The sequence below is a fragment of the Perognathus longimembris genome, chromosome 2 (genome assembly GCF_023159225.1).
Source record: "Perognathus longimembris pacificus isolate PPM17 chromosome 2, ASM2315922v1, whole genome shotgun sequence".
NCBI classification, from domain to species: domain Eukaryota; kingdom Metazoa; phylum Chordata; class Mammalia; order Rodentia; family Heteromyidae; genus Perognathus; species Perognathus longimembris.
The window spans coordinates 29,584,275-29,728,453 of record NC_063162.1 but is presented as its reverse complement, the minus strand read 5'-3'; the positions used below and the strand labels follow the sequence as shown (position 1 = coordinate 29,728,453).

Sequence of the window (144,179 nt, the reverse complement as noted above, 5' to 3'; positions counted from 1 at the left end):
GTCTGCTGGTTACTCAGGTAACTGGGTGGAGACTTAATGGGTGGGGGCATCTGCATGCAGCCCTCAGGGAGAAGACCTTACAAAAGGTAGGTGGACTTTTTGTCAAGTATCTGATTATAAATATATTAGATTTTGTGGGCCATTCAGTCTCTACCACAACTACTCAACTGCCCAATTACTTTATCTGTAAATACTGAAATTGGAATGTTCTAAAACTTTCACCTACTCTAAAATATTCTCCTTTTATCTTTTCCAACTATTTTAAAATACAAAACCCATCCTTAGCTCACAGTCTGTGGGCTCTAGTTGGTTGAAGCTGGGGTCAACATTCAGAAAATCTTTACCTCCACTCTGTATTAGTGAAGCCATTTGTGTCACTGACCTTGTCCCCAGAAAAACGCTGTTCCCTCTCTAATATCTCATAATTTTTCTTTATTCTGGCTACCAAATGAAAAAAAATGTTTTCTAAATATCCCCACTGTGCTATTTCTTTCAAGAGAAGTAGACTATTTGATACCCCAATTCTTTGTGGACGGAAGGAGGAAAAGAGAGAGAGACAGACACGCACAGAGAGAGATAGAGACAGACAGAGAGAGACAGAGACAGAAGAAGAGATTGAATTTGTAGATACCTGATGGCCATAGTCTGTGTTATAAGTTTTCTCTCTCACCATTCCATCATCTTTATCAAAACCTGTCTACCTCTCAACTAAGACATACGTATATATCCACTTGTGGGACATAAGTAGAAGCTACACATAATTTGCTCAATTGTTTTTAATATAATCTATAGAAATATAATAGAAATATATAGAAATATAACATACTGATACACTTGCACATATCTATATATACATTTACATAGAAAAAGCACTAGAAAATGCTATACCAAAATACAAATGGTTATTATCTCCATTTCTTTCCTCTTAGTGCCACAATATTTTCCCATGGTAACCAATTGAAGCTGACCCTGCAAGCAACTTGGGCCCCAATAACGTTTTGGGGGCAGGGGGGAGAGTTGAATGTAAACTTATCAATACAAGGAAGCAAGCCACCTGAGTATGCTCCCTTAAGGAATTTCTACACCCATCAATTTGTTGAATTCATCCTAGCATACCACTAGAGCTACCACCTCCATCCCACTTTATTCTTACATGTAGGAGATAGATCCTGTCAGAGGAAAATGTAAACCCACATCAATTGGCCTTGGAAGGTGCTCTGTGCTGGTACCAGCCACTTGCCTCTGCAGATCCTCTCTCTTCTCTTTTCTGCTCTGCTCCATGCCTGTGTGGGTTGGTTTGTAGAGGCCTGCTTTACCATGTTCCTTTGTCCTTGGCATCAGTCAGACTTGGCCAAGGTAGGGTGAATATCAGCAGGGTCTACAAAAGCTACAGCATCATTGCTTCTTCTAGTCAGTGTTCTCACTTACTCCCTAAGACATGGTAACTGGTTTCTACCCTTGCACCATCAGGCCTGGTGATGAATTCAGGCAGGGCTCCTTGTAGCTATACCTCTTCATATCACTGTCAGATATACACAGATTCTGACAGAGATCCTAAAGGATAAGTAGGCAGTATTGGAAAAGGAGGAAAGGAACAAGATGGTGCCAGCTACAATGCTGGCATATAAAATGAGAATTGCTTGTATCTCTCATATATAAAAATTGTCACATTCCCTTTCAGTTTCTAAAATAAGTCTGACTTACGTTTATACATCCTGAGGCTGAAGCTGTTTAAATAATTAGTTAACATTTCAATTTAGTGGATTCATATAGAAACTCTTGGCTTTGGGTAACACATGGAAAATGGAGGCAAATCGTCAGATCTAACTTCATGTGGTTGCTTTTGTGATCACTGGCTCTTCTACCATGGAATGCCTCTGTCCAGTGCTGATTCTCTCCATGGTCTGTCTGGCATTGGCCATTTGGCTGTGTTTGCTGTCTTTCTGTGAACTTACAGGGAACAATTCGATCAATCACTAGGGGACCATGTCCATGACACATTACTGTTTAACAAATCTCTTCAAATTTTATAATTTCAAACAACAATGATTTGTTAGAACTCACGATTTGGGAAGTTGGCTAGATAGTTTTTCTGATCTTTGGATTAACTCCTATGGCTGCATACAGCAGGTGCATAGGCTAGGGGCTGGCTCAACAACAGCTAGGCCTCTTTTCTGTCAGATCTTCCTTCTGGATGATCTTCCAGGATTTCCTGATTTGCATTTTTCTCTTAAGACCCAGCCTCATATTTTGCACAGAGCCCTTTCCAACACATTGTTGGCCAAAATTAGTCATGGATTCAACCCAGAATCCAGGTAAGAGGAAATGCATTCTTGTTCTTGACAGGAAGCACGTCAAGGTCACATTGTGAAAGTGCCATCTTTGAATACAACGTACTAGAAAGGAAAGAGAATAAAATGTCTCTCCAATTGTCATGATAAATACTTAGCCAAGAGAAAAGAGATATGATTAATTTACCTATCAGATTATTTTTCTAAGTTATAATTTTGTTATATGCTGTACTATATAAGAATATAGTTATTGTATAATAAAATAATTAGAAATTAAACATTTTTAAATGCTACATTCAACTGTCTTAGAAATTCCCTAAATGTGACTTTACAGTCAGCTCCCTCCTCCTTTCCACCTATCTCAGTGGAACTACTATCCTGTGTTTCTTATTAATTATTCCCTTTTCATAATTGGATTGATCATCCTAAACTATATATTACTTCCTTTTTCCCATCTGTCCAATTTCACATGAAATAAGTCATTCTGTGACTTGACCCTAACACTCAATATTGCAATGAGATTTATCCATGTTGTGTACAGCTATAGTTTTTCACATCACTTCTGTGGAATTTCCTATTGTGTGAATATATATTGCTTTATTTATAAAATTTGCTATGATTGTACTGTAGGTTTCTCCAATTAAAAATATTTTGGATAATGTTGTTCTGAGCGTTATTTTACATCTTCTCTAGCCTGCATATACAATAATACTAGTGCTAGCATTATCTACCTCTAGTATTATTACTGCATCAAAAAACAAATCCATTTCTCATTTACCATTTGTTTTTTTAACCAAATGGTTATACCTTAACTCTCTTCATTGGGAGGAAAAAGTATCTTTCTTATCAGCCTCACTCACTGCCTAATATGCCCAAGAAATCAATGAATCCTAGTTTGTTAGAAAAAGCCTTTTATATTCTACTAGAGGCATGGGGGAGCCAAACAAACTACTAGCAGAGTTAGTGAATGGAGTCAGCCAATGGAAGGAGAAAGCCTCCTAGCTCCACAACTAGAGTGGTCAGCGGGTCTACAAACCCCAAGAGAGCTGGGAGGGGGCCCTAAAATACTAAAGTCTGTTAGAACTTTATACATACATTGGGAAACAGCATCTCTTTCCTTTGTCCATCTCAATCAATTTTTTTCTGCCCTCCCCTTCACTCCTTATCCCTGTCTTCTCTCTCCACTAGCAAAAATCTTCTTTGTAATTCACGGCAAATCCAGGCAAGCCTGACATAAACCATTTTTCTATAACACTGACAAACAAGCCAAGTGTCCAATTTAAACTTTGATGAGAACTTTTTAGTTTTGATTCATTTGGATTTTGGCCTTTAATACAGAATCTCTTCATGTAGCTCAAGCTTGCCTTCAACGTGCTATGTAGTTCCTCAGGTTGGCCTTGAACTCTCAATCCTCTTGCCTCTACCTTCCCAGTGCTGTGTTACAGATGTATGCCACCATACCTAGCCTCATCAAAGCAGCAATTAAGCTCATCACTAGGGTTCTCTTCACACAGTGCCTGCTGCATAGAGATCACTCTGTACATATTGGTTTACTAATTTTTAAAAAGTACAAAGAAGGGCTGGGGATATGGCCTAGTGGCAAGAGTGCCTGCCTCATATACGTGAGGCCCTGGGTTCGATTCCCCAGCACCACATATACAGAAAATGGCCAGAAGTGGCACTGTGGCTCAAGTGGCAGAATGCTAGCCTTGAGCGGGAAGAAGCCAGGGACAGTGCTCAGGCCCTGAGTCCAAGCCGCAGGACTGGCCAAAAAAAAAAAAAAAAAAAAAAGTACAAAGAAGCCTTCTTCCATGACTCATAGCCAGTCCTGCCAAACTCCTAGCACTTCCCTAAAGATTCGCCTCACCAGTTCAAGCCCTATTCACCCCTCCCCTTTACTTCCTCTCAGCTTCTTCCCCATACATGCTACCTAGCATAATCCTCTGGAATGAAATGTCTAGGCTTGCAAATAAACCAAGACAAAGAATATTCCCTCAGGCAGATTCTGGAGCAGAGACCTGCCTGCAAGTTCTCTTCAGGTCAGTGTCACCAAGAAAAGTTGAGCATCAAATATAAGAACTTCATAAATTAGTCATCATATCAGCCAAGAGCAAGCTTCTGTGGTGCTGGCTTGAGATCTCACTGATTGTTAGATGGGGTAGGAGGTAGAAGGAGGCTCTTAGTACTATGTGGTTTTACATCACTGCTAGGACTGGTGAGGTTCACCCAAAAGTTCACAGTCCTGATGACCCTCTGCACCACTTTGGATTATATGTTACCTTGGGATACATTCTAGTATTACCTTATGTCTCCATTTCATGCTTGAATTATGATTTCCCTTATTATGGTCATATAGTATACCTTGCCAATTACACACAGTTCTTACATGAGCAGGGATTTGGATATATACTTCATTATATAACACATAAAACTCTTCAAGTGCTCGAGAAAAACCAATCCAATGACATTACGATTTTTAAATGTTAGACAAATGCATTATATTCCCCAACCAAGAGCCAAAGTATTCTAAGTCTTCTTTCTCTCATAGGTATTTCCTATTCCCTGAATATTTGTTATTCTTTCCCAAATAATCTTCCTTAGATGCAAAGAAAGCTATTTCAGTCACAGAGGACTCATTTAAAAAAAGAAGATATTTAAGTTTTATGAAAGATTTTTGTTTAATTTCCTATGCCAGGCTGATGAGGCTCTGTGTTTTTCTATCTTTTTTAGGTGAAGCAATGTATTCAGGGGTCTGTCTAGGCAATGTTTTTCAGGTATCAAAGCATAGCCTGCAATCCTTGAAGTCCTCAAGACCCTCTCAAAGGGTCAGCAAGGTAAAAATTATTTTCATAACAATACTAAGGGGTCACTTGCATTGCTGGCTCAACAAAGGCAAAGGCAATATAAACACTGAAGTGGCTGAGAATTCTAGTTCCTTACTACTGGTAGTCATTGTGTCCTTTGCATTATATAGTCAGGGTTTTTTGTTTCTTGGGTTTTTTTTGTATTATACGCTACTTTAACTTAGAGTGTCCTTGATGAATCATAAAAGATTATTAATTGCATTAAGAATTGAGCCTTGAGAACATGCTTTCTTTATGTCCTCAGGGACAAAACATAAACTACACATAAATCACTTCTGCCACACTATCAATATGAAGGTTGTCTTGAGGAAATGCATGCAGCAGAATTGTGAGCTACACTCCTTGCTTTTTTCACACACCACCAGTTTTACTTAAATGATTGACAGACAAAATATGGGTATAGGACTTGGCAGACATTTTCTTCCAAATTAATGGAGTAAGCCTATTATTTTAAAGAAATAAAACTGACATAATTTGTTGCCGATGACAAAATTCTAGCTTTCAAGAACTTGTATTCCTCATGGAGAACTGAACATTTTCTAAATGCAGAAAGACTTTTCTTTTTATTCTCTTATATTAATTGAACAAAAGTAATTGGTTTCATTATGGCATTTTCATAATACATTCAAAGTACTTTGATCCTATTCCCCCCTTTACTCCCTCCCCATTCCTCCAGATATCCTTCTGCTTCCCTAATAATACCTTTCCTATTTTCATGTTTTGATTCTTCCTCCTCATTTTATTAGCATCAATTAGTTTCACTAGAGGGATTCATTTTGGTATGCCCATATATGCAAACAAAGCACCTTGATCAGACTCACCATTTCCATCATTCTTCCTCATCCCTCTTCAACCCTTCCCAAACTCATGTTGACTTTCCCCCTCCTTATTCTACGGGAGAAAATGTTATGTTTTCCTTCCTGAGTATAGCTTACTTTACTTAACATGATCATCTCCAGTTTTATTTCTTTTTCTGTACATGACATTATTTTGTTCTTCTTTATGGCTTAAGACTACTCTCTTGTGTATGTATATATACCACAGGGTGATGGTCATCAATAATGATTAAATAGCTTGGCTATTTTAAAAATAATTACTTATTGTCAAATTGATGTACAGAAGGGTAACAGTTTCATACATAAGGCAGTGAGTACATTTCTTGTTCAACTTGTTACCTCCTCCCTCATTTTTCCCCCGCCTCCCCCCTCTCCCTTCCCATCTCCCCTCGATGAGTTGTACATTTGGTTTACACCAAATGGTTTTGTAAGTATTGCTTTTGGAATCATTTGTCTTTTTTATCATTTGTCTCTTGATTTTGATATTCCATTTCCTTTCCCTAGTTCTAATACATGTATATACAGTATACATGACTGACCTCACAAATGGGAAGTGATTATAGATGATAGAAGGCAGTTCTGTTCTTCAACCAACACCTCCTAAACCAATACCCTTGGGAATGCAGACAATAAAATTTCATATGTTTTCCTCAAGGGGCTGACAGTGATATGCCACAAGATGAGAAAAAAAAAACATAGCTTGGTTATTGTGAGTAGCACTAGTCACAATACATTCCCAAACATGAGAATGCTGGTATCTATAACATGCTGACTCTGATGCCTTTGGGTATATATCCAGGAGTATTTGATCAGAATGATATAGTATGTCTATCTTTAGGTTTTTTAATAACTTCTATACTGATTTCCATAACAGCTGGACTAATTTACATTTGAAATAACTCTTGTGAGGGTTCTTTTTTGTCCATATCCTCATCAGCATTTGTTGTGTGTTTTCTTAATGACCACCATTCTGACTGGGGATGAAATGGCTTCTCAATTAGTTTTGACTTTTCCCTGATGGCTGAGGGTGTTGACCATTTCTTCATATATTTTTGACCATTTGTATTTCTACTTTTGAGAAGTTTCTGCCCAATTAATTTGCTTATTTAATTGGACTACATGTTCTGTGGGTGTTAATTTTTTGAACTCATATATTCTGGATATCAGTCCTTTGTCTGATAAATGGTAAAGACTTTTTCCTGTTCTGTAGATTATATTTTTCTTGACATAGAGGAAATGATTTTAATTCCCCTCTCCCCACCCAGTAAGTTGGCTATAGGTTTAATGTGCATAGCCTTTATTATGTTGAAACAAATTCACTGTTTTTAGTTTCTTTGGGGCTTTTATCATGAAGGAATGTTAGATTTTCTCAAAAGCTTTTTCTGTATTTATTAAGATAATTGGGTGTTTTTCGTCCTCATTCTGTTTCAGTGCTATATTATATTTACTGATTTGCATATTAAGTCTTGCAGCTTTGAAAAACTTGGCCCCAGTGTATGCTCTGTTTAATATGTTGTTAAATGCAGTTTGCAAATGTTTGGGTATATTTGTTATCTGTATTCATCAAGGAAATTGATCTGTAGTTATCTTTATTGTATTCGATAGATACAGGGTAAGCTACATAGAATGAGTCTGGAAGCATTCCTTCTCTTTTTTCTTTATGGAAGTTTGAGGAGCATTGGTGTTTATTCTGTTTTAAAAGTGTGTTACAGCTGTAAGGAGAGGCAAGATGACAGATCAGAAACTTCTACCATTTTCATTCTGTGAATGAAAAGACTCTAGTAACACAGAAGAGGCTGGATTAGGAAAAGAGAAAGAGAGAAAGAAAACCAGGAACCACAAAGGAGATAGAGAGGAAGCAGACAACCAGAGACTCAAACCCCTCAGAAGAAAAGCATGGATGAGTTCCAAGCCCCTGGTTCTCCAGGAGAGGGAGAGGAAGCTGAAGATTCCATTACAAGATAAATTAGATGGCTCAGGTAACAGACTGCCAATTCTAGGTATAGGAAAAGCCTACATGTCCCATGAGCCTTAATCTCAATATAAGACTTTGTGAGGCACTTACTACTCTCATGTAGAAGCCTAAATCTTGATGAAGAAAGGCATTCTATTGCTCCTTTTACCTTGAAAGGTGATAACAAGATTCTCTTGAGAAAGTGACTGGAGACTGAATTACCCTGGAGGCCTGGGAGTAAAAAACAATCGTGGATCAAGCAGCCACAGGACAACTTGCCATAAAATTTCGGTATAAATTGGTCACAAGAGGTGGTTGAGAAGGAGTGTGTCTGACAGGGCCGGCCCCACAGCATTCAAACTTTGGAAGCAACGCTGACAGCTTAGATGCCTGGCAATGACTGAAACGTGTGGTCCAGGTGGAGACATGCATCAGAGGCATGGGTGTGGCAGCTTCTCTAGTGGTCCATGGAGGAGTCCGGCAGCAGCTCAAAATGTCTGGCAGAGGTATCATTAGAGGCAGCTGGGATGCTGTTCTCAGAAGTTCCGATTTCCCTGGCCAGCAGTGAATACCGATGTCTGCAGCAAACAACTTAAGTCTGAGGCTTACTAACTACTCGGTTTCTAAATGCTGACTAGTGGGTGGGTCAGACACTCCGAGTCACTAGTCATGTGATACAGCTCTTGCCCCCACCCCCAGCCCCAAGGTGATGATTCATAGATAATAGATGAAGACATGTACATGATAGATAATTGAAATTTTGTATTTTGTTCTATATATTCATACTTCGTTTTTGGTGTTGTTACAGTTGGGATCCAAACAGGCTGTGACCACATGTAACTCCTTGGGAATGAATTCCCAAGGCCGTTTTCAACCATGATTTCTCCTTACAGGACAACTTTCTCATATAGTTTGTGCTTCATTCAGCATGTTTTATTCTTGAAGCTCAGGTGATTTATTGAGATTTGTTACTCTAAGATGGCTCACACTGAAATAGCATTCTTTTGTCCTATGCATTTTGAAAACTTGCTGCCTAATTTCTGATCTAAGCTTGAGATAAGAGGTAATAAGCCTTCCTTGTTTCTGTCATTTCTGTAATCTCCTTTTCCTCTTAAAGCCCTTTTGCCGTCAATGACTTCGTTTTCTACTCAAGTGAATAAATAATTTTTTTCTCCATTATCTAATTTGTGAAAGTGGTGACAGTCAATTCTCACAAAAGTATTTTTAAAGTTTTCAGATCCCCCCCCTTTTTTTAACTGTAACTACTGGCATTAGCTTGACCCAATTATTTTAGCCTTATTTTTTAAATTAAGCACCTTTTTCTTTCTTATTTTCTCCTTCTATTTTTTTTCTTTTCTTTTTTTTTTTTGGCCAGTCCTGGGCCTTGAACTCAGGGCCTGAGCACTGTCCCTGGCTTCTTTTTGCTCAAGGCTAGCACTCTGCCACTTGAGCCACAGCGCCACTTCTGGCTGTTTTCTGTTTATGTGGTGCTGGGGAATCGAACCCAGGGCCTCATGTGTACAAGGCAAGCACTCTTGCCACTAGGCCATATCCCCAGCCCCTCTCCTTCTTCTAGATTCTGGGTTCAATTGTATGCTCATTTGTGTAATGGTTCACCCATATTTACTTTTTGTGTCTATTACTGATCAACACAGGACAACATGAAATTCCTTCTTTGAAGATTTAAGAATTTAAAAAAATGTTTTTAGTTAACCCAAAATCCATATTTCTGTACATTCAAGAATAATTGCTACAATGCTACATACCCTTCTCTTTGGGCATGTCTCTAGGTTTTTTTTTCTCACTTGGTCTGGTTTTGTAGCTTTCCTCCTTATTGTAACACAGCAGCTCAGACTCATCATTGAATTCAGTAGCTATAAATGCTGTGGGGAGATAAGAGTTATGGAAGACAATACAATGGGAAGAACATATGATGGTGTTCTCTGACCTCCAGGAGTTCAGTCAACCAAAGCAGGCAGAGGCTGACACGAACAACTCCAATTGATACAAATGCAGAGTCTGGGGAGGGCAGAGAAGGGTAAAAGCCACCGCAGCTGTATTCTTGGTGGCAGCTGTTTGTGCTTGAGGTTCTCCTATCATGCACCATACAAAAGTGTAGTTCCTGTTCCCCTGAGCTATGCCACTCTTGGAAGGGATGGGGCCTAGGTAACAAGTAGAAATTTGTGTCTTTCTACCCCTATACCTCCTAGGATGGTCCCTTCTGGCAGGATTTTCAGTGGTATTCTAAACTATTTCTTCTAGTAGATCCCTGAAGTCCCACAGTAGACCACACTGTGGCCATGCCTGCCAGACCCTTTAGGGCTGGCAGGACTTGGCCACCCTTATTGGCATCAAGAAAGAAGTTCCACAAGCTGGGACAATATTTTATGCCGTTTTTAAGGTTTGAGAAAGCACTAGATTACTGTTACTTTTAAGTTGTGAAGACAACTTATCTCTCTTGCTTTGTCCTTTTTGGAGAAGAACTTTATACCACATCAGCAGAGCATGGGAAAAGGTGGGAAAGTAAACTAGAGGCATTATCATCCATGGTTTTGACAGAAAGCTATTTTTTCTCTTCACAGTAAATTATCTGTCTTCCTGGAGGTATACTGATCACAGAAGTTGTGGAAAATCTTTGTTGTGTATGACATCTTAAGATCTGACCAGACAGCTACAAAGTCTCTCCAATACTTGTCCCAGGCACAGGGCTACCATTCACACAGGAGGCTTGATGGATCAAGACTGACTATTACACCATTGATGAGGGGAATGTGTAGACAAGGCCTGGCATGGATCCACTCGGTGCTTTACTGGTAACTTCTCAATTGTCAAAGTAACACATACTCTTAAAAATTCAAGTTGGAGGGGCTGGGAATATGGCCTAGTGGCAAGAGTGCTTGACTCATATACATGAAGCTCTGGGTTTGATTCCCCAGCACCACATATGTAGAAAATGGCCAGAGGTGGCGCTGTGGCTCAAGTGGTAGAGTGCTAACCTTGAGCAAAAAGAAGCCAGGGACAGTGCTCAGGTCCTGAGTTCAAGGCCCAGGACTGGCAAAAAAAAAATCAAGTTGGAGATTATTAATAGAGTAATAATGCCCAATGCACTACTATTCTTCCTCCTCAGAGATAGTCACAATTTTAAATTTGATGCATCTTTTTCTACTTTGTGTATTTGCTTCTCTTTTCCTCTGCTCTTCTTCCAACACCTCCTCCTCCTCCCTTCTTCTAGTTCTTCCACCTCTGCCTCCTTTTATTCTTCTTTTTTTCCTCCTTCTGCTCCACTTCCTCTTCCTTCTCCTCTCCAAATGGCTAGCCACAACAACAAATAAGCTTAAGTGGAGTTGTGGCCCAAGTGGTAGAGTGCCAGCATTGAGTAAAACAGCCAAGGGACAGTGCTCAGCCCTTGAGTTCAAGCCCCAGTACCAGTAGGTGTGCGCATTCTCCTCCTTGCCCCCGTATCACCAAAGGCCAGTTTATTCCTGGATTGCTCATTCATCTTGGTTGCATTCCCACGTAAAGTGAAAAGCTAGGTTTTAAGTCCCATCAAAGTAAGGACAATGTGTGTTTTGCTAACTTCTAGAATTCGAATCCTGGCAAATAATGGGTACCATTTTTCCCAACAATACAGGTGGAGTGACCAACTGTCCTATGTATCCTTTTTTTTTTTTGGCCAGTCCTGGGGCTTGGACTCAGGGCCTGAGCACTGTCCCTGGCTTATTGAGCCACAGCGCCACTTCTGGCCGTTTTCTGTATATGTGGTGCTGGGGAATTGAACCCAGGGCCTCATGTATACAAGGCAAGCACTCTTGCCACTAGGCCATATCCTCAGCATAGGAGTATGTACATAGTACATAGGAGTACATAGGAGTATGTATCCTTGACATAGGACATTCAGTGACAGGACAGTCTTGAACAAACTAGGGCAACTGGTTAGCCTGCCAGTCAATAAAATTCAAACAAGTGGAAAATCTTAGTGTTCATAGCTCACTAAATTTTGTTAGTGCTTTCAAGATTCAAGGAAATCCCAGCATGATGGTACATGCCTATAATTCCAGCACTTGGGAAGTTGAGGCAGAAAGGTCTTGAGTTTGAGGCCAAAACAAAAAGAAAGTAAATAAAATTGTACTGCTCATGTTTTGATGCATTATTAAGTAATCAGACTCAAGCGATGGGATGGAGAAAGAATACCTCTCTATAATAAATCTTGTACCTGGGAGTCTATGCTAGCTTGGAATCTAAGATAACATTAAAACCACCAAGATTACATAAACCTTAAATATAAGATTCTTCCTACAGTCTTCCTAGCACAGTCTGACATCATTCCAAACTGAGAAGCCATAAAAGAAATTTCCTTTATTAAACTGCAAGTAGCTGTAATATCTTCTCTCCCAAAAGCAACCTAAAAAAAAAGGCCCTCATACTCCAGAAATAGTAGTAAAAGAATACTGCTTTGATGAAACAACTTCTTCAGATGAGAAATACAATTAATTTGCATTAAATTCAGTGCTTGGCATTAATTTTTCTAAAATGCCCTGAATAGAAGCACAGATTTCTGTTTCAAAATAATATTCAGTACATTCAAAGTGCAGGGAAGGAGAACAAGAGACACAGATTATCTGATAAATACATAAATATCTGTGATAGTGTGGATGTATATGTTCTTCAAAACCCCACTGTTGGAACTTAAACCCCAAGAGATGGCATCAGGTTTGCAAAGGGAATGACTATTCATGAGACTTAGGCTTCTTTATGGGGTGATGAAAACATTCTAAAAATGACTGTGCTATTTGTTATACAACTCTTTAAAAATCATTGAATTCTGTACTTTACATAAGCAACTTGTGTGACATAGGAACTATATCTTAATAAAGTTGATAGGGAAGAAAGGGCACAGTTGATGACTGTGTATACAAATGGCCCAATTCTTTACCTACCTGCACCCACAATCTTTGCCAGGTAGCTTCCCACTGTCTCTCATTAAGGAGGCGGAGTCATTTTCCACCCACTGCATCTGGATTGAACTTTTGACTTTTTTTTTTCAGTAGGAAGTGAGGAAGTGATCTAGTGCCTGGGACCCAAGCCTAGTAGACTCAAGAACTTTTGCATGTTGCTACTTGACCTTTGTTCCTCTGCCATTGCCATAAGAAGCCTGAATTGGCATGGCAGAGAATGAGAAATATGTGGCACAGGGAAGGCTCTCTTCATCCAGGCACAGTTATACAGGTCATCCTAGTTCTGCCAGTAACCAATTCTCAGAAGTGATTGAACCCAAGTTATGACCAGAAAAACTACCATTTAAAACCATCCCTGTCAATCTTTAAACTTAGGAAATAATTAGATATTTGTTGTCTAAGTCACTATGTTTTGGGGTGATTTGCAATACTGATCCACATTGCCAGAATTTTTTCCTTTCATTATTTGGGGGATACTGTTTCCTGTTTTTGCTCAGTTCAGCCTGGACTGTATTTTCATTTATGTGTACGTGTGTGTGTGCACATGCATACATGTGGGCACACATGCATTCATGCTTGTGCATATAATAAGCAGCTGATACAGTAAGATAACACAGCATTCAGTTGCACATAGGAATTGGGAGGAAAAGAATAGAATAAACATTGGATGTTAGAGTTTCTTGGCCATCAAAATTAAGCTATATATACATATATTCACTTGTATGCACATACACATAAAATCCTGGTTAAAAATAATACAAAGTAGTGGTTGGGAATAGTGGCTTATGTCTATAATCCCAGCTAATCAGGATGACGACTTTGGAAGACCTGTGGTTCTAAGACAGCCTGGGGAAAAAAGTTACCAAGAATCCATTTCAACCAATAGCTGGGTATGATGGCATGTACCTATTATTCAAGCTATATGATAAGCATAAATAGGAAGATCATGGTTCAGGCTAACCCTGGAAAAAACATGAGACACTATCCCCAAAATAAGTAAAGCAAAAATGTCCAGGGTTATGGCTCAAGTGACAAGAGTATCTGACTATCAAACATGAGGCCCTGGCTTCAATCCCCAAAACCATCAAAAAGAAAAAAAAATTACAAGTTGGTTGATTTCGAAAATATAGCATATACTATTTACTATCTAGAAGAAACTGCACTGAAAATTTTACCTTTTTGCAATTTGAAAGTTCAATCAAGTAATGTCTACAGTAGTCTTGGCAAAAATATGTAATCTCAACCTATTTCTGAGAAAATGTCAGAAAAGTCATCCTCATAAGATGAATTTTAGGAATAAATGAACATCTGCAAAGTCCTGAAAGGATTCCTGCATGCCAATGCAAGTGTTAGCTATTATTACAAAGGTAATTTTGTATGACTACCAACTCCTGTAAATTGTGATAGATTTTAACAAAAAAAAATTGATTAGGAGCCCCCCAAATGTCCATATTTTGAAAGGAAGATGGGAGCAAATAAGACATGGTGATTAAATGAGATATAGAATCTTTGTGTTTTATAAAAGACATTAGAAGTACTAGAACTTTCTGAATCAGTCCTGTTTACTACTTGATGGTTAAAAAGTATTCGTTACATTAATGTTTACTTTTGGGTTCCAAGAATTGTCTTTTGTCCATCTTAGGTGAAGCTAGGTAAAAGGTTGTACAAGTACTTTGTGTACTATTTTTAAATTCTGAAATTATTTTGAAACAAAGTTGAAAAAACAAGCTAAGTGTGATGTGATCATATTTACCATTTTAAAGCAGAAAACATTTAAAACTTTGAAGAGCAGTTATTTTCCAAAAATAATTTGTTGGCAAGCCAAACACTATTTTGATTTAGGGGCAATAGTCTGCAAGGCAGAAAATCCTTTCTCTTATAGGCTCTTTTATAGACAGAAAATATGCATAATATCATCTGGTGCTAAGTAGTATGTGGCAAATAAAACTGGATAAGGAAGTTAGAGCAGAGTGGGCGGGCTACTCTATATTAGCCGATCAAAAAAAAACTACCATTCAGGAAGTATTATTTGAATGAAACTCGAACAATACAGAGAGTCAACATTGTAAAGAGAATAGACAATTTAGGCAAGGAAAATCAAAGCAAAGGCTCTGCAGCAGAAGCAAGTATGAAGTGTGCCAAAAAGAAAAAAAGCCAGCCTAGTCCAGTGTGGACTATTAACTGGTCAGCCTGGAGTATCCTGCAGAATAGGTCAGCACAAGGAGTTTGTGTTTCATGCACAAAGGAAAGCAGTTGGATGGCTTTAAGTGATGAATCATAATATTAGGCTTAAAAATGTCACTTCATTTTTGGTGAGAAATGACATGAAGGATTACAGTGGTGACAGGTGGTCTGTGAGGTGTATGCATTAGTCTACACAGGCAACCTGACATCATCTCCAAATTTGGTTATTATATATATAATTTTGGTTATTATTATTTAAAAGTAGGAATAAATATTTTATTAGTCTCAAATTAACATACTTCTAGACTTCATGACAGTAATCTGCCTTTTGGGCACCTTTGTTTGAGATGAGAGGAAACCAATGTCCTGATTTAGGATGGCCAATCAAAACAGAACTCAGGGAGTGATTCTGGATATTGTTTGCTGGAGAAGCAATTGAATTCTATAGACGGAGTTGAGGGGAAGAAAAGAATCCAGAGAATCTATGTTTTGTTGTCCAACATGGGTAGAATTGGGTGCTCTTTTCCAGGGAAGAGTGGAAAGGGAATTGTTATTTTGGGGGGGTGGGGGTGGGGAGAAAGAATTCTATTCTATTTTAAATCTGAGACTGTTAGAATTTTGTTATTTCTTATTTTTCCAGTGATTTTATAATATTCAGGTTATTTTTCAGATGTGTACATTTTAAAAGTATAAGCCAAAAAGGTACCTCAATTATTCAAATAAAAGCAAATAGCATATGTTACCTCCAAAAGTTACTGAGATGAGGGCTGGGGATATAGCCTAGTGGCAAGAGTGCCTGCCTCGGATACACGAGGCCCTAGGTTCGATTCCCCAGCACCACATATACAGAAAACGGCCAGAAGCGGCGCTGTGGCTCAAGTGGCAGAGTGCTATCCTTGAGCGGGAAGAAGCCAGGGACAGTGCTCAGGCCCTGAGTCCAAGGCCCAGGACTGGCCAAAAAAAAAAAAAAAAAAGTTACTGAGATGAAACTAATATATACAAAAAATGGTTATATCCTAAATACAAGCAGTGGTAGAATGCACACATAAAAGTAGTATTGTTCCTGACCATGGACAACTATGAGCAATGTTTGTGCCCTTCTTATGGAGCCTTACCAATAAATGACCATACATAAAATACTGAAAGATGGCTTACACATTACTGAGGTGATCTTCATATTCTGAAAAAAAGTCTTTTTTATGTGTGTGATGGTCCTGGGGCTCAACTCAGGGCCTGGGTGCTGTCTCTGAGCTTTTTTGCTCAGACTAGTGCTCTACTACTTAAGTCACACTTCTGGCATTTTTGGTGGTTAACTGGAGTCATGGGCTCTCCTGTCTGGGCTGGCTTCAAAATGAAATCCTCAGATCTCAGCCTCCTGAGTAGCTAGGATTACAGGAGTGAGGCACTAGCACCCCAACTGCAATAGTCTTTTCCTTTCCCCCAAGCCACAAAAGGGTCATTTGTAGTAGTTTCAGCTCTTTTTTCCATGTGTTATAAATAAAATTAACTGGCTTGTTGTAAGTGATGAGAAAAAATGTTTGGAGCCTGTTGCTATTGGAATCCCATCATTCTTGGCATCAAAGGGCAACCTGATATCTCCACATTTGCAATTTTTCTCTATTTGGACTTTTGGTTATTATTATTATTATTATAAAGTATGAATAAATATTAGGCTCAAATTACATACTTCTAGACTTCTGCTTTTGGGGCACCTTTTTCTGGGATGAGAAGAAACCAGTGTCCTGATTTAGTCCATTCTCTTCAGACAGAAACAGTTCTGATAAACAGAGGGCCAGCTTATTTTATTGCTGTATATTTTTTGGTCTGGCTAATACTTGATCTTTATGGACTAAAAATAGAGATGGAAGGTTTCTCATAAAGCTGAAGGACTAAAAGTGAGAATAACCAGGCAGCTTCTGGGCTCACAGGTTAACATATAGAAAAAAACAAACCTAAGGCTAACTTTGAAAAACTAATGTTACCCCCAAACTCAGATTTTTACATTTGTTGAGGTCACGTTGCAATGCATCAGAACTGACAAATATAAACTGGATGAGAAGTGGAGATGTAAGGATGACATCTTTGTTTCCCCTACCACTCACTGCATAAATTGTTTTAAACAATGTATACAACATATACAGTCTGTGATATTATTCTTTAATTGGAAAGCCAAAATGTTTGTGACCCCATTCTTCCATATTTGTCTAATATTCTTCACTGATACGAAGGTTTCATACTGTGCACAGTTTGAGAGCTGTTTTAGCAGAGGATCTAAACTATTTGCTTTTTATCCACCTGGTTCATTTGGCTTCCATGACACTCCAAGCTCTTACCCCTGATACCCAAGGTAAAGGTCCTCTTTCCAGTGGGCACCTCGCCTCTCGGCCACATATTGAATAAATTGCCAATGGCTGGCATAAAGCTTGAGTGTGTCAAAAATGTCTACCCATCTCACTTCCTTAGTGTCATCGCCAGCTTTGAGGGGAAGCTGGCACGTGATTTCACCTGTTTCATCGTGGTAGTTCACCGCCTCCGTCTCCATCCATGCGTTATCTGTGTTCCGAGGATCATCCACGTAGCCTTTATAGATTGCAAAGTGTTCCTGGCCGAATAGTCTGTGTAATTGTTTCTCCAGCATCTGCCTTTCTGCCTTAGATTTCCGTAAAGAGTTCATGGCTTCAGCACCAAATTCTCTCTTCAGGTTGGTACTAAGCAGCTCTCCTGGATCCATCATCCTCCCTGGAATTGCCCATTTCCCACAGTCCTTCCTCCTAATGGCTACAAATTGCAGGATGTTTTTCCTCGACACAGGATGGATAACTGTGTTTCCCATGCTATCCCTTTTCCACCTGGTGACGATGGGATCAACAGTATGATTGGGGCCCCAGCGCCCCAAAAGCCCTCGGCCAGTCAACCCTGTCCTACCTACAGGATTTCTCGGTCTACCATTTCTAACCTCATAGAAGCCTTCGTGGCTCGTCCTCTCCACATTGCCATCCTTTTCGTTAAATCTAGGACAGAAGTTTCTTTCTCCCACCTGTGGATCTGCCCACGGAGGCCTGGCTAAGACCAAGCTGGAAGTGTACTCCACGGGGTTGTAATCTCTCCACTCAATCAGCCAGCTCACTTTCTCGTTGGGGACACAGCATCGCTCCACATTAGAGCAAGGATACGGAGACATCCGGGCATTCCTGTGGGACTTCTCAGCAGCAACACACGATGATCCCCACATGATGATGTTTAGAGGAAACCCAGGGCGAGGAAAACAAGATCCCACTGGCCTGCGTGTTGGGGCAGCTGCTGGGCTTGACTGCCGCAGAGACCAAGGTCATAGAGAGAGACACAGCTGCCAAAGTCTTTGCCAGGCAGCATCCAGCCATCCACAACCCAGCAACTCACAGAGATTTTGGTCATTCTTGGCTGGGGGACTGGGGCATAGCCTCCACTATAGATCCAAAAGCTCCCAGCTGAAAGGCGGTCACATTTATCTCATAAATGTCCTTTGATAGCCTAAAAGACTGTCTGGTGCTCATAATGGCCTTGGTTCGCTGGGCGCTGGAAAGGCCCGTGAGGTCAAAGACGTCGCATGGCAACCAGGGTAACATGGAAATCCCTAGTTCACTGTACCCACCCCCCCACCGCCCTGCACTTCACCCACCCCGTGGCCTTGTGACTTTTGTTTGTTTGCTTTAGTTTAGTTGCTGCCATTTTTGTTGTTGTTTTCAAGTGAGAGATCTTAAAAGTATGCCCAACCAACCAAACGCACGTCTAAATAATGCCAATAAAATTAAGAAAGACAACAATAGTGCTTTCTAAAGCATTTTCTGTTTACAGGTAAATTCAGTTATCAGGGCCAGGACCCTTGTCTGTTTGGTTGGAGATAGGATGAATGAGGAATGGACAAGATTACTTATTTAGAATGCTCAAAAGCCAAGTGAGAGGTGATTTGCAAGGAGACGAGCTTAAACTCACCTGGCACATTGATGAAAATTCTCAACATTTGAGGGAGGTGGGTTCAAAACTTGCCTGGTTTGGACACGTTGCTTAATCTCACTTTTTAAAATGAACCTTGGTGACAGTGTGCCATGTGCTGTGCCAAACTATTGAAGGTTGGACCAAGAAGATGCTGGTTAAGGAAGGAGAAAAATGGAACTAACACTGAAACAGCAGTGCTAGGTAATGTTAAGGGTTAAACATGGGTTCTGGTGCCAACTTCAATCCTGCCACTACCACCACTAACCCTTCGTGTGGGACCTCCTTTGGCACAAGTACTTAAATTCTCAAGTTTCCTTGTATGGAACATGGAAATATTAATAATGCCTGCTACATAGAGTTGTAGTGAGAGCAACATAGGGTATCACATGTAAAGTTGTTAACACAATATAGAGTCCCCAGTACACACTCAACAAAAGTTAGTTTGCATTACTATAATTAACTTTTTTTTTACTTTATACATTGAAAACTTTGTGATTAGGGCACCTGAAATTATTATGGGATATGAGAATTCAGCAGCTCACATATGAGGTCAGACTTAACCAATGATTTTTCTGTCTGAAAAAAATTTAGGCTAAGAAAGAATAGCACCTAAGTCTTGAAAGGATATGAAAAAGAAACACAGTTTTAGCAATTACATTAGTGTGTGTATTGGGGGTGGGTTCTGCTCTAGGAAAAGGTATCTCCTCATTTGGAAAGATCATTTTAGAACAAATCGAGTATGTACTTTATGTAATTGAAACCCAAATGATATTTAGCACTTCTCAAAGTTTGTTCCATGTTACACCAATCCTAATCCTATTAGAAAGGTGTCCAACTAATAACTGATTTTATAGTCAAACATGTTTAGAAAAATCTTTACATTTTATCACCATTCTCCCTTAGAAATTTAGGATTCACATTATTGTTTGAAAAATCCCAAGAGTTCTTATTTAAAAACAACAACAAGAAAATCTACCCTAAACCATTTAATTTTGTTTCATCCAGTATTTTCCAAACTATCTGGCTAAAATAAACTTCATTTATACAATAACTGCTTAACTTTTAGGACTACACTTCCTCACATTTAGAAAGGTGTGCTCAGAAGGGGATCTGCAACCATTTGACATTATTGCCACTGTCATTACCAGAGAAGACCCATCCATGGCCTCAAAAAGACCCTAACCCTGCTGTGTGGGGCTTCCAGAAGACTTGAGACTCAGAAATAGAGGTGGAATTATAGAGAACAAAATAATAGGAAAAGATTGACAGCAGAATAGTATGAGACCCCCGATCATCATTAGCCATCATTGTTCAACATTGTTGAGAATTTATTGTACACCAGGCACTGTTCATGGTACCACTGGAACAAAATAATGGTCATTAAGGGATATAGTCACAACTCTATAATGCACATCTCATTGTGTTTGCATTTTTTTCAATCATGGAATTCTTATTCCTCTTTGCCTCCTGAAAATGTATTAGGAATAGCACTAGTATGACAACTTAAACATCTTGGTAGAAGACACTTGGTGACTTCCTCAGGTGAATATTTTCAGGTATTCTAATCTAACTCAAGAAACAAAACCGAAGTCTTGGGTATGGTTCTAGCTTCCTCTTGCCAAAGCTTAGCTGTCAGAAATTTTGCTTCTGATATTTGGCTTCTCTGGATCATGGTTCCTCACTATAAAAGGAATCTGTTGGCCTCTGTTATCTACAAACATCCTTCCAGCGTTAACATTTTATGATTCTGGGATCTATAAAAATCTCATTATTAGAAGGCCAAGGTCAATTTCTGTTATGAATCAAAAAGACCAGATGTTAAAACATAAATAACCAGATGCTTGGGGAGAAATACACACACATACTTGAGGAAAGCATACGAGCAGACAAGGCATACCATGTCACATACAATGCAGGAATATAGTAGGCCAAGGAAGAACTCATGAAGTACCTGAAAAGAGACTTCAAAACCAGGAAAAGGTGTATTTTGTTATATTTTTCACACCATCAAAGGACATAAAACAGTTAAAGCAGAGGATTTTTGATGATTGTGTTGCAAAGCATGCCTAAGGGAAGGAAATGGAACACTACAGTAGAGACCAAAAGAACTATTTGCTGGGAAGTCACTGGGGAGATTTCCTTTCCTAAACTGTCTTTTGAGTCTGAACTGTCTGTGGTAGGAAAACAAACAGAGCCAAAACAAAGCCTGCTTGCAGAGACAGAAAAGTCCATAACACTCTTATCTCCGATTAACCAGCAAAAAAGTCACAAGTGGAGGTATGGCTTGAAGACTAGAGCATCAGTTTTTACTGTAAAAGCCAAGCAAGAGTGAGAAGCCCTGAGTTCAAGCACCAGTACTGGTGTGTGTGTGTGTGTGTGTGTGTGTGTGTGTGTGTGTGTGTGTAATTTTAAAATATATAAAAATGTTAAGGCTTCACATTTATTATCCCATTTAATTCATAAACTATCCTGAGGTAGACACATGTACATTAATATCACTAGTTCATCTGAGGACATTCCAGTTTGTGAAAGTGAAATATGCCTAAGGTCACACAACTAACTACCACTATATATGTCAGAACTGAAAAGGCTTGACAATAATAAACTCATATTTTATTGATAGTCTAAAAGTATGTTATACTTGATTTTATATAGCAAAATGGCACTGTTTTATTATAACTATAAAAAGTTGAATTGCATTAAGATGGTTCTACTAGGTCCATTTTGTATGGTGGGGTTGGAGACAGTGAAACCATTAACAACCTATGTAGCAACACAGTTGTAAAGAGAAACTGCTCTGAATTATGGTCTAGTTCAGATTTAAAAGACAAGTAAGGGAGGAAAAAACAAATTGTAAGTGAAAGCCTAAAGAGAAGGAAGGATCAAAGATGATCCATTTTAACCTAAAATGATCTCAACAGAATAGAGGTGACATGGGGCTGGGAATATGGCCTAGTGGTAAAGTGCTTGCTTCATATACATGAAGCTGGAAGTGGCGCTGTGGCTCAAGTGGTAGAGTGCTAGCTTTGAGAAAAAAGAAGCCAGGGACAGTGCTCAGGCCCTGAGTTCAAGCCCCAGGACTGGCAAAAAAAACAAAATAAAATAAGAATAGAGGTGACAGATAGAAACTGCAAAGTCAGGGAGTTGGCAATGGGGATCTACCAATGAGTATGTTTTAGAGACACATGATAAGTAGATGGAACATTGAATAAGTTATTTCAGAACTCAAGATTCTACCCCTAACGTCTCTTAGCTAGTGCTACTGTTTCCTCATTCACAAATCAAAAAGAATCTAGAATTAATCCTATGGATTAATTTGGAAGGTAGCGTTTTAGAGATTAACGGATTGGATTATAAATTAGGCTTTGAGGTAGAAGAGAAAAAATGGAACAATCATTGCGTTCTTTATTGAAACTGAGTAAAACAGTGCCTTTTAAGTAATGACCTGGGTGGGATAATTAATATAGCTATATGTAGAACCAAGGCTGACTACAAATTAGCCTAAGAAATGTAAGGCAAAATGTGTAATGATGACAGTCAAATAGGCCTTATGTGTTGGTGCAGAAAGCTTTGGTTTATGTGGTGTAATGTGAAGTATTAGGAAAGCCTAGCTGTGTAAAAATAAATAAATAAATAAATAGGTCTTCCTGACCCTCTTAAATACTGCTTTGATTTGCACCACTTAAAGTAAATCTCTTTGAACTTTTTTTTTATTGCAAATTGCATTTATTTTACATTGAGCTGTTGCCATGATCTCTGGTGAATTAACATAGCAGGGGCAAGAGAAGCAATGCATTCCAATTCATGAATTGCTCAAGTCAGTCATTTCAACAACACTTAGGAACCTGTTTTACTTTAGATACTCAGACTGGTTTTTGAGATAAAAGGTCCAGTTAGCTTCATTGTCTTAAGATGCTTACAGTACAGAGAATACAGGCTGTATGAAGATCATACATAATTCCCCTGGAATTAGGGGAGTTTGAACTGGGAGGGTCAACTGGTAGAGCACTGGACTTGAGATTGAGAAAACAAGGGAAAAGGGGAAAAGGTTTTGCCTTCTATCACTATTTTGTTGATGGACTAGGCACCCTAAATTTAAGAAAGCCTTTTCTTGATCCCCTTTTGAGTTCACTAAGGGCCTACTAAAAGTTGATATGTTTGACCCTGGGCTAAGTAGTAACAGATTATTCAGATCCTCTTATATACATGATATTTGGTCCTCGGAAATTCAAATTAGTAAAATTTTACTATAGTAGAATTTTTAAGCTATTTGGTTGACAATGAAATACATGTCTATGGCTACTTGTTCATGTTCCCTGCCTCCCTCTGGAACTTCACAATATGCTATGACTGCTGAGGCTGGTGAGGAAAAGCAGAGCTAGACATCAGGAAATGGAAAGGCACTGGAGCGGGGAAGATCATGGAGAAGTTTATAGAGCAAAGGAGTACCATATTTTCACCAATGGTAAATAATGGGGGGGAGAAGATGCACTAGGGTAGACAGAGGCATCATATTAATATTCATTTCTGCTTATTGAGTACTGACTATATACTAGGCACTGTGCTTTATATTGATAATGAACTGAATGTCTGTGAAATTTTCATTTTCACCTTGTGAAATCCTCATCCCCAATGTGATGGTATGGAGAGGTGGGACCTTAAGTCAGTGATTAGGTCTTGAGAATGGTGCCCTTGTGAAAGGGATTAGTGCACTTAGGAAAGTAATTCCAAAATGCTCTTCCACTTGCCCTCTTTCTGCCTTGTGGATTCAAGAAGTTAGTAGGCTATATACCAGAAAGGAAGAATGACCTCACCAAAACTCTCACCAGAACTCTGGTGAGACAGAAGACAAAAAGAAAATGTAAACAAGTCATGACAAAGAAGAAAAGGATAAAAGGAGAAAGGGGGAGGGGGAGGAAGAAAGACAAAGGAAGTTCTGGGGTTCAGGAAGAAAACCTTTGTGTATACTGCAGAACCTGACCTTGAGGAGGAGTCCCAGAAGCAACCAAGGGCTACGCCCAAGATCAGGATATCAGTCACTTGATAATACACATTCAAATGATTTCTCCTTTCTCTAGTCTAACTCTAATTGCAAGAGGATAGACACCTTCCCTGGATCTCTTGTCCACTAGCTTCTCTTGCTTTCTGTGACCAGATAACCCTTGAGCATGGAAGGAAGGAGATAGCCAAGAATCAATCTCTCAACCAGCCACGGATTTAAAAGGAGTCTCCAGGAGAAGCTATGCTTCCTTCGTGTTTTCAGCTCCCACTGGACAAGCCTTCTGAGATTCTGACAGCTTCCTCTCTGTCCCTCCAGCCTCTGGGGGAGGAGATGCTTCCAGCAGCTGCTAATCTCAAGATTGCCTCACCGTGACCTGCACTTCCAGTTCTTTCTACACATTTGTAACTAATTGGTGGTATTAAATAATCACTGTTGAATTGTCTGCTAAAGAAAACTTTACTTTCACTTGGATTTACCTCCCTAGTTCAAAGACATTTTCCCAGTGAATACAGGCAGCCCATCTACACAGAGAAACGAATCCAGCCTTCTCATGAGCTAAGGGTACATCCCTTAACACAGGTTGGATTAGAAAGTGTTTGGTAGATGATAAATCTACACTAGCTACCAGGACTTGGGAGATCTGATCCTAGATAATTACCTGTAAAATGGCTGAACTTGTGTCTATTCCTTCATGATTTACTGTAAGCACTTTGATCATTTTGAGCCTTAAGGAACATGTGGAATTCAGTTTTATTCCTCTAAGCCGGGGCTAAGTGCCCATTATGAGTCTAGAGGCACATAGTTGGGTGTGGCAGGGAGTAGGGAAACAAGGAAAATGGAGGGCATGCCTAGTTTTTGGAAATGTTTCCTTTGGGCAAGATGAGGTTTATGGTCTATATCAGGACAGACTCTTAACAGAGACTTGAATTTCTCCAGTCCCAGCAGAGCTTCAGACACTGAGAGACAAAGCAGTATTTCTCTGAAACAGCTTTCCTTTTCCCCATCTGTGGCTTAAGCCAGGTTAAAAAACCAAGCCCCTCTTCTTAACAAATCTACAGATGAGTGAAGCACATCATAGTCACACCACTGACACCCAAGTCACAAAGGCAGCCACAAAGGGGAGCTGGAGAGGAATTCCACTGGAGTCCTGACGAAATGGTGGGAGATGGATGGTACAGGAGCTGAGCCTAGTGAAGATTTTACAGGTGCAGGGAGGGCTATGTTCTGAGTTTCCTAGCAAAGAACAGAGCTGGGCTCCAACTGCAAGAGTGTGAAAAGACACAGACATGTGAGGGAAGTGTTGTTTGTAGACAGGAGCTTTGAGGTGACTGTTAGGCAGTTGGCAGAAGGCTGAAAAGCGAAGGCCCAGCTGGTTGGGAGGGGAGGGTGTCTCTGAAACTTAAGGCATTGGAGTTTGAGGCCCTGGAGAGAGGCTCAAGGGAGGACTTTCAGCATCACAGTGGCAAAAGTTGGAAGTGGAGTTGCGACACTAGTTGTAAAGTACTAGCCTTGGGCGAAAAAGCTAAGAGACAGCTCCCAGACCTGGAGTTCAAGCCTGAATACCAGCACACAAAAAAAGTGTCCATGTCACTTCTGGGAAGGCAACTTTAAGTGCTGTGTGGAAGACAACTAGAAGCAGAGGGGCACAAGGTAGGGAAGGAATGGTGAGCTCTCACGGGCAGAAAGCCTTGATTTCACCAAAGGGCAATATTCATATTTAAGCTGCTTTTCTTTTTGAACCTATTGACGATCAAGCTGGGTGTGTTTGTTTGTTTGTATGTGTGTGTGTGTGTGCGCTGGGTGGGGAGATGGCTTTTGCAGTTCGATGGTAGGACTTCTCCAGCCTGAGAAGTTTCGAGTTTCTCCTTGCCAAGGTCGGACCACTACAGGTGGGCGATTGGGAACCCAGAGCGAATGCCTGGCTCCACGCGGGGCCTCGCACGGGGCGGCGTCGCGCTCGTCCCCTCCAGGCCTAGCTATCGCCAAGGGCCCGTGCCGGCAGGCGCTCCGGGGAGCGGCGCGGCGGCAGCTCGAGGAGGCCTGGCCGACGGCGGCGAGAGGCTGTGCCCCAGTTTGTGTCCAATCAGGGAGTGCGGGCTGTGCCCCGAGCCGGGCAGCAATGCGTAAACAAACCCACGGCAACTCCTCCGCCCACTTGGCGCGCTCGCCCCGCGCCCGTCGCCGCCGCTGCCGCCGCCGCCGCCACTACCGCCACCGCCGCCGCCGCCACCGCCGCCGCCGGCTCCGCTCTCCTCGCGCCCGCCCGCCTGCCCGCGGGGGCCGGCCCTGCCCTGCCCTCCACCCAGCGCCGCTCGCACCCCGCCGCCCCGCCCCGCCCCCGCCGGCACGGCCTCCCTCACCTACCGCCCCACGCGCGCGCGCTCACGCACCACGCGCCCCGCGCGGCCCGCCTGGATCGTGGCCTCTCGAGAGCAAGGTAAGGGCGATGCGCGCGGGGAGCAAGGCGGCGGCTCGGCCCCGCGAGGCCGGAGGAAGTTTCTGGCATGACTGTTCTCCGCTGGCCTGTGGGTGGAAGGGAGCCGGGGAGGCCCCGGACGCCCGGCGAGCCTGGCGGGCTGAAGGGGGCCCGCGCCTCGCTGGGGGCTTGGAGGGGGGTCACAAGTTGCTGAACCTGACATTGGTGCGGGCCGGCGGCGCGCGGAGGACAGGGGCTGGAGGCGCGGCCGGGCCGGGCGCTGTGGCGGGCTAGGGGAGGGCCCCGGAGGAACTTTCTCCTCCCTGGAGGGGCGCCTCCCAGCTCGGGCTGCGGCCCCGACACGGGAGCGGTGGCTCCCGGGGCCGGAGGGAGACGGTGCACGGTGTTTGAAGGAGCTGACGCAGTTTGTGACGCTCGCGGCTTCCTGGTGGGGACCGGCCACAGCAAGCGCCTCGGCGGGTGGAAGGGACGAGTCGAGTCGGCGGCGCTCGGGCCCTTCCCCCTCCCGGGAGCCGCGCGTCCCGGCTCCTAGTTGTTGTGTTGTTGTTTTTTAATGGGGGGGGGTGTGGGCGGGGGCCCTCGCCGGCGTGGGGCGTGAGCATCGGCTCTTGGCCGGCTGATCGGCTCTGGCAGCGCGCGTCGCTTCCGTTTTGATTAGCTCGGGTTATTATATAAGATGTCAACGGAGAGGAAAGGGGAGAGCGGGAGGCGCATCGGCGAGGGCGCGTTGGCCTTCCGCGAGCGGCCGGGAGCTCGCAGGAGGCTGGCCCGGGCGTGTGGGGGGAACCCACCTGTGCGCCCTGCGGGCCCCCGCCTGCGTGCGGGCCCCGGGTGGGATGGGGCGGAGTGAGGTACGGCCCCCCCCCTCCCGCTCTAAGAACACCCCAGCAGTGGCCCAATCCTGCTGTGTCCCCTCTGCCATCTCGCTTGGGTCTACACGTTTCTGACTCCAGGGGTTTGTACTTTGAAACATTTGTTTAATATTAAGGAAGCCGCGGCCGTTCGTAGTACGCCTGGAACGTGTGGCGGGCGAGCTCCAGGGCGGTGAATGAATCATCGTCGCCCCGCGGACGGGGCTCGGGTGATTCATGCGGGGGTACACACACCCGCGCATACTCGCCGGGTGCTTCTGACCCAGGCTGAGCGGCCCTTCTGCAGTGATGACGCCTGGAGGGGTGGGGAAGGGAGTTCCGGGGAAAAGGGCCGAGGAGTTTGTCTCTTCTTCTTCTACTGTAACTTTGAATGTGTCCGGTTCCCCACCTTAATTCTGGGCTGGGTTTTTGTTTTTTTGTGGGTTTTTTTTTTTTTTTTTTTTTTTTTTTTTAAGAAGGGTTACAGAATCCCACCTGGCTGTGTTCATGAGTTGGTGGAAGGAGTGCTGATTGGCTGGAAGGCTGTTGGGTCCAGTCTCATTCAGAATTTGTATGGAGTCCAGCCAGGGAGGTGTCAGACTTTTGAAGAAATCTTTCTGGTGCACGCGTCTACTTAAGTGGTTAGGAAGTAATTAGCAAAGTGTAAAAATCAAGTGTATATTAAAGAAATAAGTGATGCCTTAATTTGACAAAAAGTCTTAAAAGAATAGGTTTGGCGGTTTGCCTTTTTGTTGTTTTTAAAGCACAGATTTTAAAGGAAATCCAGATTTCCATTCATGAATTCGCAGGGTTTTTTTTTTTCCTCCCAGTAATCTTTTTCATTGCTTTTATAAAGGTGATGTATGCAGAAGTTAGGTAAGGAGTACATTTCTTTTGGGACATCACCCCTTCTCTTGCCTCTCTCCCAGTTTTTCCCTACCGTAACCCACCCGCAAGTTGGCTGTGATGGTTCTTAAGCATGAACTTATTTCCAAGTTTTCTCATCATTTAGGGCTCACCTCGAATGGCATTGACCCACAGAGGCCCTTGTGATCACTTCATTTACCTCCTGATCTTTCTTGCCCAAAGTCACTCCACAGCCCTACTTTATTTTCTTCATTTATTTTATTTTGTTTAGGTCTGATCTCTTCCTTTAAGAAAGTAGGTTCCACTGTAAGATCGGAGTTGCCTATCTGCTTAATGTTAAAAGCCCTAGCTTCTGGAATAGTGTCTGGCATATTGAAGGCACTCTACTTGTTGACTAGTGAATGAAAAACTTATATTTTTTCCTTGCTGGATAGGACTGTCTTTGACAGTTGAAATGTCATGCCTTTTGTGGGCAAGTTACCAAGGTAGTGCAGTTCTAATTTTCTTTTAGTTGATTTCTTTTCTCTTCTGTGCTATTATGTTTTAGCACAAAGTGGGTTCAAGTATCTATGCTAATATGTAAAGAAGCACTAGGCATGTGGAGTCTGGTTAAAATAAAGTGCACAGCTATGTAAGTTAGCAATTTTTTTTAATCTGCTATCTTAACAGTAAAATATTGATGCGGAATCAGCAAAGCGAAATTCCTCAAGTTAATTTGAGATACTGACATTTCTATGATTCTCCCACCAACTACCTTTAGACCAACTTCGAATTTAACTGTAGAATGGAAAACTCCATAGTAGGTAACTTAATATGAAATATTAATTTAAATGAATGTGAGATTTTTTTTCTGAAGAGGCTGTTACTCCTAATGGTTAATTTTGGTAAGCACAGAATAGGTAAAATTGTTTAATACTAAATTTTAAATTTCTGTTGTTACTTTGAAATATTGTCACAACTTCCTAACTTAACTTATAAAATGAATACAATGTCAAAGAAACTTCCAGAGAGCTATTTTATAGAAACTTACTGATTTTAAAATTTATACAGTAATGTCACAGACTTAGAGTAGCTAACACTTATTTGTTGTTGTTGTCATTGAGATGGGATCTAGCCCAGACTTACTTGGAATTTACAATGTAGCTCAAGCTGGCCTTCATGACCCCCCCCACCCCCAAGCGGTGAATTGCCAGTGTGAGCCATTATATCTGGCAAACACAATATTGAAGAGCAAAGTTAGAAGACTGATACTAGCTACTTTACAACTTACTATAAAGATAAAGTAATCAAGGCACTGTTGTATTGGCAAAGGATTAAGCAGATAGATCAATGGAATACAATAGAAATCCTGAAACTCTAGTGATTCCATCTCAAGATAGTCAACTGACCTTTGACAAAGGAACTAACATATACAAAGGTATATGTTGGAGAAAAGAGTCTTTTCAGCAAAAGGTATGAGAACAACTACCTATTGTGTGAAAAAAAGGAATTCTAGATACAAACATTACACTACTCCCCCAAAACGAACTTAAAATATACCAGACATCTGAATGTAAACCTGTAAAACTTCTAGGTGACAGCCCAAGAGAACATGTAGACAACTTTGAGTTTCATGATGATTTTTAAAATAGAACAACAGTGACATTATTCATTCAATCTTACTTGGCTTATTAATTTTCTTTTGAATCTGCCCTGCAAAAGATATGAGCCACAGCCTGGGAGACAGTGTTCACAAATGATACAAAATATTTGTAAAATATAGGGACATTTTACAATTTTACAACAAATATTTTAGAATTTTGCAGCCTAGTTAAAAACAACTTGGTTAAAAATTGGATCAAGGGCTGGGGATATGGCCTAGTGGCAAGAGCACTTGCCTCGTATACATGAAGCCCTGGGTTCAATTCCCCAGCACCACATATATAGAAAACGGCCACAAGTGGCGCTGTGGCTCAAGTGGTAGAGTGCTAGCCTTGAGCAAAAAGAAGCCAGGGACAGTGCTCAGGCCCTGAGTCCAAGCCCCAGGACTGGCAAAAAAAAAAAAAAAAAAAAAAGGGTCAAATGGGCTGGGAATATGGCCTAGTGGCAAGAGTGCTTGCCTTGTATACATTAAGTCCAGGGTTCGATTCCCCAGCACCACATATACAGAAAACTGCCAGAAGTGGCGCTGTGGCTCAAGTGGCAGAGTGCTAGCCTTGAGCAAAAAGAAGCCAGGGACAGTGCTCAGGCCCGGAGTCCAAGGCCCAGGACTGGCAAAAAAACAAACAAACAAAAATTGGGTCAGACACTTCACCAAAGAAGACAGGTGGCAAAGAAACATTAGAAAACAGTAAAATCAAAGCAGTGGTGATATATTGCTACAGGAAAACCCAAAAATCTAGAACACAGACAGTACCAAGTGCTGGGGAGGATATAGAGCTACCGGAACGCTCATTAATTTTTGGTAGGAATGTCAAATATTTTGGAAGACAGCTGAGTGGTTTCTTGCAAAATGGAACAAACTTCCTTACAAAAATGCACATATTTCTATCATGCAACTCAGCAAATACATTCCTTGATATTTTCCCAAAGGGGTTGGAAACATGTTCACAACAAAACTTGAGCCGAGGTATTTATGACAGCTTTATTCCTCACTGCCAAAAATTGGAAGCAAGCAACTAAGATATCCTTCAGAATCAGTGAACTGTGGTACATCCAGAGAATGGAATGTTATTCAGTGTAACAAAGGAGAATGGGCTTGGAGAACAGGCTGGGATGTTGTATTAGGATATGTAATAGCTGATACCACTGCAAGAATGAAGGGAAAGGAGAAATAAAAATGTTGGGATGGAGGCATTCTGAAGAGTAATGATAAAGGACATGAGGAATTTTTAAAGTGTTTACAATTCTGGAGGGCTCAGTTTTGAGTGCTGACGAAAATACAAAGTATAGTTGAATTTTGAGAATGGTGAACTGACCCAAGCTATTGGAAGCTGAAAGTCATTGGTCTTCAGGAATTGTGATGCCACCATATTAAAATGATTATGTACCAATGTCAGCATCTGGTTTCTTTTTAAAATTGTAGCCTTTCTGAGCATTTAGCCCATGGACCTGGAATGGTAAAAGATAGTGAAAAAATAAGGAAATTAAGTTCGTCATTTAAAAGATGAGGAAGCTGTACAGTCTTTTAATCACTTTCTAGAAATGTTTGGTGTGCACAAGATCACAGACATGTGTGGTAGAGCTGGCACTGTCAAGAACTGGGATCCTGGACCTCAGTTGGTTTGGCTGATGAGGGCAGGAGAAGTAAAGTATGTATTCAATGAGCAAAATCTTGAAAAGTTTCCTCCATGTGCAATTTTCCCACATCAGCATGTGTGACACAAAAGTCAGCTGAGGAGAGTCAGTGTGCTCTGACTTCAAACTAAAAGGCAGGTGATGACATCATAGAGGAAGACCCATAAAAAACACTACCAACTAAAATCCAGGTAAGAGTCATTGGATAAACAGAGTAGAGATCTTGTACTAATGGAAGTTAGATTGGAAAGCATAGGTTGATAAAAAGCCCAAATGATCTTATGCATTTCCCCTCTTCACCCTACTCTAAAAGTTTAGAAGTTTGAGGCATAGTACACAGGTTTCTGCCATTTACTGTACAAGTAGAGAGAAAGAGAAAGAAGCCAAATATCAAACGTGCATCCATCCATTTGAGAACTGCAACCCTGAAAAAGATTCAGACATTCCCAACTGAGTAAATTGTTCCACGTCCATGGGAAGAATCTAGTGCAGGAGGAGATGACAAGAACAGAGAGAATAGCTTTCTTTTGGACACCACTTGTGTGAAAAAGAGGTTCTGGTTCTTTGAATATGAGGTTATTGACTACAACTTTCTGGTTTCCATTTGAGCTTAACCTCTGTGGCCGGCAGCACTCTGTCCACTAGTTATGAAATGACTTACAGCATTGGATCTAGGTAGCAGCCTCATAGCTGTACTTAGTAGGTCTTTCCTTCCTTGCTGAGAATCAGATATCATGATAAAGACCATTTGATTTGAGATCCTACTTATAAACGTAGACGTTTGGGGAAATGTCCTACTTTGACATTTAAGTAGAAAAAAAATTAAGAAGCCCTGAGCTAGACATGTAGCACTTCCAATTAGACCTGATTTGGTTACTTTTTGCAACATTTGCTTTTTTTTTTTTTTTTAGTGCATGGTAGGCAAGCACTCTAGCACTGAGCTACCTTTCCAGCCCACAGTTTGTAATCTTATTAATTGCCCCAGTTTTCTCATCTGTAGAATGGGAGCAAATAATATTTTAAACCTGTCTCCCTTGGGAATTGATGTCAAAACTCCTTGCCAATAAACAATGTTATGCAAATGTAAGCGATCAGTGTGGTAACATTAGAGGATGGGATGCAGTGTCAGCTGTGAAGTTTAAGAATTTTTGTTTTAAATAAAATTGTTTGAATGAAATAACAAAGAAAAGGTATGTGGGCTTTTTTTTTTTTTTGTCAAACACTGATTTGGGCTTTCACATTGAAATCCATTGATACTGCCTCTTCTGTCTCATGTCCAACCACTTGAATTATGCCCCCCCATCTTTGGTTCAGGCTTTTTAAATGAACTGTGGCAACTGTTCTCCTTTGTCCATATCTGACCACATTATAGCAAGATTTAGGTAGTACCAGGGCTGGTAATGTGGCTTAGCGGTAGAGTGCTTGGTTAGCATGCATGAAGTTCGATTCCTCAGCACCACATAAACAGAAAAACCCAAAAGTGGCACTGTGGCTCAAGTGGTAGAGTGCTAGCCTTAAGCAAAAAGAAGCCAGGGACAGTGCTCAGGACCTGAGTTCAAGCCACAGGACTAGCAGAAAATAAAAAAAGATGATCATCATTTAGGTAGGCAATTGAAATTTCTCTCTCATTTCTCTTTGTAACTTTTTCTTTTGAAGTGCTTTTATTGTAAAGTATTAAACATACACACATACACAGAATACTTTTGAATACAAATACCTGCTTTGGTGGATTATGCAAAAGTGATCATCTATGTAACCACTATCCAGCTCAAGAACCAGACAGGTTTGGTTTTTTTCCCCAAGGGGAGTCATTTCTTCTGTTAGATACTTGGTTTTATTTATTTATTTTTTTCAAGGTCATCATGAGTAAGCAGGAGGCAGTTCTTAAGTTTTAGCAGGTCTAGAATGTGGGCTCCTTTCAATTGGAATTATCCAAGGTACAATATTAGTCTTTGTAGTCATTCTTAGAATTTATTCTCATCGTTGGGAACCCATTGTTTAGGACTGGGTTTTCATCCTTAAAAATTGAAATCCTCAGGTTAAGCATCTTCAGTTTCTGTCCTTTGGATAACAGTGAAAAAGTTCTGATCCTTTGGATGTGAGAAAAGACCTCATGCTTAATCATTTCATTTTAACTTCTCATCTTCTCTCCTCTACCTGTCTTCAGAAGCAGAATAGTCAATAATCCAGGACTTTGTGCAGTAGATACAGGTCTTTTGGGAAATAGCTGGCAGTTATGCAAGCAAAAGCTTTCAGGGCATCAAAGGATTCAGTGAGGAAGCATACATGTTAAACCGTGTTTCCTGTAGTTAAAATCTAGTGTGATAAATCCTACCATGTATTATGACTAAATTAATAGAGCAAAGTGTTTTTACTCTATTTTAGTAGAGGATTCTCTTCAATAATATTCCTGTGACTGAAAAAGAAAAGGCTGCTTGGGGTGAGGGGGCTGCCCTGGAGTAGGATCTGTGACAGTACACTGGGGAGACTGCTGCAGTAGTAGCCATGGTAGCTGCAAGGCTGACAAGAAACTACTAAAGTTCCCATGGAAGCAATGTAGAATTTGATATGACCATAATGAATGGAGAGGAGCAAAACATATGCATCTGTGAAGGCCCTGATGCCCTCCATGTATGTCACATTGATGTCTTCTGATGGTCACGAATGTATTGTAAAAGGAGAGCATGCACTGCCATCAGGAATAATGTTGAGTGGCCCAGGTCAGTTTGCTGAGAATGAAGCCACTGAGGTCAATTTTAGAGCAATTCCATCAAATGTGCTATCAAATGTATGCATGGGAGCCAGGCACCAGTGGCTCATGCCTGTAATCCAAGCTACTCAGGAGACTGAAGTCTGAAGATCATGCAGTTCAAAGCCAGCATAGCATGGGCAGGAAAGTCTGGGAGACTTATTCCAATTAATGTAGATACATTTAAACTTCCTACATTGTTAAGTAAAATAAATTATGATTAAAGAAACTACTTTCCTTACATTTTTATAAGTAATGTTAGTGAACACACAGATATGTCTATAAATCAGAAAATAAATGTTAAAAGGCTGAGAAAGATTCATTTTTGTGGCAGTTTCTGTGGTTACCAGATTTGGTTAATGGGGCTTCAAGTTGAACTTGGTAGGTTGAGGGTTAGAGATGTGGCTCAGTAGTAAAGAATCTACTACCTAGTATATGTACAGCCCTGGGTTTGATTTGACACTATAAAAAAATATTTTGGTAGCTCAAACATGTTCACTACCAGTATCCCCTGAAACACTATGGGTCAGTTTTGCATCAGGAGAACAACTTAAATAAAGACTTTGGAAAGATTTATTTTAGCTTTCCACTTAAGAGGTTTTAGTCCAGGGTCACTTAGGCCTGTTGTGTTTGGGCCTGTGACAAGACAGAACATTGTGACAAGATGTGTGTGACAGAGAAAAGTCTTGCCTTACAGTGTCCAAGAAGCAGACAGAAAGAAGGAAGGGTCCTATATCCCATTATACCGTTGAAGGACACTCATTCATTGACTTAATTTCCTTCTGTCTGTCCCCACCTCCTAAAGTTTCTGCCACCTCCCAATAATGCCACAGATGCCAACCAAGCCCTTAGCACATGAGACTTTGGGGGACACTCTAGACCCAAAGTATAACATACCCCATACAATAATGGTGAGTATGAGAAGAAGAAACAGTAAATTGAGCCATGTAAACAATGTTTTAGAGGATGAAAACCAAATAGGCTATATCAGACATAACTGACTTATAGTGGAGTCTTTAATTTAGTCTAGAGTGAAAACTGGGAAGAAATAGAGAGTTATCCTCCAGAGTCCCAGAAAGGCTCTAAATTAGAGGCTTAAAGCGGAGTGTAAACTTCAAAATAAAGATTGAAAGTCTGAAAAAGAAACTAGAACTTCACTCCTATTCAATGTATCCAGATTAAATCCTTTCCAGAGACTAGAGTTTTTTTCCCTCTGGAGAAATTGAAATAAATGATAGGTTCTGGCTTTGGAAATGCTAAAGAAAATATAGAACGGTGGAATGACCAAATGAAAGTACAGGAATTGAGTGAAATTCTGCATACAAAAGCGCGAGACCCTGTATTCACCACTGTTTCAAGTATAGCCAGGTAAGCAGCAGGCAGGACATCAAAGGCCTATTCTATGGGTAAATGAGAAGCCTTAAAGGGAAGACCTATAGATACTGACATTGGATTTGCTATCATGGGGGAAAAAAGGCTAACTACTTTTTCTTCCTAAATTGAACCCATTAGTCAACAAACTAACCACCATATTCCTCTCTTCCCTCATGAAGTTGAAAGTTGAAGCAGAATTTTAGTATTTCGTTTGTAAAACACAAATATTGAATGGATAGGAAGCATATGAAGGAAGCCTTTAACAGGAAGACAGAATAAAACAAAAGAAAGAAGAAAGAAAAGAAATTGTGGAGAAAGCAAAAGTGCAGGAAGGAGAAAATGATAAAGCAGCTAACATGCCTAAAAGTAATATGAAAGTTGATGAGAAAATGTTCCTTCTATGAAAGAGTAACAGACCATAAAAAAACATAACCAGGACATATAAAAATGGTAAACTGAGAGTGGTAGCTTGTACCTATAATCCTAGCTAGTTGGGAGGCAGAAGCAGGAAGATCTTGAGTTCAATGCCAGCCCAGGCAAAGTTAGTGAGATCCTATCTCAAATAAGTAAATTTATTTTAATGTCTGGGGCCTTAGCTCAAATGATAGAGCTCTTGCCTAGCAAATTTGAGGCCCCAGGTTCTAACCCCAGTATTGCTAAAATGAAAATAAAAAGAGGAAGGAAAGGAGGGAGGAAGGGAGGGAGGGAAGATAATTCATTACACAGACTAGGAAATAAAGAAAAAGTAAGAAAAGAGATGGAAATAGGACAAAAGAAATAGAATTAAGGGATTATTAACATTATCATACTAGTAAAAATTTCAAAGACTACAGAAGAAAGGATGAGAAATTACCAAAGAAACAATGCATGAAAATTTCCCAGAGCTTGGACATTCATTTAAGGATTAACCACAAAAGACAACCAATGTAGAAATCCTGTCTCTATAAAATTTCAATATACTAAGGAAAACGTAAATAGACTAAATCTTACAGAAAAGATAGGTCCTAGGCAACAATATTGGAAAGTGGAATGTTACTAAATTTCTAAGCAACACTGGAATTCTAAGTTTAATGGATTTGTTCCTTTAGAATTCAGAGGGAAATTGTTTTCAATTTTTAATATTGAACTATCGTGTGGGAGAAAGAACAAAGACATTACGAAGGCATAAAAGATCTAAAACTTTATTCCCTATGCATCATTTCACACAAAGCTATTGGATGCCATTAAAAAAAATGTGGGCACAAACCAACAAAGAACAGTACATGGAATTCCAGAAACAGGTAGACTGACCCAGGGGAAAAAAAAAACCAAAATTCTAGAATGACAGTAAATAGAAGCTTGTGTAGTAGCTAAGAATAGGAGGCAGAATAACTCCAGAAAAGGTAGCCTACGAGATGTTTCCAATTGAAAACAAAATTAAGTAGATAATTCTATACCTTTAACAGAGTGTAAAATAGTCCCTTCCTGGTAAGCTCAAGGCCCCCTACTACCCCCCAAAAGAAAAAAAAATTCTTCAAAGGGATTTTCTAGTCCATTTGAAGCATTTGGGATGGATTATGAATTCATAAAAACCTGGCAAATGGGACAAAGAAATTGCACAAGAAAAGAAATGTAATGCAAGGTTCTCAATGGATGATATTAACATAGGTCTTAATCTAACATTAGTGTGCTAGTTAGATTGTAAAACTATGCTGTTGTAATTGACAGTTCCCTTCCCCTAACCCCCAGGTAGTGATTTAAGAAAGGAATTTCATTTCATGTGTCAGTTCATAGTAAGGGACCCAAGCATGTTTGGGTGTCTGTTCTAGGGTTAATAGGGAGCTGTGATTTTTTTTCATTTTATTCCCCTGCTATCCTTAGGTCATTGACTTAATCCCTATAGTTAAAACCTGGTCAGTCAACATCTATGTTATTGCTCATAAGAACAGAAAAGAGGAAAAATGGGGTAAAGGTTTCAGACATAAGCCTGGAAGTAACATATATCACTTTCAAACATTCACATGGCAAAAATGTAATCACGTGATCATACCTAAGGGAAGTATTCAGAGCATTTAACAACTGGTAGCCCAGCTATTGACAAGTCAGAACATAGGTCTCTGCCATGGGAAGCAGATCCTGAAGGCTCCTTGCATTATCAGATGTTAACTATTTGTTTTCTGGATTGTGTGGAGTGGTGAATTGGAGGATCTGGAAGAGAGATTGGGAGAAGCTTATTCTAAGTTCCTTACCAGCTAGCTGCTTTGGAAGTATCTAAATAACACTTGGTATATTAAAAGTTCACAGTAAATATTGACCCTGGGCTATACTTGATTGCAGTGGAGAATGGGGGAAAAAACATTAATATGACTTTTAGATTAGTAAGCTGGCTTATGATGACACATTCATAAATATATTAATAAATGTCTAAGATTAATAAATTCATTCAACATACATATTGTTTATGGGTATAGAATTAAGTATCAGAAGAAACAGCTAAAATGTTTCTGTGTCATTTGCCTTTGAGCATGAGTGGAGAGTGAGGCACAAGGTATTATTGTTTTAAAATTTTAAGCCTAATAGTGCACTTTGGGTTTTTAAATAATTTTGATCTGTTACTTAGATGAAAAATAAAATTAGGAAGAGAATGCTCTTGTATCACCTTCCTATGGTTGTACCTACACTATCTCTGTAATCTTATCTGAGTATATTGGAAACCGTGTTTACTGGTATTGGAAGTAGGAAATTGAAAGGGAATACCAAATTTGAGAGACACAGGGTAAAAAAAGAGAAATAACGACAAAAGCAATACTTGCAAAACTGTCTGGTGTAAGTGAACTGAACACTGGGGGGGGGGGGGAAAGGGGGGAGGGAGGGGGGCATGAGGGACAAGGTAACAAACAGTACAAGAAATGTATCCAATGCCCAACGTATGATACTGTAACCTCTCTGTACATCAGTTTGACAATAAAAATTTGAGAAAAAAAAAAAAAAAAAAAAAAAGATATGGGAGTAGTACTCACTGTGTATCGGTAAAATTCAATGTCAGTCTCTACTTTTTCCCATGCTTGCATCCAAAGAATTGGAATATACCAAGCCACAGCCTAAATAAATATGCTTCATCAATAAAAAAAAAAAATTAGGAAGAGAAAAGTAATTCAGTGTAATAAGGAAATTGGAGAAGATTTACATGTATCAGATCCTTAGACCTGTGTAGATTAAAAGTTAGGAAACCTTATAGCTTTGAAGTTAGAATTTTCCCTCACTACTGTGATTCTAGCACTCTTTCTGTCTCAGAATCTTTGGAGGAGCATTTTGCAACTTCAAATGACTTCCTTGCCCAAAGCTCTGATTTACTTGGCTTTGGTGGGTCCCTGGGAATCAGTCATTTTAAAAAGCTCCCAGATGCTCCTGATGCAGTACAGGCTAGCTCCTCTGGCTAAGTAGTATTTAAACATCTTCGTTTCTGCTTCCTAAATACCTTTTTCATTCTTCCCATCCTATTCTTACTGTTTCTATTTCAAGTCAGATATGTATCTGTATTCTCAGATGTGAACTAATGTGGAGTCTTTCCGGTCAGGAGAATAGGAAGAAAAAAAAGGGAGAGGTCATTCAAATGACCATTAAATAATGTCAATGCCTGTCAAAGAGCTAGTATTTCTTTCTTTTTGTTTTGCAGAAACTACTTATCTTGAATTTCCTATGGGGTAATTTTAGAGCTCAAGTTCAAGTGAATTTGAACGTAATTACATTTGGTTTTATTGATGCCTCTTCAGGTACATCTGTACCCTCAGATTACCCTCCAGTTTTCTGTCTTCCTTGGTTTTACTCTTGGCTTTCTCAGCTGTGGTACTCACCACTAGCAAAATTTGCAGTTTATAACTAAGATCACTAGCAGTTTTCATAACTCATTAGTTTCTGTGTTAATGAATTCTTAGACAAGTGCATAGCAAGCAAAAGATGGAAAAAGAGATGGGACTATAGTGGATTGTTGGTATCTGCAGGTGTATAGTTCTAAGGAGACTGCAGTGGATGAAAACTTACAAATACTCAGGAGTTTGGTTCTGTACTGAAATGTTTGATTTATTTTTCCCATAATGCTGCCAACTTCTGCTAAAGATATACCTCCTTTCAACAAACCTAAAATTTTCATTATTAAGTTTACCATTCTTTTGGGGAGGCATATTTTCATAAAATTAAGGGCAAGAACACCCAACTAATCACACAGCAACTGTCAAACGCCCATGGGAATTTAATGTTTTGTTTTGGAAATCTCTTGATTTTTAAAGAGATTATTACAATATTGCTTTTTTTTTTTTAACCATGCTTGGTCAAAATCATGTGAGTTAAATCCATGAGTAAGGGGGCCTACTGCATATCAGTTCCCCAGGTTAGAAGACTTATTAGGCTTCAGACCTCAAAGATTTTGTGTACTTGAAAGAAGGAAAGTTAGTTGCATAGATGAGACAAAATGCTTTAGATATCAGAGGAAAGCTTTTGGAAATTAAAAAAAATGAACTAGATTTAAGAAAAAAAATAGTATCTCCAAAGTTCCATTTTTTGCTTCTGTAGATTTATCTGCCCTCATGAATCAGATATTTAAGTGATCTGCTTAAAGACTGTTCACCTTGAGCCAGGGTCCTGCTTCATACAGTGCTAAGACTGGACTGTAGCATTCTGGCTGGTTTTTGGAGGATTGTTATATATTCATACATATTTATGTGACTGGACCAGTGTGTGATTTGTTTTTGAGACAGTCTGGAATCAAACTTGGATATTCCCTCCCTCAGCCCCCTAAGTATTGGGATTATAGGTCTTTACAATGAGGGATTAGTCTGTCTCATTAAATTTTAGAGTTTGTTCACTTGATTCAAGACCTTAGTGCTTCTCACCCATGATGGTACACATCCATCACTGGGAATAGCAGTACCTTGCAGGTTCTGACTCAATTGTTCTCAGAGAGGACTGTCATGTTCCCAGGGGATACTGCTGGTCTGCAGACCACACTTAGCAAAGCAAAGTCTGACTAATGGTTGGTTCTCAACTCTGGTTGCATGTTAGAATCATTTGAGAGCTTAAAAAAATACTAGTATCTGAGTAATAATGTGTATATAGACAAATATGATTGACACACTGATATATCAGATTTGATATCAGCTTGCAAATAGGTTTAAGAATTGTGGCTACAAGCTAGGCACACTTTCACTGTGACTCATAGGTAAACATCTTCATTTTGTAGCAATCTGAGAAGCACCTTAGATAATTTTTCTGATGTTAGTATACCTGTTTAGTAGATACAGCCCATGAAGAAGGGGTTCCGTTGGATTTCTATGTTCCCAGAGATGAGGTACAGGGGAGCAAAGATAGGGAAAAAAATGATCTTTTTTATAAAGAATTCAGATGGCATCTGATGGAGGAAGTGATGAATGAATGAGAATTTGGTGTCTTTTTATTCAAGAGGCTTCTGTTTTCTTCTGTTTTTTTTTTTTTCTTTGTTTTTTTTTTGGCCAGTCCTGGGCCTTGGACTCAGGGCCGGAGCACCGTCCCTGGCTTCTTCCCGCTCAAGGCTAGCACTCTGCCACTTGAGCCACAGCGCCGCTTCTGGCCGTTTTCTGTATATGTGGTGCTGGGGAATCGAACCTAGGGCCTCGTGTATCCGAGGCAGGCACTCTTGCCACTAGGCTATATCCCCAGCCCCTCTGGTTTTTTTTTTGAATGAGAGATCAATGTGGATGCTTTCTGGATTCTTCAGGTCTATTCCTTTATTTGTTATTATTGTTCTGTATATGCTTATGCAGAAAGATAGTACTTACTTACAAAGTTTCTGTGTAGCCAGATTTCTTTTCCTTTGCCAGTATTCTAGAAAAATTTAGAGTGCCTGTCCTTAAAAAACTTGAATGATTTAGCATTAATCTTATGATAGATTAATGATTTGATCTACTCAAAAATCATAGGCTTGAGTTCAAATGTTAGTTGTGTTAATATTATTACAAAGTTGATTTTAGAAGCCTAAAAATGTTTTATATATATTAAAAGTATGCTAACAACTTCTTCTAAGAGACAATAAACTGTAAAGTCAGAAGATTAAGAGTAAATTCTCCCCTTTATCTTCCCACTATTCAGTCTTAAAATAGGCATCTGCCTTTATTTCCTTAAGATCATTTTGTCTACTTCATAGCCACTTATTTAAATCAGAGGCTCATTATTTGTTTTTTATGTTAATTTCCACAGGGACTCTTCCTACCATCATCTTGCCCCTTAGAATTCTTGTGTCACAGTCCTATCTTATGAAAATAAGACTATGGCTTCTCCATGCCCTCCTTGTCAGAAAGAAAAGTCCAAATTACAGAGTGTCATTTAGAGCCTTCAGCCCTGGCCTTACCCCCATTCTCTTTCATAAAAGGAACCGGCTTCATCTTCTGATATCATCACACTGGAAGTTAAGATTCCAATGTATGAGGCAGGGTAGAGTGGTTCATACTTGTAATTCTAGCTATTTGAGAGGAATAGATCAGGGTGATTGCAGTTGAGGCCAGCCTGGGCAAAAAGAAAGATCCCATCTCAGCAAATAATCCTAGTGTGGTGGTTCCATATTCATAATCCCAGCTACCCAGGAGGCTGTAGATAAGAGAATTGCAGTCCAAGGCTAGCCCTGAACAAAAATGTGAGACCCTATCAAAAAAAAATAACTAAAGCCAAACAAAACAAAACCAACCCACCAAAACAAACATATGAAAAGGTGTTCATATAGTAGATTGCCTGCCTACCAAACATAAAGCCCCAAGTTCAAACCCCAGTTCTAATAATAATCATGATCATAATAATTTTGCATTATTCCTTAGGAACAAGTAGACTTGGGACTTGATTCCTGGTTGTGATGTCAGTCTTCCCTACATCTCTTAGCTTTGCTTTCTCTGTGTATAAAATAGGAGATTTGTTCTAAATGACTACCAAGGTCATTTTCAATGATCTGTGATTCTAGAAAGTTATGAGACATAGCCTGTAACCATGGTGAGGGAAGTTGATTGGTAGTTCTAAAAATAGACTTATTTTCTCCTTCTGTGTAACAGTGATGCTTTCCCATTGAGTAAGTCACTCTGTGTATATTGCCTTAATAAACCAGTTTTGTGATTTTTTTTTTTGAGTTGCCAGCTGCTCACAAGTGAATGGAAGGCTGTCTTAAGAAATGCCCAATATATGACTGCTTGCCTCGTGTTTTAAATATGGATCTGAATTATTGTGCTGTTTTTCATTCCTGTTGTAGGTATTTCAAAAAAACAAACCTAGAAGGTGATGATGTGTTAAATTTAGAAAGTATTTTACTTCAGGTCCTGCTGTCTTTTGTACTTGTATGAGAACCTCATTCAAAATAACTTATTTATCTTCTCTTAAAATATGCTGTCCTTTACTTTTGCCATTCTGCTGGCAACAAATGCATATCTGCAATACAGGTTTTTTTTTGGTCAAGATTGTTGTGTTGGTAGTTATTTTTCTCTATTAAATCTAGTTAGACACCTTCTCGTTTTACCCAGTAAGCCCTTTGATTTCATGTGTTGTGTCGCAAGCTTGTCCTTTGTGCAGTTATGACCTAAACAATCCTCTGAAGTCACTCTTGAGGATACAAGATGTATGGCAAAGCTTTTTGTGGATTGTTGCCTATCCAGAACGTTCCATCTGAAGTGAAACATCTTGTTCTAGTTGGGACAAGCCTTGTGGCTGGTAGGCAATATCTGTGTGTGTATGTGAGCATCCATGCTAGATCTCGCCCTTTGAAATAGAGAATCAACTCATTAAACAAACATTTTAATGCCTATAGAAGTAGCAGAAATATAGTTTTCACTTTTTTATTGTGCGATAATTGATAGCCAGAATATCACATCACTAGGAGGTTAGATAGTTGCTTACTGTCTCTGAGCTTCAGTTTTCTCCTCCATAATGTTTGGATTTTCTTTCTAAAATAGTTTTATTTATGAGTTTTATTTCTAAAATAAAATTTTGGCTCCAAAATTCACTCATTCATATTCCTTCTTTCCTCCATCTCTCTATTCCTCACTTTCCTCTTTCTTCTTTCTCTCCCTCTCTCCCCTTTAATTCCCTTAATTCTTTCGCTAGCCTTAAACCTGTTGATAGCAACCAGTGTGTGTTAAGCTTAAGTTTTATTAGTTTCAGTTCTTATGGTACTCCCTTAAATTAGTATGTATAGAAATATGTGTGTTGTATTTGTGAGAGAGAAAGAAAGGAAGAGAGAGAAAGATGGGGGAAGTAAGGGGGAGGGGTCAAAGATGATTTACAGTCAGACCTGATAACTAAATAAGAATGATAACTAAATAAGGATGGAGCTGCAAATCAGCTAAGATGCAGAAGGCTGAAGATAGAGATACCTGTGGTGGAAGAATTAGAGGTCAGTTTGCAAATACTGAGTTTAAGATGTCTTTTCGTTAGACATCACCTGTAGATGCAGAATGTGGTAGACAGAAGAGTGGCCACCAAAGATGTCCATATCCTAGTCCCCATAACCTATTGTATCACCTTAGCTGGCCTGAGGGCCTTGACAAATATGGTAAAGTTAATCTTGAGATGGCAAAATTTTCCCAAATTACCTGAGTCGCCTCAACCTATTTGCCCAACTCCCTGTCTTTCCCATGGTGGTCTGAGCCAAATGTGACTATGGAAAGAATGATCAGAGATGCAACATTATGATTTTGAAGATGGACCAAGGGATGTGGATAGGCATGGCAAGGATGTGATTTTTCTCCTGAAGCATCACGAATAGAACATAGTCCTCCCAACAGTGACTTTTATTTTAGCTCAGAGAAATTCATATCTAACCTATAAGATAATAACTTCATGTTGTTTTAAGCCACCGAGTCTGGTAATTTTTTACAGCAGACATAGGGGGACTATAGAGAACAAAGAATTATATAAAATAATGTGGAGGTAAGGAGAGAGGGTTCTGGAATTTGAAAGCATTGAGGCAGCATTTAAGTGCTAAATTAGATAATCAGTAGCATGAGTAGAAAGATGGAGAGAAGATGGTCCAAAATATGTCCCTTGGCACCCAATATCAAGAGGTCAAGTTGAAAGAAGGAAACATGAAAGCATTTGGAGCATTATAAACCAAAGGGTGGAGGTAAATGAGGAGAAAGAGGTGAGAGATTCTGGGTGGCACATGAAGCAGGTTCATCAAGGGAGAGAGGGTAGTTGCAGGTGAAGATGTTGTCATTAGTCTAGGCAAGATGAAGAGTTCGGTGATGCTAAGGAAAACATTTGCTGCAAATAGTAACAAAGAAAAATGGGTTGTGTCTGTCAGAAAAGCAAAGTCCATTATTCTTAAGACAGAATTAGGGTATATGTGTAAGCTAATGGGGATTATCCACTAGAGTGCAAAAGTTGATATAAACAAAGCAGAGAATTTCTTGGGAAATATCTTTGGAGATGCGGAGCATGGGTAGGGTCATCTAATAGAGTGGATAGTTCGTAATGACAGCCATTAAGAGAGCAGAGAGGATAAGATGGGTAGGTGGAGTGGAGGGAGATAGGGATGAATCACTGAAGACAAGCTATAGCCCCCCTCCTCAAGAGGCACAGTTTGTGGGGAAGTGGAAATTTCCAGGTTCTCTGTGTTCTATCCAGGAAATAGAAACATTCACATCTTTTTTAAAAATTGTACTATAAAAATTATACTTATATCTGAAAAACTCTTACCACTTGAGCTTTAGCTCAAGGAACCTGAGTCCTTTTGCTTTTAGTTTGTTTCAGACAGTATCTCATATTTAATTTGCCTGGGATATTTTTTTGCCTCCTCCCAAGTAGGATTACAGGTATACACTACCACTCCTGGCTTCCCTTCTTCTTTTAAGTGTGAAAAGTTTGGTATGTTTCATTTAGAAGTAGACAGGAGTATATCAATGACAGTGGTCTGATTGTCTGATGCTGAGTGATAAGGCATCCTAGTTCCTACAGTATCTTAAGTAGAGAATTTGGCATCGTCTAGATGTGCGGCCTCATAGTGTAGACTCAGAGCTGGGGGCTAGAATCATCTGAAGACTATGTTTGGTGATGATCTGAGACTCTCTGTGTGACCTCTCCATGAGTATTACTTTAGAAGGATGGCTGCAGCCATCTCTCTCTCTCTCTCTCTCTCTCTCTCTCTCTGTAGAAAATGAGAGCTCCACAGGCAGTGAGTGCTGAGGTTCACTGGGGGCCCACTGTGATCCAGGCATTGCGCAAAGACAGAGTGGCCAGTCTAGTCTTTAACCTCTGGAAGGTGTGATTTGGAAGGTAATTCATTACAATGAAGCAATGGAGAATCAGGGAAACTAAAGATTGGTATAATATAGCCCACAAGGGCTTCTGAATTTGAAAGGTGGGAGAGAGCATTACAAGCAAAGAAGGAGAACCACAGTCCTCTACTTCTCCCCTGCCATGCATACTGGGCTGCTTCCAATCCCCCACTTCCACATGTGCATACACACACACACACACAGTCACACAAACAGCCTTCTTTACTCTCCCTCCAGTATCAACATATCTTCATTTTTCTTAATTATATTTCAAAGATGTTTTTCCTACTTCTTTTTTGTGTTGAAAGCATAGATCAGTTTAGTTCTGCTTTGAGAATGTGGATAGATCTGGAAACATAAGTGTTAGGAAAAGCCACCTAAGCTGACTTTTAAGACTTTTGAGGTAATAAACTATTGGTTTGTTACAAACTTTTATATAAAAGGACACATTTAGCTGGATACTGGTGGCACATGCTTATATAATCATAGCTACTCAGGAGGCTGAGATCTTAGTATCATGGTTCAAAGCGAGGCAGGAAAGTCTGTGAGACTTTTATCTCCAGTAAACTACTCAGAAAAAGCTAGAAGCTGGTGCTGTGGTTCAAGTGGTAGAACACTTGCCTTGAGTACAAAGAAACTGAGAGTCAGTGCCCAGGTCTTGAGTTCAAGCCCCAGGACTGGCAAAAGAAAAAAAAAAGGACACATTTGTTTCTTACTGGTGAATCCAAATTATTTTTGTAGCTAGATGGAGAAACATTATTCTCTAAATTCCATTTAGGAAAGAGTTCCAGGTACTTCTGAAGATAAACAATTGATTCATTCAATAAATATTGACTATCCACTAAGTTCTAGACACTGAGGGAATGACTACATCAGTGAACATTATATATATATATATATATACACATATATATATACACACACATATATACATATACATACATACATACATACATACAGACAGACAGACAGACAGACAGACAGAAAATACCTGCCCTCACAGAGCTTACACCCTAAGGGGTCAATAGTAAATAAACAGTATATGTAACTTACCATATAAATACTGTGGAAAGATATCCATCTTTTTTTTTTTTTTTGGCCAGTCCTGGGCCTTGGACTCAGGGCCTGAGCACTGTCCCTGGCTTCTTTTTGCTCAAAGCTAGCACTCTGCCACTTAAGCCACAGCACCACTTCTGGCCATTTTCTGTATTTGTGGTGCTGGGGAATCGAACCCAGGGCTTCATGTATACGAGGCAGGCACTCTTGCCACTAGGCCATATCCCCAGCCCAATATATCCATCTTGAGGATGGGGATTAGGAATGTGAGATGATGTCATTCTACTCAATCACGTCCCCTTGGCTTCTCCTATACTACAAGTGAAAGCCCCTCTCTCATCCTCAGCCATACCTGCCTCCTGGCTGGAAGAACCTTGGGCATCAGCCTTGTTCCTGCTCATGGTACTTCCCTTTCTCCCTATATTTTCTTCAGATCCCTGTAAGACTGACTTCTGATTCCTCTTTACAGAGCCTTATAACCCTTTTGGTCTTTCTCAGATTCATCTTCTCTGTAGCTCCTCTTCTGATGAGTTTATCTTAAATTTCAATCACCCTCTTTTCCTTACTCTAAGCACTTCTCCTGGAAATGATAGCTCAGCAGAAGAAATGATGCAATGAAATGATGTTGGGAGTAACCTTGGGCAGAGCAGAGCAGAACATCCCTAGCTTTTCTCCGGGTGGGGGGGGGGGGGGCGGGCAGGGTTGTGTGCTCTCTGGCTTTCATTTGCTGGGAAAGTTCTCAGTAAAGGCCCTGCCCAGCAGAAACACCATGGGAATCTTCCTGGCTTCCGCAGTAGCGTTGATTCAACCTTGAGCTTACTTGGTGGGAATTCCCAGCATGTTATTTGTTTGCCCTTGTCATACTGTGGGCCTGCTGGTGTGGACTGGATGTAATTTCTTGGGATAGTAGACCCTTTCTCAGATGACTGCTCCATGATTTTGGGCTGGGTAGTATTTAGTCTGTTCAATCTGCTTCTCCCCTTTCCACAAGACTGCTGTTGTTTTCTTCCTAAGATGTTTCTCTTTCCGTGTCTTCTGTGGCTACCTCATCTGTCTTCTCAGCTTTCAGTTTCACTGGCTGTGCCGACCTTTTATGTATTGCTTGTTTTGTTCAGAAACTGAAACTGCATCTCATACATAATTGGCTGGTATCTGCCTCATTCCCATTTTATTAGATCGTTGGCTTCTTTTTTTGGCTCTATCACTTCTTGGTCTTGTAACATCAAAAGAATGTCCCTGCTTCCACAGGTAACGTTCCTTAGTATGAGAGCATTTGGGCATTAATAAAATGTAAAATATACTTTCACAGGTTGGGTTTCATGGGAAGAAGATTCTGAGATGCTATTCTATGTGCAAGAAGAATTGCAAGGAAACATAGGGGGCAGAGGAGAAGTTGAGCTGTGGGGTCAGCCCCATGAAGAGCTCTGGAGCTTGAACGATCCTTTAGAATTTAACATTAGCTGAGCTAGCCTGGTCTTTATACCCCAGCCTCTCAGACATTGCATGCTGACCATCTTGAAAAAGTTGACTTCAGGCAAAGAGGATTTCTGTAGCTGACATTATTACTGCAGAGGCCAGAGAGGCACCCTAGCAAGTAAAAGGTCTTGCTGTTCCAAGACCTAATGCAGAAGTAACCATTGTGGATAGTTTTATTTTGAGAGTTTTAGATTTTATTAGAAGGAGGGTTGGAGAGAGGAAAGGAAAAGAAAAGGAAGACTACTACATTTCTGTGAGCTACTACTGGAGGTTTTGTGAATAGAGCTCAGTCTTCTAGAAACTCCAGGAATTTTGCTACACACTTTAGGAGTGTCCTACCTAAAGGGCAAGAAAAATAGGACCTTATCTCATCAACTGCCCATTTTCATGTTCACTTTACTGTGTGAGTGAGCTCAACCTGCTCCCAGAGCCCCGGTAGAAGATACAAATGTCTTAGAAAGCTGCCTTTTAGCACAGAGAGGTGAGGGAACAGAGAGGGGAATGCCAGCATCTTCTTCAAGGGACTGCCCCAAACGAAACCTGGGTATCGTGAGTTTACTGGCTCCGGGTGTACTGGCCAGGGTTCTTTATATTGATGATTGAACCTCACCTTTCTCTTACCCCCAAATATTTCTACTTTGAGAGAGTAGGGGTATAGACAAAGCAACAGAGGTGATGCTTTTGTGAGAAACATTCTAATTGGGGGGCCATGCATACATGTATGCCTGGAAGAACAAGAGATTTAGTGGGCATTCATCTGCATGAGCAGATGACACCAGTAAGAGCTGCTATAAAGGATTGTTACAGAAGAAAAAGTGGTTCTTACATGTATTTTCTTCTTCTCAGTTCAGTCTTGCCAGGCACCTATGGCTGATGCCTGTAATACTAGCTACTGGGGAGGCTGAGATCAGAAGGATCATAGCTTGAGGTCATACAACCAAGTCTTCAACTAGTAGCTAGACATGGTAGCATGCACCTGTCATCCCAATTCCATAAGAGGCAAAGACTGAGAGGACCACAATTCCAGTCCATCCTATGCAGAAAATGTTACAAGATTTTATCTCAACAGCACCAAATGCAAAAAAAAAGGACCATGGGTATAGCTTAGTGGTAGAGCACCTGGCTAGCAATTGAGAAAACGTAAGTTCAAATCCCAGCACTGTCAGTTAAGCATTATTAGCTTATAATAGTTTTACAGGGGTAAAGATTTCATTGTTACATTTCCACATATGTTCACACTGTATTCCCATCCATCTTTTCCCCTCTATCACATAAAAAAATAAGAGATTGAATCTTGAAGCTGAGTATAATGGTAGATACCTATAATCCCAGCTACTAGAGACATAGAAAGAGGAGACATATGGATTGCAAATTTCTGCCAGCCTGGGCAAAAAATGACAGACCTTATCTGAAAAAAATTTAAAGCAAAATGGGCTAGGGCTATAGCTCAAGTGATAAAGGGCCAGACTAGCAAGGACAAAACCCTAAGTTCAAACCCCAGTACTGCAAAAAAAAAAAATAATAAGAGATTGTGTCTTGAATAGATTTTTGGTGGAAATTGAAACATGATTGGCATTGGCTAACTCATTTTTCACCCTATCTCCAACACCTGTTGAACAGTGGGAAATTAAACCTTGGGTTTCTCCTCGGTGGAATGGGTAGGTAGTAAAATTTAATTCAGGAGAGTTGAAACATGTCCTGAAGTCATTGATGTAAAAACATTTAATCCAGAGCTCCCATGTAAGTTTGATGCACAGTTAATGGTGGTGATTATTGTTGACAGAGGAGAATGAAGGCAGTTAGGCAAGGGAATGACTGGGGCTTGGGTAAACAGGAATTAATGAAGGAAAAGGAGAAATGCTTGAAGATGAGCTCCTCAGAGGCGGGGAAGTAATGGGGAAGGCATGCATAGTTGTAAAGGGCTGCCCACCTAGATCAAATTCTCAACGGAGCCAGACTCGCATCGAGCAGACACAATATAAAATATATAAACAGAGCTACTGATTTGAAAGTGAGCTGGGGAGCCAGGATCCTCTCCTCTCCTTTAACCACCCTCAGTCTCAGAGAACTCTGAGAAACTCCAAGATTACAAAAAACAAGAATAATTTCTATGGAAGGATGTTTTTGCAAGGCTGCTGTAACACCTCATTTATTATGAATTGAGTTAACTTTCCAGAAGACAGTTGTTTTTGTTTTTGTTTTTTTAAGAAATTCATCTTGGATGAAATTTTGCTTAAGTACACTGTTTTGCTTTAAGTTTACCCTCTTAACAAGGCTAAGTGAAAACTTTTCATCTTGATTATATTAATGAGCATTTAGTTATGGTCATATGCTTTCATGTGGTGCTTTCCAACCTTAGAGATGTGGAGAAAGAGGGTGGTTGACACTCACTGTACTTAAGACTTGTTAGGAGTAACATGGGGAGCTTTGTAGACACGGGAGCCAGTCTGTCCATTCTATATCCCAGCCTTGCATTTTACTAGCTTTGTGATGTTGGGCAAGAGTACTTGCCCTCTCTGTTTTGACTGATGCTTCTATAAATTGAGAATAATAGTAATACTTAACCTAGTAGGATTTTGGTGAGAAACAAATGAGCTTTTCATATATTCATTACTTAGAATAATACCTGCATATAGTAGTGGTAAATGTGGAGATGATTATGATGATGATGATATAATTAATGGTGGTGGCAGTTAATGGTAATATATCTGTTTGATGTAGTTTAGTTTTTCTGTCTTCTTTAACATAATGATTAAACCTATGAGCTATGAAACAAAATAATCTCGATTTAAGACCCACTATCATGTATCTGACTCCTTAAAAGTCTTGGAAAAGTTTCTATTTTGTTTCATAATTGGCTTCATAGAGACTATTAAGCTATTGATTCTAAATATGGAGTGTGTTTGGTGGGCTTCTTAATGTTGGGATAAAGGATGGGTGGTTGGAGAGATTAGCCATTCATGCTACATGATGTAATACTTAATACCAAACTATGATTCCAAACTTCTAGATGCATGTATGTTGGAGGAATTATTTCATTCTTTGCTGGAAAGGTTGGCGTTATTAGTGTTCACACAAGTGGATTATTTTGAAAGAAGAAAAACAGTAAAGGAATTTGTTGGTGGAAATGACTAAACACAGATTAGGCAGCAGATTTTCTGGTGCAGCAGAATAGACACCAACCATGTTTTACTAATTTTTTTTTTTTTAAGACAAGAAAGAAAACCCAAAGCCCAGTGATTTCACAGCATTGTTGGGGGAAAGAGAGGATGGCCACTCAGCCCTGGTCCACAAGCTAGCACTAAAGCAAGCATTTTAAGGGTAATTTAGGCCATGCCCCTATCAAAAGTAGCCTACTGTGAGAGTTTTGTGTAGCCAAGGTTTGGTTTCATAGTAAAATGTTTAGGAAATGTATGTGAGGGATGAGGCACAAGGATGATTGTTATCCTGGAACATTTTCAAACAGGCCTAACTAAGGATCACTGTGGTTTGTCCATTGAGACCTATTTCTGTAGTTAGATGTTAATTTGTAGATGTGAAAGTTGGAAATGATTTCTGTGTGATAGAGAAGATATTCCCCCAAAAGCTATAGACTTAACTGGTTTTATAACTAAATTAGCAATCTAATTTCACTCTTCTGTCTTACATTGATTGCATACTTGTCATTGCTGTGCTTCATAGAACCAAATGGCCATCTTTCTGTATTCTACATTAATGAGCCAAATAAAATTTTAACACCTATTCAATATATATCTGTGTAAAAGTCATATTTTCATTTCCTAAAACTATTGTTTGCTTATTGTTTCTTAATTTCTCTAACATGTTTTGTTTGCATTCTGTTTGATTTTGAAATTGAGATGGATCTTATAATAACTTAATGTAGGCATTCTGTAAACAAGTATAGGTACTTAAAAGTTTTAACCTGATTATTTTAGGCTGCTTATTTTTTGAGACCATAATGATTTCAGTAAGGTATACATATCTGGAAGACTGTTCTGTCCGTGTTAGCTAATGTAACTTGTTTTTTTTATAATGTGTTTGTACAAGTCTGTGTTTTGTTTGTTTGTTTGTTTTTGGTTTGGTGTTTTTTTTTTTGCCAGTCCTGGTCCTTGGACTCAGGGCCTGAGCACTGTCCCTGGCTTCCTTTTGCTCAAGGCTAGCACTCTGCCACTTGAGCCACAGCGCCACTTCTGGCCGTTTTCTGTATATGTGGTGCTGGGGAATCGAACCCAGGGCCTCATGTATACGAGGCAAGCTCTCTTGCCACTAGGCCATATCCCCAGCCCTGGTTTGGTGTTTTTTTTTGCTGGTCCTGGGGCTTGGTCTCAGGGCCTAGGTGCTGTCCCTGAGCCTGTTTGTGCTCAAGGCTAGAGCTCTACCACTTGAGCTACAGCACCACTTCTGGCTTGTTCTGAGTAGTTTATTGGAGATAAGAGTCTCACGGACTTTCCTGCCCAGTCTGGCTTCAAACCAAGATCCTCATGTCTCAGCCTCCTGAGTAGCTGGGATTATTGGCGAGACATACTGGCACTCAGTGTGGTGATTACTTTTGTGTTAGTGAGCTAGATTGAATTTGAAGATACTAAAGAGATTAATAAAGCACACCTGTTATTGTGTCTATGTGAGCATTTCCAGACATTATTAATGAAGGGGAAAGACCCACCCAGAATGTGCATGTACCATCCAATGGACTGTGGGCCAAGATAGGAAAAAAAAAAAAAAAAGAGAGAAAGCCAGCAGGAATCTCCTTTTCTTTGTTTCCTGGCCACCATGTTAACAGCTTTCTAAAAGGAGTCCTTTCTCCTTATTTAAGTTGCAACTGCCAAAAGTCCTACTAGAAAGAATTAGTACAGAGCAGTGGGGCACTGTTGTGAGTAGACCTCACCATGTGATTGTTAAGCCATAGGAATTGATTTTCAGGTGGAGTGTGGAAGCAGGCTGGAAAGCCCTAGACGCTGGAAGCAGAGCTTATTGGGTAGTTCTGGTAGCAAAGATGACAATGTCTGCAGGAGTGCAGATACTAAGTACTAAGCTCATGAGGTTTAAACCTGGAACAAGGACTCTCCTAGGAACTGGACTAGAGGACCTTCATGTCACATTCTGACAAAGAAATCACCCATGTTTTGTCCATGTTTTCAAACTTTGATAGTGGCTGAATTCAAAACCAATGGACAAATTAACTTGGCAGAGAAAACTTCAAGACCACATAGTATTCAAGCTGTGGTATTTGATACTGCTGGCTACTTTAAGCCAAGTTTATAATAAGATTCAGGAGCAAAAACAAAAACAAATAATGAACTATTTGCAAAACATGCAGTTTAGCCAGAACAGCGGTGAGGTGGAAGTTGTGGATGTGGAGGTGTTAAAGAGATTAACACCCTTAGAAAGAAGCTGAGAACTATGCACTAGGACCCAGGAAAGAAACCTTGAGAGCATCTCAGGAATTGGCCAGACTCTTCCTATCCCAGGCTTCAAATATAAAATTGTAAACTAATTTGAAAGTCATTCCTTTGAGAAGTAGTTGCAGAGATATTCTGCTCCCTTAGAGCCATCTAGGGAATGGTTTCCCAGGTTCAACTGCTCAGGTGCTCATGGGCCACTGCAGCCATGATCCAAGTGGTCCTGGATGCCACATGAGCTGGTGGCAGAAGTTGGTGTTATTTATTTGGTGCTGGTTTTGCTGTTTGTCAGAATTTGGGAGTTAAGAGACCGTGGAGGGTTCCACCAAGATTTCAGAGGAAGGCCTGGGAGGTCACACACACAATGTATAGCGAGGTCAAATTCTTTGCAAAGAGCCTCCAAGAAGGCAGTGTATGCAAAACTGTGAGAGTGAAGCCTAAAATGCAGTGGAAACCCCAGGATATTGGGAGATGGCAGGAATGTGAAGTGTCTGCTGAGAAGAAAAAATCCAGTCAAATGAGTAAAGTCATTGAGCCTCTATAAGACTAACTCTCAATGAGATAGAGGCCATGGGAGCTGCAAACAGCAAGACCATAGGGGCAGTGCTTCCCCAGACAATTGGAGTTCACATCATGTCATCACAATGTGTCCTTGGATACTGGATATAGAATTCCAGGATTTAACGTTTGGGTTTCAGTTGTGCTTTGATTTGATCCTTTCGTACTTCTCTCCCATCTCTTCTGGAATATAATGTTTACTGCCTGCCTTGTATCTTAGAAGTATGTTACTTTCTAGTTTTATTTTATAGATCATAGCTAAGTGTTTGCTGTGAGTACCCAAAGGAACTGTGGACTAAGATTAAACAGTGTTGGAACTATTAAGACTACAGTGAATCTTGGCAGGGGGTCCAACACATTTTGCATTAGGAAATGGACATAACTTTGTGAGGGGTGTTGGTGGAATGTTATGGTTTAAGAACCCATGTTATGTTATTATTTGAGAAAGGGTGGACTTTTTATTAATTTTGATTTCCAGCTTATTTAGACAAGCTGAATATATTGGCTCAAACCCATAATCCTAGCTACCTCAAAAGCATGTTTCCAGGCTAGCCCAGGCAGGAGCATTCACAAGATTCCTTCTTAAACAAAAGCTGAGCACTGTGCTCCTCACACTGGTAGCCTAGATACAAGGGAGGTACAGTGGCTGGGTACAGTGACATGGGGAAGCACAAGTAGGGGGAGCCATAGCCCAAGCCAGCCTGAACACAACAGCAAGACTCTACCTGGAAAATAACTAGTATAAAAAGGTAGTAGAGGCATATCACAAGTGGTAGAGTGCCTCCTTAGCAAACCTGAAGCCCTCTCTCTCTGACATTTCCAGAGACGATTAGGTTATAAAGTCTCTGGTCTGTGGATTACTCCTTTGATAGATTATTATTGGGAGGTAGTGAGAGGTAAAGGTGAGGCATAGCTGTAGACGTAGCGTTATGGGGTGTGTCCTTGGGACTATATTTTCCCCTGGCCCCTTGCTATATGTACCTTTCTCTGCTTCCTGTCTGCCATTATATGAATAGCTCTACTGCTCTATCCCTGCCATGATGGACAGAAAAAAGAGTGTGTATGAGGAAGGCTTCACCTATCATCTGAGATGACTAAGGGACATTGGAATGGAATGTCTCTATAGAGCAAACTTGGCCGCATTTTCCCCAGGGTCCTCTAGTTCTGGAACTGCTTGTCTGTCTGGAAAAACGATGTTGAATAGTTAGAAAAGGTAGACACAGTGATCCGCTTGTATGAGTAAACGGTGATGTCTCACTAGTGGCCCAGGAGTGGCTGCCTAATCTCACATTTCATTCCTTATGTCTATCCCTTTGTTCTGTCCACTGCACCCTATAACATTCTGCTTCAGTGCCTTTACACTTTGTATTTGTTGGTACACTCTTGAATTAGTTACCTACCTGTACAGTTTAGTCCCTTGCTTCCTTCAGGTCTTGTTAAATGTCACCAGACTAGTCTTTTTCTAACCTCCTTGTTTTAAATACCATTGCCCTGAAGTTTCTCCTTGATAACTGTTATTATGTCTGACTTACTTATTTTGATTACTGCCCATTTCTTTCTATTAGAATGTAAGTTTGAAGAGAGTAATGACTCTGTCTTGTTCCCTGCCTTATTTCAGTGCTAAGAACATGGCCTATATCATGCTGTAAAAGAACTTAGGAGACATATTTTCAAAAAACAAAGAAAGGAAAAGATCTTTTAGAGGGGAAAAAAAGAGATCTCAATACCATTTTAGTGAAGGGGATACCATTTCTGATAAAATACTTCTGCAAAACAGTTGTAGGATGAGGAACATTTGCTATTGTATTGCTTTCCCATCTTTTACTTTCTTGTATCTAATTTTATATTTGATAAATTCAAAGCTTATGGAAAAGTGGTGGTAGTATTTTAATGAGCAACCATAAATCCCTCACTTACAGTTGCCACATAGGCTTTACTTCTTTGTATGTGTACATATTATTCTAATTTTCACTGAATCATTTAAAAATAAGTTATAGATAGGACACTTCTAAATATTTGAATATGTATCACCCAAGGAGATACAATGGACACATTCAGGAACTGTAGCCGTGATAGAATAGTATTGTCTCATGTGCAGATCTGTCTCAATGATGTCCATCTTTTATACCAATAATAATAATGAAGTCCCTGTCAAACAAACAGTCCAGGATCCCACATTACATTTAGTTGTCATGTTTCTTTAATCTTTTTCCATCTTTCATTGACATTAATACTATTTAAAAGTATATATCATTTGTTTTGTAAAATGACTCTCAATATTAGCTTATTTTATACTTCTCCATGATTAGAGAGTTAGAATAGATGGTCTGGGTAGAAATGTCACACAGGTGATATTGTATCTTCATTAGTATATCACCCCAGGATGTACATGATTTCAGATTGTGCCATTACTGGTGTGGTTAACTTTGAGCACTTGATTTGGGTGGTATTCATTAGATTTCCCCTGTAAAATTGTCTTTTCCCTTTATAATTCATAAATTTATAACATAAAATAATATATACATAAAATTATAGTTTCTCTGTAGAAAATACTATACAATGATGTAAATATCTATTCCCAACAACTTTTTAATCCCATGGCTTTAGGATTCCAGACATTATTGCCTGTATCAATTAAATAATATCCTTGCAAAATGATGGATTGCATAATTCGTTCCTTATACAAGTTGGCATTTTGTTGAAAAGAAGAGGCTTCTCTTTCCCATTTGTTTGTTTGCTTGATTACTTGCTTATAAATATTGACTGAGGATTAGTTTCTGTAAGTGAATTATACAATCAGTTGCTATAATTCATTGTAATGTTCATATTATCCTTCTATTGGCCTATGTTACTTCACTGATCCCTAAGATGTCTCTCCTAACTAGGGAGACAAATTCTTGATGCAGAGAGGAATAGCATTTTTATTCTATCCAGAGTATTTCTCAGTTTTTAATTGCACATCAAGATTCTTGGGGGCTGGGAATATGGCCTAGTGGCAAGAGTGTTTGCCTCGTATACGTGAAGCCCTGGGTTCGACTCCCCAGCACCACATATATAGAAAACAGCTAGAAGTGGCACTGTGACTCGAGGTAGAGTGCTATCCTTGAGCAAAAAAAAGTCAGGGGCAGTGCTCAGGCCCTGAGTTCAAGGCCCCAGGACTGGCTAAAAGAAAAAAAAGACTCTTGGTACCCAGATTCTTCATTCCTGTCAAGTTCCCTCATAATGATGATGGTTCATGGACTATAGTTTAAAGTATCAAAGCCATTTGCTTCTGTAGGCTGGCCTTAGATAGATAATTTTTTTTCCTTTTTGTATCCTTATAAGAATTACCTCATAAGCAGAGTAGAGAATAAACTTTTGTAAATTTACTACCTCTTGTAGCACAGGAGGGAAGAGACACCTCAGCTGTCCCCAGAAAATAGGGTTACTAGGGTCACCGTGTTCCCCACAATCATGCTTGTCTTATTGTCTTATTGTCCATAATAATGCATTTGTCTTGAAATTTTGACTTTCAGGGAGGTGGCTTCAGCTTCTGGCACCTGGGATCATGGAAATAGTGACATTCTCAGTAATGCATATGTATCTACCACTGTTTGTTATTAGTCAGACCAAACTTTGTTGATATTAAGGAAAGTTAGGAGATTTAAACTCTCCTCAAGTTTGGGAGTGAGAACTTGGTCCATGTGATATAAGAAACTGCCTAGTCAGTGTGAGGCCCTACGTTCAAACCCCAGTACTGCCAAAGGATTGGGGAGAAGAAGAAAAAGAAGGAGGAGGGTGGGGAGGAAGAGGAGGAGGAAAGTTTGTTCTTTTTGTTCTGGGAATATAGGGTAACTGCTACTGGCAGATTTCAGTATCTTTTAGTTGAATAATCTCTTTAAAACACATTTGTAATTGTAATTGTAATTTAAACATTACATTCATAAAAATTCCAAATATACATGGTATTTTTATTGCTCAATAACCTTGTTTAACTTATTTTCCTGACATAATTTCATCTGCCCATCTGTCACTGGAAATATATTTTCTTCTTGGTTCATTCTGTTAAGAATTGATGATTTTTTTTCTTATAGAAGAAGAAAAGTTTATAACTGAGGGACTTCCCTAGCTAAGGTTTCAGAGGATACCTTAGAAATCAGAGGACATCTGCTGATATAAAATGATGACCAGGTAGTTTATTAGCTACAAGTAGGAATTGGGGATTGAATTAATGTGGAAGGAATTTATACATGTCAATTCAATTAACAGAATCTGAGAGATTTCCCAAATGGGTGCTTTCACTTTTTATTTCCTTCCTTTAATCTCTACCATTTGTGTTCTTTGCTGTTTCTGGCATTTAAATAAGATAGCTGATAATAACGTCAGATTTCTGTAAAGCTTGGTCAATTTCTGACATAAATGACTCATAATTTCTTAGGTCTCCGTGCTCCCTCTTAGTTTCCCATTATTTGCATCCCTATAGAGAAAAGGTAGATTTCTTTCCCTCATTGAAAGAACCTACTGGCTGCTACAGGCCCTTTCTGTGTGAGGGAAGTCTACAGCTTTGGTGATTTGTCCCCTGATCACAGCACATACCTAGAAAACTCATTTGATAATACAACATTAGTTAGAATTTTATTCTCTCTTCCTCAATAATGTATGTGTAGTTGAAGAGTATTTAATATAGCCACACTAAGAAAAATACCTTCTCTAAAACGTAACCTGAAGGTCTAGTAAGCTGCTTAAGCAAATAGATACCTTTAAGTCCTCTTTGTTGGAGGATGTTACCTGATGTTCTAGTCTCCAACTGTATAAGGGCTTAAAGTTCTAAGAGATCATTGTCCCACAGAGGCCCAGTTGTTGCTATAGAAGCAAGAACCACAGAACTTCTGGTCTGTGCAGTCCACCATTACAGTATTCTAGGGATTGGCCATGGCTGATTGCCCAGCCCTGTGGAGAGCAGAAAGGCTGTTCAGTGCCTCTAGTGCTAGACACCTGGTACCAATTAGATCACACCTGCTTTCTGGTGTGTGGTTTCTCCTGCTCTCTTCCATGAGTTACCCTTAAAAAAATTATTGAAACCTAAAAAAAGTCATATTCTAGCTCACATTTCCATCTCTTTATAATCTATGAACAGGACATGAATTCTTTGGTGAATGGGAAACAAGACAGCAAGTTTTACCTGTTCACTCATTGAAATGTAGAATAGCTCATCCCTTCTGACACTGAAAAATTCTCAGATCTTTTTCTCAAAACCTAGGAGGACTGTCAGTATCCTTCACAATGCCCAAAACAGTGTTTAACATGCATTAGGGAATGGGAGCATGAGCCAAAGCAAGAAAGGATGGCAACTGAGTACATTGTGTTTTCACATCTCATTTTATCAGCTATTTAATTAAATGCCCAAACACTCCAGTATGACCTCATCTTAACTTTATTACACCTTTAAAGACTCTATTTCAAAATAAAATTACATTCACCAGTACCAAATTTTAGGACTCCAGTTTCTTTTAGGGGGCACGCAGTTCAACTCATAACAGGCATTTAGAATGAATTTATGCAGTACTTAATAGGTGACACTTAACATTTAATGTGCCACATTAAAACGATGACATTCGTAAACAAAATATTAAAAACATGAACTGTTTACATGGTTGTCAAGCATGGATATTATAAATGGCAACTTTTAAAAACAATTCTACTAGTTGGTTTTGTTAATGACTAATTTATTGTTGGATGTTTTTAATATGAGTTGTCTTAGTTGACATAAAGACTTCATTTAGGTTGGATGCACTTGTAGTGAGGGTGAGGCTGAATTCCAACCTCAGTACCACCATCTAAAAAACAAAAAAGACTTCATGCAAGAACTCATGCTTGTGGCTTATAAGTTTAGTTTATGACTACAGAAAGTCTTTCAATTCTAGTAGAAGTTAGTTTTCTACTTAAAACTCTGACTTCATGGGTTAAAAAGGATTAAAGAATATTTGAGAAAATACTGTGACCTACCAAATTATAACTATCAACTTCCAGTAAACTTCCTGGTAGTACTTGTGATAAGCACCATCCTTCTAACATTTTTAGAAAGTGAAGTATCATTGTAAGTCCAAATCAACACAACAGTTCTTAAAACTTATGAGAGTACATGTGTTTACTTCTTTTAATTCCTTTGACAGTTCTTTTAATATTTAAATGATCTGATGTCAAAGTCTCCTCTTTTACAATTCAACAAAAATACAGGTGAATAAGTGGGCTCCAGTCTTGGTGACTGGTGTGCTCTAAGTGCCTTGAAATCTTTTTCTCCTATTTATGGATTCTTCTTGATTTGCATATTATAGTCATCTTAAAAAAAGAAAAAAAGAAGAAACCCTGAAAGGAGCTAGGTTCCAATGTCTCACGCCTATAATCCTAGCTATCAGGAGGCTGAGATCTGAGAATCCTAGTTCCACGCCAGCTAGTACAGGAAAGTCAGTGCTGGAAGTAGAGCTGTGGCTCAAGTGGTAGAGCACTAGCCTTGAGCAAAAAACAAAGCAAACAAAAAAAACCCAAGGACAGTGCTCAGGCCCTGAGTTCAAGCCCCAGGACTGGTGTATGTGCATGTGCATGCTTATGCACACTTTGCACGCACACACAGGCACACACACATACACACACACACACTCATCTGAAAGGGAGAATATTGCAAGTATCCATCTACATCTTAAATTTTCTTGTTTAGCCTCATCGAAATAAAAGCATACCTCCTTTGCCTTAAGCTAATCAAACCAGAGCTGGTTGCCACAGCTGCAGTGTTCTTATTTTCAAATGTGCCCTCTCTTGTTGCAGCTGCTGTGTTTCAAAGGTGATGGGATGGTGGGCTCTCACCACCCTGTTCTTCAGGGCCTCCTCTGGGCCCGGGATCCAGGCTGCTGAAGCTGGCCATGGTGAGGCTGGAGTTCACAGATAACACACTCCAGCATGACTTCCTGAGGTCAGGCCAGCTTACAGCACTCTCCGTAAGTATGCAAGCAGATAGCTGACTGCTTGAAGCCCTGCTTTCTCTTAGGTCAGCGCCTGGAAATTCTAGATAGAATGGGAAAATGTTCTCTTTAAATATCACTAGGACTGTTCGGTGTTTGGAAGTCACAAGTGTGCAGCCATGCCTGCTCTTTGACAAAAGTTTTTAACATTCCTTTTCTCTTTCTTAAAAGACTTCCAACATTGTGATGTAGGAGAAAGGTCGAATACTGCAAACTTTTTAAAAACAGAATTAAAGAATATTTTCTAGCAAGGTATTGTAGCACATGCCTTTAGCTAGCACTTTGGGTTATATTGAGGCAAGGAAGATCATGAGTTTGAGACCAACCTGAGCTATATAGTAAAACCCTGTTTCAAAACCACAAAGTTTTTCTAAGTCCCTGGAGTTTTTAATGATAATGATACCATTTGATAATTAAGCTATGTAACTTCTTAGAAGCTCTTCCAATGAAGTTTTATTGGAATATGGCTGTCCATATTCTTTGAGGTAGTTTTATTCCTCCTTGGTCAGAGTTAAATAGTTGCCATAGTAACCATATGACAAAGCATAAAATATTTACCATATATTTTTCATATATAATTTGCCAGCACATGCTCTGGGTAGTACTTCTTGATTACACAATGATATCATTGAGAATGTGAAAGAATCCTTAGGGATTTTGTATTCCAAATCTAAAGCAATTTTATATTTCAAGTCATTTCGTGAAGTGATTTATCAAGGGGTCTTGCTCTTGGCTGGAGATTTTCTTTTATCTATTTTTAAAAGCAAAAAATTAAATTCATAGTGAAATATAGTGACAGTGTAATAACTTCTCAGTTCAGAGAATTTGTTCCCAATATTTATGTATAGAGAAGACAAATTGTAACCCAGAAAGTAACTTTGTAGAATCAGAGCTAAAAATGGTGGCTAACAATTTTGCCTAATAAACTGCTCTTAAGTTGCATCAAAACACAGTTCTATGGTTACTGGCCCAAATCAATGTCTCCCAGTGCTAGTCAGGGTTGCTAACACATATTGCTCTTTACATTGCTCTTTTAGTACTCCATGCTAATCATTCTTTTTCTGTTTACATAAACTCTTAACAGAGTAGATATAATTGATTACGGTTAGGTTTACTAAATATGCCATGTTTCTGCCAGTCCTGACTACCTACACTAAACCCAAATCGTTCCATTGGAATTTTGAATGTTTGTAAAACTTTTTGATTCTGTGAATACCAACTTCCTAATTTCACCTTGACATCACCAACTTAATCCATTGCTTTCATATTTCACTTATTTACCTCATAGAAAGCAACCTTATTTTCAAATTCCTATAGGGTAAAAATAAAAAACAAATACCTTGAAGCAGAGTTAGACAATTATCTTTTGTTCAAGGCATCATAAAAGCAGACCCGTAATTGTGTGAAAGTATTTGATCTAATTATTTATTATCAGGCCTTAAATTATGTCCTGATGTTTCATTGTTGTTTTGTCCAAATACTATGAGAACAGTGCAGATAAAAGATTCTTAAAGTTAATTCAGCAAGCATCTGTTGCTCTACTATGTAGCCACCTCATATTTTCCTCTGTTATCTAATTTAAGGTACTTTAATGATAGTACTTTTTTTTTGCCTTCTCATCCATCAGCTATCAAATGTTTTATAATTGGAAGGATCTTTTCCAGTCAGCTGAGATAACCCCTTTTCAACAAAAGTTAGCTTGAAAACAGATGCAGTTTCTTGCCACTTGAACTATTCAGGGCCAGTTATCACAGCTTCTGAGACTTGACTAAGGCTTATTACCCTGAAGGTCAAGAATGAGGAATTTCTAGTTGATGGCTCCTCACTTTCATTGAGACCACCTTTCTCTATGGGTTGTCACAAACCTGGGAAAAGTCCATCAGTAGACTAGTCATTACCAACTTAAGTAGTTGAAGATAGAATGAGTATAGTAGTTTATCTTTTTTCTTTCCAAATGTTTTTTTTTTCTTTTGTGAGGAGGCTCAAATTAGAATTGTGAAGTAGAGGGGGAAAGGTCTTATCTGCCTCTAGTCGGTTAGCTTCCTCCCTTTATCTCTCCACCTCTCAGCCAGCAAGGAATTACTGTAAATATACTGCTAAAGTGTCAACTCATAACTAAAGCTATGTCCTTCCTTGGTCTTTCAACCTTTGGACTAAGGAAACTGCAATTCCTGGTAGAACTGGAGACAGATAACTCATCTGAGGGCTCATTAATTATGATCTAGCATGGAAAACTTATATTTTAATGGAAAAAATGTTACCCCTCATTAAAGGGAATTTAATAGTCTTAATGTACTACTTCAATTTAACTACTACTAATTTAATTTTTTTAAATCTTCTAAGAACTGGTTTTCTTTGTACAACTTGGATTTAGCAAAATATCTAGGTTTTTCCCTATATTTTAAAATTTGTGGTATGATAAATAAGATCAGAGGAAAGAGTACTTTCTGACCATTGCATTTTTAGTTTGTACCGATTCATTCAAAGTATTCATTCCATAAACATTTTTTTAATATATTGTAACATCCAGACATTTGTTGAACCTTTGTAATAGCACTGCTAAGTACTATTCAATGGTGTTTACAACGTTACTACCATTTCTTACATTTCTTACAGTGCTTCATAACTTACAATTTGAAAGACATTTGTTGTGTTGGGAGTGGTAATGCCAACTACTGAGGCTTGGAGACAGAAAGATCGTGATTTAAGGCCCGTATTACTAAACCCTCAGTCCCACCCCCCATCACCCCCAAAATCCTCACCTGTCATCTTACTACATGTTTATTACAATACATAAATATATGTAGAAAAGCATGCTAGGCAAGCACTCTACCACTAGGCCATATTCCCAGGCGCCTCTTCCCCGCCCCCCCCCCCCCCCCCGTTTTTGTTGTTGTTTTTAAAATTGGAGAAAAAGAAAGCTGAGGGAAATGTAATACTTGCTTTGCCCAAAATCAGATTCTCAAAATCAGGTGTCTTTTCTTCTGAACCTCAACTATCTGTAAAATCAAGACATTTTCTCCATTTTTTCTCCCTCTGGTATTTGGCTGTTTGTGTCTCTTAACGTTTCACAATGCCTCCTAACTTAGAGTGATTTACATTTAGATTTGATGGATTCTTCTTGGGTTTTTTGTTGCTGTTTTTTGTTTTTGTTTTTGTTTTTTGCTGTTGTTTTTGCCTTGAAGCCATTTGATTAATGTGTGAACCTTGAGAATTTAATCTGACCCTCCAAAACAGTTATAGTTTTGTAAATATGTTTTGAAATATCATGTTGGTGATTGAAATACGTCCAGCTCGTCCTTATACTTTGTGCCTATTTGGAATTCCATTCTCTGTTATTCCAGTATGATGGGAATTTGCTCCAGCTAACTGGTAACATGATAGTAAAGAAAACTTGGTTCATTTCTTCTGCTCCTTACAGGAGAAACAAGTTGTCTCTTTTTAGCATATGTTATAAAAGCACTTAGAAATATTTATCTTGTTTAATAGTCTTACTCAGACTAACCTTGTCCATATACCTAATCTATTTCTTTGTCTCTTCATTGGGTATATTGACTTAAGTTCTCTTTTTTTTCTGGCTTTCTACTTTGGGCATTATCCCTTGTAGTCTTTGTAACTGGAAGGAAAGGCAAATAGGCCAGATTTTTTTTTTCTACCTACAGTACTTCTTTCAAATGGAGTACTAGCCACTCATGTTCTATTTAATACTTTAATTGTAAACTTAATATATTTCTCTAGTATTGTCTCTTGTGGATAAGTGCCTACTTCCTGGAGTGATTTAAATTAATAGTCCTTCCTAGAGGACAGGAGAATATATATTTACATATCCTTTATAAAGATGCTTCCAAGGAGAAACACAAGAAAAAATATACAGGATATGTCTTGTGCAGTTATTCAGGTTTCACACAAATATTTATTCAGATATTTGCTGTCCATTTCACTAAGGATGTATAGTCAGATGGTAAATCCATTGGGTTTACATTCTAGTAGGAAGTTCAGACGATTAAATCAGAGACTCTTAAGACAGAGAGAGGTGCTCTAGAGAACAAGAACTTGTTATGTATGTATGTGGTTTGTATCTAAAGAGAATGTTCCTTAGCAAGTTTGAAGTGTCTAGGCAACTGACATTTGAGTAAGCTGATACCAAAGAATAAAGGTTGACTAGATTTAGCCTAGATAGGGAAGTGTGAGCATATTTGGCCTGCATATCCATTTGAAAGAAAACACCTTTATCTACCTAGAGGGTACTATAATGGGGTGTTTTTTGGTTTGTTGTTGTTGTTGTTTTAATAGTTGGATCATGGAGTTCAAATAAGTAGCTATATAGAATTGACAGGATCTGAAATGGCCTTATGAAGTGTTTGGGCTTTACCTTAGGAACAATAGTTTTGGCTTAAAAATCAGACAAACAGCATGATCAAACCAGGAAAACAGCATGGTCAAAATTATAGTTAGAAGGAGTCCTCTGACTGTACTATGGGAGATGGTTTGGTGGAGAAGATACTACTTAGTGGTCCAATGAATAATGAAGGGTAGAGATGATAGTGATCTGAACGCTCAAGAGACTTGTAGAAGAGGAAGTCCTTGAAAATTACTAGATTGTAGGAGATGGGTACAGTCAGAGAAATAGAGACGTAGATCAAAGGTGATGGAACCTTCAGTTCTCTGCTTCTCTCCTCAATTCTGCCATCATTGATTGATTTTGAGTTACTATATATGCTTATAAAATAAAAACACTTGTGTACAGTAGGACATATAATGTTAAATTTAACTGTTTTTCTATTATCTTTGTAAGGAGACTTTTAAAAACATAATTATTGTCAAAGTAAGGAGACTTTTTAATTGTGAAGGGTAGTTTGTTAAAAATCTTCCATGTTTGGGATTTGGGATATTAAGATCCATAGGATCATGATTCAAAGCCAGCCTAGACAGAAAAATCTGTGGGATTCCATCTCCAAAATAACCAGCAAAACTGTAGGCTGGAAGTGTACCTCAACTGGTAAAGCCACAGCCAAGCAAGGTAATGAAGGCTCTGAGCTTAAAAAAAGAAGATACTCCATTTTAAATGATTAATCAGCATATTTTGGTGTATAAAATAACTTGTCATAAAAAGCCATCTTATTCAACATTTCTTGGAAATATAAACACTGTTTTACAAGTAAATTATACCATTAAATCAGTTAATTGATGGTATATTTATTAAGGAACCAAAGTGAACTTTTCATCATTGAACTACCCATTCATTGTCCAGCCTTAACTGAAATAAAAAATCGAGACATAAAATAAAAATCGAGACATAAGACATAAAAATAATGAAAGCATTGGTTAGATATGCAGGTAACTGAATAGTTCCAATTAAGAACTATTTGTAGTTCCCTGGAAGAGTCTCTGGGCTAACAATCAAATGAAACAAAATATCACTTTGGGTTATGCTTTTTAAAAATAGGGAATCAGCAGTGACAGTTGCATCTAAGTACCATGTAGGCATCCCCTCCCCTCTTCAATTCTCTCCCTTTTCTCCTCTTCTTCTCCTCCACTTGTTTTTGTTTTTAAGCTACTCTGTTTTGTATTGTTTAGTTTTGTTTTACTAGACCTTGAGTTATCACAACAGGTGTAAATTGAACTGACATTTTTGCTTTGGTATTGGCTCCACCAAATTTAGCTCTTTGATTAGGAATTTGCTATTTACAGAGTCTTGGTTTCTACATCTCTGAATAAGAAGGCCAAGGTAGATTATTGATCAGGGGCCTCCAGCTATGTTTCTTTCACCCTGCCCTTTTCTTTTGCCTGGTCTACATACAGTTTGCTTGCTTCCAAGTCCCACTATACTTGAGGTGTGTTTTCAGAGCCACCCCTCGTGTTGAGACTTCTCAGGTTTATTTCTTGCACTGATTGGCAGAACCAAGAGATAGAGGAGCAGCCACCAAGAAGAGAGGAAGATTGGAGTGGGGGGAGAAGAGTAGAAGAGGGAGAGGGAGGGAGCAGCTGAAAGTTCCATGCCTGAATACTTAAGATCTACACATAACTCGGGGAAGTTGTGCTTCTATATTTCCTCTCTCTGTTGCTTTTGTTATTCTCTTAGTTGAACACATGTTTGAAGTTTTGAATGTGTTACCTTTTATGTGTGTGAGCATGCACATTTTTATTTATCAACATTTCATGACAAACTACACTGCCTCTAGTCAGCAACATAAAGGACACATACATACATACATGCATACATACATATGTACATATGTACATACATACATGCACACAGGGTTCATTTCAGCAACACCGCCTTCATCTTGAGTCTCAGGTACTTCTCTATAGCATATTTATGATCCTTCCCTCCATAGGAACATATGTGCTAATATCTACTCTCCTGTCATTCCTCCCCCTATCATTGATTACCAATAACATTCTTTCCCTCTTAGATTTCATGAACTGTTATTCTTTAACAATACATTTCAAATGAATTCAAACTCTAAATAGAAACATACCAAATTATTTTATTTTGTATGTGTCGCAGTGTATAAAATAAGATCTCCCTTGCATGTTTAAAGTACACCAAAAATTGGCTCACTTGTCACACTGACATGTATAATAACTCTTCATATAGATAGTGAAAAGACTTGACGGTATCTCCTTCTACTATAAAAGTTACTTCACTTGTCTCCTTTTACTTATTGTGATTGCTGTGTCTTACTGAAGTTAATCCCAGCTTGAAAACTAACATATATCATAGTATTGCAAAATGGTTCTTATAGGGGCTATAAAATATGGTCATTTAAAGCTGTTTTAGAAGATGTATAGTTCCTGCTGTGATGTTAAAATAATCATGTGTTTTACTATTTCTACTTTACATAAGCTTAATTATAAAATGGATAGTTTTAAAAATTGCTTTGATCTACTTTTGGTGCCTTTTAATTTTGTAATATATCCCTGGACACCTCTGCAGATGCAGCCATCGTGAATGCAATGGTAATTAGTTTTGTTGACTCACCACTAGAGTTATCTCCACAATCTGTCACTCTGGCAAGAAGGTGACTTCTGTCTGTATGAGAAAAGGCAAATATTTTGTATTAACTTCGAATTTTTTAGCTGCTTTTGCTCTGGCTTCTAAGGGAGGCAGTGATGTGGCTTCTAAGGGAGATGGTGATGTGATTACAACAGCTTTCCTCTTTTGGATACTTAACATTGAAAGTTGCCCTTAGCAACTTCTTTTTTGAGTGCTCTTTTTAAGTTTGTTTCATTAGCAAAGAACTAGATCACAATCTTGTAAGAAGTAAAGACCAGGTCTAATTTGTATTTTGCAAAGTCATGGTTGTAGTAGAAAATTGTGTTTGTGGAACATAGTGGGCTAGGATTAAATGAGAGCTCCTGTGTGTAAGACTTTAAAAGGAGTCTTTTTGCAGTGTATGGTCCCCCGTAAAACTCAAAGTCCACTAGAAAGAGTACTGTTGGTGTTTGTTTTGAACTTCTCCCCATCCCCACAATATCCCTGTTTATATTTAGTTGGTAATGATTATGATCACTGGACCCACCTTACAGACGCAAGTTAGCTAGTGTTTGTTTTGGGTGTTGTTTTTTTTTAATTCATTACAATTCAAGGGATGTCTGCTGCTGGGTGGGGACTGATTGAGAAAGATGCAGAAGAAGAAAATTTCACAGGGTGACTCAGTCTCCACACTGACCATTGCCTGGAAAAACATACCAGTCATTGTTGTGATGACAAACGAGGAGGAGGTGGTGGTAGCCAGGATAAGAAGAACTGAGATAAATTTTGACCAAATGTGTAAGTCTCAGAGAAGTAGAGAAGTAGCAGCAGCTGGGGTGGCCCGGGCACCTGCGAGAAGCTAAGGGGAAGGGCGGGGCGCGGTGAGGGGCGGGGCCTGAGCTGGGCGGGGCCTCCCTCGGGGCTGGCCGTTTTGAAAGGGGTGGAGTTGCCCTTGGAGGCGGCACCGGCCGGGCCCCCGAGGCCCCGGAGCGCCCTATCGGGCCGAGCCCAGTGGCCCCGCGGAGCGGCGCGGAGCGGCGCGGCGCGCTCCCGCCGGCAGGGGGAGGGCAGACGGGGCTCCGGGACCGGCCAGGCCTCGGCGGGCGCTGTTTCTCTTTCACTTTCCTTCCTTGGGCGGCCGGCGCGCTGGCGGGCTAGGAGCGGTTGTGGCCGCTGGGTAGGTACCGGGAAGGCCGGGGTGGGTCTGGGACTCGGTGGCCCCGAGCTCCCCGCCCAAGTGAGCGCCCTGGGCGGGATCCGCATCTCTAAACACCTGCCGGGCCCTACCCGCCTGGAGTTGACTGAGAAGCACTTGGGGCGTTGGGGCCCCAGGGGCTTCGGCCCTGCCCTCCTCCCGGAGGCGGAGAGGGCTGGGAGAGGGGCGGCTCGTCAAGCCTCGGCGCCTCCCGGGCCGGGCCCAAGCCCGGGTTCCACGGGGCCCGGCCCGCACACCTGCGGAGCTAGCGAACTGGTGGGGTCAGTACGCCCAGAGAAGTTCCCTCACGGGCTGGGGTGACCCCGCGCTCAGCCGTGGGATCTGCACACAGCCTGGACCGACCCTGCATTTTCCTCTTTCCGGGGACTTTCTCTTACTCGGGAGCTTCACAACAAACCCACGGGACAGGCAGGGAATCCTGGAGCCCCAGCAAGTGCTTCGCTGAAGGTCATGGAGAACCCGGGGACCTGACATCCCGGCTCCGTCTACTTTTTGTCACTCCCCCCCCAACACTACTTCCCGAGAAGGATGGGATGTTTATGTGCAGAACCTATCACAATGGGCATGTGTTGATGGAAGGATGCTTTTTACTTTTCCTGTTACTTTATTGCTTGCCTAAGAGTTCATCGTTAAGATAGGAGAGGAGTTCCTGTTTATAGAATGGACTTGGGAACATCAGCACCTTCTTTCATGCTGTGTTTTTCTGAGAGGGAACCTCTTTTGTATGAAATTCCAGAAACGTGTAGACATGTCCTGTGCTAAAAGCTGTGAGCAAACGATGGCATTTATTCGGTGTTATTGTGTGCTAGCCCTAAGTGTATATTGTCTCATTTAATCCTCACCACTGTTGGAGCTGACTTTTTCATTTTGCAGTTTAAGAAGATGGAGAGAAAAAAATCATGAACAGTTTCTATTGAGGATTTTTCATTCTAATAGAAGAGATAAGGAATGGATATAGCTATCAATCAAAATGGAAAGAAAATGTAATCGAGTGCAAAGTTATAAAAAGGAGGGACTGTATGGAGGATAGCACTGGAGAAGGGTTCTGAAGGATGGGTAGGATGCTGCCATAGGAGAGGAGGGGCTTGCTGGATAGGAGAGCTAATAATAAGAGGGCAGGGATCCCTTCAGTTTACCTCATGAAATGTGTGTTATGGTCATCCTCTGTGTAGAGTCATAACTTATGTGATGGGCTGACAAACTTAAAAGGTTTTCTATTTGTAAAGAAGAGACCTGATATAAAGAAACCTGATAGAATATAGTGTGGGTTGTAGGCCAAGAGGTAATATGCTTGAAGTGGACAACAGCATCTTGATTTAACTGTTAACTATGTAGAACATAGAACAGAAATAGGAACGTTTTTATAGGAAGGAAAGATAATGGCTTCAGTTTTCAGTTTTTTTTAACTTTTCTTGGAAGGAATTCCTCATAGAGCCATCAAGGAGATAGTTAAAATGCATTAGTAAAGAGAGCAAACTAGGATCAACAGCTCTGGCCTGTCTTTAGTGTGGAACTGATTGTTAAGGCTCCAGGATTAGATAAATTTGTCATTATTCAGAGTTAAGTTATAGCAGGCTTGTGAGTTAATTATACAGTAAAAGGTATGTTTTATTCACCCAATTTGGGCTATACATAATGTATTGCTAATCTAATGATATTGTCCAATATGAAGAATTTTACACATATTCTCTCATCTTTTTAAAAAAGATTTGCAGAACAAATATGGAAGAGCAGGACCACCCAAAGGAGTGATGATCAGTGATCTCATGATAAATCTGGATATTCTCATGCCTCAAGACAACCTATTGGGAACACCACATAGTCTCCTGGGACCAGACTTTCATCCACGTAGTACCTACCACTCTTTGCCTGAACTACTAAAGCCAGCTAACCTCGAATGGCTACCCAAAGGAAACACTTGGTGAAAGATTTCAATCCTTACATTACTTGCTATATCTGCAAAGGGTATCTTATCAAGCCAACCACAGTGACAGAATGCCTCCACACCTGTAAGTACTCTGTTTAGTACTCTTGTATGTCACCTACTCAGCAAAAATTTTACCTGCATTTTATCCCTTTAAATTATTGTCATGTCTTGTTTTTCATCTAGATTTTAACTAAGACAGAGTATTCTGCCAGGTGCCAGTGGCTCGTGCCTATAATCCTAGTTACTCGGGAGGTTGAATGTAGGCAGGAAAGTCTGGGACTTTTTAATCTCCAGTTAACTACCCCAAATCCAGAAGTGAAACTGTGACTCAAGTGGTACAGTGCCAGCCAGTGTAAAAGCTAATGGACATCCAGGCCCTGAGTTTTGGCCCCAGCAATGGCACACACAAATATAGAGAATATTTTAAGAATTAATCTTATCTTTGAATTAATTTTTAAAACATTTGTCCTTGGGACATCAGTAGCATGAAACTTCTCTGTTACTTAAAGCGCAATGCATACTTGACTTTTTAAATCAAATTGTAAAATTAAAAAAAATCTTAGAAAGCAAGTTACGAGTTATAACTTTCGTAAAAAGTGGTTTATTTCTGGTTTCTTATTTTAAAAATTTATACTGAAGGAATTAATGTGCTCAGAAGCTTTGTTACAAAGGATGTGCATACTTTATTTAGTGTGCTGATAACCCAAATACAGCATAAGCTTCAGACATCTCCTGGGAACTTGTTAGAATGAAGATTATCAGCCCCACCCTAAACTTACTGAATGAAGGCCCAGGAGTCTGTCTTTTAAAGGAGCCTGCCAGGTGATTCTGAAGCATGGTCATGTGTGAGAATCACTGTTCCAATATTGTCATATCTAACTCCTAACAAATTTCATTCCTATCAGCCACAATTGTAAATGGAGGAGACATTTTCCTAGCCTAGTGTCAGAATTACACAGACTTTATATGTTTCCTGCCAGTGTATTATTTCAATGAAAGTAATTCCAGTTGGCTGAAGTTTAATGGCTGCTACATGCAACAATGTAGAATCTTTATTTGCTTGACTTTACTTTAGTTTGATAATAATCTTGAAGCAGTTTGCAGTGGATGTAGGAGATATATAGATCATCTTCATTTCATGGGTATGGAAACTAAGAGTTTAAATAACTGCCCTCATCTCCCACCTAGTGGAGTGATAACAAGGTACCACCAAAACCCATGCTCTTTCTAATACAACATAGAGCTTTTATTTATTTTGTAAATTTTTCAGTTATTCTCCCTAAGCTGAAGCAATTTACTGTATGCTAGCAGTTTTAAACTAGGGTACAAAGTAGAATGAGAAGTGGTTAGAGTGGAAACATTTATGTTACATATATTTTCCCACAATTTAAAAAACAAACAGTAGAATTGCATGGAATGCTATTTAAACATACACATGCTTAGTAACATACCTGGAAACATATGCTAGGTCTTATGGTAAAGTCTGGACATACACATTTCAGAAGAGCTATCCCAGTAATGATGTATATATTTTGGGAGTAATACTATGAAACATTTTGAATGATTACTGTGTCATTGCCTTGTGTTATTATTTAAAGTGAACAGTTAATAACCAGTTGTCATTCGGCACACATTTATTGATTACCTACTGTGTGTTGGGTGCTGTTCTAGATACAACGTTTGAGGTAGAAATATGTTTTCCAGGCTTAAGGAACAGCAAGTAGGTTAGAAGGCTGTCATTATAGTTCAGAAGGAAGAGTATAGATAGGGTACTCAACCAAGACAATAAAATCTGAGGTGGAGAAGAGTGAATATATTTTGGCTATTTGGGAAAGAAAGCCAATGTGAAAGAATGGAGACTTCGGCCTATTCTTCTGTATTACCCATTATACCAAGCATGGTACCTGGACATGATCCACATTCTTTGTTTTACTGCTTTAAAATTTGTGTATTATCCTGATATTTGGATCTCTAGCAAACACGCCACCTCAGGAGATGATATGAAGGCACAGACTTCCCAGTTTCTATGAAGTAAAAACTTTATAGATGTCCTTTTGAAGGAAAAATATTGAAATGAAACTCCAAATTAAATGTCACTTCTTAGAAGGCGAAACAAAGGATTCCAGATATACATAGAGTCCATTTATAAGAAAAGATTATTTTTATGTTCTCAATATCAATTTAAAGCCTAAAGAACTAAATGACATTTTATCACAAGTTATTCTGGCCTGAAAGATCTTTTAGCAACCAGAAGCAATTTGCCGTTTACTGAGAGAGAGTAAACATGGCAGAACTATGATTAAAATAAAATACTAAATCAAAAATGTGGTCCTTATCAGAAGAGAATCCAAACAGTTACAGGTTCTTGAATTTCTGTGTACTTTGTTTTTATTTATATTGAGGCTACAGGTAAAAACTATCTGACTTGCAAAGCACAACCTTTTTTTTATATTGATAACATACATGATAGAAAGCAGCATTACTTTACCATCTGTTGAGTCTTTGACTGTGATGATACTCTAGATTTTCTCATGTTTTATCACATATAATGCAGGAAAGATACAGTGATATGATGTGGAATGGGTATAAAATCAAAATGGTCAAGTGGGAAAGGCAGGATTAAGAAATGATATCATTGTACTCTGTAGTATTTTAAAAGAAAAAAATTGTCTGTCATGGTGCTTGAACTCAGGGCCTTGGCACTGTCCCTGAGCTTTTGCACTCAAGGCTAGTCCTCTACCAATTTCAGCCATAGCACCATTTCTGGTTTTCTGGCAGTTAATTGGGAGATAAGAGTCTCATGTACTTTCCTGCACAGGGTTGGTCTCACACCCCTATCCTCGGATCTCAGCTTCCTCAGCTAGGATTACAGGCATGAACCATCGGCACGTGGCTACTTTTAGATTTTGACTTGGTTTTATAAAAAAGAATATTAAAATAACTATACTAGGACTAGTCTTATGATACACAAATAAAGAATGAATTAAGTAAAGAATGAGTGAGCACTTATATACACATAAGGACTTTAGTCCTACTATTCAAATAAGTAACATATAAGGAAAACTGTATTGTTAATGAGCAAATGTACACATTGGAATCTGCCTTCTGAATTACCTAATCAAGTGAAGAAATACTGACAGGGTTAAGAAATACATAAATTTAGATGCTAACAAGTATAATGAACATAACAAAACAGTGATATAATGGTAGTTGAATGTTAGAATATTAAACGAGTAGAATGCAAAAGAATGTTTCTAAAATTCTTAAGCCACAGACACCTCTCCTCCTCTAACCACATAGACTGCCACTACCTGATAGAAATTCTATCCCAATGGCATTCTTTACTGAAATAGAGAAAACAATTCAAAAATTTATATGGAACAACAAAAGACCTAGAATAGCCAAAGCAACTCTAGGCAAAAGCAGGAGGTATCAAAATACCAGATTTCAAGCTTTATTACAGAGTCATCATAACAAAAACAGGCTGGTACTGGAAAAAAAACAGACCGGAAGATCAATGGAATAGATTAGAAGACCCAGAAATAAAACCCCATACTTACAGTCAGCCGATATTTGACAAAGGAGGCAAAGACATACAATGGAAAAAACATAGCTTTTCAACTACTGGTGCTGGGAAAACTGGGCAGCCACATGCAGAAAACTCAGAGTGGACCCTAGCTTGTCACCATGCACTAATACCAACTCAAAATGAATTAAAGACCTCAACATCAGACATGAAACTCTGACTCTACTGCAGGACAGAGTAGGAAAGACACCAGAACTTATAGGCACAAGCAGGAACTTCCTGAACAAAGTTCCAGGGGCACAACAGATTTGGACTACATTAAAATAAAAAGTTCCTGCACAGCTAAAGACACAGCTATTAAACCAGAAAGACAGCCAACCAGTTGGGGAAAGATCTTCACCAGCAATGCAAGAAAGGCCTAATATCCATCATATACAAGGGGAGCTCAAAAAAAGAATCTCTCCCAAACATAATAAACCAATCACTAAATGGGCAGGGGAGCTAAAGAGAGACTTCACAGAAGAAGAAATAAAAGGGGCAAAGAAACACATGAGGAAATGTTTGGCATCCCTGGCAGTAAAGGAAATGCAAATAAAAACAACCCTGAGATACCACTTTACCCCAGGCAGAATAGCCTGTACGCTGAACTCAGGCAGCAACAACTGCTGGAGGGGATGCAGAGAAAGAGGAACCCTACTGCACTGCTAGTGGGATTGTAAACTAGTACAACTACTCTGCAGAACAGTATGGAGGTTCCTCAAAAAACTGAACATAGACATACCCTATGACCCAGCCATACCACTCCTAGGCATCTACCTTGAGCAACAGGCTCCAGGCTGTGACAAGGACACTTGCACTGCACTTCCAGGTTCATTGCTGCACTGTTCACAGTAGCCCAGATATGGAAACAACCCAGATGCCCCACTACAGATGAATGGAACAAAATGTGTGGTACCTGTATACAATGGAATTCTACACAGCTATTAGAAATGATAAAATAATGGCATTCACACGGAAATGGACAGGACTAGAACAAATCATGTTGAGTGCAACAAGCCAAGAACAGAGACACAAACGGCTCATGGTCTCCCTGATATTGCGGGTGTTAGCATTAAATAGCAAAGAGACATGACAAAAATAGGACCCAAGATACCAATTCACAGTGAGGCCAAAAAAGGACAGTCTTGGGAGAAACGTACCAAAAAGTAAAACCCAAACACTGCTTCATATGTACCTAAAATAATACCCAGACTGAAAAGAACTCCAAAGATAAGGAAGCAAAAGACCTCTTCTTAATTAGTCCTATAGTATTTAGAGGATCCTATATTTACCTCGCATATGGTATATACATTTGCACATCTGAGGGAAGCTGGGAGGAGGGCACAGAATGATTGGAAAGCAGGTGAAAAAATACAGTAGGGGGGCCCAAAAACTGCAATGGACATTGATGAGAGCAAACTGAGCAACTCAAGGGGGGGGGGGGCGCACTGCGAGAGGGGGAGTAGAGAGGGAAGAAATGAGAGAGAAAGAAGGAACAGATTTCACTAAGCAAAAGGAAAGAAATGTACATATTACCCAACCTGGAAGGAATTGTTTTATTGTTAATATTCATAGAGTTCATAAGCATTGTAGACTAGAATGATGATGTCCATCATTGGGAAGGTTAAAGAAAATGATGAAAGCAAGGGGCGGGGGTGACTTGGAGGGAGGGAAGGTGGGAGAAAAATGAGGAAGGGGGTAACAAGTAACAAGAAATGTATTCACTACCTGAAGTATGTAACTGTAACCCCTCTGTACGTCATCTTGACAATAAATATATAAATAATTGTTTTTTTTTTTTTAAAAAAAACAACAAATTCTAGAGCTAACACTGCCTGGCTGTTCTATGACTGTAGGACAAAAGGCCACAGAATGAGCAGGATGACTGTCTAAAGCATTCCAGTATGTGGGAGAAAAGGAAAGGGGCAAACTAAGCTCACCAATAGGAAAGAGGAGGCACAAATGGCATAGCATCTATATTTTAGGCCCCTGGAAAGGAGATGCAAAAAAAAAAAAAAGTTGTAAAACCACATTTGAACTAGACTCAAATAGATGTCACTTACTAATACCACACCCAAGCCCAGACATTTAATAAGTAAACTTTTAAAACTGAAAATTAAAAATATAAATAAATTTTAGCTGTAAGCAGTTATTTAATGTTTGATTAATTAGATCCACATTAACCATGGTGAGAGAATTTTAATCTAAGAAAAATATATTCACCAATAATTATCTTTAGAATAAATAATTACACGTCCACTACTTTTCTAGTCACTGAAAGTTGAATGATAAATAATGTATATTTGGAACTTATACTCTTATCAAAAATATTTCTTATAAACTAAGAAGAAATTCTGGCATGTGTTTTATTTGGAAGTATCTTTTTCTTTTCCATGTGAACTTTTCTACTCTGATGCTATGCTGATACCTCCTAAATCTTTATTTCTGGCTTAGACTTTCCTTATTGGCTTCCGAATCCTACTCATGTCCAATTGGATGTCTTGAATACACCTGAAACTCAATATATTTAAGAATGGATGAATGGGATGCCAACATTCAGTTGTCCAAGAAAGAAATTTGCTCCTTTACCTTCATTAACAAAACCTTGGCAGAGTCCTGTCTAGGCTCTCTCTTTGATATTTCACATGTTTACTCCCTCCAGTTCTATCCCCATTACTATTTCAGATCCTACTTACTTTTCCCTGAGCCACTATAGCACATTTTAAACCTGTATAAGACTGGCAATAATTAAAAACAGTTCATACTGTCACTTTTCAGATTACTTAGAACTTCCCTAAAGGTGCTCTGTTGCCCCTAAGATACATTAAAGCTACTTCACTGCGATTGATTTCTGCCTATCTTTTCCTTCCCCACCATTTAACATAGGCATCTGAAGACACTTGTTCAACTGTTTACTCTTGTTGGCCTTCCTCTAGGCCCTGCCAGCAGTTACACTGCCTTTAAAACTCAGCACTTTGGAGATGTTCTACAAATTTGGATTAAATTTCTCTACTGTCTAGTATGAGAGTACTCAATAAAACTTTCATGTATAAATGAATGGCTAATTAATTATATTACTGTGTGTTTTTCTTTCAGATAGTCAAACACAGTGGTAGGTAATTTAAAAGGCATGTCGACAATGTTGGCTAAGAATTATGAATTTAGAAATTAAGCCTGTATTCTTGAATCTACTTAGATTTCTATGTGTCTTAGAAAGGGAGAGGATGGGCTCTAGAGACTAGAGGCTAGTGGTCCTATGTTTAGGGATGCCTTTTTTATTGTACTAGGTCCTGAGAAATTTTCTGAAGCTGTGTAAAGTGTATAGGGTAGTAGTTGCATAGGTTGACTTAAAATGAAAGATTTCATGTAAACTAAGGACAAAGGAAATTTGTTCTGATAGCTTAAGTGTAATGAATGCAGTACACTAGTTCTTAAACTTTGTAATTAGGTCACTTTAGGAATAAGATGATTCTTTTAGAAAAAAAAGTGTTAACAGACATGAATTCGGTGGTACAAGAAAGGAAAACTTTCTTCTTTCTGTCCTTTTAGACATTATAATAGTTATCCCTTACCTACAAATGAATTCCTTGAAAAACATATTGTTTTTTTAAATTAAATTTTATTGATAAGGTGATGTACAGAAAGGGTGCAGTTACATAATAAGGTAGTGAGTACAGTTCTTGTCATATTTGTTACACCCACCATTTTTCTTTCCCTTCCCTAGTTCAGATAAGCATATATACAATATCCAGTGTACCAGAATCATATACAGTGACCACAGGGGGTACGTCAAAGGAAATTCACCTAGTACATTAAACATAATGACAACAGTAAAATCCTCCTGTTTCCATCTGTTGGAGTTCATTTTGCTTAGCCTCATCTTATATAATCATATGTATGTAGCTGTTGAGCTATTGTGCTTCTGGCAGGTCTATCTTAGACCTTTTTATGTTTATTTAGTAATTGTTTGGTTTTAGAGACATGATGTCAAGTCGCTGACCAAAACATGTAGAAATACCATTTGAAAAGAAGTTTGTTATTTTACAGACATGATCCGTAAATGTGTTTAATTAATTACTAACTCTTGTTAAGAATACTAAAGGGAGCCATACATTTTTACCAAGCATTTCCTCTTTTGGGTCCTGTTCTAGGTGCTAGAGACATGGTCTTGGCATGTATTAGAAGGTGATAAATACTGTAGGAAGAGAGAAAGTCAAACTGGGCAAAGGGAATTGTTTTTTAACTTATGCAGAAAAAGAAGGGTTAATTGTTAAAAATAATTGATTTTAAAATTATAGACTTGGTGATTTTATGTAGCTCTATGTAAAAATAGTCATACAGTGGCAAAAATTTAAGTACTACCATTGTATTTATTGTACAGATATTAACACAATGACTACTTCATTAAGGTACAGAGAGCTTATGACTGTTTGATATTTAGCATTTAAAAGTCTGTGGCTGCTCAAGTTGCAGTCTCCAGATTTGCAGCACCTATTAATGACAGCATTACCTGGGGACTTACTGAGGTACAAATTCTTGGGCTTCATCATAGACCTATTGGATCAGAATCTCTGGGGAGAAAGACAGAAATCTGTAATAACTAGCCTTCCAGGAGATTCTGTTATAGACTAAAAAGTTCATGAACACTGTTCTGGACTAAACATAATTTTATTGTCTCTTCAACTAACGGTTTATACTTTTATACTTGGCTTTTCTTAGCATCCCTACTCTAGTAGTAGCCCCATCTTCTTGGCTCTCTCTCCCAAACATCCACAGTCTAAGCATTCCTCACCACCTCCATCTCACATTTTATTTCCTTGATGAGCATCCTGTATTCTTCCATCCAATCTATAGTAATTGCCTTCGAACTGACTTGCTGTTCCTTAGCCTGCCAACCTCAAAGATTGTGTCTGGAACAGTACCTAACCCACAGTTGGTAATCCGTAAATGTGTTTAATTAATTACTAACTCTTGTTAAGAATACTAAAGGGAGCCATACATTTTTACCAAGCATTTCCTCTTTTGGGTCCTGTTCTAGGTGCTGGAGACATGATCTTGGCATGTATTAGAAGGTGATAAATACTGTAGGAAGAGGGAAAGTCAAACTGGGCAAAGGGAATTGATTAGTCAGTGAGGTGCTACAAATTTTAGTAAGCCTGGGTCCAGGGAAGGCCTCTGTGAGTGACATTTGAACAAAGTCTTGAGGCAAAGGAGTTAGCCAGTCAGTTATCTGAGGGAAGAGTTTTTGGGAGGAGGGAACAGCAAGGTTGAAGACTAAGGTAGAAATGTGTCTGACATGTTGAGAAATGGCCAGGGGTGGTCCATAAGTCAGTACAGAAGTGAGTGAAGGAGAGAGCAGAGAAGTATTAGTATTGAGGATAGGGATGAGCCACAAAACATGATACATGATACACAGGTCTTATAGAAACATTTTAGGATTTTGACTTAAATTCTAAGAGAAATGACTCAAGTACAGTTTTGAGCAGAGGAATGGCATGGTCTTACTCATGTTTAAAAAGAATGATACAGACTACTCTTGAAAGTAGCCCTGTTCAGAGTCATTACAATAGATATGGCTGCACCATGGTGGTGATGGTGGTGGTGGTAAAATTGTCATTTCCTGAAAGTAGAGTTCTATTTTCTAATAAGTTGTTTGTGGATCATGAAAAGATAAAGGTATCAAATTAAGATTCTTAGCTTGAGAAACCATAAATATATCATCATATGCTACTGGAAAGTCTTGAGTGCAGATCTGTGTCACCCCTTCTCCTACTCTGGCTAGAGCAGTTTCAATGGACTAGCAGGAATTAATGTCTGGATAGATGAGGGAATCTGACAAATTTTTAGTTCTCTAGTTTTCACCATTTTCATAGGAATATATAAGTAACTTTTTATCTTGGTGGCAGTAGTGATAGTACTGGGAATTGAGCCCACAGCCTCACAAATGCAAGGCAAATATTCTGCCACTGAGCTATATCCAGAACCCTGCATTTAACTTTAATAGAAGTAAAGGGTAAAAAAAAAAATGAGAAGAAAGGATTTTCAATAAGGATGTATAGGTGATTCTTTCAAGGAAATTTACTGCAATTCCACCTGACACTGGAAGTGAAGTCCACAAATGTGTTTGTCTTACACTAAGGACATTATGTCTGAATGCTAAAAAGAATCCTTAGTAAGTGCTTAGGTAGGTTGTGGTAAGAGATATAGTGGGCAAGGAAGAGACTAACGAGATAGGTATAAAAATTCTGAAAACTTTCATAGGCAAGAAACACAAAGTATAGATGCTGGCAGGTAAACAGATGTGTTGGTGCAAGTTATCTTTGATTCAGTATTTTTTCTTTTTTCCTTTTTTCAGTATAATAGCAAGTGAGGTCTTCAGAGGAGAGTGAGGATGGAGGAGGATTTGATGGGGGTTGGAGGAGAGAGGAGAAATACTGGCAAGGAGAATAATGGACTTGGGGGCATTGAGTATGACTGCCTTGCAGATGAAAAACCCACTTCATGAGGTTCATGATCATGAATTTAAGGTGAGAGACCACCATGGTTGCATGTTTTTCTTCTACAATGTCCAGCTTTAATCTTTGGAAGCAGAATTTGGATTTAGCCAAGATTTTAGTTTAATGAAGCTAGTAAGACCAAAGAAGAGAGAACATTTTACTCCAGCTTTTCAATATTACAGTGAAATTCCTTAGAGTGGCTGCCTACAAAGAAAAGACATTAGCTCACCATTGTAGAGGTTCAAAATTCAAGATGGAATGGTCCCATTGGTTTGGCCTTTAGTGTTGCCTGCCAACAACTTCATACCATAGCTGAAACATGTAGGAGCAGAACGTCATATCTCAACTCAAACAAGGGGGTCCTGTTAAACAACCTTCTTAGGTAAACTACCAAGAGATTAAGGGCGATTGCCTACCCCTTCCCCGCAAACACTCCCCCAACCTAAGTATGCTGGGCTCGCTCGCGTTTTCCCTCCCTCTCTCCCTTTCTTCCTCTCTCCCTCTCTCCCTCTCTCCCTCTCTCCCCCTCTCCCTTTCCCTCTCCCTCTCCCTCTCCCTCTCCCACCCTCTCCCCCTCTCCCCCTCTCTCCCTCTCCCCTCTCCCTCTTCCTCTCTCCCTCTCTCCCTCAATCTCTCTCTCCTCTCTCTCTCCTTCCCCCTCCCTCCCCCTCCCTCCCCCTCCCTCCCCCTCCCTCCCCCTCCCTCCCCCTCCCTCCCCCTCCCTCCCCCTTTCCTTCCCCCTCTCTCTCCCCCTCTCCCTCCCTCCCTCCCTCACTCCCTCCCTCCCTCCCTCCCTCTTATGAATCATGGGGGGCTTGAACTCAGGTCCTGGGTGCTGTCCCTAAGCTCTTGCTCAAGGCTAGCACTCTACCACTTTGAGCCACAGCACCATTTCCAGTTTTCTGGTGATTAATGGGAGGTAAAGTCTTACGGACTTTCCTGCCTGGGCTGGCTTTGAACTGCAGTCCTCACATCTCAGCCTCCTGAGTAGCTAAGGTTACAGGCATGAGCTAACTGGTGTTTGGTTTTTTTTTTTTTTAAGGAAAAAGATTGGTATATTCACTTTTGCATGGCACAAAAGTATAACTGCAAGCAAAATAAAATATATGACAAAATTGCACACAACATTGCATTTTGTATCTTCAAGATCCCACCACCTACTACATTATCACACTAGGACCCTTCAGAGACCTGTCAGAGTCTCCGAGCCTGCTCAATGTAATCTCCCCCAAAACAAGGCTTACATCCCAGATTCTGTCTTATTCAAAATTCTCTATTTCACCGGCTTTTTGTCCACGCCAAAGTAATAATAATTGTTCTTATTCAGCATTCTATTCAATAAAAAATGATGCTGCTTTGTACTGTAACACATATAACAACATAAGAGATGAGATTTTCATTAAAATAAAGACATCTTGGTCATAGAAACAAATCACAGCTATTCTAAAATTTTTAAAATAAATATTAGTTTCATATTTAGGAATATATATATGAAAAACAAGCTGATGCCTCTTCTTTTAGCACAGCTTACTTGTAAACTTACTAGGTAAAGCTTTCAAGACAGAAAATAGAATGATGATATAGAGTTAATGCTGTCAGGAAAGGTACATAAAGATTAGAGATATAGCTCCATGGTGGAAGGCTTGTTTAATTTGGTCCCCAGGATAACAAAAACTAAAAATATAAAAATAATGAAGTAACAGACCTGGCAAAAAGTTAATGAGACCCACTCTCAATCTCCACTAGTAAGCCAGGCATGGTCTGTGATTCTAGCTATGCTAAAATCCCTAAGTAGAACAGTTACTGTCTGGATGTTAGCTCTGGGCAAAAGCATGAGAACTTACCTGAAAAACAAAGCAAAAAGAAGCTGAGGATGTGGCTCAAGTGACTGTACCTGCCTAACAAGCAAGAAATCCTGAGTTCAAGCCCCAGTGCTGCCAAGAAAAAGAAATGTCATGCACAATGACTTAGAATGAAGGGGAAAACAAACAAACCATGCTTCTGAGTTGACAGATAAAATCAACTCAACTAGATGATTTTCTTTTTCTTTTCTTTTCTTTTTTTTTTTTGGCCAGTCCTGGGCCTTGAACTCAAGGCCTGAGCACTGTTCCTGGCTTCCTTTGCTCAAGGCCAGCACTCTGCCACTTGAGCCACAGCACCACTTCTGGCCATTTTCTATATATGTGGTGCTGAGGAATCGAACCTAGGGCTTCCTGTATATGAGACAAGCACTCTTGCCACTAGGCCATATTCCCAGCCCCTCAACTAGGTGATTTTAACAAAAGAAGTCACCTGCTGGGAATATGGCGTAGTGGCAAGACTGCTTACCTCATGTACATGAAGCCCTAGGTTCCATTCCTCAGCACCACACATATATAAAATGGCCAGAAGTGGCACTGTGGTTCAAGTGGCAGAGTGCTAGCCTTAAGCAAAAAGAAATCCAGGGACAGTGCTCAGGCCCTGAGTTCAAGGCCCAGGACTGGCAAAAAAAAAAAGTCACCCTTGGTCACTAAGTAAGCAGCATTGTTAATGGGTGCCAATGCAAAGGACATCCAAGAAAGACTGTTACATATATTTTCAGTATCATCACAATTGGTGCTCAAAAAGAGAATCCTGTGTAGATTATTTTGCACTTTCACAGTTGAGATACGTGTCTGTGATACATAAGAAATGAGGGTGGGCCCATACATCTAAGATAGCACCAACAGATGGCCTTGAACCTGTTGCCAAGAGGCCCCCAAGAATTTGACAGTGCCAAAGTAGGATAGTGCTTTGATTGTACATCTACCAAATCCAAACATTATAGTGCATCAGAACAGGCTTATTCAGTGATCAGGAAGAGACAATGAGCTAGTTTCTAGACAAGTGGGGCCATGTTGGAGTTAGATTGAAGAGGAAGGAAAGAACGGAGAAGTGCTGGTCAGCTTTGATACAAATTCACCAACTCCATTTCAACTAAGGAAAAGAAGTGTCTATACCCAAAGATAGGAAGTTCCCAATGAGCTGAAACAAAACATACTTGATTGAGTTACAAGTCTATCACTGATGTGGAAATAGCTGCAGGGAATTAATACCAACAGTGATTGACATTTCAAGTTCCATTAACAAGATTATCTGCTATTTAATATAGGTGTATCAAACTAATCATGGTATGATGCCATTCCATACTTTATGTTGATTTTTCTTATACTGATTTTATACTCAACCAGCAATCTGACATGATAGTTGACATTCTTTGAGTGCTTAGAAGATATCAGATACTGTAAGCCAGTAATTCTCACATGCTTTGTCTCATTTAATTTCCCTAAATACCTTTTGAGGAGATACCGTTGTTGTCTCCCTTATGCATAGAGGCACAGGATGAATAATGTGCCTAGTGGCACAGTTTGGTTCAGATACAGGCAGTCTGTCTCCAGATTATCTGGAATAGCCATGCTATAGTATCAGAACTTCTCATGAAAATCTGCTATTATATAGGTACCTTGGTCACATCTTTTGCTTGTATCTTATCCTGTGACACTGGTTTCCGGTTGATAATAATAAAGTGACTTCGGATTATGTTTTAACAAGAGATCTAAACCCTGGAATGGAGCAACCTAACAGCTGCTAGCCACAAAGATACTTTGACCAACTCCTGGCCTCTCAGTGGCCTGTTTCCTAATTATCTTTTGGCCATATCAGTGAGAGGACTTTGCAGATTTAGAGCCCTGGTGCTAATCTCCCAGATATCGTGATTTAATTGGTGTAGAGAGAATCTGCAAAGCTGTTCTTTACAAACTCGCTAGTGATTGTGATGCCTATTTTCCAAATTTGAGAGAAAACTGCTTTAGATGACAGTGGTCATTTCCCTATTTGTATAATGACCTTGTTCATATCTAAGAAGTAAGGAATTCACTTAGTAAACCTCATTTTAGTTTGTGATGAGCTAAAGATCAGTTAAAGATAGGAAGTCTGGAGCTGGAGATGTAGCTCAGAGCATTTGTCTTCCATGCATAAGGCCTTGGATTCAGTCTCTAGCATCACAATATACATGTGAAATCTTGATGCAAGTGGCTTAATGTTATTTACCGTATGGTAAATTTGCAAAGTGATTTTAAGCTTGGATGGCACTCTGCTTTGTAGCCTGTCAGCTATGCACTACCTTCTCAGATCTAGCACACTGAGTTTGTGTTTTTCATTTACCAAAGAGGACTGGTAACAGTATAAAGCTCCCAGCCCAGAGCCTCATGTTTTGTTAGTGCTACATAAATGTTAGCACTGGTTACTTAAGTGGTTTCACAACTGAGGATGTGGTTGGGGAGCCTAACTCCATTTCTGAACCAGGTGTTTCATGTGGCTGTGGCATCTTACCCCTAGCGTGACTGATGAGAATAGAGACTCTAGTCTGTTTCCATACATAGTCTTGACCATACACTAGGAATTTTTAACATCATTCAGAGACCAGTTGAGTTAACCAGTGTATTAGTTGAGCATTTAGAGATGTTGGTATTAATTTTTTAATTGCTATACCACTGGTATAGATTTCAAAGTATAAAATAAGACTCAAAGGTCAGTTTTCTATTGATGAGAAATGTGGTGGTTTTTTAAAAAATTATTACATATTAGTTGCCAGGGAGGGTTGTGACATTTCCATGCATATACATAAGCATATAAGATATATATATATATATGTATATAGATATATAGATATGATACACTCCAACCAAATGCATCCCTCCATCTCTCTCCCTCATCTTCCCTCCCAGTTTCTAAAAACAGTTCTGTTTCTGTTTCCATACATGGATATAAAGTTAATTTGACCATTATCACACTTCTACTTCAGCTTTTTGCTAGTTACTTGTAGATAAACGTCTCTGGGATTTGTCTGCCTGGGCTGGGCCTTGATCCTCAAATCTCAAGCTCCTGAGTAGCTAGGATTACAGATGTGAGCCTGGTTTCAGACTGAGTGGGAGGCCAGCCCAGGCAAAGATAGCATCAAGACACAAAAACAAAATGCCACAACGGAGCTAGGGGCACAGCTCAAGTTGCAGAGCCCTTTCTTAGCATATGCTAGACCTTAGATACATTTTCAGTGTCATCGTCAGTGCTAAAGAAAAAAAATTAAGAAGTAATAAAACTAGTTTTGACCTTCTGATAAATACTTTAAAAAATTCTTATAAGAATCCTTGGACTTAAGTGTTTGTACTGCCATTCACCAGAGTAGGCAGGTGACCAGACATATGGAAACCTTTTCTTTTTCATCTTCAGAAGTGGAATAATGTACTGTGTATGAATTGTTGCTATGAAATGATTTTTACCATTCTAGGGTTTGAACTTTGTACTTGAGCCATGCCATCATTCTCACCCTGCATTTTTAAAAGAATTTTTAGATAGGATCTCTTGTTTCTGCCTGGGGCTGGCTACAGCCCTCTTCTTGCAGCTTTCCAAATAGCTGGGATCACAAGCATGCACCTCTTCATCTAGCTTGTTGGGTGGGATGGGATTGGGGGTCTTACTAACCTTATGTGCAGGCTGGTTTCAAACTGTAATACTTACTAATATCTGCTGCCCAGGTGTGTGGGATTACAGGTATAAGGCATGACACTTGATCTGGAATATAGATTAGTACTCTGTCATTGTTCTGGGTAGTGTTGCTGCTTTGGCCTGTAATAATTACTAAAGCTTTATTCCTAAAGCTGTATTACCTTTGGATGCTTGAGCCTGATACCTGTTTCATCAGGCAACTTCGATTAGCACCTTTGCACATGAGAGGATAGGGTCCTACACTTAGTGCTTTGGTTGACTGGTATGAGGATTTGCTGGGGACATGACATGTACCTCTTTGTTTGGTCAAGCCTGGTAGACAGCTAGAGATTGCTGAATCCATTGGGTATAGTAAAGCTTTGAACCAGAAGGCTCAGAGCTCCTGTCAGGATCAGACTTTGTCAAGCCCCTTCACTCTTGTTCTTATCTGCCCTTTTTTTGCCTCTTTTCCAAAGTTCAGAGACTTATCTAATGCCCTTAGAAAAAGAACAGATACTAGCAAGTTTCTAAATGAAGTAACTTCATTTTTCTCTACTTTACCTTGGCTTAACAAGTCAACTCTCTCAAGAATTATGTTTTGACTTCTACAAAGACATATTGATGACTAAGGATATAACCCAGGGATATAACACTGCTTGCCTAGTGTGTGATGGGGAAGGTCCTGGGTTATATCCCCAGCACTAGGGGAAAAATGCATTTAGAAACCCTTTAGGGTTAAAAGATCAGGGAGGCAGGAGTGATATTCATTTGAATACACTAGAGTAATTTCACATTTAAGCTTTTAAACCATTTTTTTTTGTTTACCACAACTTTGGGAGACTAGCAAAGGGGGTGACATCCTAAATACCTCATCCAACAAAACACCTCCTACATCACCATCTTAGGGAGACCTACCCTGGCCACTCTGTGTAGTAGCTGCTAGACCTCCAGGACTCTAACTTCGTGAGGCTTAGATGGCATAAAAATATCATTTATCATTAACTGAAATTAACTGCTTGCCTTTCTTAATAGAATATACATTCTGCAAGGAAGTGCACCCTTGCATTCCTAACTCCTGGTATAATGCCTAATATTAAATAAATCTTACGAAACCATCGCATCTATAGTGAAAGAAATGCTAAGATGTTATGTTCTATATCTGCACAATTATTCTAAACTTACATGCCTGTTAATTTTAGATTTCCTGACCAATGTTGCTCTTTGAGATGTGTTTGACTTTTCAGCCCTGCTCCAGTAGTGGGGAGCCTAATGTTTGCTTTTGACCAATTTAGATAAACTTTTCATTTTAAATAGTTTGGGCTGGGCCAGGTGCCAGTGGCTTATGCCTGTAGTCCTAACTTCTCAGGAGGCTGAGATCTGAGGATAAGGATTGCAGTTCAAAGGCAGCCCAGGCAGGAAAGTCTGTGAGACTCTTATCTCCAACTAACCACCAGAAAACTGAAAGTGGAGCTGTGGCTCAAATGGTAGAGCACTAGCCTTGAGCTAGGGCTGACCCCCACCGCCCCCCCCCCCAAAAAAAAACAGTGTGGGCTTGAAGTGAGGCAGAGGAGTAATATGGGATGCGGTGGTAAAAGGAGATAAGTAACCAATCTAAACACAGAAAATGAGAGATTACACACAGTAATAAAAGGAAAGGGTATTAGGATAGGAAATTGGGTTGAAAGTATGTATAGTTAAGTGCTGTGTGTGTAAAGTTGTGGAGCAAAATAGTTGACATAATAGATAATGGGTAAAAGATGAAAGAAATTCATAACCAGAGAGATTATTGTTACTTGGAGAAAAAGTGGGGTTGTATAGGTTTATGGCATCATATTCACCAATCATATTTCTATTATCTGTGTTTGTGATCTTTAAAATGTTACTTTCAGCTTCTCAGTCGTTCTTCCAGTCTACCTCTTGTACTTATGTACCAACCGGATAACCCATACCTTGTGGAATTAAGTTACCTGTGAAAACTAAAGGTCCAGGAATTCCACTGTTGCTCCTACTTCATCCTAGAAGTACCCTGCTCACTTAGTGAAAGTCTCCCAAACATACTGAAAAGTCTCAATCCCCTTCTTTCCCACCCACGCTAGGGATTGAACCCAGTACCTCACTCCCAGAGGACAGGTGAGTGCTCTCAGTGAGGCTGGGCTACACCACCAGCCCTTCCAAGCTTTATTAACCATTAATGTTGTGTTCAAATAAATCTTCAGCAAAAAGTAAAGGTAACGCAACAAAGTTTACTTTTTTCTGCCCTACTTCCTTAAATGAGAAAACACCCTTTGTGTAAATGTTTCAACTTCTCAAAAGGAGTATGAGTAGAGTGATATTTAGTTTGTGAAGATGTTTAATAAAGTGAAATGGGATATGCTTTTTATATTGTAGCAATAAGCTTTCATTTCAGTTGAGTTTTATCTGAATATAATTCTAAGGCTATATAAAATCTGATTGAGAAATAGTATTCTACCTAGAGTAGATAATATTAAGCATCAGCGATAGTTTAGTGATGCATTTTAACCTAATATCTTATTTCTTTTTAGTCTGTAAGACTTGTATTGTCCAGCACTTTGAAGATAGCAATGATTGTCCAAGGTGTGGCAACCAAGTTCATGAAACAAATCCATTAGAAATGTTGAGGTAAGGAAATGTATCTTATAGTTTGTCTAATTTACACTAATTATTTATGCTCCTAATGTTATCATACTAGTTTTGATGTTTTAACTCAGTTGTTTTAGATCTTATGAATTTTAATTTTTTTCATTTTAAGTAATTTGATTTCATTGTTATGTATTTTATTAAAAGTTAGAAATAAGACTATGTTACACATTTGAAATATGCATTTGCAAGTTAAACCACTTTTAGGGGGTTCTCACTGTGAACTTAGTTATACTCATTTGCAGATGCAAATGCTATAGATGGATATGTGGCTACCATCTGTGGAAGTTTGTTTTTCATTATTTCAGTGCTTTCTTTATTGAGGAGAAAAAGTTTACCAGCCAGGAGTAAGAATGGAGATGGGTGTAGGAGAGAGAAGCTTGTATCCAGGGAGCATGAGGATAAATGCGTAGAGAAGTGTGGTGAGATTCCTGAAGACCTCACAGTCATACTGGAGCTGTGATTATGAATCGGAAGAGTTATGGTTGTTTTCTCTTCCAGACACAGTGCAAGTACAAATTTATGAAGAGGTAGATACAACCTAGAGGTATAATTAGAACTATGAAGTCATTTTGAGTAAAAGGTGGATTTAACCAGGAGTTATAGTTGTATGAAATAATTTTGAGCAAGAGAGGGACAAAGGAATGAAGAACATTTGTAATTGAGGAGGCTAACACAGAAGGATTGTGTGTTAAGGCTAGGCTGGTGTATGTACTAAAACCTTGTTGGAAAAAAAGAGAATATATATATATGGAAGAGATTTTGTTGACTGACAATGATTCGATCAAACTAAAACTGTATTAAGAGGGCCCAAATGACATACAAATGTGGGGTTGGAGGTGTGGCTCAGATAGTTATGAGCAAAAGAGTCAGGTACTGATTTTGAGTTCCAGACTTAGGACCCCACTCTCAAAAAAAAAAAAAAAAAAAAAAAAAAAAGAAAGACATAGAATGTTAAGGAATGCCTCTGAAGAAAGAATTGACACTAGTTGATTCATGATGTTTGTATGCGTGATGTTGTATGTTTGGAAGGGAGGTGTTTGAGATTAAGTCCATAGACAATGAAAAGAAAACTTACTACACATGTATACATACAGACACACAAATGTACACAAAGCTGACTGCAGAGACTCTCTCCCCTCTCCCAAACACAAACATGCACACATGTTAGGAATTGAATCCAGCTAAGTATGTACTCCAACACTGAGTACATCCCACCTCTGTAATTATTTATAGCGATAATCATTTGAACAGTGTTAGGAAACAAAAAACTAGATTAGGTAAATAGATTGGCTGCAATACTATATTGGGAAGGTGGGATTAGAAAAACGTATTGGGAGGAAAGGGATAGCAGATGATGGATGAAAACTAATCCTTAATCTTTCCTAAAAGGAAGTCAAAGAAATCCAAACAGCACCAAAAATAATGTCTTTTAAGCCGGGTGCCTATAATCCTAGCTGCTCAAGAGGCCGAGATCTGAGGATGGCTGTATGAAGCCAGACTAGGCAGGAAAGTCCTTGATACGCTTATCTGCAATTAATCACCAGAAACCTGAAAGTGACACTGTGGCTCAAAGTAATAGAGTGCTCGCCTTGAGCAGAAAAAGCTCAAGGACAGCACTCAGGCCAAGTTCAATCCCACAACAGACAAAATAATAATAATAATAATGTATTTTTAAAATAGAAATATAAAAGTAAATACTAGAACAAAAATGTTGGATTTAGCAATTACCTTGAGGACTGTAGGAGTCAAGAAACAGAGGATGGGCCTGAAACATTAGGTTGTAAAGGAAGTTTTTAGGGAAGTTTTGAGTTTTAAATGTTATACAGCTATTTGATTTTAAATGATTTAAAAAGAGAGAAGTTAAGATCATTCATTTTGAGCCTATCTGGAAGAGTTGTATCATGTAAAACTTTAAGAAAGTAAGGTATGAGGAATGTTGAGTATTTTGTTGGCATGCACATGAGACAGTCTTCACAAGCAAACAAGAGGAGGTGATTGATGTATTTGCACTATTGGAAACACAGAGCTGAAGCTTAGCAAAGAGATGTGATATACAGACAGAAAAAGTTAACTGCCTCTGTTACTTTCAAGCCACATAAGTATAGGAGGGGAAGATGAACCATTAAACATTTCAAAGAGTACTGAATACAGAGTTCAGTAAATGAGTTGGGTGTGGTAGGAGACATTATGCGGGAGGATTGTGGTCCAGAGCTGGCCTAGTATAAAATAACGTAAAGCAACAAGGGCCAGAGGTGTGACTCAGTGGTAGAATGCTTGCTTAGCAAATGCTAGGCACTCGAGACAGAGAACAAAAAGACAAACCATTCAAAAAGCAACACTTAGAAACCATTTGGTATAAACCAACTGCACAACTCTTGAGAGGAGAGGGATGGGGAGGGCAATGAGGGAGGAGGTAACAAGTAGAACAAGAAACGTACTCACTGCCTTTCATATGAATCTGTAACCCCTCTGTATCACACTTTGACCAAAAAAAAAACAAAACTAGGCAATGAGTTCACACCCATAATAAATAAGTAAATAAATAACCTTATTCAGTCTGAAGTTATAGATGATGTCTGTATGTTCAGGAGGGTAAATGAAATAAAACACTGAGTATATGACAGAAACAATATAGAATAAGTTTCAGATTTTTTTCTCCAGTTAGGAGAAAAGGTATCAGTTAAGCAAGAAAAAATAGTTGTTGTTTTTTTTAAATGTGAGAAACATGCATGTTTGACATCAGAGAGAAGTGATACTGTTGAGCAGGAAGGAGGACATGAAGTAAGAGGCACCTGTTGTGGGGACAGGAGAATGGGCAAGAGAAATGAAGCCATGGAAAGAAAGGGTGACACAGCAGGAAAAGAGAACCAGGGAAATACCCTTACAAATGCTTGACTTTGTATCTAGGAAGGTAGAAAGGCAAGATGGTCTAAATTCTCCAAAAAGAGGAACAGAGGTCAGAGTTGTGGTAGATATTTTGAAGGAGCACATCATATAGTATGTTTTGGTGCATAACATAACCCATAAATTAATGCTTGAGAGGTAAGCACTCCTTCTCCTTCACCATTGCCTGGCTTAGCAGTTGGTTCTTGGCTCGGCTGACCTCACTCCTGCACCTGCAGTTAGCTGCACTGTCCATTACACAGGAGGCTGCTTTGCTGCTCTTGGTTGGATTCAGCCATTTGTTGGGAATGAGTCATCGAAGAATGGAACTGAGCCTCAGCAGGGCAGTGTTCTCCCTTCTCATCCTCTCATTCTCGAGGTTTGTTCTGCTGCTCACAGAGTCTGGGGACGAGAGCAAGCAAAAACCTGGATGCCTCTTGAGACTCAGGCTTAGAACTAAGCACATGTTCACCTATATGGCATTCTCTTGATCTCCAAATTGCAGGGGATCTCAGCAGATAGTTTCAGAGATTGGGACTTTGCAGCATTCTGCACGACACCTCTAATCAGAACAACAAAGGCATGTTCCCATGGGGGTGGGAAGTGAGACCAGATTTTCATCATTTTTTTACCAGTAAAGGCTAGAAATAGGTGGGCTGCATATGCTGGGTGTAGTAGGTGTGTAAAAATCATGTGTGTTCTCTGTTTTGTAATAAGTACATGGCAGAAATCTCAAATTGTTTTCATGTTACATTTTAGTATCTTCATTATTAGTATTTCTCTTCCCCCCCACCCCCGAAGGTTGGATAATACCTTGGAGGAAATTATATTTAAACTGGTACCTGGACTACGAGAACGTAAGTTACCCTTTAGATTCCAAATTTTTGTACTTTAAGAAATAAATGTTTCTAATTTAAAAAATTCTGTGCTTGTTGCTATGGATTTTATACTCTTTTTTTTGTTTGTTTAATTAGAAGAACTTGAGCGTGAATCTGAATTTTGGAAGAAAAATAAACCTCAAGAAAATGGACAAGGTAACTTTCTATGTCTGTATCTGACAGCATGTCAAATTGTTGGGTTTTGGTAGCTGTCTTCAGAGTCATAGTTTTACCTGCATAAAACTCATGTACCCCTATAGATTTGATCTTAATTGATGTAAATTTGAAGGCATTCCAGTTGAGAGTAATTAGAAAGAGGGAATTGGACTTTGGATGAGAAAAAAAAAGAGAAAACAGAATAGGTAATTATAACTGAATAGGTGTATATATAAGTAATAATATCTGGAGAGAAAAAGTAATCTCACACTAAAAAGTCTTAGCCTGCAACTAAAGAGATTTCTTATTTAGTTTATAAGTTCATTTTATTAGGAAAGAGAAGTGAAATATGTCCGATATCCAGATATGGGGATTTTGGTAAGTTCTGATACTCAGAATGAAGTTTCACATAGATAAAGCTTAGATGACACAAACTTACCTGTTTAGGACATTTTTTTTTTAATTTTTAAAAATTTCTTTTGTCTGTCACAGGGGTGTGAATTCTGAGCCTGGGTGTTGTCCCTGAGCTCTTCAGCTCAAGGCTAGCGCTCTACCACTTGAGCCACAGTGGCACTTCTGGTTTTCTGGTAGTTAATTGGAGAAAAGAGGCTCATGGACTTTATTGCTCGGGCTGGCTTTGAACCGAGATCCTCAGATCTCAGCCTCCTGAATAGCTAGGATTGTAGGCGTGAGCCACTAGCACCTGGCCAGGACATTTTTGAAAATAGCTTTTTGTGCTCATTGGTATTTTCCCATCACCTATGCTTTGAACCGAGATCCTCAGATCTCAGCCTCCTGAATAGCTAGGATTGTAGGCGTGAGCCACTAGCACCTGGCCAGGGCATTTTTGAAAATAGCTTTTTGTGCTCATTGGTATTTTCCCATCACCTATGTCAAGTGTCTAAATTCCTCCTCTGGGTACCAGGTAGTTTTTAATAATTTAGCCAACATTACTGACCACGAAAAGAACTCAAGTATGTGCATTATCCACACAGGGCTATCTGAAATGGTATACTGTTTTAATTTTCACATCTTTAAAAATTATTTTCACTCAAAATGTCCAAAGTCTAATGAGATTTTCAAGTATATGATTGTGTCCTTACAGACTCATACCACCCTTGATGTTCTTGTAAGATCACAGAATTGTCAAGTAAAATAAACATCAAGATGGATGCAAAAATGCTATAAAATGGGATTGTGGCTTTATGAGTTAGATTTAATTGGCCTGTTTCCTAAGTGGAGAGGGAAGATTGAGAATAATTTTGATGACTAGAATAAAGCAGCATTCTAGCTGCCTTATTTGCTCATTGTATTAAAAAATAGCATGAATGTTATTCATGAGCAAAGAAGCTAAAATGACTTAACTGGAAGGCTTGTTTTAATTAAGTGTACATTACAAGACAGCAGTGCTATAGTAAATACAGAAAATAGAAAGTTAATTAAATATTTCAGTTTTTAATATAGCATTCAAGAGTCCAGGAGTACATCAGTTGTTATCAGAAATTATATATAGTTTTCGTCTATGTGTTTTTTTTTTGTGGTGTTGTTTTGTATCATAGATTGACGTCGGAAGGGCTATAACCTGGTTTGTATATTATATCTTCCTTTTTTCATCACTTCACTCTTCTAAAAGACGTGGTATTTTGATCTTATTTTGGGTAGAGAATTTGGATCTTCTTTGGAGGTGGGAGCTGGGGGTTTGGTTAAAGGCAGCCTCCCAGTGAGTTCCCTGGGAATATGGAGAAGAAAGGGGAGAGCATGTAGAAGAAAGAACCTGCCTCCCCTCTCTAAGGGTTTTCCCTGGAGGGAGGGGCCCTGCAGGGTCACACTTGTCTACCTCAAATTCTTTCACGTTTTAGCTTAGAGGTAATCCATCTGAAAAACTTCTCTGAATCTCTTTCACCTTCCCCAAATTTGAGTTCATTGCCTCTTCCATATGTACCGTCATAGTTCACTTTACCTCACCAAATATGTGTGTATACATGTGAATATGGATATCTAAACAGTAGTATATTTATCCAGTATTCAAACCACCATAAGGGAAGGCAATTGCACTATTGTCCCCTCAGGCCTGGCAGAATGCATATTAACTCATTGATAATGATATGCAATAAGTAAATGAGTGCATCAGTCAGTAAATACAGTTGGATTATTTGTAGGCCACTGGTATGTAACATGTTAAATACCTTCATATTTACTATGAAGTATGCCATAGTTCTTAAATGTAGTTATAACATGTTCCAAAGCTACATAAATGCTATTAATAATAATTACAAACATTATGATATTTTGTAATTGTTATATTAGTAATGTTAAATTAGTAACATGTATATAAATTGCCAATTAAGTCTCATTTTCTCACCAGCTGACTTTATGCATATTTAATCATTTGAAATTTTCAGAATATAAAGAGAATATTTTATAATTTAGACAATGAGTACTTGATTTTAAATTTGTAAACAAAAATTATATTATTGTATTTGAAAGTATCTTTACTGGCTGCCTCCTAAGTAGTCTAATCAGTAATCGCACTCGTATTTGTGACCAAATATAGCTAATCCAGAATCATTCCTTTGGATGTCCCCATAAGCCTAGAAATCTTGGGCTTTAAGTTTTTGATGGATGTTTTTTTCAAAAAATACTTCCATTGCTGAGTTAGAATAGTTTAAAATACTAGAATTTTCAGTTATTCTTAAAACTATTAGGAAGTGTTCTCAACAGTTTTTTATATTTTAATAAGTAATATATTTTGCTTAAGTTTCAACTTTTGAGTTATGTCTTCATTTTGTTTAAATTGCACAGATGATACTTCAAAACTCGACAAACCAAAAGCAGATGAAGAAGGGGATGAAAATCAGGATGATAAAGACTACCATAGAAGTGACCCCCAGATTGCTATCTGTCTAGATTGTTTACGAAATAATGGACAATCCGGGGACAATGTAGTAAAGGTGAGTATTTTTAATATACCAGTTTATTAGTAAAACCTTGTTAATTTATTAAAGAATTTTCTGATTCTTTAAAGGGTTGTAAAATGTTATTTTTAAAACTTTTATTAAGGCTGGGGATATGACCTAGTGGCAAGAGTGCTTGCCCTGTATACATGAGGCCCTGGGTTCAATTCCCCAGCACCACATATATAGAGAATGGCCAGAAGTGGCGCTGTGACTCAAGTGGCAGAGTGCTAGCCTTGAGCAAAAAGAAGCCAGGGACAGTGCTCAGGCCCTGAATCCAAGTCCCAGGACTGGCCAAAAAAAAAAAAAAAAAACTTTTATTAACAAATCTAAGAGAATATCATTTTTGGCACTTGTTTGTTCTTCTCCCACCCAACTCCCAGCCATCCTTGTCCAATCCTTCCATCTAGTGGCTAATTTGGAACATCACAGCTGTATTTCTCCTTTCATACTCTTGCTGTGAGTTCATATTCATTATTTCTTTCTTTTTTCAGCTCAGGTAATGTCATGGCAAACAATGTCTCTAACCTAACCATTTTATTCATTATCTTTAAACATCTTTTATTGTTTTACTTTTATTTGCAATTCAGTAAACATCATGGTTAATACATTTATGAGTAGTATAATCAATTGATTTAGAAGTAAAATTGTGCAAAGCATTGTGAATTTTCAGATTCCTTCAAGGCCCTCTGTTACTTTTTATAGTATCTCCATTTCTAATCCTGTTACCTTCTGTCTGATTATTGAACCATTTCTTTTTTCTATGAATTGTATTCTTTTTGTATTGTTATTATTGCAACAGTGATGTACAAAGGGGTTACAGTTACATAAGTCAGGCAATGAGTACATTTTCTTTTTGAATAGTGTCACCTCTTCACTCATTTTCTCCTAGATTTTCCCTCCACACACCCCTCCCCCTGATTTTCTTTGGTCTTTACTACTTTAGTAGTGGTTTTCTACCTGTCAGGAAATGAAAAACAAATGCTTTTTCAATTCAGATTAAGTTCTTTCAGTATCTTGCTATGAGCGTGGTAATTTGCTGAATATTTATCCCTTATGTAAATACCAAACTACAATGATATAGTAAGAAAAAAAGAAAAAAACCATCTCATTCAAGGACCTTTTACACACACCAGCATAAAGTAATAAGACAGTAAAATAACTTACTTGTTTAAGGGGGTTGGGCAAGACATAATAAAGTCATGTACCCACCATTAAGGAACTGAGCACTCTGCCTATTCATCTGTTGCTTTTTGTGTTTTGGTACACCACCTCTCCCTTTTCATAAATGTTTTGCTTAGATTTTGTGTTAACTGTTTCTCCTTGCCTTTCACCTGTTCAGTCCCCCTGTGAGGAGCTTCCTCCTCCTCGAGGAGGTTATGGTCACCCTCTTAATATATAAGCTGTTATCATGGAGTAAAAGTTAAATTGATAAAAAAAAATGCTGAAGGTATTTTAGTAAATAAATGTGAATTTATTTCTCTGCATTATTTCTAGTATGAAAGTTAAGTACTGGATTCATTTATTTTTTTATTTTTGAAATAATATCTTACTGTGTAGCTCATGCTGCCCTTATACTTGGAATCTTCCTACCTCAACTTCCTGAGTGCTGGGATAAACAGGCAAACACTCCCACACTGAGCTTTATAAGCTGTCTGGAGCTGGAAGAAAATAGATAGGAAAGCGTAGGGTACTTGGGATATGTGACTAGCTAAGAGAGAAAATGGGCTTGTACATTCAGCCCTTTGTTTTCATGCAGTCTTGAATAGCTTCTCATTTGAAATGGTAGAGTATGATTTTGCTCTAGATGTGACATTTTATTGGAGGAATGAACTGGCTAGGTAGGCACTCTGCTGTTTAAGTCATCCCTCCAGCCTGTTTTGCTCTGCCATTTTTGTGATAAAATATTATGAATCATTTTACTCTGGCTGGAGCCATGATTCTCCCGATTTCAGTCTCCCATGTAGCTGGAATAGCAGGTGCAGACTACTCTGCCCAGCTACTGGCTAAGAGAGAAACCCATGACTTTTTTGCCTGGACTAGCCTCCTACCATGATCCTTTGATCTCTGCCTCCCAAGCAGCTAGGATTATAGGACTACAGGACGAGGACCAGAATTTTAGATTTAACTTTTTTATGTATGTGTGCCAGTCCTGGAACTTGAACTCAGGGCCTTGGAGCTGTCCCTGGGCTTTTTAAAAAAAAAATTTATTTTTATTTTTTTGCTGAATGCTAATGCTACCACTTGAGCCATAGCTGGATTTTCCTGCCTCTGCTGTCTTTGAACCACAATCCTTAGATCTCAGCCTCCTGAATAGCTCTAGGAATTACAAGTATGAGCCACCAGTGCCCAGCTAGAAGTAACTTTTAACCTGTTTGTTTCAGTTCACCATTTGAATTGTGACTAAGTACCTAGATTTGTTTCTGTTTATCTCTGTGATGAAATACTACTTCCTAGGAAATAAACATTAAGTAGTTCTACTTTTGACTTCCTAATCTTAAGAATAAGATGTTCCAGAGGTTAGGTTAGTTTATTAAATTTAAGATTCTGCTGGAGTTTTTGTTTTATTTCAGATTGTTGCATGTAATCTTGTTGTTCATCAATATCTATCAATGTTCATCAATTTCATTTTGTCTTATTCTGAATTAACTCTGGTATTTTAGTATAGTAATGTCCAAACTTGGAAGGGTAAGTTAGTACCTCTCTTCCTATTTTACTCCTCAGGGCACAGAGAACTTTGTTTTCTTATAAAGAAGGAAATGCTGCTACAGCCCAGCACAAGAGCCTTGTTTTCCTCCACATAAAGCCCACCCTGCATAATTTTTGGTTGCAGAGGCTTGTTGTGGACTAACTGGCCCCAAAGGCTCCTCAGAGGCCTGCTTGAAATCATAACTCTTGCCAACTTATTCAATAGTTACATCATGTTTCAGAAAATGCCCCCTAATGATTGCAGAAGTGATCATTTATAGCAACATCTTTATGCATTTTGTCACCTTTCTTTTGTTATGCCTAAACTCAAGGTATGCTTTATGACAGTGCCTTAGAGATAGGCAGATTATCAAGATTTTCCTAAAATACATAATACATCTTGGAAAATGTCATTGATTTTCCAGTAATTAGGGATGTTTTCACTTGTAAGTCCTAAAAAGCTCTAAGTTGATACATTCTTATGTTTTGAAACTACTCAAAATGATAGTGAAAATAATGCCTAAGGTTTAATTAAAACCAAAATCTTTATTTTTATTTTACTTAGGGTCTAATGAAGAAATTTATTCGATGTTCTACACGTGTAACTGTGGGAACTATTAAAAAATTTCTAAGTTTAAAACTAAAACTTCCAAGTTCTTATGAGGTAAGTTAAATAGTATCTAAATGGTCATTTGATAATTATGAAGTAAAATTATAACAAGAAATAAAAACTGAGGATATGTTGTATGTGTGTAGACTGATTATTTTCATGTTAAAATTGTAATTTTAAGTAATATTTATATAATATGAGCTTCTTAATACATCCTGAGAAGGTCATATTTGTGCATGTTATTTTTAAATTAAAGGAAATATTTGAAGAACTTAACAGTACTCCTAAAACAAATGTCCTAGTTAGATTCCCTTTATTTCAATGCTGACATGCTTAAGAGTATGTCACTTTTTATCTGAGACTTTTGATATCAATTACTAAATTCTTAACTTATTAGCATGTTTCAATTGCGCAGAGTGAAGGGATTCATTGTAATATGTCTTCATATACATACGGTTATTACCTATTTTTTTTTTGGTTGTGGGCTTGAACTCAGGTTGATACTGCATTTGTAAGTTAGGTAAGTGAACGTGAAATATATTTGGCACAAGAAAAACAATGCTTCACGTTACTTAAATCTAAATTGTTAACCTGTGAAAAATATACTTCCAATATTATTTTAAAGTAATGAATAATACTTCTATTGTCATAACAGTGCAGAATTTTTTAATTTTGAAAAAGATGCTAAGGTACCAATGAATTTAAAATTACTTATATCAATATAACTATTCTTTTTAAAGTTGGATGTGCTGTGCAATGGTGAAATTATGGGAAAGGACCATACTATGGAATTCATCTATATGACAAGATGGCGACTGAGAGGAGAAAACGTAAATTGCCTTTTTATTAACCTATGTGTATATTTAGTTTTACACTATTATATTACTTGGATATAATTATATATGTACTACATATGTATGCTGATTATAGATATATGTATGTATATGTATACAGATATACATACATAAAACAGCTATTAAAAACAAAGTAACAACAACATAAAGCTAACATGCCTAGGAGAAGAAATTGGTTCCCTGGTTTCTCCTAGTACTCTGAAAATTGGTCCAAGTACAACTGGTCCAGTAAGTATGGTTTTGTTTTTTCTAACGGTAAATATGAAGTCTTATCGAAGTATGTTCAGGATTCTGCTAACAGACAGAGAAGATAACACATCTTTATAAAGCCCTGTAACTAATAAAAACTTAAAAGACTATGGAATGGAGTTGGAGGCACTAAGTTCTACCCTGGTTAATATCACTAATGGTCAGTAGAAGAATTCTTATTTGGGGCTCTGACAGAGGCGACAGATGAGATAGGCTCACAGTCATCTTTTTTTCAGGTACCTCTTTTACACCAAAAGGTGTAAAATGTAAAATTAGGCTGGAGGGTAAGTGAACTTAACAGGAGTTTCTGATGCAGAATTGGTTTATTGTCTCCTTAGTCCTAGCAATATGGGAGAAATTATTCAAAGGAGAAAAACTTTTTTTAAAAGAGAACTTTTTGTACTTTGAATTGTATCTCTAATCTCGATAATTGTAAGTATATTTACACTTGACTTGGGTACATGGGATGTTAGAAAACTTTGAGGCAGAGGTACTGTATGACTTACATGTGCAGGAGTAAGGAATATTGTAGGAATGCTGTCAAAACTTTTTCTCATGATTTGAGTACATGAATAATCTTACTGAAGATTGGTTCAAAATTCAAACTAGAGAATTTGTTAGTTTACTTTATTAGACCTTAGTATTCTGTGGTACTTATGGTGCAGTGGGTCATGGTTTAAACTCTTGTATTTTTTTCCCCCGGCTTCCATTTCTTATATGAGAAACTAAGCTTCATTGTTAGACATCCACACGTTAAATAAATTCTTGAGTAATTTAATGCGCCTATTAAATAAACATTTTTTACCAGTCCTAGGGCTTGAACTCAGGGCCTGGACTCTGTTCCTGAGCCTCTCTGTGGTCAAGGCTAGTGCTCTACCACTTGAGCCACAGTGCCGCTTCTATTTTTTTTCTGTTTATGTGGTACTAAGGAATCAAACCTAGGACTTCACACATGCTAGGCAAGCACTCTATCACTAAGCCACATTCTCAGAACCTCAGTAAACTTTTTAGTACATCTTAGAAATGTACACTGAAATATCACACAAAATTAAGAACTATTACCTCTCACACCAACAGATAGAGCAGAATATAGGTAGAATGAGGGCTGCCACATTTCAGTAGTTCAAAAACACACTTACATAGAATGTAAACATTTGCAGGACTGTTATAAAATAAACCACAAAAATTTTTATGCTACTCATTGGTAAAATATTTGATTATTTTTCAGACGAAATATCCTTATATATGTAATAGTAATGAAGTGCCTAACACTTCAGTCAGTTTTCCCTGTTTGAGTCTTCTGTGGGTAGAGGCTACTTTGTGAGGCTGAATGTTTTAGCGCCTAGCAAGACCAGAGAGGAAAAGGTGTGTTCTGGTATCTCTCACCAATTAGTTGTATGTCTTGAAGATCTCATCAAATCATATTTAGGGTTTTTGTTTTTTACTATAATTGTCAGCTGGTGCTGGTAGCTCATGCCTGTACTTCTACCTACTCAGGAGACTGAGATCTGAGGACCACAGTTTGAAGCCAGCCTGGGCAGAAAGTCTGTCATTCTTATCTCCAAGAAACCACTCACAAAAAGCTGCAAGTGGTGCTGTTGCTTCAGTGGTAGAGCTCTAGCCTTGAGCACAAAGAGGCTCTGGGACCAGGCCCTGAGTTCAATTCTCAACACATATATACATAAATACACACACACACACGCATTTGTATTTGGTAAATAACTACATGTCTTATTTTATAGCTTCCTGCTGGTTGTATATGTATTACTCTCACTTAATCTTTACAACCAAAATATTTCAGGTACCAGGTACAAATTGCAGAGAGTAAACTTGATGTCCTTGGAAGAATGGATATTGTAATATTTCACATAAGATTAGCATTGTAGTGAATGTAATTTTAGCTTTCTTTGATAGCATTTCAATGTGTTTTGCTAAAAGTCATTATGAAATAGGTGTATCTAAAGATTCAAGAGTTGAATATTGTGACCTCTACCAGGATTTACCTATCCTTCTCAAGGGCCCTGCTGAAAAATTGCCCAGTTATTTTACTGTCAAACCCATGAAGTACTAATTCATATTTTTATTAATAGACTATCAGTCAACTCATCTGTTACTGTGATTGCCTTTCTGATCAATTTATGAACAATTTCAATTCTGTTTCTTAGGGGAGATACTTCATTAGTATCTGGCTTAGTAATTATAGGTTCACTATAAATCTTATGCTGTGGAAGAAACTATACTAAGAAAAATTACCACCTCTTACACTAACTGCAACAGTGAATCATTAATCCATTCTTTTTTGGGCATGACATGTCTGCTTTTTGGATGTCCATTCTAAACCTTGTTTGATCCAGTCTTCCCAGTCTCAGTAGAGTTGAGATTGGCTGCTCCAGATTGGGGGCATGGCTCAAATGATACAGCACCTGCCAAGATCCTGAGAAAGGAGACAGAGAGAGGAAAGGAAAGGGGATGGGAGAAGGGGAAGAGAGGATCTGAAATACTATGATCACAATCTTGCTGTTCTGGGCCCAGCCACCCTGAAAGTCTCCTTGTTGGGTCCATCCTTCCTCACCTGCACTCCATGTTCTGCTCCACAGCCAGAAGACATGTTACTCCTTTGTCCCAATCTCAGTAAAGTTCAGTGTCACTTAGCTGAAAGCTGAAGTCCTGCCAGCTAGGAAGCTGAGTCCTGGAGGAGCAGCCTAGGTAGAAAGTCTGGGAACTTCCATCTCTCCAGTTAACCAGCAAAATGCTGGACTGGAGGAATGGCTCAATTGGTAGAGCAATAGCTGTGAGCAAGAAAGCTGAGTGAAAGCATAAGGCCTGATATCATACATATAACATTACATGGGTAGTCTGTTTCCCTCTCTCCTTCTCCCCTTCTCTCTCTTGCCCTGTCTTCCCTCTCCCTTCCTCTCTCCCTCTCTCTCCCCACCCCCCTCTCCTGTCTTTTTTTCTCTCTCCTCTCCTTTGGCCTTTGAGCTTTCTCAAGTGTGCCTTGCTGGACTGCCTCCCCTGAATTATTCATCTAGTCAGCTTGCTGTACCCCCTTCACTTAAGTAATTTTGCTTCTGTGTCCCTTCTCAAGAAAGCCTCTGGGCTGGGGATATAGCCTAGTGGCAAGAGTGCCTGCCTCGGATACACGAGGCCCTAGGTTCGATTCCCCAGCACCACATATACAGAAAACGGCCAGAAGCGGCGCTATGGCTCAAGAGGCAGAGTGCTAGCCTTGAGCGGGAAGAAGCCAGGGACAGTGCTCAGGCCCTGAGTCCAAGGCCCAGGACTGGCCAAAAAAAAAAAAAAGAAAGCCTCTGATGTCCCTTAAAATTACAACCCTACTCCCCACAGCATTTTAATACCTTTTTGTGCCTCTTTGTTTCCCACAGTATTTCATATAATATAACACACTGTGCCATTGAGTTACATGTTTATTATTTGTCTTCCAACTAAAATTTTCACTTGTTCACTCGTGAGTCCCTAGCAGCCAGAGCCTGTCCCAAATAAATGTACACTGTTTATTTCAAAAGTAGATTTATTCTGGGTGGCAGTGGCTCTCGCCTATAATCCTAGCTACTCAGGAAGTTGAGATCTGAGGATTACAGTTCAAAGCCAGCCTGGGCAGGAAAGTCCCTGAGACTCTTATCTCCAGTTAACCATCAGAAAACTGAAAGTGGTTCTGTGCCTCCAAGTATAGAGTGCTAGCCTTGAGCAAAAGAGGTCAGGCACAGTGCCTAGGCCCCACAACTGATAGAAAAAAAAAAGCAGATTTAATGGAAATTTGCTGTTTAAAAGTAATACATAATTACACAAAATATATCCTAAGGACAATTTCTTTCATTTGAATCTGTTTTTTATTACTTCTGTGCTTTTAAAAAAAAAATCTGGCTCATATTCTGGTAAGTACAGATTATTATGTTGCACGGTTCTGGCAGAGGCTTTACAGGGACAAATGCAGCAGTGGTGATAAAGTGATCTTACTTCTTTGGTAAGGAACTACTAGTGTATTTGTATGATGACATCCCTTCCCACCTCTACCATCTGTTGCCAACAAGAATGTCTGCCTGTAGGCATCGCTGACTAACTCTGCCAGGGCTTGGGTTGGTTTTTTTCCTAAGTTTGTGACCATCTCCAGTACCTATTTTTCTCTAGTACTATTTATATTAAACATTTCAACCCACTTGAGATTGATTTATTTTCACATATATCCACAATAATAACTCTAACTTATCGTAGTGTCTTTTTCATCAGAAATACAATTTGTTGAATTGTGCCAGACCTCAAGGTTTTTATATGTCACCATTATCTACAAATATCATCTATACATATATATGTATATGCATATACACATGCACACAGATGTCTCTGGACATTTTATTCTTTGAAGCAGGAATTTCTCTGAACTAGCATTATATATTATATAGCTTTTATGAACATTTGGTCATACTAAAAAACCCTTTTTTAACCTTACCATTATCCATTTTGGGGGACATAAGTCTGCATAAAGTCCAGATTAATATGTGTTATGAAGGAAATATTTCAGCTGAGCATTAGTATGTATATTAGTGCCTATTTGGAAAAAACCTCATTATTAGTCTTAACTGGCTATTTTCACCCATTCTCCTAGATTCATTTGTGATTTGTTTGAGTTTCATTGGTTTATTGTTATTATTGTTCTTTGTGGCTTTTTTTTTTTTTTGAGACAGGTCTCACTGTATAGTTCAAAGCTACCCTTGCACTCACAATCTTTACACTTAGCTTCTTTTGTTGAACCAACACATCTGCTTTCAGATGAGTTTTTGAATGGGACTGTGGTTGTGTTTCAGTGTTTTTCTAGGTTGCTTTGGCTTGGAATTGGCGTCTTTGCTGTTGTTTGTACTGTTCAGTTCTGTGTACTGTCTCCTCTCATGTTCCACACTCTTCAACTATGAGTAAACCTGTAGTTTTCTCTCCTTATTGTTTTGGGTACCACCACCACCTTCTGAGTTTTTCACCTCAGACAGGCTATTCTATATTCAGATCTTTTTTTTTTTTTCCTATTTGAGAATCTCAGGGGAATTAGTTTTGCTTCAGTTCTCTAGTAGTGAAGTGTCTGTCCTGTATCATGTAGCTTCTGTGTTAGTTTTCTTTTATCCTAGCATAGTTGCATTGCAGGCTAAGCTGCTTTTCTATGGGCCCTCTGCCCTATCTGGACCTGCATCTACATCATGATACAACTCTGAAAAATCTTTTTATCTTTAGGAATCAAAATAGGGAGACTTTTTTTTACTTCATAACTATTGCCATTTCAATATTCTTCAACTCAAGGTTGTTATTGACTTACTGCTTCTTATTAGGAGAGAGAGAGAGAAAAAAATACATTAAAATAGTAGTTCTCACCAGAAGCTGGTGGTTCAGGCCTGTAATCCTGGCTACTCAGGAGGTTGAGACCTGAGGATTGCTGCTCAAAGCCAGACAAGGCAGGAAAATTTGTGAGTTGCTTGTCTCCAATTAACCACCAGAAAACCAGAAGAGAACCTGTGGCTCAAAGTGGTAGAACACTAGCCTTGATCAAAAAAGTTTAGGGACAGAGCCCAGGCCCAATGACCAAACCCCCACCCCCCCACCCCAAAAAAAGTGTTTCTCAAACTTTAATGCAAATACAGATCATCTGGGGACTCTGGTAAAGTAAAATTCTGACTCAGTAGGTCTAGATAAGCCTACCATTCTGCAGATTTCCTTGGGATACAATGCATGTGATCTTTGTGCCATCCTTTAAATAACAGGGTTTTAGGATGTGTGGTCGGTCACTACTGATAATGAGGGTGTGGGATAACAAAATAAATCAGATGCACTTTGAAAGGGACTCTTAACTGACACTAAAGACATTAATTGGAAAGAAAGAAAGAGAGAGAGGAAGGAAGGAAGGAAGGAAGGAAGGAAGGAAGGAAGGAAGGAAGGAAGGAAGATGTCTCTTTCCTCCTTAACTCTGTATTCCTATTGAATGTTTTGGGCAGCTTTATAGTTAGGTAAACACTGATGGGAGACTCTTCAAAGAGAATGGAAAAGGTCACCAAAGGATATCAGTGCTGGGCATGGCTTACAGCCTGTGGATGAGCACTGGACACAAAAATCAAGGATTAACATCTAGACAAAAAAAATTGCTGAAGTATTTTTAGAAAAAGAAAATGTAGTATACTATTTCAACATATATCTTTTAAACTCTACTCGGGTAACTTAGAAATTTCCTGGTTAATTTACAGCTCACTTTTTATGCATTTTAATTTTTCATTGTTTTTCCAGTTTGAAGACTAAAATTTTTTTTAAAATATAAATGTAACATTTTATAGTTTCATTACCATTAAATCAACAAGTGTTCAGCATAGTATTTTAAAAGTCAGGATTAGGGTTAAATTTTCAAATGTGAGTAGTTTAATTGTTAAAAGAGTGAATTTACAAATGAAACTTTCTAGTAGTTTTAACATTTCTTTACTCATTGACTTACTCACAAAATATTCATGGAATGGCTACCATGTGCTAGTTCTGGGCCTTAACTAATAAGGTTACATGAATATGAAATAGATTCCAGGAACTTACAATGTAATGCTACTTATATTAATAGGGAGACTAAGAGTTGAATCTGAGCAATATCAAGAACTTAATTTAAAACAGAAAATGGATCCTTTATAGGGTAAGTGAACTTCACATCCACCCAGAGCTCTGATCTTGAACAGTACTCTTTGATGGGAAATTTGGCATTAAACAAACTCATAGTTAGATGCTAAAATTAGTTCAACCAATCTATTAAAAAAAAAACCCTGCCATTTCCTCAAAGTGTTATTTAAAATTAATCATGTTAAGTCTTATGTTTGACGTTAAACTATTTTAAATAATCAGTTTTAAATATGTGTCCAGTTGTGGATGCCTCTTATCTGATGAGTTCATCTCCTCCGCAGTTTCGGTGTCTGAACTGCTCAGCTTCGCAAGTCTGCTCTCAGGATGGCCCTTTATATCAGGTAAGAGGCACTCACGACGGTACATATGCCCGTCCCCATGCCTGCGGTGATTGCTTTCACCCCAGACTCCAGTTCCTCAGGCATGGTGTAAAACTATTGCTGGTTTTACTTATTTTTTCAAAATTTAAATATCCTAAGTTTCCCATTATTTTAGTTCTTCTGAATTGACTCATTAATTGTGCTGAACTAAAAAATGAAATTATATGTGTTAATTCCATTACTTATGAGTCAGGAACTTCTAGTAATTTCTAACGTCAGTCTGAGAAATCTCTGAGCCATATTGGATTAGGTTATCTTCTTTGGGTAAATACTTTTCAAGTGAGTCACTTCTCTGTGTGTCAGATGAAATGCCCGATTAGTTAGCTCTAAGTAGCAGCAGGAGCTACATTGTGAGCCCTAAGTGCTTGACTTGGGTTGCCTCTAAAAAATAAAATGACAATGAGCTATTTCATGGTATTCCAGGAAAACCTGGGTATGTGGCTAAGGAAAGTTTTATCTAGTAAGATACATTATTATTTGGAAAGGTGAGATTAAGTATAGTATAGTAAGGATTATTGTTGGGTACAGAGATGATCTATACAAACCCTTAATCTCTGCAGGCTATACATATAGTATAAAGTCCATGGAGTCATTTGGTGTATAACTAAACTGTCACCAAGCTTCTCAGTAAGCCTTCTGTTCAGCGGTCTGTCCATTTTTACTATTTTGCATGGCCTTTGAATGATATTATAAATATACAAATGGTTCTTGGCAGGAAAAATAAGAGATTTCCACCCCTGCCATCCATTGTTCTTATTCAACTAAAGTAGTCCTTGTCCTATTTCCTTGTAGCCAAAAAGAAATTATGGAAGAGTTTAACTAGTAGACTTCAGTGTTGTGGTTTGGAATTTGGGAAAAAAAATTAAGCTATTTTAGAATTAATGGAACACTTCAATTAATCAAAAAAAGTTACCAGTTTATCTAAAATTTCTTTCAGTATTTTGGGCATATGAAAATGTCTCATTAAAATTAGACCCTTTTGGTACATATTCTTTAAGTCTTAGTTTCTTTGAAATGGAGTAAACTGATACAAGAACTGCAAAGGCCAAGAGAAAATCATTTAAAAAAGAATAGCATTCTTCTTGCATTACACAGATTAGGGAAAAGGGTAAGCAGTAATTTAGTAGAGCTAGTGAAATTCATAAAACTTGAAGTGTATATATACTTCAGCTGTAAGCTTCATACTTTGTGGATGGTGAATCATACGGATAAAACCTATGCATATGTGGGTAGTGGAATAAAAATGTTCTTAAACTCTTGTTCCTACGTGTTAAAAAATCAAGACAAAATTTCAGACTTACCCTAATTCCCCCACCCCTTTTTTTTTTTGCTGTTCCTGGGGCTTGAACTCAGGGCTTAGGCTCTATCCCTGAGCTTCTCTGTGCTCAAGGCTAGCACTCTACCACTTGAACCACAGCACCACTTCCAGCTTTTTCTGTTTATGTGATACTGAGGAATCGAACCCAGGGCTTCGTGCATGCTAGGCAAACACTCTACCACTAAACCACATTCCCAGCCCCCTAATTTCTTTCTTATTTACAACAATGTTTATGGATCATAGTCTTGTAAGAAAATTGACAGCATTCAAAATTCTTCCAAAATCATTTCACAAAGATAGTTTAAATATGATAGCAAAAACTAAGAGATTCTCAAGAAAACTAGTACTAAATTTTACTCTGGATGTAAATGCAAAAGGATTAATAATGTGCTCACATACTAAAAGAGTAACAAGGGTTGGAGGTGTGGCTCAGATAGACAGCAGCAACCACTAAGCCAAAGCAAACATCAGATAGAAAATCCTGTTCTCATACAACAAGTAATAATAATTGTAGTAATAACAAACCAATACCTAGTAGAATTTTTATCAGAAATGCAGGAATGGCTTAAGTTGTGCAGAGGTAGGTAGGCTGGTGGTTAGGTAGACAGACAGACAGACAGAGATAGCCCCATGTTTTGTTTACTACACACAATAAAAACCACCACTAGATATTGAAAGGCACTTGATAAAACTCAGTGTTAAGTACTGATTGTTTTCTACTAGCTTGTTATTTTGAAGTTTTTTGGAACAAAAAAGTTGAAATAATTACTTGAAATAATTTTTACCTGGTTTAGCATTTCAATACATTTCTGCCTCCTTTTCCCCTCACTTCCTCTTACCATCTTCTTCTTTTAGCATATTCTTTATTTGCATCTGGATTGGGGATTTTTTTGCGTATGGAACTGTTTAAAAATAAATCACATATCAGGAAAACTGACCAGTAGTTATTTTAGCATGTATTTCCTAAGAACAAAGACCTACATATGTGTATGCAAAATTCTTTTTCACACATAAGAAAGTTAAATAGTATATTGGAATGTATAGCAATGTTACTTCTCCTGATTAAATTATGAAGTTAAATGTAAATCCAAACAAATTTACAAAATTCTTGTTAGACTTGAAAAAAATCATTCTAAAGATCATCAGTAAAGACATTTTTAAAGGGACTGATAAGTGGACACATGCATCACCACATACTAAGATATGTTATTGTGGTTAGAAATCAGGAACTAGCTTAGGTGTAGACATATGTGGATAAAGAATAGTTCAGTAATACCTCTAGTAGGAATATCTCTAGTGTATGTATGAGTCTATAAAGATAATATTTCATATTAATGGAGAAAAAATTCACTTAACAAGCACTGGTCCATCTTTCTAGTCCAGAGATATAGAAGTATAAGTCTTTTATCTTGTGGAACTTACACTCTGACTAGCAGACTAAAGTCAGACAAATAAATTTTGGAAGAAAATTTAAAGTACATAAATATTTTGTAAGGTAGCCAAAGGAAGCCTTCCCTCTGGGATGTGGTGGTTTTGGTCAGAAGGAAGTGAGAGATGTAGCCGTGTGAATAGGTTGTATGGGGCACTAAAGGAAACCACTCTGCAGAGACCCCCAGCAGTGGCTTCATCTGATTGTTAGAGAAGGGCAAGGAGGCCAGAGGTGGAAGACAGCATTAAAAAGGCCGATTCTGAGCTTGTTTTCATGAATTATACTAAAACTGTGGCGAGAGAATCAACCAATGACTCACATTATGCATCAGTACAGGTTTCTGTTCATTTAAAGTAGTATATATTAAAAATGAAGTCATAAAAGAGTGAGAAGAAAATACACTTCAGGGACTGATTTTGTAGTGGACGTGGTCTTTCACATTTCATTTAACGTAAAGCAAAAGAAAAGACTGAATTAATGGTTCATATTGATAGGTACCAAGTAAAAATCTCTTTAAGTAGATATTTGCAGTGTATGTTACATTGATGTTGTTAATACATGAGGAATTCCTATAACTCTATAAGACAAAGCTAACTTGGCAGAGAAAAATGAACATGTGACCAGGCAAGTTACCACCCCCCATTAAAAGGGAATGCAATTTGCTAATAAGCATATATAAATGATTAATGTCTTTAGAAACCAAAAATGGAAAAAGTAAAATACTACTTTATTAAGTTGCCATATGACGAAGGAATGTGATAATAGTAGCCATTATTGACAAGGCACTAAAGTAACAAACATTCATACAAAAAAGAACAAATTTCTTGAAGACCAGTGTAGCAGTGTTTATTTAAAAGCCTTTATAAATGTGTCTGCTGTTTGAACTAGCAGTTCCTCTTGATCATTGGATCAACATCAATTTATAAAAAGTAGAATAGATTCAAATGGACTGTAAAAAGAGATATGGTTATGGTTCATTTAACAACATAATATGCAGCCATTAAAAACATGTATGTGAACTTTAAAACCATAATATATGTATATAACCTATTCATTCTATTGTTTAAAAATTGGTATTATTAACTTTTATAAATAATTTACCCACAAAAAAATTAAAATGGCCATTCAGCAATGTATTAGTCTATAAATACATCTATGGAATTTCAAGTGGGCAAATTATTTAGTAAGCACTATCTTTGTTAGCATGATTCCAGTTTGTTTTTTTTAATTGGGTAAATCAAAGGGCTAGAAGGATCTGGCTGTGCTGGTCCATGCCTGTGGTTCAGCTGTTTTGCGGGTGGATATAGGAGTATCATGGTGAGGGGAATGCCTCGACAAAGTTAGTGTGAGACTCTGAAAAACAAACTAAAAGCATATCACTAAAGATATTTTTAATATTTCCTAAAATTGTCATATTTGAATTATGTATTTTGAAAATATCCATACTTTTTTAACAATGAGATTTGTGAGGGCTAAGAAACTCTGTGAAATGTAGGTCCCTTCAGTACAATCACTTAACACAGAGATAATAATAAGCATATTCCATTATAGTAAATGCTGTTCATTTACTTCAGAAAGTAACCAAAAAACAAATAAAACTTGAAGTATACCCTAAGAGTTTTCAGTGTTCTGTCACATTTCAGTAAAATTAAACATAAAACTAAACCCATAGAACAAACATAGATCATTTCTTGGAGAGGGAAAAAAATCAAATTATCTTAGTAAAAAATAGGGCCGGGGATATGGCCTAGTGGCAAGAGTGCTTGCCTTGTATACATGAGGCCCTGGGTTCGATTCCCCAGCACCACATATACAGAAAAACGGCCAGAAGTGGCGCTGTGGTTCAAGTGGCAGAGTGCTAGCCTTGAGCAAAAAGAAGCCAGGGACAGTGCTCAGGCCCTGAGTCCAAGGCCCAGGACTGGCCAAAAAAAAAAAAAAAGAAAGTTCCAGCCAATGACAGCTAAGTCACTTGACTTCCCTCTTCTTTCATGTGTAATGGGAGGTAGATACTTCTACATCTATGATTCATATTTTCTAACACAAGTTTCTTAGTTGCAGAAAGTGTTCCACTTTAACAATCAGGAACAGAAAGCAGAGCTTGAAAGATTATTGTCAGGCCAGCTGTGGATTGGAGAGAGCTGGAATGGTAATTGGTGAAGTTATAGCTGTGTTTGTGGTCTCAGATCACTGAGCTTCAGAAAAACCCAGAGAGTATTGTAAAATGCAGATTTTTTTGTATATACTTCTCTTCCAGATAATCTGATTCTGCAGGAGCAGAATGAAATTCAATAAAGTTAAAACCAGAATAATTTAAGATAATGGAAAAGCTTTTTTTTTCCTATGTAGGTAGCCCTTAGAAAGCTGGTAGTGGCACCTTCCTTTAGTTGGCAGAGCTCGACATGGGATGGGATTATTCCTACCCTCCAGTCCTGTCCTGAGCTGAATGCTCAGAATGTAAATTCAAGATTTTAGAGTCTCAATCTGCCCTTTCTAACTATATGAAAGAATTGGAAATTTGCTCCACTAAATTTTTGTATTCACCTACACTAAGATAGAAATATATTAGTGGCCATCTAAGCCCATTTGTGTTTGCTTAGTTTGTTTTGCTGGTCCTGGGGTTTGAACTCAGGGCCTGGGTGCTGCCCCTGAGCTTTTGTATTCAAGGCTAGTGCTGTACCATTTGAGCTATAGCTTCACTTCTGGCTTTTTGGTAATTAGTTGGAGATGAGTCTCTGCAGATTTCCTGCCTAGGCTGGCTTTGAACTACAGTCCTCAGATCTCAGCCTCCTGAGTAGTTAGGATTACGGGCTTGGACCACTGGTGCCATCTGAGCCCATTTTTGATTAGGTAAATTCTTTTTTTTTTTTTTTTTTTGGCCAGTCCTGGGGCTTGAACTCAGGGCCTGAGCACTGTCCCTGGCTTCTTTTTGCTCAAGGCTAGCACTCTGCCACTTGAGCAACAGTGCCACTTCTAGCCGTTTTCTATATATGTGGTGCTGAGGAATCGAACCCAGGGCTTCATGTATCCGAGGCAAGCACTCTAGCCACTAGGCCATATTCCCAAACCTAGGTAAATTCTTGTATGTTCACTGCATGTATTTGGTCTACTTTTTGATGACATGCTTGGCCTGAATGATTTTGCTATAAGCCTTAAATGCTACACAACTGCAACACTTCATAGTCTTTTCTCCATCAGTTTGGCAAAGATCTACCCATGCCCCTAATTTCTTCTTGTCATCAAACTTTATTAGGTAATTCAGAACTCAGCAAAAGTCCTCTACCAACTTGACATATGCAGGCTCATGAGAGCTCCAAGTGTGAGCACAAAGATGATCTTGGGCTTGTGCCAGTGGTTCACACCTGTAATCCTAGCTCCTCAGGAGGTCAGGAGGATCACAGTTGGAAGCTAACCCAAACAGAAAAGTCTGTTGATACTTTATGTCCAAAATAACCAAGAAAAAAGCTGAGCTAGAGACCTGGCTCACATAGCAGCACACCAGCCAAAAGCAAGCATGAAGCCTGAGTTCAAAACCAGGGAAGGAGGGGATGGTCATGATGCTTCTCTAAGACTCTAGCAGCTTTGTGAATTCCGTCATGGTCAAGCTTGGTATGGTCTTCAGCCCCTCTTATAAAACAGTATTTGCATTTATTATCCCTCTGGAAATAATGCATTGCTCTCTTATGGATCATTATATGTAGTGAGCAAAGCCAAATCTTGAACCCACAGAATCTTTTATGCAATTCAGTGACATCAAGGGAAGAGCTTCTCAAAATTGATTTTTAAAGGAGGAGCCTGCAGCTTTGAGCAAAGGAAAATTGTTGCTCTTCAGACCCTCTCTGACTGATATTTTGTTTGTACAGGATAGAGAAAGCAGAGGTCAGAACAGATGCAGAGGTGACATGACATAGACCTGCAGAAAGCTCTTTCTTCTTGAGTTCTTTATAGTATCCACATGTATGACACATTTTCCTCAGAAATCAAGGATAATATGAAACTTTTCATTATATTCTGTAATAAATCTTAACACTCAGTGGTATCAGCTGCCTATTGAAAGGAGGCAGGGATCTAACCATTTCATGTAACAGTTACTTGTATTTTAATTCTTTAAAAGACCATTGAAATAAATTTTAAATGCTTAAAAAGAATTGTAAGTACCGTGGCTTGTGCAGACTCCAGTTTCACAGATTTGAAAATGGATCTCATGTGAATATGTCAGGATTTTTCACCAGCTCCAGAGAATCCCACCTGCCCCCTTATTCATCCTGAAAGGAGTGCCTATAGCTTGTGATCCTTCCGAGGCCCCGCCTCTCTCTAAGGAATACCTTGCACTCAGTGTATGGAGCCTGCAGGCCTTTGAACTTGACCTCTATTGCAAATTAGTGAAGATTTGACTGATTCAAGAAAAATAATGGCTGTCCGAAGAAAAAAACGTTAAAAGCGATACCTTACATTTTAAGGGACACCCTGAATCTTAACTATCAAAATTACTAAGAGTACCTGGAAATACTATAAATTGGAATCTCAAGTTCTTAATATCTTTTGTTATGTAAATTATATTGTTTTTATGTGAACACAGTCTTATTCACTGTCTGTTTTTATTTTATAGTCATACCCTATGGTATTGCAGTATCGGCCAAGAATTGATTTTGGTTAGACCGAGGAGCCTAGATCTCATCGAAAGGAATCCTGCACTCTTTGTTTACTCGTCGACAGATTGCACAGTGAAAAACGGTGTGTGGGCTGGAGGGACGCAATCAGATTTTCGGCATGCAAATAGGCCATTGTCTGTCTCTGTAAGTTGTTGGTTGCATTCATGTTTCTCTTAAATGCAAACCAAGTGCCATTCTGCTACTGAACCATCTGTGTAAGGTATTTGTGTTGTCTCACAGTGTGCCAGTCATGGCTGAAATCTGACAGATGTGCAGCCATGATTCAGCCTTCTGAATATTTTGCTTTGCCCATTCCAAGATTGTTCTAATGTTTAATTACACTAGTAAAATGGCTCCATCTTTGTGGTGTTGCAGTTTTCACATACTTAACTATTTTATTAATTCTTGCTTAAATAGAGTACTGTACAGGAACCTATACTAATTATATCTGGAAATTATTTTGTATGGAAATATGTTAAGAAAAGTGGTTTCTGAGCCACTGCCCTATTCTTGGTAAGCTTTTCATGTAAAAAAGTAGTTAATTCTTGAGTGTACAAGTCCTTTTGTGAAGAATCCCAATTATTCCTTAGATCACATTATTATTGTACACATTCTAAGCTTCTCTGTGTGTAGTCTACTAATTGCACAAGGAAGGCCCATTAGCCCTCCAAGTAGAAAATGGGATGTGACTTCTTGGGCACTTGAAGTTAGATTCACAACCATTTGAAATGTTGGCAGCTGATTACATTGTAGGTAAGGTTAAACTTTCATAATGCCTTATGACACGTGGGTGCTGCTGGATGCACCTCACTGTACAGCCTGTTTTATGGGTGTGTCGTTACACTGTTGCTGTCATTTAACGAATACCCTGTTTTTCAGTTGGCCTTAGGTGTGTGTTCTGATGGCATGCAGCCAATGATGTCTGAGGGTTTTCAAATATTAGGACTTTTAGAGCAGATAACGTTAGCTATTTTGTGGATTTCAAAAGTCTCAAAGCAGTTGTAGATTAAACTTGTTATCTATCACATTTCCAAACCATACACATAAAATAAATGCAGCATAGTAGATGAATATGCTAACCAAAATGAATGGTTTGGTGGTACTTTATTTTAAATACTGTAGTAATCAGGGGAAAGTGGGATTGTTGTTTTACATATGGCTTCATTAAATGTCAGAACTGTGATAATGTCCTTGATTTAGTTAAGTCTTCCATTCATTTTGAAATTAGTCTGCAAGCCAAAGCCTTGTTATTTTCAATGACATGAAAAACTCCATTTTAAACCTCTTAAGATGTGTAGTTGTTTTCAAAGTTGAAACAAGTTAACCTCTGAAACTTAGAAAAGAATTTTGGAAATGAGGAAACATCATTTGCTTTAGAAATCTGATATGAGCACAATGACACTATGTACATGGGATGTGCTACATTCTCTAGTAAAATGCATCACAAATTAATGCCTTCAGAATCTCATGATGCTTCATAGAAATAAAACATACATATATAGCTCGATCTTGATATATATTTTGTAATGTAAAAGGCTGAATGAAAGCTTAGGAATATCTTTTCCTTTTTTCAATTCAGAAAAAATTAAAAGTTTTCTGACTTCTGTGAAGGCTATGGCAGTACTTTCTGAACCTCACTTTGCTAAATTGTGTGTTCTTAAAAGGGCTCACAAACAAAATTTCAAAGGCAAATTTTATTAACTCTTTAAAATGGAATTCTTTACTTTAAAAATTATTTTGCTGTGAAACCTAGTTCCTAGATATTCCTAAGAATCTAAGTTATTGTCATTTTGTTGCTATCATATAAAATTATATATTACATATGGAACTTAATTTTAATTGACTGAACTCAAAACGAACTAAGAGTACATTTTGGATACCTGGCTCCCTTGCCAATACCTTGCCAAAGTTGGTGGACATAAATGAGTTTTGCATATAAAATCACTTGAAATTTAGCCTGTTTGCCCAGTCATATGTAACTTCACTATTTTCCAAGGGAATAAATAGGAAACATTTCTGGAATTAAGAAGAGTTTTATATAAATTTCTTTTATTTTTAATTTTAGCAACATTTTATTGAAGTGCAATGGGATACGTGCCAAAATATATTAAAAGGTGACAAAGGTATCAGACATCATTTTGGAAAAGGTACACAATTCATGATTGTTCTGAACAATGTGGTTTTGCTACCAGAAGTGTAGACTCTCTGAGCCTGACCTCTTATGTCAACTGTGAGTTTCTCAGAGTGGGACTGCTTTCTGTCTGCATTCATACACTAAAATCCCCACTCGGTTATCCCTTATATCAGGTTATAGAATTTATAAGTATAGTATAGAAAAATGTACAGACAAGCGTTTTAAATATAGAATGCTAAAAAAAAAACACCTTCTTTATATAGGTAACCTGTAATTATCTAAATCTGTAAAATCAGAAATAAGCCTAAAATTAAGCTATTTTTTATCTGTTGTTTCTTAAGAAATAAACAGAAAGACCTTTACTTCCATAAAAGATTTTATCTGCTTTATCTATTTTAAAAATCAGATATAAAGATGAAGAAATCTTGGATATAAGAATGCCTATGTTTTTTACATGTCACCTTAAACGGAAGTATTCACACTAATTAATAGGGAAATCATAACAAGGCCCTTTCTCTAATTTAAAAAGACACTTCTTACATGGTAGGAGGAGATTAAGGATTTACTGAATGGGATAATGTTCAGTAATGGATTTGGTAACTTGGGTATCGTCTCTGAACTATTTTTAAATATTATTTCTTTATTCATTAAACATCTTTCCCACAGGAATGTGCCACATTTTATCAGTGTAATGAGTTTGCTCAACTATATTATACATTCAATTGTTACCTAAATTTAAACTGGTTCTTTGAGAAAAATGTATGTTGTATAATATTGTGAAAGTGTTTAGCTTTATTGGACATATAAAAGAAGTGCCTCATTGCAAAGTGCATTTCTGTTTTAGACTTACTACACAAATTTTGAGTTATCTCTAGCTATCTCTTATGAATGGTTTCATATCTAAATAAGCACTTGCAAGTTAGAGTGATCTCTTTTTAAAAGATTTTCATAAGAATATAGATAATCACCAAAGACATTTTGTTGTAAACTAATAACCATGTCAGATAGACAGTTTTAACAGTTTAGTGGTTGTGAATTTTTAGATGACAACTTAATGTTAGTATAGTTAGGCAATAATCTTAATTACTTGTTAAAATATCACCAAAGAAAGACTTTGAAGTGAATCTTCTTGGTGAAGTTTTCCTTGCAGTACCCAGAACACACTTCCTCTCAAAGATGTTCAGTTTCCCACCATCTGATAAGTCTTAGGAAATCCTCAAATTTGAGAAAGAGACGCAACAAATAAATGAAATAAGTAAATGAAAAATTGGAGAAATGCATCTTTTTAAACAAAATCGAGATTTTAATTTATAAGAAGTGTTTTTTTATAAGAAGTGCTGACACGCTTCTTCCTTATGTAGAACATAGTACATTTTGAAGGATTTACAGAAGTGCTTTTTCTATATTCCAAAGCAAAATTTTCATAAGGTTTTTTTTTTCTTAAGAAACAACTCTGACTTGTTTCTTTTTAGTGTCTTTATTGTTATTAGAATTTAGCCATATAGCCAAAAACATTTGACAGAATGGATCACAGAATAAGATCAGGAGAGACATCCTGTTACACCAGTCTTCTGTGGGAGTCCATGCTGTGGGGTTTAACCACCCCTAAGAATAAACCTTCCTCACAAAGTCTGCCTGACAGTTCACTGGGTGAGCCTCCTCACACAGGAGAGAAATGGCTGCACACTGTATTGCATACACAGGTCAAGCAAGCTCTCTGTCACTGGCTACCTACCTCCTTGGCCCATTCCTCTGGCCTATCATAAGGAGTCTTCTAAAAAACTTTGTTACTAGTAAGTGGCTGGCTGGTGGTAGGAATTTCAAAAATGAGTGAATTTGCCAAAACTTGTCTAGATTTGAAACACAAAATAGCTAAACTACGGTTATCATTATTTTAAGATACATATCACCAAAGTTTGGAAAGCAATAAGCAGGACAGCATGTCTCTTAGATCTGGTTCATGAAACAGTTGAAAAATATTTAATACACTAAAAGCTCAGAAGCCTTTTCAAAGCACAAACAAGCAGGCATCTCTGGGTGGACTTGATATACCTAGTTCAGTATATCTTCATGGAAAATGTGAGTTTGAAAGGTCATTAAAACATACTTAGTATAGAATTTTCTTATTTTTGGTTTTTTTTAAGCCAAGTTAATTTCTAGTAATTCTGAAATGACTCTCTTCCTGTAACACAGTCCTCACAAATTGTTTACTTGCTATCCTAAACGTTTTGCTCAAATAGAATTAAAATCTTGAGCACTTCCTCTTCAGAAAATTATAAAAATAACTTTAAAATAATTTAATTACTTTAAATACTCATGCAGATGTACCTGTATGCTCATTTTCTATGATTTTCTGCCCCCTTTTCCTATGATTTAAAACTGAGAGACTGATTTTTCAGAAATACTCTTGGAGAAATTATCTTTAAATCTAAAATGAAGTGGAAATAGATATATGTGGAAAAACTGGGTCTAGTTTTCTTTGATCTTATAGAGCTTTGTAGAATGAGAAACTAATCCAGAGTAACATAGAGATAATAACCAGATTAATTTATGTACTTAACTTTTCATCAGTCTACTGGAGCAGGAGTTCTACACATTAAAATGTGATGATATCAGCTTAATATTGTTTGGGGGCAGTTTAATTTTGCTGTGTCTTTTTAGAATAGGGGTGGGGGGCCTAAGTGTCCTTAATGCAGCTGTGGTCCAGGACAAAGAGCTTGTGGAGAAAGAACCAGTGTTTCGCTGCTTTCCTGCATCTGGCAACACGACACACCAGTGGTCATTCTTACATAGAGTAGCCCTCATAATAAATAAAGCTATCATAGAATCTATTGTAAAGTTATGTTGCTAGTTTTACTTTGAAATATAAAATATTTTAAGCTTTTTGTCAAAAGTGGTAACATCTTAATACAAATAAAAACCTTTTTGTGGTTGTAAAACTTAGCTTATAAATCATTCAAATTGAAGTGAAAGAATTCCCAGGTCATTGTTAATGACTTAGTCTATTAAGAATATATGTATTTTTGTAAAGGAGAGCACTTGTAGATATTTAATCAGTACAAAATATATGTCTGTTTTGCAGAAATAAAATGCTGCTTAGAGATTCTCTTTACATATTTTTTATTTTTGTGCTCAGATGTATTTTCTGTTGATCTACGGAATGTTCTGTACAAAGCTGTATGATTGTACTGTTGGGCTAGATACATTTTTTAAAATCTGGGCTTAGCCATGTATATTTGACCATGTTAAAAATAGTATCTTTGTTATTAAAAAATTGATTATTGCACAATTTGTTGTTTGTCATTTATTTAATACTAATAGCATGACATTGTTATGAAAATTTACAATGTGCCCCTGAAGTAGTATTCCCTTAGCAAGTCTTATTGAATATTTGATATATGGAGTCTTGAGCTATTCAGTTTTAAGATTACAGACTGCTTCTCAAAGAACACTTTAGGTAAATGCCCCCCCCCCCACACACACACAGTAGAAGAATTTCTGATAGTATTAGATTAATCTAACCCAAAGGATTTTTGCAAAGTAAAAGACCAGAGAAAGGCCCAGGTGAATTGGAAGGTATTTCCTTCAGCCATTTAGACGAGTTGGCTTTATTTTATCACATACCGCACATCCACTTGGTAAAGCAGGACCTGTAAGGCCTAAGTCTGGAAAGTTGTAATGCGTCTTATTTCTATTCTGCACCTACATTTGTGAATCCTGAAGGTGAGCCCTACTGTGCCATGTTCCAGCGAGATTCACCTTCCTACCATCTTGGAGCTGCATTCTCCCCAAGCTTGCCATAGAGTGAGGGTGCGAAGGACCCTGTATGAAAGTGCTACTAGATGTAGCGCACATTCTTCTCCTCGTGTCATCCGCTAGAACAGGACATGGTCTACTGTGAAGAAGACTGGAGGACACAGTGAGGCCATGTCCCAAGCAGGAAAACAGGAGTCGCACTTTAAAAAAAATGATGTTGTCAACCCTGATCACCTCACTGGTCTAGAATGATTTGGAAGATGGTTTTGCACTCAGGCATAGCCTGAAAATCAACAATGCAGATAGCTAGGGAATTTGCAGGTAGAATTTTTTGGAAGCTATGTAAAACCCTACCAAGCACCCAAATCCCTGCCATGGAGTTGAAGATGTCAGGACAACTAGGAGAAATGGGCAGCAACACCGACCCTACTTTCCAAATGTGCCCTTACATATCCTACAGATGCCTGCTCTCCCTGCAAGCCCCTGTTCCTCTTCATAAAGCCCTCTTCCTTTGTGATTCTCCTCACAAATCCTGCTGCCTTACAAAGTCCTCCTCCAAAGCCTGGCTCAAAGCCTGCCTCATCTCTGTAAAGCCCCTGCTCCTTCAGTACCCTCCTATGAAGACCTCCTCCCCCGCTTCCTTCTGCCCTTCAGTACAAAAGCTCCTCTCCTCCCACAGAGTTCCACTGAGCCACAACATGGCCCTGCAACTCCTCCAAATCCCGGTATCCTACTTTCAAAGCCCCATTCCATCCACCTAAACCCCACTGTTCCTTATAAAACCCTGCTCTCCTAAAAGTCAGCCCTCTGTACAGGACTCCACCCACCTTCAAAGCTCCTTGATCTTTACCAGCCCTGCTCTTCCTCCTAGGAGCCCTCCACCTCCCTAGTAAGCCTTGCTCTTCCTGCAAAAGCCCTTTCTCCACACAAAGCATTATCCCTCCTACAAGGGCTGGCCCCTCCTACAAACAGCCAGGTTCAACTGAGCCTGCACCTCCTGCAAAACCCCACTACCTCCACAAGGGCTGTCCTACAAAACATGTTCAAAGTCTCACAAAGCCCATACTGCACTCTCCTCGGAAAACCTCACTCCACCTGAGAAGAGGGTTAAAGGGAGGGAGAGAATGAACATTGGGGTGATAGGGTAGGGTAAGGTTTTTAGTAGGGTTAGGATTAGATTTAGAGGTATGGATAGTGTTAGGGGTCAGGGTAGGAATGGGATCGATGGGATAGGAGTAGGGTTCGTACTGGGAATATTTTCTGAAAGGGTCTGGAAGAAAGAGTAGCTGCAAAATTGAGTTACACAGTTCTCCAGGCTGGCCTCGAGAGGGCGCCATCAGACTGCAATAGGGTATAGGAAGCAGCAGATCCACTATGGGGGTGAGGAATGAAAGTAAACCATAAAACTGCGGGGATGGGGCATACAAGAGTGAGATGATTACATCTCATTGATTCTTTGTTAACCCTTGCAGGGACAAGGGCTTCTACCTCCTAAGATTGAAGTTCTTTGATTCCTCCTTTACCTTTGCCGTTCCCCTGCATCACAGAGAGCGTGAAAAGCATCACCTCAGCCACCTCTGAGGGTCTGCATCCTCTGAAAGGCTCCTAAGGGCCAGGAATGGTGAGGCCAGGCTGCTTTTTACAGGCGCCTAATGCCCTGGGTCACCTGCCTGAATGAATAGGGAGCTGATTGCTGATTGCCACTGCATGCCAATTGATGTACATTTGTTCCATGTGAAATGTTCTGAGAAAAGAACTGCTTCTGAAAAAGAGAGCTTTGTGTGGGCACAGGGAACATTAAGGCAAGATTCCAAAACCACTAGGAGTTCAGCCTTCTTTCTTCACAAGAATGCGCCACAGAAAGAAGAAGGGAGGCTCCCAGCATGTTCTGGTAATCTAGGAACACCCTTGGGAAAACTTAGATTTCCCCTTGTCTCCCATTGGTAGAAATTATATATATGAGCTAGCAGCAGCAAAGCCCAAGGCTAGTTCTGTCCTTTCTCCTGGCATGATCTCCTGGCAAATCATATGACTTCTGAACCCCAGTGTCCCCACCTGTAGTGATGGATCTGTGCCAGATGGAGCCTAGACTTCTTTTCAATATAAAGGACAAATCAAGCAATAGCTCTAATGTCACACTCAGTCACTTGACACCTTTCTTAGCATACCCTCTTAGGGTCAGTTTCCCTTGGGGAAACGGCAAATCATGGTATCCCTGGATCAGCTGGTAGCTTTAAGGTTTTGTTTGTTGTAGGAAATAAGGATTGCCATAGTTCTTGCACCAGTTCCCATCAACAATGTATAAAGGGTTCATTTCCCCTTCACCCCTGCCTGCTCACCAGCATTTGCTGCTGTTGGATTGTTGTCCAACTGGAAGTGGGATAAAATCTGAATGTTTTTATTTCCATTTCTTTTATGGACAGGGTTGTTCAGCATTTCTTCATGTATGTATCGAGCATTTGTACTACTTTGGAGATGTATATACTCCATTTTCCCATTTATTGTTTCAGTTCATTCTTTTATTATTTAGTGTAGTTGTTTCATTTAGTTTTTGAGCTCCCTATATACTCTGGTCATTAAATCTTTTTCATATGTCCAGCTGGAAAAGATTTTCTTCCATTCTGTCGGTTGTTCCTTCAGTCTACTATTTCCTTTGCTGTACAGAAGTTCTTTAGTTTGAGGTAATTCCATGTGTCAGTCCTTACTCTTACTTACTGAGTAGGGTTTTATTCAGGAAGTTACTGCTTATGCCAATATGATCTAGTATTTTATGCTTTCTTGTAGTCACTTCAAAGTTTCATGTCTTATATCCTTGATCTGCTTTTAATTGATATTAGCACAGGGTGAGATAGTAATTGAGTTTTACTGTTCTGCATGTAAATATCAAGTTTTCCCAGAAGCATTTGTTAAAGAGAATATGCTTCTTTGTAAAAAAAAAAAATCAATTGGCTGAAGTTGTGTAAATTTATTTCTGGGTCTTCTATTCTCCATTGTGTGTGTGTGTGTGTGTGTGTGTGTGTGTGTATGTGTGTGTGTGTATTTTAGTGCCAACACTGTGCTTATTTTATTGCTATTTTCTCTGTAGTATAATTTGAAGTCCCAATTTTGATCCATCCAGCATTGGTTTTTTTGTTCAAGAATATCTTGGCTATTTGGGGGTCTGTGGTGTTTCCTTAATAATTTTAAGATTGAACTATTTCTGTAAAGAATGACATTGGGATTTTGGTGAGGATTATACTGGATCTGTAGGTTTCTTTCAGTATAAAAGCCATGCAAAGTCTTTATGTCTTCCAGTATCTTCAATTTTCTTTGTAAAAGGTTTTATAGTTTTCATCGTAGATATCATTCACCTCCTTTGTTAAGTTTATTCTATGGTATTTTTTGTGGCTATGGTAAGTGAAATTTATCTTCAAATTTCTCTTTCAACCTGTGTGTTGTTGGTACACAGAAGAGGTACTGGGGTTTTGTGTATTTATTTTGTATCTTGATTGCTGAAGGTATTTGTCACATCTAGAAAGTATAGGGGTAGGTAGCATCTTTAGAGTTTTTTAAGCATGGGATCCGATCATCTGCAAATAGTGGTAATCAGTCAATGTAAGCTGATCACTCCTTCACCTGGGCTGTCTACCAATGGAGACTAGACCGAAAGTGGAAATATAGAAAATGACATTCCATGCACATAAAATACAGAAGCAAGGAGGTATAGGTGCGCTTAAATACGACAAAACAGACATGAAGCCAAAATTAATCAGAAGAGGCAAAAAAGATCATAACCTTTTGGTAAAAGGAATGGCATCAAGATATAAATACATTTTACACCAAATAGCAGTGCACCTAATTTCTTAAAATAAGCACTATTGTGCATAAAGATTTAGGTATATTACAATAAAATAATAATGGATGACTTTAGTACCCCACCCTCACCAATAGATAGGTCATCCAGATCCTTCCCCAAAAAACCAATAACCCTTAAACAACACTATAGATCAAATTGACCTAAGACTGTTCCACCCAAAAGCAACAGAATATTATTCTCAGCAGCCAGTAGACATAAATGCAGCAAAATTGAAATAACTTCCTGTATTTTTATGCCACATAGTAATTCAAAAAGGATTACTATCCAGCAACAAAAACATAATTATCATTTGCAGTATAATGAATAGAACTGGAGATCATCATGTGAAGTGAAATAAGTCAGCCTCAGAAAGAAAAGTACCGTATTTTTTTTCTTATATAGTATCTAGGAAGGGAAAAAAGAAATGATGTAGTAAAAGGACTATTAGGAAAGAGGAAGAAAATCAAGGAGAGAGTGCATAAGAGAAGGGGGGATATGATCAAAGCATGTATGAAGATGTCACAATATTAACTTGTTATCTTTGTACAATTCATAAAATGAAGAACCAGAGCTGAGTGCCAGTGGCTCACACCTGTAATCCTAGCCACTCAGGAGGCTGAGATCAGAGGATCGTGGTTTAAAGCCAGCCCAGGCAGGAAACTCTGTGAGACTCTTATCTCCAATAAACTACTCTTACAAAACAAAACAAAACAGAAGTGGCTCTGTGGACCAAGTGGTAGAGCGCTTACCTTGAGCAAAAAAAGCTCAGGGACAGCACCTAGGCCCAGAGTTCAAGCCAAGGACTGGCAAAAATTAAAAGAAAAGGGGCTGGGAATATGGTCTAGTGGCAAGAGTGCTCGCCTTGTATACATGAAGCCCTGGGTTGGATTCCCCAGCGCCACATATATAGAAAATGGCCAGAAGTGGTGCTGTGGCTCCAGTGGCCAAGTGCTAGCCTTGAGCAAAAAGAAGCCAGGGACAGTGCTCAGGCCCTGAGTCCAAGCCCCAGGACTGGCAAAAGAAAAAAAAAATTTAACCAGAACATTTCTAGCCAACTACTAGTCAATTTATCTATATACCAGGGTGGCCTGTTTGCTCACTTCTGAAATGATAGATCACTTTGTCCTATATGCTGATCTTTAAGAAACTGTATATAGAAAATGTGTTCTCCTTTGTGTCTACCTTTCATTCTCATCAGTAATAATCCACATATCTGGTGTTACATGTGGTTGTAGTTAATTCCCATTACTTTGTAGTATATCTAGCTTTAAATTTTAAGTGCTTTTTTGCCTACATGAAATAAGATAGAAATCTCTATTAGGGAACTTGGAGCAGTGGCTGTTTGTTCTCCAGATGACATATTTTCATGATGATAAAATATCTAATTAAATAAAACATCTAGAATTTTGCAGCTGATAGAAAGTAGTCTTAAAAGTTGGAAGTTTTATCAAGAATATTTGTTCATGAGCTCAAGTGAGTTTACAGGATCCTTCCTCTTTCTGAACAACAATAGATTACTTGCCTCCTATTCTCAAAATTGAGCTTCTAGAAGTTCATGACATGGCTTTTCTTACAAGTTATCCTTTACAAAAATCTAATCAGACTGCTTATTGTTTATTTCAGCAAATAGCATCCTGTGACTCTGAAGACAAGAACCCCTTGCTGCAATTTGTACCATAATTTCTGGAAGACAACACTATTGTTCTAATTTTTACCAAACAAAGAAACAGCAATTTATCCACAGGGTTGTTTTGTCAGATCTTTCTTCACCAACCCTGTGAAGTACTTTCTGAATATAATTTTCATTCATGCCTATAGTTTTTCTTCTTTATTCTACAAAAGATTTAGAATGCATGTGACAACAAATCCCAGTTCAACTGCCTTAAACAACATTTTGCACAGGAAGTGGGAATCCGGCTAAAGATTGCCAAATACCTGAATTCTTGCTATACTATGCTGTTTTCAGGACAGCACTTTAGAGATCGAGTAGAATGAGGCTATTGTAAGAGTCATATTCAGACATACCTTCCATCAGGAATAGACTTTTGTTCATTCTCCTTTCCTTCTAATATCCGACCAGTAACAACTTGCTCTAAATACCACAGATAGATTTGTGAGATACGTATTACAAGAGTTTCATTTATGGAGAAAAGAGAAGCCAGAATTATAACACCCCAATCAAAAGTTTTCTCTTTTATAAAGGAGTGAACTCCATTTTCTTCCATACCTACTTAACCTTTAAAAACCAATTGTCATGGCTGGGAATATGGCCTAGTGGCAAGAGTGCTTGCCTCATATACATGAAGCCATGGGTTCAATTCCTCAGCACCACACATATAGAAAATGGCCAGAAGTGGCACTGTGGCTCAAGTGGTAGAATGCTAGCCTTGAGCAAAAAGAAGCCAGGGATAGTGCTCAGGCCCTGAGTTCAAGGCCCAGGACCGGCCCAAAAAACCAACCCACCAAACAATTAAAAACAAAACAAAACAATTGTCATAGGACTTGCAAGGAAGGACAGCTCTTCTATTCCCAAGTAAACAGATATTTTTTAATGATTTGAATACACATTTTTAAGACAACCTGAGTGAACAAAGTGAATTTTGAACAAACACCTAGTGTTAAAATACAGTTCTGAAAAAAGATGAGCTAGATTTGTTACAAAAGGAGAGATCATACTAGTTCAATCAAAAGAACTTAAGTGAGTATAATGGGGAGTATAACATTGAGAATTTCTTTATGCAGTGAGATTTTTTAATTAAATTTTATTGACAAGGTGATGTGCAGAGGGGGTACAGTTACATAATAAGGTAGTGAGTTCATTTCTTGTCATATTTGTTACACCCTCCCTCCCTATCAGCTTCTCTTTCAGCAGTGAATACTATGAAATTGAGTAGAATGTTAATCATTTTCTTTTATACAAGTTCAGCCTATTTATACAACATAGAACTATGTTCCAAAACAACAAAGTTGATACAATATGTCATGCTAATTATTCTTTCATGTTTAGTATGTTTCTGGAATGTAGACGGCATTCAGTAACTACTTGGGGGCATAGATGAATAAATGAAAAGAGAAATGCCTTCTTAATTGCTCAGCCTTCACCTTGAATATTTCACTGGTTTCATCCCTTTGTCTATGGTTTACTAACAAGGCAAGCAGAAACCAGACATGAAGACATCTTTCTGTCCTTTTGAAATGGTTCATCATTTCATTAGACTCTAAATCTTCCTTTTCTTGCTAAATAATTTCTATTAATATCCACTCTCAGTAGAGCTCTAGACAGATCACAGAAAGCTAAAAATTACATATCTCTCACTACATTTTTCTTCTCCATGTCAAATACCTGATTCTAAGCCCTGTGTGTTTATATATGTGTGTGTAAGAGAGATTCAGCCCTAAAATACTGTAAATATTAGCCCCCAGAAGATACATTAAATTCTCTCGTCACCCTCTTTCCTCCAGTCATAGAAATAACTTCCACCTTCCAATTCCTACCGCATTGTAATTACTCAGCATAGTCATTACTATTGCAAGTTGCATGCACATGCACATAGAATTACTCTAAACACATGGTTCTTTCTTATATTGTGAATTTCTTGAGGACAGGCACCATGTACATATACATAATGTATATATTAAATATGTTGCAAATATTTATTTTTAATGTAGCTCGGCTTTATATACTATACAATAATATATAATATGATATATCTTTCTTTAGTACTGGCCAGAAATAAGACATGGAAAATTACCTAGAAAATGTGTATTAGAGGAAAGGGAGGGCTGGGAATATGGCCTAGTGGGTAAAGTTCTTGCCTTGTATACACGAAGCCCTGAGTTCAATTCCTCAGCACCACATATATAGAAAAAGCCAGAAGTGGCGCTGTGGCTCAAGTGGTAGAGTGTTAGCCTTGAGCAAAAAGAAACCAGGGACCATGCTCAGGCCCTGAATTCAAGCCCCAGGATTTGGGAGAGAGAGAGAGAGAGAGAGAGATGTGGGGGGTGGGGGGAGGTAGTCTAATCCCGTATGGACTCTGTTATTTGAGAGAATGTGCCTAGCAAGTAAAGTCTCCCTGACATGTCATCCCTGTCCTTTCTCCTTGAATCTGGAACTAGGTGACAATTATAACCAATAGAAAGCAGAGGCAGCCATGTGACACAGGGCTGCCACTTCTCCCTGGACTTCTGCAGAAGCTCATTCCACATGCCTGCTAACGAGCCAGGGTGAGCACTCCAGTGATGGTGGGACTGCTGTGTTGGACATGTCATGTGTATGAGCCTCTGATCAACAGCCAGGATCAACTACTAGCCATGTCTGTGAGCCATCTCAAACATTCTACCCTAGCCAACATTCAACTGCACCCTCATGACTGAGAGTGAACATTACCAAAGCTGTTTCTAAATCACGCTCAATTATTTTAAACCATTTTTAGGGAAACTCCTTGCAGACTAATAATTACTGGAGCAATTGCCTCTGCAAATTAATACTATAGAACAGTCCTTGAATTTTTCTTCTTTATTCCTGAAGGGACAGCTGAGTCCTTCTGTTGATTTTCAGACAAAGCCTACACCATGACACACAAATAGCTTACAAATATAGACCACATCAGAACCTTCAAATGTAGAATCTATCAAGATGTGAATTTAAATCATATGAGCCTCCAGAGTGGAAGCAACCTCTCTCGGTGCTTAATTAAGGCAAGAAAAGCAAAAGCTTCTAAAATGAGAGTTGTGAGGAAAAAAAATATTAGAGTTTGTACAAAATGATGGTTTTTATAGTTACTGAAAAAAGCTAGGTTTGCCAGAAAGGCTCAGAAGTTGTTCTCCTCAGAAAAGAAATAGGGGAGAAAAACATTCACAGAAACATCTTGTGACAGAAGCCACATAGGGGTGCCATGTGACAACACCCCTGCAACATCCCCCTGACTAATTTCTGACCATGTAATCCAAACTTACAACTATTCTCTATAGGCAAGGCAACAGTAGGAGACCTTTCCGTATGGCCCAATCTTTCCACAGTCAGAGTTTACAGAGTTCGTCAAGTAGATCTTTCGCTTGCAGGAAAGGAAAAAACTTGCACACGTGACCATTTGTTCTTCCTTCACTTGTTCCTCTTCTCATCTGCCACATGTCACATCCACATACGGCTGTCTTCCAGCTAGAAGGAGCCTGGTTGAGCAGTGTGCTTGCTCGTAGATCCTGCCCTTTCCCATCAGAACCCCAGCACTCCCTGCATTTGGCAGGCTTGGTCTTTCCTAAGGAGCAATTGAAAAAGAACTGAACTGCCATCACCTATCATTTTTCTCTGGCAGCCCAGGGCATCCTGAGACCAAAAGCTCACAGACAGCGATGTCATTCTCAGGAATGACTCCTCAGTGAGCAGCTGCCTGTGGCTGTCGCTGAGGCTGAAAGCTGTACCCTAATTATTGGCAGCCCCCTACTTGAGTAATCATGTTGCAAAGATCTCTTAGAAATCCAGAGAAACCAGGGCTTGCAAGCTGTGCTCCAAAAAGCTATGGGAACACCATGAGGGTTTGCCACAGAGAACAAAATGAGTGGAACTCAGAGCCCCCACCCACACAACAGCCAGAGCATCTCATCTTCTTTTCTTTTTTGCCAGTCCTGGGGTTTAGACTCAAGGCCTGAGCACTGTTCCTAGCTTCTTTTTGCTCAAGGCGCCACTTTGGCTTTTTCTGTTTATGTGGTGCTGAGGAATCAAACCCAGGGCTTCATGCATGCTAGGTAAGCACTCTACCACTAGGCCACATTCCCAGGCCATCTCATCACCTTTTTTTTCTTGGTTTTTGTGTTTTCTTTCAAATATCTCCTTTATGGGGAAAACAATGCTGAATGCAAAGTGAAAAGGAAATGAAGTTTGGAATCAGCAGGCTTTGGGCCTAAATCCCAGGTGTGCTCCTTACTGGTACTTGATAAATGTCTGATCAATTCTTCTATAAAATGGGAGTCACAATATCAAACACAGGCACAGTGAGGAAGAGGTGATCGGCACCTTAAATCAATAGCTCAACAAATAATGATGATTGGGACTTTATAGAGTCAGTGATAATATGCTCTTTTCCTCTACCCAAGTTCAACTGAAAGAGACTCAGAGGTAGCAGATACAATAAAAGAGCAAAGTATTTGGAGAATAAAGATTTAGTAATATATCCCAGAATTAAATACTCTCAGTCGTTCATACATAGGACTGAATGTTTGCAGGCCTTTTGCAAGGAGGATAGCTTTCTTGTTCAATTTTCAACATGGAAGATCCCTCTTCAGAAAAGCAGGTCCCAATCAGTAGAAGGAAGATAGTAAGTTACATATGTTTCATTACTCCAACTAACAAGTAAGTTATTAACGTAAATTTACAAGTTGCCCAGAGTTATCATGTAAATTCATACATGTTCACTGCATCATTATAAATTCTGCTATATATTACACATTTTTTGGTGTGTGTGTGTGTGTGTGTGTGTGTGTGTGTGTGTGTGTGCCAGTCCTAGGTCTTGAACTTAGGTCTCAGACATTGTCCTTGAGCTTATTTTGCTCAAAGTAGCACTCTACCATTTGAGCCACAGCCCCACGTCTGGTTTTTTGGTGGTTAATTGGAGATGAGCGCCTCACAGACTTTCCAGCCCAAGGTTGCTTCAAACCATGATCCTCAGATCTCAGGACTACACACATGAACCTCCAGTGCCTAGCTTTATTACACATTTTTATTTGCCTTTTAATAATATATCCTGGATGTTCCATAGGTCACAGCCAATGATCATAGTCCATTGTTTCTCAAATTTTTGTAATATAACAAATAAAAAGCAAAGCATTACCACGAAAGTATCCAAAGAGAAATTTCACCATAGTAGTCTTAGCCATTTCTCTCTCAATAAGGAATTTTTGAGAAGACAGATATATGTAAAATGGCAATGAGTTAATCTCATTGTAGTAAAAGGTGGACAACATGGGCCCAGTTCCTTAGAAACATCAATATATAAGAACTATGGGTTATCACTGGTTTCCTCATCTGGGATGGTTGTCCCAGTTCCTAGACTTAACAATAGGGTCATGTGGCAAAAATTCAGTCATAATTTGTGTTAACCTTTGGGGCAGTTTGACAGGGGTGCTTATTAGTTATTATTAGTAATATTAGTTGGTGCATTTAACTTTTGTGGTCATATGCATTCTTCTCCCTGACTGAGAATATTTCTATCCACTCCCAGGATGTATCTTGCCTAGAATTTATGCAGCTAGAGAAGGCTTTTACAATAACTCCCCCAGTCTCTTGTTACATGAAAGCTAATTTGGGAGAGTACCAACAGCTCACACTGATGTCACATTGCATAATGTACAAATACCTGTGGCGATGAAAACTTCAACTCAGTAGGAAGGCAGGCACTTACTCATATCTCTCTGAACCCATTTAGTTAAACTAATATTAACCCTAATCTCAAGTTCCAAAATACCTGGAAAAGGACAAAGGGTGTTTAGTTTATTTGGTTCTGATTTCCTTTTACCACCTCTTCTTAGGTTTTTGTTGACAAAGCTTTTCCATGCTTGGTTAGAAGAAATGGAAAGGGAAATAGTGGTATCTGTGGGACATCAATGATAGGAAACCAGTGTAAATTGCTTAGTAAATAGCAAGGTTTTAACAGAATTTCTAAGGACAAAGATTTGTAAGATTTGGAGGATGGTTCTTTGTAACTGTGGAATAGAGTAATATGGAAGTCAGATCTGGCCAGCACCATCATTGGCCACATGGAGAGTTGTACTATCTGGCATCTTGTTGTGGTGGGTGTGCCTGAATTCCTAGAGGAAGGGAAGTCCCATCACCCAAGTGATGCGTGTTCCTGAATTCCTAGAGACAGGAGTGGGCACTTGGCCTATACGTTATTGAACCTGTCAACTAAGTGACTGGTTCTGGGAGCCTCCTATGACCCAGCCCCCTGACCTGACCCTATTTAGGGTCAGGCAAGCTCAGGTGCCATTACCCATGCCACATGTCTCCATGTTCGTGTCCTGTATCCTGTCTCCTGGCTCGTCTCCAGTCACCATGGCATCCCAAGTCAACTCTCCATTGGAGCTGGATTGGTTTTCTGGTATTGTTTTTGTCCTTTCTTTCCTCTCTGGCCTGTTTCCTGACAGTGTTAAGGGTATTTGCAGGCTGCAGGCCTTTGTGGCAACTGGCTGCCTGCAGACTGCTAATGCTCAAACCCGAAGAAACATGGACTCTATGGTTTCCCTCATAGGGAATAATTAGCACAGGTTTAGGCTATTCACAGCAGAGGATCACAAGAGCCTAATAGCTATGCCCTTATGAACACATAAGATGATGCTAAGTGAGATGAACTCCATGTAATGGAAACGAGTGTTATATTACTGTTGTAATTACTTTCAACATGCCATATGAAATGGTAGCTTTTTGTTGTTGTTATTGATGATCCTCTTGTATCCCCTTCCTGTGGTTGTCCCCAGGCTATCATTGTATCTCATCTGAGTACTCTGGATACTGTATATACCGGTATTAGAACTAAGGAAGGGAAAGAGAATATGAAAATCGAGAGATAAAGGATAAAAAGACAAATGACTCCAAAAGCAATACTTACAAAATCATTCAGTGTAAACCAACTGAACAACTTCATGGGGGGAGAGGGAAAGGGGGAGAGGGAGGGGGGAAATGAGGGAGGAAGTGACAAATTGTACAAGAAATGTACCCACTGCCTTACGTATGAAATTATAACCCCTCTGTACATCACTTTGACAATAAATAAGTACTAAAAAAACCAAAAAACTCCAAGATTCAATCCTTCAATATGTGGCTTCTCGGTTAATGTACCACATAACAATAGGATAGTGTGTCTAACTGGTGCTATCTTGGCAACACAGTGGATGATAGGGAAATGGGTTTAATGGACACCATCTTGGCTTCTTGGTAGATGAAGGTGAAGACCCACCCCCAGGTGATGGGCATGCCTGAATTCCTAGAGGCAGAGGCTGGGACTTGGACAATAGGTTACTGGACCTGCCATGCCTATACTATGAACTTGCAAGATTCTTTGAACTCTCAAGCTCCCTGTGACCCTTTCCCAACCACCTCAGCTGCCATTTTGTGCTATGCTTCATGTCCGCTGACTCTCCTCAGGTCACCATAGCATCCCTCTTCAACTCTCTATTAGAGTTGATATGGTTTGTTGAGACTGTTTTTCATCTCTTTCTTTATTCTCCTACCCTTGTGGCTTAGTTTTCTAACAATATTAAGTGTATTCAAGGCTGAAAGTTTTGGGGAGACATGAGTTTGCAAGCAGTATCTGGCTTTCTAATAAAGACTCTCCATTTGACCTCTCAAAATGTGGCTTCTCTATATCTTGTGATCAAATTCCCATATAACAATATCTCTGTACTATTTTTGCTCCAAAAACTAGCCAAATGCAGTGAAAATAACATGTTGAGTTTTTACTTAATGGATTATGCTAAGTGCTTCATTCTAATTATCACTTTTAAGGTTTATTCTCCCTCAACAAAGTCAGTAGTTATAATTTTCATTTTATACATAAAGAAACAAGAGATTAAGTAATTCACTATGAAATAAAGATACTGAGTCTAACCAATGCCTCTTGGCCATGTGGTGGATGATAGAGAATTGGATTTAACCGGTGCCATCTTGTTTCCATGGTAGAGGCAGGGAAGTTCCACCCCTAGGTGATAAGTGTGTCTGAATTCCTAGAGGAAGAGTGAGGACTTGGACAATAGGTTACTAGGCCTGCTAGCTTGCGGTCATGAACTTTCAAGCTCCCTGTAACCCTGCCCACTGACCAGGAACCTATTAGGCCCAAACTAGCTCAGGCACTATTATGCCATGCCTCCTGTCTTGTGTTTCCTGACTTTCCAGTCACCATGGTGACCCACTTCAACTCTCCATTGGAGTTGATCTGGTTTGTTGGCATTGTTTTGCTGCTCTTTCTTTCCTCTCCTGCTGTCATAGCTCAGTTTTCTAATAGTGTTACTTGTATTCTAGGCACTGCAGGTCTTTGTGACAAGAGTCAACCTCCATGTGTCATGCCTGTCAACTCTGTGTGCACATGTTGCCTACAAGTTTAGCCCACAAATCCAAGCCAGCTTGAATTTGCTACAAGGAAACCAGTCTGCTTTTGAGAAGGAATAACATGGGAAGGAAGGATCAAGACTGGATAAATGGAAATCAGAGTGTCAATCTTGATGACAGGAAAGGTGGATGAGTCTTCTGATGTAGGGCAGGGCAGAGAGAAGTATGGGAAATGAAAAAAGTCACCAGGATCATGTGATATGTGAGATTGTGTTGATAGGCTTTGAGAGAGTTGAGGAAATTGGGACTGGGGAGCACTGAGATTTCTGGAGGTTTGATGATTTTTACACCTTCATTTCCCAAACTTCAAACAGGGATTGGGGAGCAGGGTTATAGATGGGCATGGGGCCCTTTTCTTTTCATTAATTACCATAATCCTACAGTGAAGAAATTAGGTCATTCTCATTTTTTTTGAAAAGCCATTTTAGTGTTGCTTTGCACATAATGAAAACTGAATGGATGGTCTCCTATCTACCTTTTAAAACTTGGGCTCTGGTGAGAAGCCAAGAAAGCTGCTTTCTGCTGGCTTCCATCCTAAGGTTTCCTTATTTATTTCACATTTATTAACTTCACACTCTGTGTGAAGAGTTAAGTGAAAAGAACCATAAGAATGAATCCAATACCTTTGTGTCCTCAGGGAGCTTAGTGCTATGATTTGACTTAAAAAATAATAGCTTGTCATAGTGGCTCTGATGGCGATCACGAGAAAGCAGAGAAGCCACACTTTGAGAGGTCAAATTGAGAGTCTTTATTGGAGAGCCTGCAAGTGGACTCCTGTCTCAAAGACCCGCAGCCCCTCGAATGCACTTAATACTGTTAGAAAACTGAGCCATGAGAGCAAGAGAGGAAAGAAAGAGCAGACAAACAATCCCAACAAACCAGATCAACTCCAATGGGGAGCTGAAGTGGACACTATGGTGACCTGAGGAGAGCCGGGAGACATAAGGCATGAGACACAAAGCATGGCATAATGGTGCCTGAGCTGGTCTGGGCTTAAATAGGGTCTTGGTCAGGGGGCAGGATTGCAGGGAACTTGAAAATTCATGACTCAAAACTGGCAGGTCCAGCAACCTATTTGTCAAGTCCCCACCCCTGACTCTAGGAATTCAGACCCGTCCATCACCTGGGAGGTGGGACTTCACCTTTCTCCACTATGAAAACAAGATGGCACCAGTTAAATCGAATTCTCTCTCATGTACCACATGGCCAAGATGGTGCCAGTTAGACCCAGTAGCTTTATTTCAGCTCATGTCTGTAAGCCCAGTACTCTGGAATGCTTTCACAGGCAATGTCTTAACTACTTTTGCCTTTCAGGACTCAACTTGTTACCACTTTGAGTAGCGCCCTTTCTCTTTTCGTGTTTCCTTTTTCTTAGATCTGAGCCATTTCCTTCTCTCTTATGAAAGGCTTCCAAGAAAGTCCACAATTACACGCGTTTATTTTGCAAAGAAATTCAGCCTTTTCAATTTCTCTCTGTCTGACTCTTTTTTCTCCATTCTTTCAGATCAGGCCTACTCCAAAAAGTCCATCAATATATTTCCCTAAACAAAACATCTAATTTGAACAAATTGTCTCATTACTTAGGCACATGAAAATTGTTGCTGTCCTTTTTGTTTTGTTTTTCAGCAGCGACAACTTTTCCCCTTAACTGTCAAGTTCTGTGTATAATAGACATCACTGGCTTTGATCCATCTTTAACCAATAATTCCCTGTGCTGGATGCTATGGTTTGAATGTCCTCTTCAAAAAAATAGTAGGTCACTCAATAGTGTTTGGAGGTAGAAATTAATAAGAGACAATTAGGTAAGGTAGGTAGAATAAATGAATTAATAAAATCATCACTGAAGTAGGTTAATTATCATGAGGGTAGTGGGTTCATTATAAATAGGGAATTTGTGCTCATTTTGGCAGCACATATACTAAATTTGGAATGATACAGAGAAGATTAGCATGGCCCCTACACAAGGATGACACGCAAATTTGTGAAGTGTTCCTTTTTTTTTTGCCAGTCCTGGGGCTTGGACTCAGGGCCTGAGCACTGTCCCTGGCTTCTTTTTGCTCAAGGCTAGCACTCTGCCACTTGAGCCACAGTGCCCACTTCCAGCTTTTCTTGTGTATGTGGTACTGAGGAATTGAACCCAGGGCATCATGCATGCTAGGCGAGCACTCCACCACAAAGCCACATCCCCAGCCCAAGTGTTCCATATTTTAAAGAAATAAAAGTGTTAAAATTTTTATTGTAATAAAACAGGGAATTGGGCCCCTTTTTCTTTCTCCTTCTCCCCTGCCCTCCCACCTTCTATGAGTAGACCCTCCCCAATCCTCAGACCCTTACTTAATCTTGGCAGAGCCTTCAGTACTGTGAGAAATAACTTTATTTTCTTTATAAAATACCCAGATTTGGGTACTCTGTTATAGCAGCACACAATTACTAAGATGCTGGCCTGACATTGGAGTGAGATTATAGGAATGAGTTAAGGATTCTTATGTATACACTACTTGAAAAAAAATTAATGGTCAAAAGTATAAACACTCAATTTTTTCCTTTAGGATATATGAAAATGGGTGAAGCAAAGCAGCTACATCAAAGAAGTTACATCTCACCAAAATGTACATGTGCAATCACACTGATATTCCTGTAATGCAAAATGAGGAAAAGGAAGCTCCAAGCACTCAATTCACTTCTCCAAGTTCATGAGCCTAGTAAGTGGTTGAGTGAGGCCATCAACCCACATTCCTGATTCAAATTACCATTTTCTTTTAGTGATACCACAAAGCCTGCAGAGTTTCCCTTTCAATTTAATATGCTTCCTTTTAGTCTAAAGGAAAAAATTGTAGGTTGTTGCAACTGCAAATACTTTACATTTCTTCCTAAGTGTCATGATTGAGTATAACTGGAGTTCAATTCATCTTTACAATGGAAGTTCCCAGAGAGTAAACAGAAAAAGAATGGATGCATACTTGAAGAACAGCTTTGTTGTTTTTTTCTGTATGAATCAGCATGTAAAATACCTAGCAATGTTGTGACTTTAATACTTATGGAAATCAGATTGGCCTCCTCTGTGGCAGATGAAGTGGGATCTTGATGGCCCTTATTATATCCTATAGATGGAGTTCCAGCTATGTTGTCAGCCAACAGCACCACCTCATTAGGGCTGAAAAGGGTCCTTCTAAAAGTAGCTCCCTAAAAGCTGCTGGTGCTAGACTCACCGTTCTCCATCATTTCAATTGTGCCCTGGAGACGCTGGGAAAAGGGACAAATGAATGTGGTCTTTTAGACTTCAGTTCAGTTGAGGATCAGAATGGAGCTGTGTCATTCATTTATGTATTCATCCAACAAACATTCAAGCATCTGTTATGTGGCCACTTTGTGCTGGGCTTGGGGATGTACTAACCAGAGACCCAATCCCAATCTTTATGAAGCTCAGAGGTCAAGTAGAGAAACCAACATAAAATGAGTACTATAATTACATAAGCAACTCATGTCACTTTCCCTACAAACAGCCTTCTCTTTTCATCTCCTGCTAACTTTGCTGAAAAACACAGCAGATCTCTTCTTTCCAATAAATAAAGTATTAACTTTACATCAAAAAAGCATGAATGACCAGCACAGGTATTGGATAAGACGCAATAGGAAACTCCCATACAAAAATCTTCAAAAAATCACTCTATAACAAATCTTATAGAAAACTCCTGTCCAAAATCCCAGAGAAATAAATGTCTCACCTCTACAAAATACTCTGAATTTTATTTGGATATATCTGATCTCCAACTTAGATTCTTCTTGGCTCTGGATGGTGTTCTGGACTTTGCAGTCCGTTTCCTTCTTCCTGCCCACTACCCCTTCCCCAGCTAGGAAAGTTTCTCTTCCTGCCATATACCTTACCCCACCCCCATCCTGGCAAGCAATGCATCTTTGCTCAGTCTTCCCTCATCCTTGCTGATGGGCAGCATCACACTTCAGCACAGACAAGCTCTCCAACAGCTGGAACCCATCATGAGAGTTTGGAGTGGGAGGAATATTTAATATTGGAAACTGATTTTGCTCTCCTTAAATAGGTAGTAATTATAATTGTGGTCATTTCCTAGGGAAAGAGGTACAGGTGCTAAGAGACTGAGTAAGAGTCCAGCCTGGTGAGACAGCCAAAAACAAGCAGCTGTGCTACAGCTTGCCAGCCACGTCAGGTCTCAGCCTCTTGACTCAGCCTGTGTCTAAACAGGAGCAGCCACGATGAGTATCTGAATAATTCTCTGGGACAGAGTTTCTTCCTGAATGACTGGATTCACATGGGATGAGAAACTGTCTTTCTCCACTAGAAGTGGAATAAAACAACTGACTCACATTTCACAGTCCTGTTTTTGCCAAGCATAGAAAATAATGTCTCCCTTACTCAGCTGTGAGCTAGAGCTTATTCTGCTTTTATGATTTGGCAAGGAAGTTTAGAATCAGGTATTAGGGAACCAAGGAAGTATAATCATGATATTTTTCTAGGGGGAGTAGTACAGGTGCTGAGAGAATGAACTGATTTCTGGGTCCTAAACTCCATGTCCCATTCTGGTATGGGAGCCATTCATCCATCTGGTGGGCTACTCCAACTCCTGGCAGAGTCTAAGGAGGTCCTGTTGATTCACAAGTTCCCCTCCACCAAACCTCATCTTTTCTTGGATATCTCCTAAAGAAGGTACAAATCCCAGATACCCTGTGAACAGGTATGATAGCCTAGGCCCAAACACTGAGCCTGAGTCCTTAGGAACCCTCTTGGCATGGCACTTATAGAAGTCAGAGTTTGAGAACATACACCAAAGACTAAGCTCAAGGCCAAAGCTGGGAACCAACCTCACTGTGGCCAAAAGCAAGAACGGACTTCTGTCCGATATGGTGGTTCACACCTACAATCCCAAAAGCATTCAGAGTTTGACACCACTCAGACAAAATTATAGAGGCTCTGTCTCAAAATGGGGGATAGGTTGAGTCTCAAGTGGTAGAGTGCTTTCCTAGCGTGTTTGAGACCCTGAATTCAATCACCAGTACTTTATATACACACAAAAGTAAGAAAAGTCTCCAGATCTAGGATTCTAGAATGATCCACTATCTGTTGCTAGAGTGTATGGGAAGAGGCAAGGATGCAAACCTGAACTTGGATGCCTTTGAATTGCTTGTACTGATTAAGAAAGTCAACAGGTTCCTGCTTTTCATCTTCAACTTATTTCATAAACATTTCTTCATGTCATTCCATATTGGAAACATGGTAGTTCAACCAGTTCATAAAAAAGAAAAAAACCTAGTGATTTAAAAATAAGTAAACAACTTTGTTGTGTTCTGGGGTATATCCACAGATATGTCCCAGTTAGGACATGCCACAATGTGATGACAGATTTCCTTTAGCCGTACCATGAATCTAGCAGGGAAACCATACATTCTCCTCACTCACATTACAGGTTTACAAGACAGGATCCTGTTGTTTTAGAACCCGGTATGCTCATTAAAAAGTGGTCACATTTTTACCCCTTCTCTTCATATTTGCAAGACTGAAAATTGACCAATTAAATTCTTTATTGGCTAAGACTCCAGACTTAATGTGAGCTTATTACATTTACTGAGTTTGGCAGATATATAAAGAAATCATGATGCAATATCTATATAACATAAATCTCTTCATTTATTTTATAAAACTGGGAACTAAACCTTGAAACAGTTAAACAACTTGGTCAGAATCAACCAGTACCAAGACTCAAACCAGAGCTTGTCCAGGGTTAACCCCAAGTATATAACTATTGTCATGGTAAATTTTGATTGTCAATTTGAGTAAATAGAGAGACACTTGGGAAATTAGTAAAGCATGCCTCTGGGTGGGTCTATTGAGAACAGAGACAGAAATGATTGGATCCTGAGGGTTCTAACCTAATCAATGGTTTAATCCATTGATGGATTTGAATTTTGACTAAACTGTTGGAAAATGATGGAATGTGAGAGGCAGAGCCTAGTTGGAGGAAGTGGCTATTGGGAGCACGCCTTTGAGTTGTATATCTTGGCCCTAGCCCCTTCCTGTTATTCTCTCTGCTTTCTGGCTGTCATGAGGTGAGCTGCTTTGCTCTGATGTGCCCTTTTGCCATGCTGTTCTGCCTCACTAAGGCCTACACACAACTGACCTGGATGGAAGCCTCTGAAACTCTGAACCTAAATCTTTTCTCCCTTTTAAGCAATAAAAGTCTGGCACAACCATTTTGCTCTTTTCTGGAGTGTCATACATCCTCACAAATCTGCTGTTGCTTGGGTTCACTGTGTATTGACAATGCATCTTGACTCTCCTCTCTTCCATAGTGTGCTATAATCAAAAAAATTATTTTTTTCATTGAGAAACTCTTCACCAGTATAACTTTACTATGACCACTCTTTGTTGACCCTTTTCTTCTTGATTAGATCAAGCTGACTACCATACCAAGTAGTGGGTTCTGGTTTAAAATTTATCATTTCTAGGAAATGGAAAGTTATCAATAGTTTAGATGGTTCTTTAGAAAAATCAGTTCTACCTAGGCCTGACCCAATTTGAATCCTGAATGAGAAGAAATTACAAATATGAGGAAAACTTCACCAGAATCTATTAGAAGTTCACATCAATTAACTCAGGCTCTCACTGATATAAAAATGGGGGGAAAACTGCTTTGGCAGAAGATGACATCTTTAGTTTTCTCTAAGAGTCAAATAACCATAGCTGTGACACCAACCCTGGGACCTGCAGGATGGCAACACCTCAGTCAGTTGAAATTCTTAAACAATAGAGTGATTTATCTCATTATCTAAATTGTATGCTTTTCTGTACATTCAATGGTTAATTCTTCCCACCTCCCCCCAAATCACAAAATAAAACTAAAAATAACAGTATAGAAATGGGGAAATATTTTGACAGTATGAAAGTTCAATAAAGAAACGTTTAATGTCATGTGAGCCAGAGTTTGTACTTAAGTGCATAACAATTATCTCTATCAATTATCATAAGTCCTGTGTCTGCATTGTAAGAACCAAGAAAACAAATTTAAATATATCAGATAGATTTAAATTTATCAGATAATGGAAGCCGGGTTTCTCACTGCTGAAAGATGCAATGGTGGAATCAACGCTGTGGCTCATAAAGCTGGTTGAGAACTGGTTCCTTTACAAATCATTACGAAGGATTCACCTCGTAGGGACAATCATGCCTCTTCCAATTTCCTGAGGCTACCTACTTTCCTTGGCTCCCAGTCTTTCTCACATCACTCTAACTTGTTTCCATTATCAAGTCTCTTTCTCTCAGATAATACCCTCTGCCCTCCCTCTTACAGGGACATTTCTGATTACAGTGGACTAACCTCCACAGTCTGAGATCATTCCCTCATGGCAGGTTCTTAACTTAATCCCATCACATACCTCAGAGATTTCTTTCATCATATACCCAATGGTTATGACACAAACACCTTTAAGGTTTTCCTACCATTATTCTGTTCATTGCAGAGCAATTCTATCTTTCATATAAAGGAAAACAATCTTACCTCACTCCCCAAGTAAATGTTAGACACAATTCAAGACCTTTGATTAAATATGCATCCTTAGACCCTGTAGGTGAGGATGTCATCAGATGTAGAAACAGAGCATGTCAAAAGTATATAGTGTTTTCTTGACTTTAAATTAGGGAATGTATATATGAGTATCTAATTGTCTTATGTAAACTCTTAGATCATTTACACTTTAGCACATAATTGTTTTTTTAAATGAATAGAATTACATATAATGACAGAATCTTCTATACTAATAAGCCTTATTTTTTGAGGTATTGCCTTGAGAATTATTCTACTTAAATGTTTTTGAAAAAGGTTATCTATCTTCTCATTAAAGTGAATTATATAAAACATAATCTTCCTTAACAAATTTAGCAAATGATGTCTCTAATCTATGGTAAAGCAACAATTATTTTGTCAATCATATATGACAAACAAATAGAATTATCATCTTTAAAAATTATGCTAGGAGGGGCTGGGAATATGGCCTAGTGGTAAAGTGCTCGCCTCATATACATGAAGTCCTGGGTTCGATTCCTCAGCACCACATATATAGAAAAAAGCCAGAAGTGGCGCTGTGGTTCAAGAGGTAGAGTGCTAGCCTTGAGCAAAAAGAAGCCAGGGACAGTGCTCAGGCCCTGAGTCCACACCCCAGGACTGGCAACAAAAACAAAACAAAAAAAATTATGCTAGGAAAGTTCAGTGGTTATTAGAAGTTGTTGGCTAGAGAAGAGAGTCAGTATACAGAGACACCAGGGTGAGGTTTCTTGGGATCATGGGCTATTCTGTACCCTGATTATTATAGTCATGGAAATGTGAATCTATACTATATGAAAGTCCATAGATCCATTCACCAAATATATAACAATATATAAAGTTAATGATAATGTAGAGAGTAACTTTTTAGAATTATGGTCTTTTGGCCTTATAGTTTTAAGTATAGGAATTGTTGGCCATAAGACACATCCATACTCAAAACACACATACATATACACACACACATTTGCCTAGTCAGAAAAATAGTAAGAGGAGGTTCACTTAAACAATAGCAAGAAAAATTTTTTTTAATTGCAAGAATTGCTTGGACCTTTATCTCTGTTTTCAGCAGATGTCCAATTACATAGATTTTAAGTTTTCTTACTAGATTTAAAGTACATATTAAGTAAATAAACCATTGTGGGATGTAAAACAGGACTTTTCTTGTTTCAGGACTGGCTGGAGGTTTAGGTAATAAACACCCACCTATTTTATGGGTATCAAAGCAATTAGAGTAGGCACCTCAACAGGGCAGGGCAGATACAATACATATTTCCCTCTAATCTACATGAATATATGCAGACCACTGTAGGAAACAAAGCTCAAGGAGAATCTTTGAAGTGTGGGATGTCAACCTTCTAGAGAATGCTAAAACTTCCCTTTCATCTC

The 144,179-nt window shown here is 38.9% G+C and overlaps 2 protein-coding genes and 1 non-coding gene across 6 annotated transcripts; 2 read left to right on the top strand and 1 right to left on the bottom strand.

Moving 5' to 3' along the window:
* Nucleotides 1-17,413: 17,413 nt before the first annotated feature.
* On the bottom strand, nt 17,414-18,464 carry LOC125343889 (ADP-ribose pyrophosphatase, mitochondrial-like). The gene is given in 2 exon segments (XM_048336474.1): nt 17,414-18,334; nt 18,336-18,464. Coding segments are annotated over 2 exon segments (1,050 nt in total).
* A 7,878-nt stretch (nt 18,465-26,342) lies between these two features.
* Pcgf5 (polycomb group ring finger 5) lies at nt 26,343-120,818 on the top strand. 4 transcript variants are annotated; one of them, XM_048338719.1, is made up of 11 exons: nt 26,344-26,498; nt 61,165-61,334; nt 71,261-71,562; nt 89,588-89,684; nt 93,390-93,445; nt 93,563-93,622; nt 96,425-96,573; nt 99,830-99,928; nt 100,615-100,704; nt 107,910-107,969; nt 115,362-120,818. In XM_048338719.1, exons 3-11 carry the CDS (start codon nt 71,451-71,453, stop codon nt 115,407-115,409), a joined length of 771 nt encoding a protein of 256 aa, XP_048194676.1. In that variant the 5' UTR covers nt 26,344-26,498; nt 61,165-61,334; nt 71,261-71,450; the 3' UTR covers nt 115,410-120,818. The 4 variants fall into 4 exon arrangements, with proteins under 4 accessions (XP_048194680.1, XP_048194676.1, XP_048194679.1 ...); XM_048338723.1 differs by lacking the exon at nt 107,910-107,969 and having other exon boundaries at nt 26,343-26,498; XM_048338722.1 differs by lacking the exon at nt 61,165-61,334.
* A 16,298-nt stretch (nt 120,819-137,116) lies between these two features.
* Nucleotides 137,117-137,223, top strand: LOC125347368. Its single transcript, XR_007210158.1, has one exon. It is a non-coding gene; the product is annotated as a U6 spliceosomal RNA (small nuclear RNA).
* Nucleotides 137,224-144,179: the final 6,956 nt, after the last annotated feature.

Excerpts from the sequence above, each read along its gene's own strand:
- Pcgf5 (XM_048338722.1), top strand. The coding sequence starts at position 71,451 with ATGGCTACCCAAAGGAAACACTTGGTGAAAGATTTCAATCCTTACATT. Across the intron at positions 71,563-89,587 it reads GACAGAATGCCTCCACACCT|TCTGTAAGACTTGTATTGTC; the intron begins GTAAGTACTCTG and ends ATTTCTTTTTAG. Across the intron at positions 99,929-100,614 it reads AACTTCCAAGTTCTTATGAG|TTGGATGTGCTGTGCAATGG; the intron begins GTAAGTTAAATA and ends TTCTTTTTAAAG.